At 42.4% G+C, this 131,981-nt stretch overlaps 2 protein-coding genes across 2 annotated transcripts; one reads left to right on the top strand and one right to left on the bottom strand.

Moving 5' to 3' along the window:
• Positions 1-10,604: 10,604 nt before the first annotated feature.
• On the top strand, positions 10,605-71,588 carry hectd2 (HECT domain containing 2). Its single transcript, XM_085476957.1, has 22 exons — positions 10,605-11,166; positions 22,811-22,952; positions 28,688-28,826; positions 28,941-29,043; positions 29,219-29,308; positions 29,891-29,955; positions 30,242-30,287; positions 33,770-33,879; positions 35,864-36,012; positions 36,104-36,227; positions 38,305-38,401; positions 38,544-38,651; positions 41,041-41,173; positions 45,360-45,448; positions 51,469-51,533; positions 51,767-51,860; positions 55,393-55,467; positions 59,834-59,921; positions 61,803-61,909; positions 65,233-65,348; positions 66,353-66,496; positions 67,541-71,588. The coding sequence occupies exons 1-22, from the start codon at positions 11,083-11,085 to the stop codon at positions 67,659-67,661; spliced, it is 2,289 nt and encodes a 762-aa protein (XP_085333083.1). The 5' UTR covers positions 10,605-11,082; the 3' UTR covers positions 67,662-71,588.
• Positions 71,589-121,234: 49,646 nt separating this feature from the next.
• LOC146695042 (protein phosphatase 1 regulatory subunit 3C-B-like) lies at positions 121,235-123,691 on the bottom strand. The gene is made up of 2 exons (XM_085476956.1): positions 123,502-123,691; positions 121,235-123,205 (listed from the first exon to the last, which is right to left on the bottom strand). The coding sequence occupies exons 1-2, from the start codon at positions 123,513-123,515 to the stop codon at positions 122,182-122,184; spliced, it is 1,038 nt and encodes a 345-aa protein (XP_085333082.1). The 5' UTR covers positions 123,516-123,691; the 3' UTR covers positions 121,235-122,181.
• Between the last annotated feature and the right edge of the window lie 8,290 nt (positions 123,692-131,981).

Here is a 131,981-nt window from a genome sequence, read left to right as displayed (position 1 = left end):
TCTAATATGATAATATGAACAACAAGCATATGTCAGGATTGGTATGATTAGCATTTACTGGTTGTGTTTTTATTATTTTCAATTTATTCATTTTTAATTTTAAAATTATTTTTTGCCTTTTTGTTATTGACACACACACACACACACACACACACACACACACACACACACACACAAATGTTTATTGATGTTTTTTACCTCTAGGCTGCAAAAAAGTGAGATGTTATATGTAGTTCAGAGTTATGGTTACAGTTTGTGAGTAAAGTTTGGAGCGAGTGTTTCAAGTGTCCAAAGCTGTATCTGCCGTCTCCACACACGGAGGTTAGTGTTGACATATGGCTGCTGTCTTATCAGGTTTCTGCAGCAGAGATCCGTCTTTCACATTATCAACTGTTACTGGGTCATTTTACAAGATCTGAGCATAGTCAGACGCACCCTTTCCCTCAGGTCACAGGAGCTGTGAATCATGGTGAGAGTGAACATTTACACCGAGACAAAGCTGCGACAGTCACACTCGAGACGCTCCCTGTGCAGCTGCTATTTCAAAAATCCTTGTGGAAGTGTTAAGGTCCAATGCAGGGGACTCAAATACGGGACTCCTGAATCAGCTGAACACAAGGATTTATTTACAGAGTTCACCAGGTGTATATACAGAGAGTGCCGGGCAGTGCTATATACAACAATGTGAGGGACGGGGCTCCAGAGAAATCCAAGGGGGGAATCACTCGCTCTCCAATTCTCCACATACACGACTGCAGTTCCTTTCTTCACACTTGACACACAGATTCACACGGGAAAGGTTATCCAGGGGGTGGTAGACAACGATCCAGCGAAGACCAGCAGTCACCTCCTGGCTTAAATGCCGTTCACCTTGATGGGCATCAGGTGTGTTCTTTTCCGTGGGCCGAGGGCGTGAACCCACAATGAGTTCCGCCCTGGCGACAGAGAGGAGGAGAGAGAGAGAAAAGAAAGAAAAAGGCCGATCAGCGTCTCGCCGATCCCCCAGGCCGTGACAGGAAGAGGTGAAAAGTTGACTTTTCTTCTGAAGGAGCAGCTTTAAAATTGACTTTAAACGCAGCACGATGAAAAGACTCTGAGACTAAAAGAGACGCAGAGAAGAATAAGCTCAAGGTAAAGAAAAGACACCCCAACATGTTTTATGATTTTAGGAACAGACTATCAAGTATGGCCTCCTCACGTCTTCTATTTGAATGCATGGAAAACAACTGCAACAATCGCAGCTTCAATTATAATTCCCGTGGGTACATAACCTTTAAGAGGGGATTTTTTCCTGTTGTTGGGATTTTATCTTCTGACGTTTATTGGAGACATCGAATAGAGTAAGTTCTCAGAGTTCGGGACAGTGTCTATAGTGAGAAGAGATGTTTGCTCTCTTGATCTTTTAATTTTGTGCGTAAGAGCCTAAATAAAAGATAAGTTTTTCCTTATTAATGCCACAGCCCTTTGAAATGTTCCTACAGACTCTATTGAATTAACCTGTTACTTAACTGTTACGAGGAAATCGTGCCTTTAACAGTCAGTTTAGTTTATAAAATATTATGAGCAATTATTAGAGAAAAGGTCACTTCAATAAAAACCTTTGGTAACCTTTTTGTTATTTACAGTGCCAACCTGGCAGAATGAAAGCCTCCTGAGGAAATGGCAGCACTTTAATTTAATTATCAAAAGTTCTAACGCCGTCACACTGCCCCCTGCTGGATAAACACTTTGATCCTAGTACTGCAGAGGGTAGTTACAAAAAGTACCTTTAAGAACAAGACTTAAGGGTAATTTGCAAGTATTATACAGGTGCATGTGCAGCACAGCAGACTTACAGACATCAGCATAGATACAATTATTCTGATTTTATTCATTTGTGACGATGAACTCGACTTGCTGGGTCATAAACATGAGCTATAGGACAGTCTCTCAGATTATCCAGCAGGTGCAGCTCCCACACACACACACACACACACACACACACACACATACACAGGCATCCAACATTAGATCAGTGTGATGTGCGATTAATTAGATCACATTTCCACAGCAGCAGGGCCACAGGGCTGTAAATAGGTGGTAATGTGAGGCAGTAAAAGTCTGAGGGCCAGACTGGGACACTGACAACAAAGTGCATAAATACACACACACACATGTGTGATGATACATCTGTGAGGACAATAGTGAGACACTGCAAGGACAACACAAAGAGGAATCCTGACCAATAAATCCACAATTTCCTCAGTCCCAGGTTTCAGTGAATACAAGGCAGACGTAGCTGTGTACTTGGAACCTCCAGCAGAAATAAAATGAAAAGGGGAAAACCTGGGAGGGAAAAGTGCTGTGCCTATGTGATTATTCTTTGGAAGATTTTACAAAATGAGCTGTCCTGTTAAAGCAGTGTCAGGTAGACGTGACATGTGGAAAATCCATTTTCTTCAGCAGTCTGAGTGCTCATGTCCAGACTTCTCTCTCCTCTGCTACCTCATCAGCTCCTCTGACAGGACACTGAAGTGTTTCTAAGCCAGTCGGAGGTAAAATCTCTCTAGTGTGCCCTAGGTCTGCCTGAGGGGCTTCTCCTGGTTGGACACACCTGTAAAAATGTAACCTAGCAAGTGTCCAGCAGGCATCCTAGTCAGAAGCCTGAACGACCGAGCTCTACTCTGAAACGGCTGATCTCTAGATGAACAAGCATTCCTTTCTGGAAATACCCTCCCACATAAAGCCAGGAGCACAGATCAGTCAGTTAAAGCCTTAACCTTCATCACAAGTGTGATGAGGCTGGGGTGAGCCATCTTGAAGTCAGTGGGGAAAAAGGTGAAATTGGCACACCAGGGTCAGAGTGACTTGGTGCCCCAAGTGGAGGATTTCAAGTACCATGGGTACTTGAAAGTCAGGGAAGAAGGGAGCAGCAGACTGATAGATGTGTGCAGCGTCTGCAGCCCCAGTCTGCTCTGTGTTCCTACCCTCAGCTATGACCTCCAGCTGTGGGGAGGATGAGATCGTGGTTATGAGCGCCACAAATGAGTTCGTTAGAGAAAAGGTGAGGAGCTCAGTTAATCTTTCCCCTCACCTGGCAGATTGTCGCCCTTCCTGAGGTTAGTTCTGCTCAAGATCTCTTCCTCTCAAAAGGCACTTCTTCCTCTCCACAGTAGCCAGTGTGGTTATCTGACCCTTAATATTGCACAGTCCTTATCTTATAATAAAATGACCTTGACATAACAGTTGCTGTAAAGAGATTCTGTATAATAAATAAATAAATAAATAAATACCACATTAGTATTTGTAATTCAAATGACCAAACTGCAGAGAAAAGCTTGTGAAATATCTGGAGAAAAGCATAACAGACGCAAAATATTTTATCTTTTCATTTATTTCAATGAGACATCACAGCATGTGGAAAAATAATTTATTCCACGTCAACTTTTGGCGTCACGAAGCATCCTGCAGCACGGGGTCATTCAGAGCGCTCTCATTGGCTGGTATTCTGGCAGTGACATCAAAACATCTGTCGATCCGGAAAATTCTGGGCTTAAATAGATTTGATTAACAGCTGATGCTGGTCTTTTATTTATTGCTTTCATTTCTTTTATTTAGTTTTTGTTGTTAGCTCCGAATCTTAAAGGTGAAAAATTAGCAAAACTGACGAAACAAATGAATGAACATGTGGTTAGCTCTGCTTGTGCTGACATCAGCACAAGCGTGATGATTTGCGTGATGAAAACTCACGCAAATCATCAAAGACATTTATATTTAATAAAATATGATCTTTTCTCAGGAACCAGCCTCATTTGACTCTTTTCAGCAGTTCCATCTGATAGAATAAGAAGAGATTTTAAAAGAATTGCATGAAATGAATGCAGACCATGCTTTGATGGGTAAACAGCGCCCTCTTGTGTTCAGACGAGGAATGACTCAAACCGCATCATCGTCTCAGTTTTAAGATCTAATTTTTAAAGCAAGCAAACTGAGATATTATTGTTGTTCTTTGTTTGTTTATTTATGAAATATTTCAGTTTCAGTTTTCTTCTGTAATCATTTATCTGACTATCAGTTCCCCATTTATTTACTTTCTTTCCGCAGTTTTACTTTCAGCAGCCAATTTGTTGTTTTCAACCAACCAGCAGTCGTACAGTTAAACCCATGCTGCATAAATTAGCGCTCCCTCCATCTCCTGAAGAGGCGTTGCCTTTGCAGGCCTCCACTGTAAATAAGGATGTGTGCTTAATGACTTTCCTGACTAGCAAACATTTTTTTTTATTTGTAAAAACTGATCTTAAGAGCTTGAAAAGTTGAAATGTAAAAACAAAAAAAAAAAAAGCATTTTTTTTTTGTTTTTACATTTGTGAGGATGTTTCACGTCTCATTCAAGAGGCTTCTTCAGCTCGTTCACCCACTGTTGATCATTAGACTTGTCACGTGACCCTGAAGAACTGAAGAAGCCTATTGGTTGAAAAGTTAAGCACCATCACAAACTTTGTCTTCATTTTTCAAACTCTTAAGACTACCAGTGACAATCTTGTGAATATAATAATAATAATAATAATAATAATAATAATAATAATAATAATGTCTCATCTGCTGTTTATTTTTCAAACACAGAGGTTATAAAAAGTACCTTCAGCGACGTCCTTCTTATTTGTCTCCAAAGCAGAAATGAGGCAAATTCAAATCACATTTTTAAAATCATCTTCTACATTAATGTAATAATTGATTTATTTGCTCTCTGTTGATGTTTTTCCCTGACCGCCTGTTTGTTGTTGGGTAGATTTTGGCACTTTTGATCCTTCATTTAAAAAATTGTTTGTTTTTTTTATTTCATGAAACATTTTGGACAAGAATCTAAACATCCAAACTTCTTCTCCGATCCTTTCGTCCTTTGTTAAAGTTCCCTTAATTTTTCCAGCCTTCTTCAGAAACACGCTTGTGTTTGGGCCGGATCAGAAACATCATCATGTGCAGGAAATAGCTGCACCGCTCACCCTCCTCTTCCTCCTCCTGTCTGAATCTCCTCTGAACTCCAGTAACCTCTCTCCCTCTCCTCTCTGTTTTTTGGGGGAAAGGCGTGTGCGAGCGCGTCGCTGCCAAGCGGCCTGAAGCTGAGGATTCTGCTCCTCTCGCTCTCCCAGATGTTGCTCCTGCTCTCTGTCCCACACTTTGAGGCGTTGCTATGAATCAAACCAAATATTCCTCCTGACAACAGATGCCTCTCCCCTCTGAGCTCCTCTGTGCTCTCACATCAGCACAAACTGACGGCGATCAGACAGGATGAACCGACCAACCCGCTGTCCTTACACGCACGCACACGCACACACACTGCCTGTGTTTTTATTCAAATTCAACGCATTATGGAAAACCTTTTATTTACTTGGATTTTACAGTTATCCACCAAATAAACAAATAAAGATCTTTTTCATGCAGTTTGCTTCATATTCCTCTGGTCCCTTCACCCCCGTGTCACATCGCAGAGGAGCGTTGCCACCAGGCGGCGGAGGAGCTCACCGTCACGGTAACACCATCCGCCCTCCGTAAACTGCAATGTGTGGCCCAAATGTGCATTTGAAAAAAAAAAAAACACACTGTTGACAGAGACGCAGGCAGGCTGGGAGTTTATTTCTCACTTCCAGGATGAAGAAACATTTGCATGTTGACAAACAACGATTTAGCTTCAGTAGTTACTGAACACAGTCGAGACATTTGCCTGCATTTGTGTGACGTAGACCTATAGTTGTGTTATATCAAACCTGTCTCCTCCACTCTCCTCCATCCCCTCCCCACACAAAGCTGAGTTTTCACAGTCACACTTAGAAATGTCCTCCTCCTATTTTCTTTCATTTCGTGATGATTGTGGTGGATCAGCGTAGCTGCCACACACACACACACACACACACACACACACACACTCTCTCTCTCTCTCTCTCTCTCTCTCTCTCTCTCTCTCTCTCTCTCTCTCTCTCTCTCTAACTTCAAAGCCTGTGGAAATCTGGGTATTAGCTTGTGTGCCTGTGCACACCCAGACACATCTGTGTTGCAAGAGTTGGTTATATGAGCAGGTCCAACATGAACGTACAACTCGGCGGATTGAATTTATATGTCTCTCTATTAACTTAATGCATCAGTGGGGAAATTACAGAAATTGATTGGTGAGCTATCGCCAATCACTTTGCCCAGCGTTGATCCCTGGCTGTGCTCGTGTCATTAGCAATTCTGAGACCCAAATGTTAGGAGTTAAAAGTGTCCCATATTCTTTCATTTCCAATAAAATTATCAGTGTAGCTGTTCTCCCAGCTGTTACAATGAAGTTTAACACACTGGTATCTGTGAAATAATGATTTTACAGTATTTAGTTGAGTCAGAAGCTAGCAAGACTTTAGCCAGCTAGCTTCCATCTAAAGATGATAGTATGACAGTCCGAAGCCTTTCTAAAGAAGCGAACCATACAGCTCTGCTAGAAATTTGAACACAAACCAAGATGAAGATCTAAATACGAGTAACATATCTAGCTACCATACCTGGTACCATACCTGGTAGCTAGGTATGGTTTGGCTAATATAAACACATTAGCACAGCAAAGATGGAGGATGAGGCTGAAGTTGTTCTCAATAGAAGTCATCATTATGCTGCTCTTTGGTTTTGTTTACTCACTCTGAACAAGTCCTGATTCTAAGCTCAGTGTCCTCTCTAAAATATGAGTCAGCCCAACTAGCACCCAAATACGTACTGGACCACCGCGAGTCCATGGGTTGTAGTGAGTTTCAAAACTGAGCTTAAAGATGTGTTTGACCTGATCATGGATGGAGCCAATCCTAGCTAGCATAGGGCGAAAGGCAGGAGGGTACATCCAGGCCAGGCTGCCAGAGTGTCCCATTGGATAAGACGGACAACCATTCCCTGCACATCAACAGTGCTGATAATAAACTGAAGAAGCTGGGAATGACCACTCAAGAGTTTCTGAATGCTCGTATCTGTTCAAATAAAGAAGATAAAAACAACCAAAGCCCATTAAAAAGATGAGGGCCCCATCCAACACAGGACAGTCTTATAACTGATCTTTAAACTGATTCTGGCAGCAAGATAAACCTTTAATAACTACGTATAATCAAACTAATAACCTGTAATCAAGCTTCTTGCAACATTTTTACTTTTTGGATACTCGCTGGTTCGCATTAGGTGGTTTTAAAAAACTGTACAGTTTCCTCTTTGCCACCCAGTCCACATCTGCTCAGAGACAGAAACTGGTTACCTGAGATCCCCATATCAGGGATGTTAAAGTGAATGTTTAAAGCAGGCTGCAGCCCGGGTTTGGCTCTCAGGGATTATTTGTGTATGCAGTGACCTAATTGCTTGAAACTTCAGCTATGTTTTGATATCAGGCTCCATTAATGTAATAGTCTACATATAACAGAACATAAGGAAAGGCCATAAAGGTCTCGTTTAATAACCTTTGCGAGAATAAACACACATGTTTGTGCTGAAAAAAGCAAGCAGTCCTTCAGCTGACTGCTCACTCATTCATTCACTCTTTATGTTTTCATCTCCCCTCTCTCGTTCATTTTCCAGATCTGTGTCGGATCCCCAAATTGTTTAAGGAGAGATCCGCAGCCCATAAATCCATGAGTCAGCCGCAGTCCTGCTGCTGTTATGTAACATTCCCATAATGCAACAGTGCCTGGTCCCTCAGTCTGCTGCCTCGAATCCCAGCACGCCACGATGTAACAAAGAGGAGAACAAATCTGATCTGTCATCAGACATAAACACAACATGTCTGTTTACTACAGCTGATGTCTCCAGCGTGGGCCGGAGGCTCACACGAGAGCTCCCAGCAGCTTTGTATTTCACCATCAGGTGCAGAGAGGCCCGAGCGAATGAACGTCTGAGGTCCAGAAGCCATAAAAAACTCTGTGCTGACGCAAAACACATCTGCTGTTACAGCAACCCTCAGCGCTTGCTGCTGAACAGACTCTGAGCTCGGAAAACAAACAGAGCTCGAGCCGACGGCGAGACTCGACCAATTTTAGAAAAGCTGGTGCCTGAAAGCTGCTTTCGGTTCCTCTACAAAAACAAACTGCTTGTCCAAAAAGTCCATTTTTACACAGCAGCTGACCACCTCTGTGTGATGAGTGAAGCTCAACAGAAAGTTCTCCACTTCATGTTCACGTCTTCCTCAGGTTATTCTGTTGTCACAGGTAAGTCAAAGACGGGGACACAATATTAGGAACCACTGTCAGTGAAAGTCAGTACAATTACAAAGTATTATTTTATTTCATTCAGATTTATTACAGGAATGTTGCCTATAACACCTCGACCATCATTGCTCTCCTTTAGCAGGTTGTAGTTGTTGTTGAGGAGGTGGAAAATGTTTGAAACCTGAAACACATCTTTAGTTAGTCACACAGAAAGTTTGCAGACTGCTGGAGCTTTTCACCCCGGCCTTAGCCTGAAAAAGCTATGTGGGCCCGCCACCCACAGGAGGGGTCGTACAGGTTCAACGCTCTTTGAATCAGTCAGAGATGGAGGTCCTCGAGGCCCAATCCCCAGTTCCAAACCGGCTGAAACACTAGTTCATGCATTTATTACTTCCAGGCTGGACGACTGTAATTCATTATTATCAGGAAGTCCTAAAAACTCCCTGAAAATCCTTCAGCTAATCCAAAATGCTGCAGCAAGAGTCCTGACAGGGACTAGAAAGAGAGAGCATATACTTCACTTCACCCATACTGACTTCTCTTGAGTGACTCCGTGTTAAATCCAGAAAACGAGGTTTTGAATAGAATCAGGCCCCATCTTTTCTGAAAGACCTCATTTTACCGTATCACCCCAATAGAGCACTACTTAAAAGTAGAATTGGAGGCAGAGCCTTCAGCTGCCAGGCCCCTCTTCAGTGGAACCAGCTTCCAATACTTTTAATATTAGGCTCAACTTTCCTTTGTGACAAAGCATATGGTTAGGGCCGATCAGGTGACCGTGAATCCCCCCTTCATTACCCTGCAGTAGGTCTGGGTGTGTGTTTCGGTCAGCTGCAGCATTTCAAGCTGACATTTCATCAAATCAAGATGTTAACCAACTGAAAAAAGGATGATACAGAAGATGTGATTGGTTGGAGCTACATCCACTGAAACTTAGTGTACACTTAAGCCTATATTAACCTATAAATACAAGACAAAAATACACACTGTGGCACTCGGCTTGTCCCCTAAATTGCAACTGGCACTGCGAGGTACCAGCAAAAGCAGCACATTGTCACCACTAACCATATATTTCAGCTCTGCTTCGTTTGCTACAAGCCTCAGTTGTCTGACTTTATACTGGCCTTGGAATAAAAGTGAGTGCAAAAGAGCAGAGCTTGCATTATGAGAATATCTGATCTAAAAATGTGTTCAAGGCTTTTCCAGGACCTGCAGAAAGACTGGAGCTGTTTTTAGGAAACCAGACGGAGAGTTCAGATGATCTCAAGCTTACCGAGAAAACCACACACACACACACACACACACACACACACACACACACACACACACACACACACACACACACACACACACACACACAGATTTGTGAGGAGCTGTTCAGTTTCTTTATGTTCAGTGAGAGTTGGCCTGTAGCCCAGATCCAGTTTCTCTAATTATGGACAGAGGTTAAATTGTGGCGGTGACGCAGAGTCTACAGCTCCGCACAGTCAACGCAGGAGGAATCACAGCTCCTTACTTCCCTTCAGCTTCCTTTCAAAACAAAAGTACCAGTGTGGAAATAGCAAAGTATACAATACATTTGGAATTATCATCAGAGACACAGATGCTCAGTGCTCACAGTGTACCAGTTATTTTCTGACCACTTGTTTAATGTCCATAAATAAATCTCACAGAAAAATTCTGATAATAAGAAAATCCAAATGAGCAGAGGAGAGAGAAGAGAGAAAAGCAGACAAACAAGACCAAACAAAGTGTGGGAGAGAGCAGGCAACAGGTTTTATATCTCACAAAGAAAATGCCTTTAAAAATGTTTGAAACCCAAAAACAGATAAACGAGGAAATATTTTCTTTCTCGTTAATAAATTTCTGTTTCTACCAAGCAAAAGGACAACAAGCATGTCCCTCCCACCTGCTGACGAAATATCAGATGACGATTTTTTGACATAAATCACAATTCCGAGATGATCGCTTTATGTTATATAAATAAAATTATTGGTTTCTTAACTTTAAGCAATGTGATTTTAAAAAATATTAATGAATGCACTTATTTATGTAATAATTATTTTTAATTACCTATTTTCTATTCTTGCTTTTTTGATTGGACCTTTTTTGCAGGTATTCGTTGATTCTTGTTGCGTTTATATTTGCTTGAATTACTTAAATTCACAGAGATTGTGAAAGTTTCAGCACCAACATGCGTTTATTCTTACAAAGGTTCTTTCGTTCTCTCTTCTAAAGCTCATGTTGCCCACTGTCTGCCGTTATTTCCTCCTCTCTCTAGCTCTCTCTCTCCCGTGTGTGTGTGTGTGTGTGTGTGTGTGTGTGTGTGTGTGTGTGTGTGTGAGAGGGAGAGAGAGAGAGAGAGAGAGAGAGAGAGAGAGAGAGAGAGAGAGAGAGAGAGAGAAGCTGTGCTCTCCAGGCGCCTCCTCCTCCTTCTCCAAACATGGCGCCGGCCCGCAGCTGTGCTGCCTCCCCGTCAGACGACGCAGAGAGGGAGAGAAAGAGAAGAAGAAGCGGGTAGAAACTCGCCCCAAAGTTTAGGAAAAAAACTTAATTTAAAACCAAGACTGCTTCGTGCTTTTTAAAGTACATCGGAGACTTTACGCGCCGCTTTTGGAGACGTTTACGCGTCAGGCTGTGCGCGTAACGGAAAGCCCACCTGTCCGACGAAGGTAGATTTCACTCCGTTTCTCGTAGGATGTGAGTCTTCCTGATTTTTGTGAAATAACGGAGCAGAGCGAGCAGGCAGCCGGGGGACTCGGGGTCAGAGCTGGCTCTGGTTAAAAACATGTGCAGCCCTGTGACCAACAGCAGCACAGAGGCTGTAGAGGAGTGAGTCTTTCCAGGGGACGGGGAAAAACGCAAAACAACGTTTCCACTCTTCCACGCTCAGAGGATGGATGGAGAACATTCTGCGCTGTCAGGAGTTGAGAGGGAGAGAGAGAGGCTCCCACCAATTTACAACAGCTCCCCTCCTGCTGTAAGAAACCCGCCTTTTATCTTTATCTATTCCACAACAGAGCGATCCCTGTCATCCCTTTCTGTTTGTTGTACAGAAAACATGTTTCACGTGCTACTGGTTGTTCTGGTGATAAGGAGGCATATTTTAAAAGTTATAAAAAAATAAGCAACGTTTGAACATTACAGGTAGAAATGTTAGACATCATTATCCCGTTTGAAAAAGACAATATATGAATTCAGGGTAAGGTTTTTCATGCATGTGCTTTAAAAAGCAAACCAATGACAGGTTTTTAGGAAGCATTCATCTTTGCAACTGGTGCAGGTTCAGGAACCGCACTGGGGTCTGTGTGCCCATACTGTTACATTCAGAACTGATTGTTTGAGTTTTACTGTGTAATAATAGATATCAGGCGTTTCGTGTTCTAAGAAATAATAAAAAAACGTTATGCAACACAAACCACGGTAATTAGAGCAAAGGATTTTACTGCAGGTCATCACTGCATGAGTCTCTCAGCGTGCATCTTTTTTAATGCAGTTTCACGTTCCACTTGATCCAAAATCATTTTGTAATAAGACAAAAATCTTCACTGTTTGTACTTCAGGAATCGGGTACATGGATTTGAACTTGTGTAAAGTCCCCTAAACTTCCTGAACAGATAGAAAAGTGACATTTAACAAAAAAAATAAATAAAAGACTGCACTTTTGTTGCTTTTTGGAAAAAGTGATGCCCCTGCCTTACATAATGATGCCTGACTCCAGCTCTCCAGCAGTGATGTAATCATTCGAACACAGAGCCGGGCGCTCGCCTCGCTTGTTGGGCTTTTCACCGGCGTTGTTTTCGGTTTGGTTCTCTGTGTCACTTTGGAGCAGACTGGCGGGCTCGCTGGCTGCTCGGTTGATGTCATCTACATTGTGTCAGGGAGCAGGAATGTGCAGATCAGAAGGTTCGGGGCTAATAAACAGTCTGTCACTGCTGAGACCCACTCTGTCTGGAAATGCCATAAAGTGGCCGCATGCGCTTTTTCTCTCCGGGGCTTTGGCCTGACTGATTCTGATTCTTCTTCAGAAGTTTTCTGGCTGCTTAGGCTCAGTGCGAGCTGAAAAGATTCAGGCTTCAAGTTTGGAGAAACAGCTCCTGGAGACAGTGGCTGCCATTGTTTTACCCACCAGTAAAAACAGACCAATTGAAGGCAGCTGGTGCTCCCTGTTTTTTTTTTTTTTTTTACCTGATCCAGAATTCTTGTTTCTGAGAGTTGCCCGATGATGAGAAAGCATGTTATTATCTGGAAGACTTTTTCCAGACCTCCAAGAGTTTGATGAGCTGATGGTCTGGTTACTTAAGTCAAGTAAAACCTGACTCAGCAGATTCATGACAAACATTTTTTTGGGTTTCAAGCTTTGATTGTTGGGTTCTGCTGTTTTTCTCTGAAAGTATTTCAACTGTGAGTTATTGCATATAAAATCAGCCAAATCTGAAATAAAGCCGGTTTAAAGGTTTTAATTCCTTGACTAAATAGAAACTCGACTTTTACATGTGTTACAAGTTGTTAGAATATGACTGTGTCACACACAGAAGATCAGCCTTGTGTTAATTGTTATATTGAGATTGAAATAAAAATAGTTTCTCTGAATTTTTTTTCATGTCACTGTGGGATGGTGCTTCAGGGTTTAGCACTGGGAGCTCACAGGTGGACGCTCCTCCTGTTCTCCCAGGTTTGTCCTGGAGCTGGCTTAGTTCTCGGCTCAGGGAATTCTTAAACGCTTTGCTTCCAGGTTTAAAAAAATCTTTGATAGACTTCCATTTATATGGTTCCACTCCACACAAACTTTCACAGTAGCATCTCTGTAGATATGCTGTAGCCCCATGGTTATATTTGAGCATTTCCATCATCCATCTGACGCCATCCACGATTATTTTGATGTTGGACAGTCTCCTTTGTCTTTGTTTAGCAGTTCAGCCGCTGGTAAGCAGCTAGCCCTGGCCCTTTATTCTTTCATGTTTTCTCTGTTGATCATTGCCATGGCAACATGTTTCAAGTACCTGCTGATTAGCCTATTAAGAAAAGCCTTGAAGCATAAATTAAGTGGCACAAGCTGAGTGCGATTTGATTTGAAGATGACTTTCCGAGAATGCCTTTGACAGACCTGGCTCGCGTTCATCTAATCCATCCATGATAATCCATAACCAGGGAATTCAGTTTAAAATGAATTACATGTGGATTTGAAGATGAGATTCCCAGTTTGGAGGAGAAAATAACTCCAAATATAAGAATGTTTATCAGACAGAAATGGTTTTTTGTACAGATTGCCTGGGTGACATTCGTGTTTATCCACAGCAAACAGCCAGCGTGCTAACTGAATCTTCGCTGACAGCTCGCTAGAAATTGAAAGAGCAGCAGTGCTTCAGTGAGTGTGTCTGTGTTTGTGTTCATCTCAGCTTCAGACTAAACTCAGAACTCCACAGAAACTCTTGGTGTTCCCCTAGTTTCCCTTTAGTCCCCTGTCCAGGGTGACATCGGGGCTTTCCTTTGACTTTGAACACAACACGCCGGCTCTGAGATGAGCTTCAGGTTCTCTTTGAACACGCAGTGCACATCTGATTTCTGCATCTTAAAGAAAGAGCTCAACTTTATTTGCTTTGCCACTGCAGACAGCGCGTCCTCAGTATAAGCAGGACTGATCATCAGAGCACGTGACCCTGGTGTAACCTGCAGTGTTTCACGTCACTTTTTGGTATAATCTCAGCTCGCTTCACATCTCCAGCAAGGTGGTACTAAATAACGAGGCTCCTGGGAACTGTGCACGATTACTAAACCAAAAAAAAGAGCCAGGCAGTACTGGGCTACTCTATCAGTGGTTTGGGGAGTTTTTCTTCAGCCCCAGATATTGGCGCTTGGTGAAAAATCCTAACGGGACTAATGCTTGCTTTATTTTGCCATGACCGGTCTCCAAACTGATGCCAGACTTGTGGTGATGATGCTGATGATGATGCACCAGAATGAGCTCACTGATTCTGTGAGCCATCTCGGATAAATGTTGGCTGCTCATTGGAGCTGATTTCAGCCTAAATCAACCCAAACCAGCTGACTTGAACACAAGTTTAAATCTGGGATCCAGAGTCAGACTCACATCTGGTGCTGTGCTTCCAAAACTCAGCCAGATCTGGCATCATTAAGCCGTGCTTACTCAAACTTGATGAGGAATAATGTCTGTGTATTTGGAAACCATTTCTAACAGACTGTTGAGTCTTTGTGTTCAGGAAGCAGACTGTACATCAGCTGCAGGTCAATCTGCTGGATGAGATCGTGAACTGAAGCATCTATAGCTGGTGTAAAGACAGTGCTTCACGTTTATATACAGCATATTCGATCTGATTAGAGATGAGCAGCTGACAGAGGAGAGGCTGAGCAGAGTATGTGAGACACAGTCAGACGCTGAGCTCTTCGTGGCGTGGTTTCTCTCTGGATGACAGCATTTCCTCTCAGACTAAATGACTGAGCAGAGCCGGACACGACGGAAATCACAAGACTGCTGCTAAAGCCGTTTAATTATTGTCAGATGTGAAGCGGGATCTAGTTATCGAGAAAACTTGAGCAGGAATGATTTGTTGACAGCCTCATTTCCTTGATTGAGTTGTTTATGCTGCACGCTTTCCCGGACATCACCTGTCAATCAGCTGGCGTGGGCAGGCCTGTGGCGATGATGAAAGAGTGAGTGATGTGGCTTCACTGGGAGAGGACTGTAATTATACACACATCACTTCTAAGGGAGTGATGCAGGAAAGCAGCTCTGCATGAAGAGAACGAAGAAGTTTACAGCGGCGCTTCGGGCTCTGTGAGGTCTTCAACACCGTGGCAGCATGTCGATATTTAGCATCTTAGTTTGGCTTTTTAGTGCACTAATTAGCACCATTTATAAAGCAAATATACTTATATACAGCATATATACCATATATACAGCAAACTGATGTCAGTGTCATTAATTTCATGAACATTTATCAATAAAAATGTTCTTAATGGAAACCAGCTGAGCTGATAAATGATAATAAATGCAAGTAAAAAATGTATAAAATATCTCAACAGTGTCGTTGTTGGTCACAGTTATGGGATGGTAATATGACAGTTCCAAATCAAACATGTTAGTTCAGACATCAACGTCAAGCTCAGCCACAATCCCAGCCCCTGAGATTTACTGGGATTGTGGCTGAGCGTGACAGTGCCAACCCACATCATGATGGCTCAGCTGATACCTTTCTACATATCACAAACTGCATGTCGGCTGTGTTACTTAGGCTGCTTTAGCTTGCCCGCAGTTCTTGCCCATCTGCCGGCTGCTTTGCAACCCACCTCCACCTTTAGCTTAAGATCGTTTTTGATTGTGGGCACAAAAGCAGTGACGAGCAGTCAGGCTTGCAGCGTTATAACTGTTTCCACTGTGGCCACAACGTTTTTCTCTGGAGTGCTCGTTTTGGCTCAACCCTGTTTTATTGGGGTTTGCTGCTAATTAAAGGGGAAAATAGGTCTAAAGGAACCTTTCAAAAGATTTAAGTAAATGCATATCAGTATCTGTTTTTAAAAACTTTTTAACACCAAATTGTCCTCTGAAGATATATAAGATAGAGTCCTTACAATAGGGACAAGATGACAAGAGACAGCAATACAAGCTACATTGTAGCCACAGCCACCCCTTTGCAGGCTGCAGGACACTGCTGCCAGGCCCTCTGACCACCACCAGTAGGCAACGGGTGAAGTGTCTTGCCCAAGGACACAATGACAGAGACTGTCCAAGCCGGGGCTCGACCTTTCGATTACAAGGCCAACTCCCAACTCTTGAGCCGTGATCGCCCCAATCTCCAAGAGAGATCTGCTGTGATTATTTGGATGTTAAATACTGGTTTTGTTGTCAAATAGCTGTATGAGTCTGAATGTAAGTTTGCAAAAAAATTCAAAATAAAAACATTCAATACTGAGGAAACATGTATATCCTGACTTTTGTGGAAATGTCCTTAAACAGCTGTAGTTAAAACACCAAATGTCAGGCTCGCAGAGTCTCAAGAAGAAAAGCCAACGAGTTAGAAAGCTGTGCATTAAACGCTTTTTGCAGAATTTCTCAACCTGTGGCGATTTAACGAACTCAGATGGAGCAACTGCTTTACTGCCTGCACTGAGTGAAATTTAAATGCACTTTAATTTGAAGTAATGAGAATCTTCTTCGACATGTGATTTATTGAATGATTTCAGTGTCTGCTTTTGTATTCCTGCATTAATTCTGGGTTTTCAAAAAGTGTTTGATCTGATTTGAGTGAAAAACCTGTTGCATCTCATTAACACTGTGGAACGTCTGAGCTGAGAGATGAGATGAAAGGGCACGTGTCGGCTCGTGTGTGTGTGTGTGTGTGTGTGTGTGTATCTGTTGTACTATTTGTATTCTGCGTGACGTGTGACACATAAGACTGCACATACACAAATGAGCCACAACATTAAAAGCACTGCTGGGTGAATCACCTTGTTACAATTCAGTGTGCATTAAGAAGACCTCCTAACTTTGAGCCTGTTCAAATGGACTAGTTATAAAAATTTGAACTACTACCCAGTTGTGATGAATGGGGAAACTATTCATAGAGACCAGAGAGCATTTTTCTGTGTGTGTAAGACCGTAAACGTATGTATATCTACTGTGAAGTTGGGTAATTTTACGTTGGGGTCTATTGGGACTGACTTTGGAAGCAGCCTCAAGTGGACGTTAGAGGAACTGCAGCTACTGGCACTCCCACTTTGGCTTTGTTTTTCAGCCTGGAGGTTTCTGCATGAACGAAAGCACACCCCACGCATTACAGGCCTCACCCACAGCCCACAGGACTGTAAGCTGCCTCAGTAGCACAAGAGAGACACATACAAAATGAGACAGGTGGTTTTAATTATGTGGCTGATCGTCTATGCCATCATCGTAATCTGTTCTTTTTTTGAAAATGTAGCATGTACCTGACTGTTTTTCTGTTCTTTTTAGTGCTTTAGAGAAAATAACATGGAAAAACAACTGTGTGTGTGTGTGTGTGTGTGTGTGTGTGTGTGTGTGTGTGTGTGGGCTGTCGTCAGGGCTAAAAGGGCTAAAATTCTGTTCACAATATCCCTCAGGGTCTCATTTCTTTTGAAACTGATTCATTTTGAATGGATGATTAACTGTCTTCCCGTTCCATCACCTGAACACAACACTGCTGGTGCTGCTGCTGTGTGTGTGTGTGTGTATGTGTGTGTATGAGAGAGAGAGCGTGGTGTGTTTGCGGCTGTCATGAGCGGCTGCTGTGCATCTGTTGAACTCCCCACCTCCTCTTCCTTCCACCTCTCAAGCCTCCTCTATGATCTGTTCTCTCCATCTGTTCTTTCATTTCCATTTCTTCACTGACTTCCTGTCTCATATCCTCCTTCATTTTTCCCCACTTTCTCCCATCTTTTCTGCATTACTTCACTTTCCCTCACTTATCCTTCTTTCCTGCTCTCTCTTTTCAACATGCTTTCTCATCAATCTTCTCATCTTGTTACCACATTTTTCTCATTGCACTTGTGGTTCACAGACACCTAAAACTCATCAAATACCAAAAAGATTAGAAGTGTGATTCATCACAGAGAAGACTGAGTGAATATTAAGTTCATTCATTCGGTTCAGGTCATGTTGTCATTGTCTGTTCATGCAGCTGAAAACCTGATTCAGCTGCATGAACATACGGTCTGGCTGGGGCAGACCGTATGTGTTGCAGAGGAGGACTCAAACGCAGACCAAAACGTAGTGTGGATAAACAAAACAAGCCGTTTGAGGCTAGCAATGAGGGTAAAAATAATCGGGCATCGGTGAAAACTAAACAATAACCTAAACTGGGTGAACTAATAACAAAACATGAAAAAGCTTAACCATAGTGAACTGACATGGGTACCTGGGGATGAGACATGGATGAGCAGACGACCTGACAATGGCATGCAGAAAACAAAGGGCTTAAATACATACATGAGGTGATCAGGGGAGGTGGAGACACATGGGGGAAACAGCTGACAGACATAAACCTAATGACAGGACCAGGAGAGGAAAGCTAAATACAATAAACAAAGAACACATGACATTGTCAGAATAAAACAGGAAATACTAAAACTAAAACATGACAACACAACTTAACAGACCTAATATGTGATGAATAAATACAAAACCCCAAAACATAGAAAACCCAGGAACAATAACTGCCTAAACTAAAGGCAGATAGGAAATAACACAAACTAAATCACATAACAAAATGAGACAAATACAAACATGAACTCAGAGCGCTGGGTCAGAGACCCAACCTGTGACAGAGCCCCCCCCTCAAGGGCAGATTCCAGACGCCCAAAACCTCGAAAAACAAAACCAAAAACAACCCACCAAGGGCGGGCGGTGGGGGTCCAGGACGGAGGGCCAGAAACAAGGCCAAAAAAACCAAAATGTCCATCAAAATCACAGGAGCACAGGGAACAGTTCATGACTCCTCAGGGGGCCGACCCGGAGGGTGACGGTCCAGAAAATCATAGTTCATGTGATCAGGGGGCCGGCCCGGAGGCCGACGGCACAGAAGTCCATGGTCGAACAGTTCCGGGGGCCGTGCGTGCGGACGGCAATGGTGGCGACATGGAAACCGTTCAGGGGGCCGACCGTGCGGATGGCAACGGCGTAGAAACAGTTCAGGTGGCCGACCGTGTGGACAGCAACGGCGTAGAAACAGTTCAGGTGGCCGACCTCGACGGCGGTGACGTCCAGCAGGTGGCCGAAGATTCCCAGGTGCAGAGCGAGGCTTGGGCGGCGGCATAACAGCCGTAGGACCAGGCGACGCTGAAGCAGAGGCTGGACCAGGCGTAGCAGAGGCCGGACCAGGCGAGGCAGAAGCAGAAGCCGAGGAAGACTCGGATGAGGCCGAACCAGGCGAGGCAGAAGCTGAGGCCGGACCAGGTGAGGCAGAAGCAGGAGCAGAGGCCGAAGCCGGACCAGGCGTAGATGAAGACTCTGACGAAGCCGGACCAGGCGAGGATGAAGACTCTGATGAAGCCGGACCAGGCGAAGACGAAGACTCTGATGAAGCCGGACCAGGCGAAGACGAAGGCTCTGATGAAGCCGCACCAGGCGAAGACGAAGGCTCTGATGAAGCCGCAGCAGGCGAAGCACAGGCTGGAGCTGCAGCAGGCGAAGCACAGGCTGGAGCTCCAGCAGGCGAAGCACAGGCTGGAGCTGCAGCAGGCGAAACAGAAGCAGAATCTGAAGGTGGCTGGACGGGCTCCTCGGGCCCCCCAGCTGACGTGGCTTGAGGCTGGTGCGGTTCTCCTGAACCCCCAGCTGACGTGGCATGAGGCTGGTGCGGTTCTCCTGAACCCCCAGCTGACGTGGCATGAGGCTGGTGCGGTTCTCCTGAACCCCCAGCTGACGAGGCATGAGGCTGGACGGGCTCCTCGGGCCCTCCAGCTGACGAGGCATGAGGCTGGACGGGCTCCTCGGGCCCTCCAGCTGACGAGGCATGAGGCTGGACGGGCTCCTCGGGCCCTCCAGCAGACGAGGCATGAGGCTGGACGGGCTCCTCGGGCCCTCCAGCTGACGTGGCATGAGGCTGGATGGGCTCCTCGGGCCCTCCAGCTGACGAGGCATGAGGCTGGATGGGCTCCTCGGGCCCTCCAGCAGACGAAACTTGAAGCCGGCTGGGTTCACCCGAACCCCCAGCAGACAAAACTTGAAGCTGGCTGGGTTCTCCTGAACCTCCAGCAGACAAAACCTGAAGCTGGCCGGGTTCTCCTGAACCTCCAGCAGACGAAGCATGAAGCTGGCTGGGTTCTCCTGAACCTCCAGCAAATGAAGCATGAAGCTGGCTGGGTTCTCCTGAACCTCCAGCAGACGAAGCATGAAGCTGGCTGGGTTCTCCTGAACCCCCAGCAGACGAAGCATGAAGCTGGCTGGGTTCTCCTGAACCTCCAGCAAACGAAGCATGAAGCTGGCTGGGTTCACCTGAACCTCCAGCAAACGAGGCATGAAGCTGGGTGGATTCTCCTGAACCTCCAGCAGACGAAGCATGACCAGCAGGTGTAGAGACCACCGGCTGGACAGAAGGCTGAGCAGGTGATGGAGCGAATGACTGAGCTGAACAATGGGGAGCTGGCTGAGCTGCACAGTGGGCTAAGGGCTGAGCTAACGGAAACACAGGAAAATGAACTATTGACTGGGCTGCTAACAGAGCTAATGACTGAGCTATAGACTGAAAAGCATGCAGTAGTGATGGTGGTGTTGGTTGCGGACTGAATTCTCCTGAGCCTTCAGTAGAAACAGGAACGGGTGCAGGCACCTGCTGGACACTAGCCACTCCCACCCGAGGAGTAGGTACGGGTGCGGAGACGGGCTGTATCCTGGCTGACCTCACCCTGGGGACCGGCATGGGTGCAGGGGTGGACTGGTTCACAGCCCCCCTCACCCCGGAAGCCGGGACAGGCACCGGCAATGGCTGGGCAACTGCCCTTCCCACCCGAGGAGCTGGTACGGGTGCAGAAACGGACAGAGCCTCAGCTGGCCTGGAAACCAGAGCAGGGACCAGCTGGGCCTCAGACTCCCTCACCCGAGGAACTGGTACGGGTGCAGGGGTACGCTGGGCCCGAGCTGCCCTGGCAGCAGAAACACGAACAGGCAAAGGAGCAGGCTCAGAAAAAACAGTCTTAGAAACGGCAGGCTTAGGGTTAATATGTATTGGGTCGACAAAAACAGACCTAGCAAAAATGAACCCGCCGTCCACTTCATGTTTAGCAGTCTTAGTATTAGCAGTCCTTGGGTTAATAGTTTTCGAAATCCTTGGGTTAACAGTTGTAGAGTGAGCTGACTTGGGGATGACTGAACCAGACTTAACAAAACCTGAACTGACAGAACCTGAACAGACGGAAGTGGAACTGAGTGTGTTTGTCCTGGTAACGTAATTAACAGTCTGTCCTTTAACCCTATGTGCAGGCTTAGGCGAGCGGGAATTGTCTTTCATCCCTCCCTGTGTAGAGGGAGTAAAACAAAACGGATCCTCCCAGTCCACGTCGTCATCCATAAGGGAAATTCCCCATGGATCGGAAGTGAGCCGATTGTTGTTAGCATCAGACGGGTCGTGAGGGTAATAGTCATTGTTACTCACCACCGTGAGCTCGGCATTGTCCAGTTTATGGCGACGGGCGCGCTGCTTCCTTCGAGTGGAGGAAGCCGGCGGAGCGAGCGACTGAGCCCCCGGTGCACAGAACGGAGACACCGAGGCTGGAGCGTGAGCGCCTGAAGCCACACGGAGGACTCCCACCTGAAGCGAGCGAGGCTTAGATGCAGGCAGCGCAACAGGCGGGGACTTTCGGCAGCTCTTGGGACCTCCGAGAGCTAGCCGAGTCCCGTGGAAAATGCGCTCGTAGTCGGGGGTACGCCACGGCTTCCAGCGGAGTTCCTCCTCCAGCTGGGCGAAGGCTGCCTCCCGACGCTCGTAAAGCTCGCGGTCTGCTGAGTCCATAGTGGTCAGGTCGTACTGTCACGGTCTGGCTGGGGCAGACCGTATGTGTTGCAGAGGAGGACTCAAACGCAGACCAAAACGTAGTGTGGATAAACAAAACAAGCCGTTTATTGAGGCTAGCAATGAGGGTAAAAATAATCGGGCATCGGTGAAAACTAAACAATAACCTAAACTGGGTGAACTAATAACAAAACATGAAAAAGCTTAACCATAGTGAACTGACATGGGTACCTGGGGATGAGACATGGATGAGCAGACGACCTGACAATGGCATGCAGAAAACAAAGGGCTTAAATACATACATGAGGTGATCAGGGGAGGTGGAGACACATGAGGGAAACAGCTGACAGACATAAACCTAATGACAGGACCAGGAGAGGAAAGCTAAATACAATAAACAAAGAACACATGACATTGTCAGAATAAAACAGGAAATACTAAAACTAAAACATGACAACACAACTTAACAGACCTAATATGTGATGAATAAATACAAAACCCCAAAACATAGAAAACCCAGGAACAATAACTGCCTAAACTAAAGGCAGATAGGAAATAACACAAACTAAATCACATAACAAAATGAGACAAATACAAACATGAACTCAGAGCGCTGGGTCAGAGACCCAGCCTGTGACATAGAGGTTCTGACTCAAGAGCTAGAGCACCACTAAGTGCTGGTTTCTTGGTGTTATGGGTGAAATCTGGGCTTAAAATGTTCACAATCGAGTTGAAGTCCTAACCTGGATCATCTAGAAGAGATAGAAAAAAGGAGAGAAGATGGAGGTTGTGTCTGGTTTTAAAGGGCTCCATAGTTCTGTTTTAGTTTGTATGTGATTGGATCTCGGAAAATAAACAGAGCTGGTTTTCCATAAAGTTTTGGAGTAAAGGTTTGTGTGTGTAGCTGAAGTCATGTCCGGTAGTCTCTCACTAAAGCTGGCATCTCCACTTTGATTCTTCACGTTTCTCTCAAGGTAGACTGGTGACGTTGATTATGGAGTTACAGACTGAAGCGTTTGAGACTTCAGGACTTTGCAGCGGTTCAAAAAGATAAAACAAAGGAGGAGATAACTGGTCTGTTGTGCGTGCATGCAAAAAAACTTTCTTTCCACTCGTCTTCATGATCATGTTTTTGTGTGGTAGGGTTTGGGGCGAGGAGCCAAGCAGCCTTTTCCATCTCTGGGCACCTTCATCTCCACGCTCAGCCAGAGGAGGGACATGGCTGGACGTGGACTGGCTGGTGGCATCATGGGCAACTTGACCGGTAACCACGGACTCAGACACGGTGAGTTCAGACACAACTTATTATTATTTCAGCAAACAGAGTGGTTTTGCCCCTTTTCTGTCTTTCTTTGCACATCGAAAAAGGAAATTTAATCAAATTTCCCAAAATGCTGTCTCTATCCTCCATTCTGTGTTCGTGCCTTTGGTCCAGGACCAGATTAGAGCTTTGGCTTTCAGGAAATGACACCGGACTCGAGCTAGCATTCATAAAACATTATGAGTAAAAATAAAAAATAATTTAAAAAACAGTTAAAAAAAACTCGATCCATCCATCTTCTTCCGCTTAGCAGGCTCGGGTCACGTGGGCAGCAGCCTAAGAAGAGAAGCCCAGACCTGCCTTATTGTGGTGGAGAGGTTTGTGTGTTGCAGGGATCCCAGGGGCTTTGTTGTCTGGGGGCTTTTGCCACCTGGCAGGGTCTCCCATGGCAAACTGGTCCTGAGTGAGGGACCAGACAAAGAGCGATTCAGAAGAACCCTATGAGTAGAACACCAAGGGAACAGTTCACCCTTCCCGGGATAGAGTTACCGGGGCCCCGCCCTGGAGTCAGGCCCGGGAAGGGGGCCGAACGCGAGCGTCTGGTGGCTGGGCCTTAGTCCATAGGGCCCGGGCACAGCCCGAAAAGGGGACACGGGCCCATCAGCAGCCAGGAGCGAATTAAAACTGTTTTGGCAAAATCTGCCTGTTGAAAGAACCTGACTGGAGAAGCACTGCTCTGTAAACCCAAACGCTAAAAGGATTTAAATAGGAGAATTATTTGGAGTTATTTGTTGCATTCTCCCTTTTTTCCATTGATTTTTTTTTACATTATTTTAAGCCAGACTTAAAAAAACGTGTAATGTGCATCTAAGTTACTGCAATAATGCTGAAGCGTTCCAGCAGAATTAGACTGTTGAGCTGTCATTGGGAAAACACAGACACACAACCATTCGCACTGCACCACTGTGCCGCAGACACTGTGACAACTGATTCATATTAATGAAAAATATTTGAACTGACATAATAAGAACTTTACCATAGACATCATACAGAGATCAAGAGATATGACACTCACAAACCCAAACGATGAAGATGGTGTGATGTTGTGAAACTATGTGCATGCACAGTTTGATGCTGCTGCTGCTGCAAATGGAATAAAGTGTTTAAAACCTGATTTAGGGGCAAAGGTGCCAAACCTCTGAAGTGTTGGCAGTGATATGAAAGGTTTGGCTTTCTGCTGGCATATTTAGATAGGATTAAGTTTTGAGACTTGCTTCCAGAAGCACTTTAAATATTTGATTACGTGCAAAATGCACTACTTTACTGCAAAAAACATTGAAACTCTTAGAGCTTTTGATGTTTAGGTTCTTCACCATAAAAGCAATTGTGAGGCTTCTCTGTGGTTTTAAATGTGTAGATGCAACACTTTGCCTTTAGCATCTTTAGTCAAATTGAACTTGTGGCTTTTTTACTTCTACTTGTGCAACAAGCTTTGCTCCGACTTCCTGTCGTCTGAATCGGCACTGCTTCATTCCAAAGCAGTAAAGCTGCTCAGTGTTTTGTAATATTGTTCGCCGCCTCTTTGCTCTCTTGGAAGCACCGATCCCCGTCCTCGTCTGCGATGTAATGATGTGTTACTTCCTCTGTTTACAGTGTGCTTGATGTATGCACTCACACTCTGTTTATGCTGCCTGCAAATGATGACATCGCTACTCTGAAATGAAAAGCTTTGAAAAGGAAGAAGAAGAGAAAAAGCTGTGCGGCTGTGGATTTCAACATCCCGCAGTGTGAGAAGATCAGACGCCTTCACTAATAACGAGACACTTACAGACATTTTTAAGGGGTGATTCAGATCTCAGCTGACTCACAGTTGAAGCTCAAGTCACTTAGACTCAAGAGCTGGAAACAAGTAATAATTACAAATGGTTTGTTCTCCTGCACGTGAAGCATTTTTGGGCAAGTGGCATAAAAAATGTGTTTAGATAAGGTTTTTAGTTTCTCTTATTAAATTAGCATTGCAGTTATCAGATTGCGAGCTTTTTTGCGTGGCTTTAATTATTTTTTCATTGTGAGTGTTTTGACGGTAAAGGGGATGCTGCTTCCTGTTAAAGGCGTGGTTGTTTTTAAATGCCGTGTGAGAACAGAGACCCGGCGGAGCACCCACCAGCCCACTTTGTCACCACGGCTACTGATGCCAGAATAATTATACAAACCTCCGCCCCAAATCAAAACCATATGAAAGTGAAAACCATCAAGACACACACATGAAATATTGTTGCATTCCTCGGGCCCGTTACAGTCGGCCAGCCTGCTGGATAATCACCACAATTTGCTACTTCATCTGTAACGTGTTACGGGTTTTTGTAGAGATTTGTCAAAATAAAAGTGGAGTTTGGTCTCAGAAGGAACACTGTTCCACTGCAGCGTGATATGACTCAATGCAGTAAATATATAAAATGGCTAAATTGGTTGAACGAAGTGCAAAAGTCTTGAACCACCACTATTTTCTTTGTATGTACTTCCGGTGAGCTTTCTCGTCATTTTTTAAAGTCGTCTTGAGTAACAGTTCTCGAGGCTTCTGCAGGTCTTTCAAAGTCCTTCTTTGGACTTTGGCTGCTTTTGCACTCGTTTTCAGTCCCAGCCTGGTACGTGATCAGTTTCAGAGAAGTGTCTGTTGAAACAATCAGATATAAAAAGGTAGCTAACTTAACAGACAATATAGCAAAAAAATAAATAAAAAACAAATTTTAAATCGAATCTTTAGGAACTGTTTTACTTGTAGCCTCTGGCAAAAATACCTCATATGTTCCTATTTCTTTTGCTAAAAATATGAAAAATGTCAAAGATGTCACAGTGTGACTGAAACAACATTTTTGCACCAATGCGGTGATTTCCAAAGAACTTTAGCTGCCATGTCTCAGAATCCTTAAAAAAGTTGTGGAAACTATGTACATGGAAGACCAATGAAGAAGTTTACATATCCACTGGTGTTTGACTGCAGTGACTACTCTAGTTTTTAGCGCTTGACTTCATTTTTCTGCCCCAAAGGTTGCCACTTGATGCATGACTAAGTTAAACAGAATAAAAAAAATGCATAATTGTAATAAACAGTAGTCATGTGGCCATGTGCTCACACATAGAGCAGGTAACCAGCAATCATATTTTGCTGTGATGTGACTGAATAAGAAGCTATCACTGTGCAACTTGCCTCACAAACAAGGTGCACACATCATCTCCAGTCTGATGCTTGCTTTGTTCAGAAACCTCTGCAGCAATGAAAGCAGGATTGAATGGAAAGCACTTGAAAACACTTTGGGAAGATCTCTCTCACCCATCATCAAGAGACATCAAAGTAAACTCTGGAGAAAGAAAGAGAAGGAGGAAAAAGATGAATGTGACTCTTATGATCAAAAGGTGTCATGACAACGGATGCTTGTTGTTGTCAGCCCTGCGCTCAGTGATATACGAGCTGACAAAGCAATGATAATTAGGATGGTGAGGGACAGGGGAGTGAAGATGGAAGGTGAGATTTAACAATATGTTCTTCTCCTTATTGCAGCTTTGTTTCCTCTTTGATTATGAATTTCTGTCTGATTTCATTAATGAAACAACTAATTCCTTCATCGAGGAGAATTTCATGACAGAAATGGAGCATAATGAAAAAAAGAGCCAATTCAAATTTGGTTCCAATCCAGATAATTTTATTCAAAATAGTTAAATAGTCCTGGCTTTGGCAGACAAAGCACAATCTAAATGCTTTTGTAGTTGATTCATTTCATGGACCGTTTGCATGTTTGATATTCTTGATCCACAGAGGATGGCTTGTTCCTTTTCATCTTCCTTCACAATCACCATCAATACAAAGTTTACTTTTGATCAGCGGTTTGATCCATTGTCTGGAATGCTCTTTGGACAGTTTCATGGTTCAGAACGTCTTGTTTTGTGCGCAATCAGATACACACAGAGCAGCACAAGATGTTTGGACTGATGGAGAAAAGTAAAAGGTAAACCAGGTACTAAATCCTCAGCCAACACCGAACCAAACTGGCAGCCTGCTGACACAAGTGCACTCGGGGGGGGGCATCTTTCACTGAGGCTGAGAAAATCACAACGAGTGATGAAATGGAAATTTCTATTTGAAATCTACTTCTACACATTTTTTTTCACTATTGGATTAATTACTTTTTCTAAAACAATGATTTCTTCATTGTAGCATCTTTCCTCACCCTCGGGACAAAATGCAGACATTTAGCTGTTCTGTTGGTGGATGAGAGGAGTTTCTCTGTGATATAACACGTGCCCATCTCTGTTCTTGTGTCCCTTTTATCTTCTGCTTGCACAATCCTTCCACTTCTGCAGAATGAGCACCCACAATGCACCTGGACAGGGCTGCGCCTGCCTATTGTTAGTGTTGGGATTGAGGCTAATTATAAATAGAATGGATGGATGGTCATCAGTGTGGGAGGATAGATGAATGCATGTGTGTTATGCAGCGCAGCCTGGCCTCTGTGATTGCACACTGATTGGGGTTAATAGCTGTTGTTGATTCATTTCTCTGTTTGTGGACCTCTTTTGTCTCCCAGCACATATTCCCTACACCTACATGTTCCGAGAAACATTCAAAACAGGCCCAATGTCTGTTTTGCAGTTGTTGTTTTTATTTTCATTTTCACTCCATGTGTCAGTTTAAACGCTGTCGAGCTGCAGATCTACAGCTGTGAGTAATTAACAGTTTGATGTTTTTATTGAATCTACCCACCCATCTTTATCCATCCACCCCTCGTCGACCATCCATCCATCATTCATCCCTCTTTATCCATCCATCCATCCATCCATCAATCATCCATCCATCCATCATCAATCATCCATCAATCATCCATCCATCTTTATCCATCCATCCATCCATCCATCCATCTTTATCCATCCATCCATCCATCCATCCATCCATCACCAATCATCCATCCATCCATCCATCCATCATCAATCATCCATCCATCTTTATCCATCCATCCATCCATCCATCTTTATCCATCCATCCATCCATCCATCCATCCATCACCAATCATCCATCCATCCATCCATCCATCCATCCATCCATCATCAATCATCCATCCATCATCAATCATCCATCCATCCATCTTTATCCATCCATCCATCTTTATCCATCTACCATCCATCCATCCATCTTTATCCATCCATCCATCTTCATCCATTATTTGGGCAAGACAATTTACCCTACCGCCTACTGGTGATGGCCAGAGGGGCCGATGGCGCGATATGGCAGCCTCGCTTCTGTCAGTCTGCCCCAGGGCACCTGTGGCTACAACTGTAGCTGCCTCCACCAGTGTGTGAATGTGAGAGTGAATGAATAGTGGAATTGTAAAGCGTTTTGAGGGTCTCGAAACAGAGATTGCATTGCATAATTATTAATAATCTGCACATAAAACAAGATGTCTTGAACCAGATATCTGCTTTACATTATGAACATTTAACGAGCAGACTTGATATTATATTATGACCGTGATTAGGCCTTTGTGAGTGCTGCTATAGCTGAGAAAGCTTTTATTGTGTAGCTCACTAGGCTGAGAAAATGAGAGGATGTGGCTTCCTGTAAAATTCTACTTTGGCATCCAGATTCCTTTTTAAACTCTTTTTCTTTAAAGAACTCCTTAAGTCATGTTTTCTGTGCAGATGGTCAGTGTTACTGAGAGTGTGCTATAGTTGAACTGGTTCCTCTTCTTTATTTTCCTCTCCTGCAGGGAGAGAGCTGCCTCCGATATGCAGCAATGTTCGTCAAAAGCATCGGCTCTCCATCGACACTCTTCCTCCAGAGGTCAAAGCTCCATTCCCCTCTGACCCCATCATCCCCCTGCGCACCAAGACTACCAAGGAGTTTCAGTAGGTGTCAGTTCGCTGGAGCTTTAAACACACTTTAAACATGCAGGAAACATCCTTAAATCAAAGGTAAAGAGGTCGGTCTCCGTGAAGTCTTTCGTGTGTTTTGGCTGCTAGGGAGGACATGGAGCGTGCCCTCCAATCAGGAGACTGGAGGGAGGTCCGGGAGTTTTACCTGACAACCTTTGACTCCTTCATAGAAATCAACGCTGCCTTCAAGGTATATCACACACAGAATCTGGTTCTCAGCGAATGGCCTGTTGTGAGAAAACACTTTTAAATGCTGGTAAAATTTCACAGAACTGTTTTACGATGTGGTGCGATGGGAAAGCAGTTTTCACTAACTCTCTCCGTGTGTTACTCTGCCTTCGTTTTCCCCGTCACTCCTTTCCCAGCGAGAGGCGAATGGATTGTTTAACACTATAGAGGACTCAGGAGTCAACACCAAGTTTGTCAACGCTGTTTATGACGCACTGCTCAACACGGTGAGACCACACCTTCAGACATGCTTACATACGCTCAGAAACGAGGAGAAAATACTCTGAAATTCGTTTGTTGGCTGTTTGCAATCACGATAGTTTTCCTGTAATCACTTTTGAATGTAAAATATTTTACATTTGATGGGCCTCATCAGCCAACACCTTGTGTGCAACTGCTGGAGCAAATCCCAGCAGTTGATCAACTGCTGGGATCAGCTTAAGGCTTTTCTGGGAGCTTTTAGGAACTGACTGTAGGGAATGACAATACTCCAGCATAGAAGTGAACTAGTTTTTTAGCATCAAGCATTTAGCATGTTTCTAATTTGATCAGTATTGCACATATTAAACAAGGCAGTCATAGAGATTTTTGGGTTATGTGTATTAAGAGATATATCCTGGTCAAAACTGACTCCAGGGTTCCTCGCAGTAGTACTGGAGTCGTCCACACCTGGTGAGCGTTTTCTCAATTTAAAAGTAGAACAAGTGACCTTCCTGTTGTGGTAAAGGTTAGATGAATATGCCGTTCAGTGTTTTTATTTCTCTTTGTAGGCCTCTGTACACTAAGCTTGTTTTCGGTTGTGTTTTTAGCCTCAGGACATCCAGAAGTCAGTGCTGAAAGGGATCATTAACAGCCTGCTGAGGGAGTGGAAAGGGTGAGACGAGCTCTCTGCATCTTTGTGTTATCATGTTCCACTTATGAAGTTTACTATACATGCTTTTATGAAAGGAAATTATTAACATTTCATTGATATTTTTCACATTCTAATCACTGATGTTGGAATTCTTGTTCATTTATTTTAAATTGTAGTAAAATAGCTTAAAGTAATACCTTGAATCTCTGTTTTGTACCTCTTTGCTGGTGTAGTTATTTGTTATATTGTGGGACTATTTGTTAACAGTGTCTCACTGTGTTCTGGGTTTGGTCTGTTCTTTTTTCAGGCCTCGGACAAAAGATGATCTGCGAGCTTACTTCATTCTCGTTCAGGTACGATTGTGGGGAGTACCCAGAAGGCCCCTTACAGTGAACTAATCTTCATCACAAATCAGTGAAGAAATCAAATAAATGAGAACAGAGAGTACAGCTGATTAAGTCAGATACAGCATGAAAGTGGGAGCTAGAGTGTAGGTGGGTTGCAAAGTGGCTGACAGACTAAAACAGTGCGCCCTGTTGGCAACTTTACACTTAAACATGCATCATGTCTTGATGCATGTTCAATCATCCAGGTAAGGAAATCCCAAAAAGTAGATTCTGTTGATTTGGACATAGAGTTTTCATCCAAGTGACTTCTTCACTATCTGCTACATCCAAATGAACAGAATCCGCTTTTTGGGATTGTCTGCAAACACTTGCTAAGTAACCACTGAGTGACTATGAAACTGCGACAGTAAAAGGAGGTTGTTCAAATGACCTGAAAGACCTTCAAAATAAAAGTTTTCCCTTTCCGCTGAAACCAAGATGTTTCAAAAGGTTTAACTTTTACTTTGACGGTGAATGGTCTCCTGTTCTGGTTTGTTCCGTTTCACAAGTGTTTGAAGTCGGGGTGCTGTTGGTGCCTTCGAGCTACCGAAACAACAAGGTTTTCGGTGTAGCACTCTTTGCCACCAGTTTTTTGTAACAACAGTCAGCAAACAACCTCTCACCAAACAGTTAACGTTTACACATTTTTGTCCCCTAATAATCGGTAGTTACCATGGGCTCAGTGACTGGTTTTTAAGCCTACGTCACTGGGACTTGAGAACATTTGTTAAATTTGGTAGTTTTTGCCCATATTTATTCTTATTTAACAAAGACATTTTCATCAAAATGTTTTGTTTTCTTTTTGAAATTTCCCTTTGCTATTCTTCTTAATCTTGCCTCTTGTTTTCATTCCAGTCTTCTGTCTTTCTCTCTTTTTGGGGATCTTTCTTTGATGCTATTTTTCATCTCGGTCTGTCTTTCGTTCTCTCCGTCCAGTCTGATTCCCATATATGGTTTTGGGGATCAGCATCAGATAAAGACAGCAGTCTACAGTAGTCCCACTGTGGTTCCACCCTCCATCACACACACACACGGCCGAGCCAAACTTCTGATTTTGCCCCATTTGACTTTGAGGACTTGTCTCGTCTTTCAGCTCTCATGAGAACATAACCACGCACACACAAACACACAGATCGGGACTGGATGAGGTCATTTTGCAGTTGAGGACTGTTGGTTTCCTGCCTGATGATGACTCTCCTTCCTTTATGGGCTCTGGTTGCTACAAATTCATCTCTTTTTCCCTTCATCTGTGCATTATAACCATTCTCAGACTGAAGTGAGCTTTTCGGGATTATCTCACTCATTTTGTCATTTGTTATTACTTTTATTGCATCCAAACTTGTGCGCGTGCGGTCAAAGTGAAAGTGGGTCACACTTGAGGAAAAAAAGTAAAGAATAACAATCATTTAAATCCTACTTCAGTCGGCCTTTAGCCCTGCAGTTAGTTGAACGAATGAGAGATTTTTAAGGAATTGCAGTAAACCAGCCTTCTCTGGATCTTACAAATATGAACCGTATGTTGAGCATGAAGCATTTTCAATGGAAAACTCAAACATTATGTTCAACTTGAACCATTGTTTTGTTTTGTTTCAACTTGTTTTCATAGTTCTGCCCATTATTTCTTTATGTTATAATGTTGTACTCTCCAAGTTAATTAATAAGAGCTGAGAACATGAGGCCGTAATGAAGTCCACCGGGGCAGTTAACTCTTGTTTTCATTCTTTCATCTAAACAAATTTGTCTAGTGGGTTGTTTAAGGGTTGTTTGGATGCTTGTGGGAGACCCAGCAGATTCCCTTTAACGCATGTTCCCGTGATCCCAAATGAAAGGTTTAAGACTGGTGAGTAAATGTTCTAAAAAGTCAAAGAAATCATACACAAAACTATCAAAATAAGGGGTACTTTCCTCAAAAAGAGTATTTTCTTAGTAATGCAAACTAATGAGATATTTATGGTCACTTTATTTTATCTAAAAATGCACTCAACAACAGAAATAAGGAGATGAGTAAGAAATAAAACAGGGAAAATATGCTTATGACAAGCATGCGGTAAAAGCCACTTGGTTATGGTTAGAACATGAATAAAGAATAAACTCCATCAGTCATATTTTCCCACTTCATGATGCTCTTAAACTTATTTTATTTTATCCTATCAAGTAATAAAAGAATAAGAAACTCATGAAAACTAATGTTCCACAAACTTGACTCAGACTCTTGCTCAACACTTCATGGCTTATCCTGCTGATCTGAACAACACCCTAAACAAGCAGCAGTCCACTGGAGAAGGTCCACCTGAGACAGAATCTGCATGTAAATGCTCATCCATAGTGTTCATAGTTAAAAAGCAGCCATCCAGTAATTGGTGTAGCTCAAGTGTGATGTTTTCCTTCTATTTCTATTCCGTGTTTTTCTTGGTTGACTGTCGTCCATGAAAACAACACTGAAAACTGTCCTCTTATGGTCTCGCCTTTGACTTCATTATGTGATAAATTTCTCTTTCTGTTAGAGTATAAAAAGGTAGAAGTAGCCTTTAACTCTAAGTTTCAGAAAGAAGGCTTATATGGGCTATGCCCATCGGCTAATGAATTGTGATTGACAGTTTGTGAACCAATGAGAATGCAGTTTAACAGTCACATCCGCCTCTGATGACAAAAATCCTCATGTTGAGGCTTCACGATGGAGCTTTGGAAACCAGCAGGTGAAGTTATTAACAAATGTACTGTTTTATTCCTTATAACTCGAAATGAGTAAATGAGCCCATGAAGTCATCAGAAAACTGTTTACTGAGATTATCCAGGACAGCTTTCACCAGACGAGCATGCTTTAATCAGTCAACTCAATTTAACCCTTTCACACATAGCGGTCACTACAGTGGACAGCTATTCAAAGGCTGTGTTCTTGCATTTGTGTCAGTGTTGATGGTATACTTGCACATAAACCACTACATAGGACGCTGATGTGTCACTCCATGCCCTGCCACACAGTCAAAACGTATGTTGTCCACCTAAGTGGACATTTAAAAAAAGACTCTTTGAAAAGTACATGTTTAAAAAAGTGAATTTCAAAAATGGTTAACATGGTTAACTACTGCAAGTAAAATGAACATGTGGTTCATTACCTTAGCATGTTCCCCGCATAAATAACAGTTATTTGTAGTATATATTGACTCACATACTATTTAATACAAGACAGTACATGCCCTCATAAATGTTTAAGCAGAGGATACCTTGAATTGTGTACGTTTCCATGGTTGCCATGTGCGTTCACATGCATCCAGGCACTAAGTTGCTGCTCTATCAATTTGTCCTGTTAAGGTCTCTGTTAGTAGCATCATGCAATACATTTGACATTTGTGTTACGATTTCCGTCTCAGTTCACATGTTGGATTCCGGCTTTTTAACTATGTGTTTCTGCTGTGTGTGTGTGTTTGTGTGTGTGTGTGTGTGTGTAGAACCCACAGTACTCAAGCACCAGCACCTATGTGATCTATGCTCACCTGCTCAGGCAGATCGCAGCTTTGTCTGAGGCTGACCATCACTTCCTGGTTCACTGGTTCAAAAAGTAAGTCCAAAACTCTGTGCAAGCGTCTGTATGTTCGTCTGTGTGTTCGTGTGTGTGGTAACCAGTTTGATATTGGTTCGCAGCCAGTAACAAATGGACCTCACCGCAGTTTAAATAAACAATAAAAATGTCAGGTATCATATTCTGATTGATGTCTCTTTACAGCGTCTATAAAGCTACAGAATATTTTCTTTGTCTTTACATTTGAATTACTTTGTCTTTTACTGATTTTCGTCATCCACACTGGATCTAAGGAGAGAGGATTTTGTATGTTAAAGAGATCGTGCAGCCTTCTGTGGAAAATGTGGGATTTGAAGCTTTAAATAACTCGTGGATGTGTGGGCGGATTGGCTCTTGTCATCTTGTTTCTGCAGCAGGGTTAGCAGGTGATAAATTGTGAGATGAGAACATAAATTAGGCAACTACTCTGCTTAGTCTCACTTTCTTAATGCATATCACATACACAGTTTTGAGGTTTTATGAATCTCTGCTGTCGTTTGGTGCAAACCCTAAAATTTGACAAAACACAGCACTCGCATTCTTTTTACATCCAGCTTGGTTTTTGTCTTCAGCTTTGCTTTCCCTACTCTAATCAGCCCACACAGTGCGACCTGCATGCCAACACTTTCCCTTCTGGAAAAAAAAAAGTTCAAACGTGTATTTGTGATTAACTGTCAAGTATAATAGAATTGTTCTACTTAAAAGAGTATGCTTAACTACTTGACATCCACCAGGTCACCAATAATCTATCCATGGCTTGAGTTTTGTTTTGGCAAAATGTTTCTGGCAAAACTTTAGAAACTGCAACATGTTACATTACAAATAAAGAGTCATACATCAGCTGTTGCATCTTTTTTCTATGTGACTGTTCCAAATAGGCATTATATTATATTTAAAAAAGGGGTCAACATAAGCCAGACCCTACCCTAATCATAGGTGGGCTGCTAGTGACTAGCCGGATGTTAAATAGTTAAAAAAAAAAAACTCATGGCGAGTTACAACATTGTGTGCTAATGTATTGTAGTTGTTGTCTGCTGTTGTGTTACTGTACACATATTATCTGCTTTAGCTTGAATATAGAAAAACATCATAGAAAAGTTTTATCAGGTCATCTTTCATTATATATTGTTTTGCTAAGAACACGTTTGGTGAATCTGTCAGTGACATACTACATGACTAAAACTGGTGCCAGGCAACATATGACTCAAATAGTCTATACGAGCAAGGGAATGGAATGGAAATCTCATTTCAGCTTTTTGTAGATGCTAACAAGGACACATTTGTTTTAATGTTTGAGAATCTGCTTGCAAAAACCCAACAAGCTGTAGTCCAAAGTTTTATTCAGAATGGCAGTAAAAAAAGTCTTAGATCCAGTCCTTATGGTGCAGGAACCCTGGACGTGAAAGCAAAGACTGGAAGCTTGTTTGGGAGTTTTAGTATAAAAGAAATTTTTCACAATGTCAACACAGTAATCAACAGTAAGAGATTAATAGTTATGGGGCTTATGAAATATTAAACTTCTATCCAATAGAAAAAAAGCATGTTTATTAATTTATAAATTTCTTTATCTTATTTAATTACATTGTTCCTCACTGTCCAAATATAAACTTTGTCCAGCTAGAAGACTTTAAACATCACACACAACCTGAAAGCACAAATGTAAACCAGCTTCTGTTCGTCTCCCTCTCGGCTTGAATGAGGAACATTTGAATTCATGCTGTTTGTGGTAATGATTTACTAGCAAGCTGCTTCAAATTAGAAGTTCTGTTTAGTTCTGCTCAGATCCAAAAACCAAACTTCTCCAAAGCTGCTATTAGTTTTCCTCCTTGAAGTGTAAACATCTATTTTTGTGCACATGTATATTTCAGGGTGCAGTTTGACTCTGCCAAGCCACCAGTATTAACTCCATGTATCTGTGTGTGTGTGTGTGTGTGTGTGTGTGTGTGTGTGTGTGTGTGTGTGTGTGTGTGTGTGTGTGTGTCAGACTGTCTGCAAGGCGTTTCAGACAACTGGTAGAGCGCCTCCTGCAGTTCATCTCCACTCGCCTATTTCCAGCAGAACCAGATGAATTTCCTCCTCTGTCCAAGTGCGCCTGGTGGATTCCCTCTGCAACCAAAGTGCTCAGCCTCTTCAGTGAGTCTCTTGCAAAACTAATAACATCTCGATGTCTGCTGCAGATGATTTCTGTCACATTTGACTGTTATTCTTGTTTCCCTGTCCTCAGATGCAGCCAACAGTGTCTCCTCCCCTCCAATCATGTCCTTCACTGACTTTTACAACATTACTCTTGAACACATAGATTTTATGGAGGATTATAGGACCTGGCAGAACTATGGCAACTCAAATAGGTCAGTTGTGTTTTTTCTGTATACATTAAACTGTATGAATTTTCCATCTGGTTCAATCCTGCTAAATCCTGATGCTTGCATCATTAGTAAATCTAAAAGTCATATCTTGCAATTAGGTTTGTTTTCTTTCAGCCAATACTGGACAAATTACCTGCCAAGAAATTTAGCTGAACATGATTTTCAATTTAATCGCAAAATTTAGTGTTCACTTGAACCGTTCTTTAGAGCACCAAAGGCGATAGGATACATTTTACTTCCAGGACTTCATTTGAGTCATTTTGCAATTTAACAATAATCAACTTTTAGATGGACATGACCTTTTTGGTTAAAATATTTACATGTATATATATATATAAACTATCATATAGAAAGGGTGTGATAGAGGGCTTGTCCTGGTGAAAATCCCGGACGAGCCCCCAAACATTTTCTTAGTCCATAAATTGACAATGTAGTGGAACTAACGGCATATAAGATGGCACCATCTTGCTGTAATTCTATGAATGTTAAATGATGTAAATATAATTATAAAACACATAAGCTTGAACCAATTTTATTATTAGATTCAGGCTTCTTAACTAATATCTTAACTAACAAACTTTTAAAACCGAATCCAAAAAGTACGACTGCTTGTATCATCCAACTCAAGTATTAAATAACAAAGAAATTGAAGGACCAAGGCTTACTGTAGTCGACACCAAAGCCAGCCATTCTGACCACGTCTGGCTTTAAATGCATGCATAGGCTGATAAGGCATAACTGAAGTAATATTAGGTACCAGAACACTTTGAATATTTCTTTCTTTGTTTGTTGTTACGGATTGAGATATGTTGTATTACCATATAGATTTGTAGGAATAATTTCTTGCTAGCATAGATGCATTTCTGTTCAAATCAAGCATCTTTACTGCAGCATAATAAACTAATGAAACTTTGACATTAAATTTACACCACTGCATGTAATGAAATAGCTGACATCTCTCATTTTGGTGGGGCGTACCTCTTCGGTGACAAACTGGCGCAAACGAGACCCTGTTGTAATTTTGTATGAACTAGGCATTTATTTTCTTTCTTGTAGATCACTGAATATGGTAGTCAGCATGTGAGTAGTTGATTTGTTGCTACGTAACAAGTTTATGGTTGATTGCAGTAGCAGGTTATGCTAGAGCTGCTCATTTCTCATGGATACACAACTTTTCCACAAAGATATGTTCCTGAAAATACCAAAAAGGTAACATACTCTACTTTAACTTGTGATTCAAATCCAGTCATAACCCTGGGTTGCTTTATATAAGAGACTAAATCAATGTCATCTGGATTCAGATTGGTTGACCAATAATACAAAACCTGAATGACTCTGATTCACTTCACTTTTGTTATTCAAATCTTCATCAGTTTAGTTTTGTATGAACTGAAAACTCTCCAGATTTCAGCAATAAATAGAAAGCATAAAATGCTGTACTACTTTGTAGTGTAGTAAAGTATAGTACAGTATAGTAGTAATGATTGGTTGATGATATAGTCAGTGATGACTGATTTTTGTCAAAAAAAAAAAAACGTTTTTAGACTTGCCTGTAAGCTCCTATTAGAATTGCCCCTCCATATTACAGTACATTACCCTGAGTAAGTGCTACTCATGACCAAGTCATCTAACATCCCTTTGAAGATTCCTGGAAGTGAAATTGAGTATCTCCTCAAAAGCTGAATAAAGTAACGCTTCCACAGCTGCAGTTTATCCAGAACTATGGAAAGACTTGCAGAAGCCGTGAAGTTCGTTTCACGCTGTGTCACGGCTCGTTAATGTCTCACAAAGAAAATGGATCTGGAGTTTACAGTTGAAATGACCGGCTCTTACAGCCTCTGGCTGGTGTGGTGGGGGATTTGTGGAGCTCATGTGGCTTGGAGGGTGTAGACTTCAGAGCCTGCTCATTAGGGTAAAGTATAGAATTTTGAAAACACTTGAAAGCTGGTCAGAAATGCAGTTACAGAAAGACATATTTATGAAACTGCTGATAGAAAAACAGACTAAGAAACTCTGCCTGAGAATTATTAACTATTCTTAATTTTTTCCTCTTTTTCAGGTTTTCTTTCTGTCAGTTTCCCTTCATCCTCTCGACGGTGGTAAAGAAAGCCATCATCCAGAAAGACTCGGAGCAACAGATGATCAGTCAGGCCAGGGTGAGTCGCACATTAACAAAGCCTGATTCCAGCCTTAAAATATTGTAATAAGGAAACACAGAGCAGGCAGATTTGCTGAAGCTGTATATGAGCAACAAATGCTTGTCTGTTGAGTTTAGGATTCTGTGTTTTTGCTTCACAGCAAAGTCTGGTCAGTAAAGTTTCTCGCAGGCAGAGAGTGGACATGAACCTTCTGTTTCTCAACATTAAAGTACGACGAGCACAGCTTCTCAGCGACTCACTGGATGAGGTTAGTACATTCACAAATTTCAGTTTTTGATGTATAATAATTTTACAAGACGTTTAAACATCTTTTAAACTTTTTAAACTGAAATATGCAAGTTAAAGCATGCAGTGTAGACTGGTGTCATCAGGGCGTTTATTAATTAGAAATAATGTGAATGTTGTCTGATCTTTAATGCATGAACAACTGCCATGATGATTATTTATTTTAAAAAAAGAAAGATAAAAAAATCTCCTGCAAATTCCCAATGATATCTTTCTGTTTTTTATCAGAAAGTTATTTTTATTCCAGTGCGAACTGGAATTTCTAAATTCAGTTTCTCTGATTTTAGTGCTTTATGCTTTATTTTTGGTGGTTTATAAAGGCTGCTTTGGTAATCTTAGTAGAAAGTTCCTTTTAGGGGCAAATTCAGGGGCAAATTGATAACATGTATGGCAGTTGCATGGAAACCTATTACTGATTACTATGTCTGATTTCTGATTTCTAAAAACAAATCTGAGAACCCGTTAACCCATCAGCTGACAAACTAAGGGCACAAATGCTAGCAGCTGTCTGAGCCGAGACTTCCTGATGTGTCTGCCAATCATAGTTTATGATCGTTAATAAATTAGAAAAAGCTAATAAAAACCTTTTGTCCTCTTTAGACAATGCCCAGTGTTTTTGAATTTGAATTTTGGTAAATGGATTCTGTTTTTTGCTGTCCATGTTTACCTGGTCAGTACCTGCTCATACACGATTGTTTATTAAAATTAAGACAAACCAGGAACATTCATGTCCCTAAAAACTCATCCTTTGTCTACTATCTTTACACATATTTATATGCAGATATCTGAAGTGACCTTGAGCCATAACACACTGTGAATTTATGTTTAGTGTGTTTTAAATGTCCTAATGCAATTTTAGTTGATACCAGAAAGCCAATCAGAAAACAATATGTTCTTTAGAAATACACAAGCACAGATTGGTGCAGGTTCTGCGTCATTTAATGAAAAATGAGATGTGTTAATGTGCCTTCTCCACTGAAGTACTGAGCAAAGATCGTGAAAAAAGAAGGAACTGAGGAGAAGCTCATGGGTGTAAACTGGGATTTTTAGGACATCTGAGAGTGTGATAACAACCAAAAACCAAAACATTTCTTAAAATGTTGTTTTAAGCAAGGGGGAAAAATTGGAAACTTGTGATGTGGGAATACTGGGAATATCGGCCAGTGAATATATAGACCCTGCCATGAGGATCAGCAAGTATGCCTTTAATGTTTTGCAGTCATGTGTCACCCTCAACCTCCGTCAATCTGAAATGTAACCGTAAATCTGAGATAAACACTAAAATCCAAGTCTAAATTATGTGAAATGTTATTTTCTTCCTGCAGTGAGGTTCAGACCAAATGTCTTTCATTTTGGTCTTTAATTGCTGGTCTGTCCCTGTGAAGATATTCAGTCTGCAGACACTGAGGAATACATGATCACAGCATTTTCATACTTTCATTTGAAGAAACCATTTAGCAACTTAAGTAACAGTGTTTATGGGAAATTATAGCAGAGGATGTCATTTTTTTACCCAGAAAATATTTCCGCATCTACTTATTTTCTACTGCTTCTGTCTGTAGCAGCAGTCTAAGCAGACCAGTCCTCTTTCTTGGTGACCTGTGCCTAAAGCTCTTGTGGCGTTCTCAAGCCAGAAGAGAACCATAATCTCTCCATCATATCTGCACTGGAATCTTTCCCATGTTGGGTGTGACTGGAACACCTCCACAGGAGCCGTCCAGAGGCACCTGGTCAGCTGGTCTGATTTGATGTGGAGGAGCAGCAGTTTTACTCTCAGCACCTCCTGAACCACTGAGCTCCTCACCTAGTCTGGGAAGCAGAGCTGAAAGTGCCTCTGCGGGCTCTTGCTTGCAGTTTTCATAATTCCTTTCATAACTTCTTCTCTCATCATGACCATAGATGTGGGTAGGAGTGTAGATGGACCAGTAAATCAGCTGCTTTTGTCATATCTCTCTTTACCAGAACAAATAGCATCCACATCCCAGCAGACACCGCAACCACTGGTCTGTCAATTTTGCATTTGCTGACTTATTGTTAGCAATGCACAACTTTCCCTGGTGCTCTACAGGAGCCAAATAACCCATAATAATGGGCCTGATACCCCAGATTTCTTAAGCATCTCAAACAGGGCACCATAAGAGCAATCACACACCAGTTCCACAAAGCACATGCAGAACAGCTGGACACAATATTGCCAAGGCGTGTCACCCAGGATAACCCCACATCAGACGCTTCAGGCGCTGCAACTCTTACCCATCCAAGGGGTACAAAGGTTTCTGCAGCAAGTGTTTCTGCAATGCAAACTGAAACGAAATGTGTGTGTGTTTGTTTCATCTCTTTGTCGCCGATAGCTGACGAGGAAGCGATGCGATCTAAAGAAGAAGCTGCGGGTGACTTTTGTCGGGGAGGCGGGGCTGGACATGGGCGGCCTGACGAAAGAGTGGTTCCTGCTACTCGTCCGACAAATCTTTCACACAGACTACGGTGAGTCAGGGTTTCAGATTGGAGGTCATTCACACTGAAATATGAGCTGCTGGGCTGTGAGTGTCCACAATCCAGCCTTCATCATAAAAATGGAAAAAAAGCTTTTCTTTGAATAGGTCTCGAGGGAGCAGCTGAGAATAACAGATAAGGTTGAAAATCTGGAAGGTAAATCCCGTTTGATACAAAGTCAGTGGAAAGTGAAGCTGTATTTTATTATTGAAGTCAAGCGGAAAAAAATCGTATTTTTATTGGATAAAACGGAAAGTACATTTTTATTAGACGGAGGCCTCGGTGGACGTGCTTTGTGAGTTTTCGGGTCAGTGAAACTGCAGCGGGAATAAGTGTCAGATGGCTGAGAAAAGTGGCCCGTGTTGGTTTTGGCAACTGTATAATTAGCTGTCATTTCAGTCTGGAAGAGTTCTTATTATGATGGTCTTCTTCTCTTGTTTCTCTTTTCCTTTTTGTCTGTTCTGGCTGCCTGACTGTAATTATCTCTGTTTGCCATTGTTGTCACTGTGCCTATCTCTTTCTCAGTGTTGCTCTCTCAGTCTTTTAAACTCCTTTAGCTCTGTTTACACGATTTATTCCAAATCTAAAGCCAGACACGGCTAAGTCACTCCTTCTTGTTACAGTTGCGTTAGGCTCTACAACGACCGGTAAAACTATCACATGTAAAGTTGCTCGTGTTTGATGTGACGTTTGCTCGATGTGACAGCTTTAGAATAAAGACACCATTATTATTTAGATGGTTCAGTGTAAGCCTTGCTTTTTATGCGTGTCCCAAGTTTTGACTGGCTCTGTGTTCAGCCTCTCAGCTAGAACTTGTTTTTTTCCCAGTAGCTATTGGCAACTTTTCCCCAGTAGCAAGAATGCTGGACAATGGAACAGCTGGAGAAACTGTGGAAACTTTACTTTTCTTTCAGTAAAAGAAAGAACTCGCCACAAAAAAGGCAATAAAACGGAAAATACAGTCAAATGAGAAGGAAAGGCCTCAGGCAGGCGTTGACTGGACGGAGAGAGATCCTGGACATAAGAGGGTTTACTCCGTTATTATTTCTAATGATAGGAATATGAGTATTTTTCCAATACTCTTCTTTTAAAAACCCAAGAACCTCCCATCATATTGAAACCAGTAGCTCTGTAATGCAAAGAAGTGCTTGAGTGATGTTGCAGGTATCACTTTCACCTTATAGTTTAACACTGATTCTGGAGAAAGATGAGTACTTCTAAGGCCTATAATGCCTGTTAAAGCTGGCTGAAGTAGTCCAGTTTGTAAAATTGCAGCAGAGGGGAGACTGGTGTGACTGTCTGCTGTGCTTAAAACAATCCCTGCACTTCCTTTTCCGACACTGATTATTGTATTTGTGTAATAGCTTATAGTCGTTAACTGTCAGCGTAGACTTCTTCACACTTAATATCTTTAGTGTCTTACTTGGTCAAGCCAGCGTCAGCAACCGCAACAAACAACCTCCTCAAGGCCAAGGCCGCCTCTTCCCCATCGTTCCACATGTTTAGCTTCTACCTTCACATTCTTCTAAATTGGTCATTCATTGCTCATCCTTTTATACTTATAAAAAGGCCATTAATCTCTGGCTCTCGTCTACAGCATGTCATTTATCCCGTCTTCCTTTTTCTCTCCCCAACCAGTCGCAGCAGATGGCCCCGCCCCTCCCTGAGCCACCAAAGTGCTTGCTCATAGGGGGTCATATTTTCAGATTGTTGGGTTATTTCTCTGTATGTATTATTGTAGGGTCTATCTTACAATATAAAGTGCCTTGAGGTGACTGTTGTTGTGATTTGGCGCTGTGTAAATAAAATTGAATTGAATTGAATAGAGTTTATTTCTCAGTGGTATTGACGGGTTTTGACCTGCTGTTGTGTTTTGGCCCCAGATACATAAAACTGAATTGAGTTGAACTTGCTGGCTGCTCCGCCTTTCCTTTATAAGTGTCTGTGTTTGACAGTCACCAACAGCTGAAGGAACCTGTAGTTCCTTGGCAAGTTTTCACACATTAACTAAGATTACGTGGACCTTTGGTGGAAACGCAGCGAAAGACTCTCACTTCCATGCCCGCTGGTAATGTGGATAAATAAATCTTAAGTAAAGGGCTCAAATATTTCCCTTTGGAAAGGATTCAACAGTTTCCTAAAACAGCTGGAAAGTCTAGTTTTAAGCAAACATGAAACAAAGTTGAGGAAACGGCACATTTTTGGGGACTATTTTCAGTGGTGGATTACTACACGTGTGTGTGGGATTCACTCAGGACAAACTGCAGTGTCTGTTCGTGGTAATTAAAGCGCATGTCGCACAGCATAGTGCAGCCATGTGTTATTAATAGTTCTTGGAGAACAGCAGCGCACAGATGCATGGGTTATATCAGCCTTTAAATACATACACAGTGCTTCATAGCGCCATACTTTCATTGTTGGTTTTGCTCTTTTGGGGAGACAGTAAAAAATCCTTTAATGTGAAGTCTCGATTGAACGCACTTATCACAAACAGTTATTTTATTCACCGCTTTCCAGCTGCGCTGTGCTGAGTTGCACATTTCACAAATGGTGGCGAGTTGGTGGTTAACAAAAATCATTTAGATCTCAGTCCAAACTGAATTTCTGTGAATTGTGAGGAAAACATTTCTCAAGCCTTTCTTCCTCCATTTTTCAATTCAACAAGTGTGTTTCCATCACTGCCGCTCCAACATTTCCCCTAACTGCAAAACGATTCTCACATCACGTCTGGGCAAAAAAACCCTTTTTACAATATTGATATAGCATTTTCTCCAAGTTTCGGCCGCGTCCGTTCAGCCTTTGTAGTTCAGTATGTTGGAATTTGCATAAAATATACTCGAGTGGAACCAAGCGAGCGTCTGCCTGTGCATCTACGTTTTCTGCTCTCTGCGTCTCCGCTCTGGTCAAGTTGTTCTTTCCATCGTCGTTCCATCTTTCCGCGGTCGTCTGTGTTTGTCGGTGCCAGGGGGATGTCGGCCCAAAGCAACACACTCAATGAAAGCTGTGTTCCCCTCATTAGCAGCACAGGGAAATCCCCACCTCTGCACACACACACACACACACACACACACACCCAGCTGCACACAGACAGGTGTATGCGCACACACACACACACACACAGGCTCTTTTATACATGAGGTCTTTTCCATTTTGTGTGTTCAGAGATGTGAGTGGTCCAGATGTGAGTCTCCACTCTGAACAGACTGCTGCTGTTTCTTTCAGTCACAGCTGGAAGAGTTTCAGCAGCGCTCGAGTCTCAACAACTTGTGTGTTACTTTTTTTTAAAATGATTTATTTATTTAAATTAAATATTTAATATGCTTAGGACGTCAGCAAGGTGCTGCAGTTGCAGAGAAACTCTAATCAGAAAAGAGGTGATGTGACTGACATCCAGCAGATCAGCAGTGAAACAGCAAAGCTTTTCAGGTGGAGGCTAAAGAAGCGTGTGCTATGTACACACCTACACATTACACCTGCATGTAATCACATCATTGATGCCATTGGACTGTCCTGGTTGACACACCTCTACAACATTGATGGAAGTTGGGGACAGTGTCCTTTGCTTGCTGAACTGCAGAGGCGGTCACCCTTTGAGAACCACAATTCCCTCTGATCCCCCTTCTCACAAATTCCAAATGTGCATTTAAAATTCCACATGAGGGGAAGATGCGAACCAACCTCTAACTCTGATATAGCTCAGTGATCTCAGTGATGAACCAGGCACTCTTTCAGCCTCGCATTTCAACTTGCAGGGCAGTCCGGTCGACACTTTCCCAAACCGCGCTGTTTGGTTTCTATCTCCGCTTGTGTTCAGAGTAACAGCAGTGCTTTTGATTTCAGTGCAGTTTTACTGCTACTTTCCAATTCGACTCAACCTAAATCCCTTTTCCCCCAAGTTTGGACAGTTGATTGAAAGTCCTGAGTTGAAAACTTTAGGTGGACACTTTTTAATTTAACAGGGACTCACTGATTCCGGGAAAAGTCCAACTACATGTACCAGGTGTCTTTTTTCTTCTGTCTTTTCTTCTTCAGACCCTCTGTTTGTCGTAAAAATGACCTTTCCTCTTTATTTTTTTTTGCCTTCATCACTTCCTGTATCCTTTTTTCTACCAATCAAATGTATCGAATTAAATAAAAGAGATGTGTTCAATCTAAATGTAGTACTTTCTTTTTTTAGGGATGTTTACCTACATGAAGGACTCACGCTGCCATTGGTTCAGCAGTTGGAAGTGTGACAACTACTCTGAGTTCCAGTTGGTCGGGACTGTATCCTTTATGAAGAACAACAACAAACATCAGGGTATGTGCAAGCTTTAAATGTTGTTTAAGCGCTTTATAAATGAGCTCTTTGGAGGTCCTAATGAGCCTAACGAGGTTGCCTACGTTATCCGGTTCAAGTTAAGAGAAGGACAATAATATATATATATATATTTTTTTAATGAACGTGCATCGGAGCAGTTTGTTTAGCACCTCCCACGTTAGCTTTTTAATGCGTTTTCATTGTTTTTGTAGCTGCAGAGCAGTTTCACAGCATCTGCTTTTCTGCTCTAGACAAAACTGCTGAGTTTCTGGGAGGGTCGGACTATAAATGCGTGTAATGTGCAGACGGGCACAAATAACCACACACAGGAGCTTTCCTCGTGCACTCCCCTCTGACGTAGCAAACACTCCTCCGTTTTAAACCGCAAAGGAGAAAAAGATACTATAATGTGTGTGTTTAGGCCGTGGGTCTGCACATGTAACAAATACGCCTCGCTCTGTGGAGGCTTTTTCAGCGCAGCACATAAAATTGAATCGACGTGGTCAGAATCATTTTTCCAAAACAAGACCTCAGCGAAGAGCTTCATAACAAATACAAATAGAATCACAGCAGGTTTGTGTGTTTTTAAATAATAAATGATATTAAAAAAGTATGTTTTTATCACAGACTGTAAACCAAAAATGGACACAGCCTAATATAGAATTGCCTTAAACCTGCTTTTCATTGGGCAGCAGAGGGCAGCGTCTTACATTGCAAAAGGAAGTCTGATTGTTTGCATGTTTATGAGAAAATGATTGTAGTGCTCCTCTCAGTAGGTTTGAGTCATATTTGTTGTTAGTGTGAGTACATGAGTTACATGATCAGCCCAGTTATAATAATGGCCAGCAGGGGGCGCTTCCTTTGCCTTCCAGTTGTAAATCTGTGACTTCAGTAAACAATTCCTTCATGAGTTTTTGGTTCAGCTGCTAGTTTGAAGTCTTATTGATACAACTTTGTAACCGGCAATAAAGCATGATATGCTTTATTGAAACTGTGACATCATTACTTCTGTCTTTTATATACAGTCTGTGTCATTAAGTCAATGCAAACGTTCAGTCAGCAGTGAAGCTCATCACTTATCCTTCTGCTTCAGCCTGAAACGCACCAAAGATCAGCTGTTTTGCTCCTGCTGTTTCAGGGTTCTCAAAGTGTGGCTCACGGGCTATAGGCGGCCTTTGGTAGCTGTTATGTAAGTGCAACAAGTACAGACGCACTACAAGCTTTTCATTCATCCACAGTTAACATCATACAGGTCAATCTGGAACAAGATTAAGTTAACATTTGTCTTCAGTTTCAGGTCAGGAAATTTAACAGCAAGCTGTTAAAACAACATAACGTGAACCAGCACAAAAATGACAATTCTGAACATAAAGCACGATCCTCTGAGCAGATGCATTACAAACACTAATGATAGGTTTTATGTTTCCTGCATTATCACATGTTGGCTCCTTTAACTGGCACCCAGTCCTCAAAGATTCTGGTCCAGTTTCTCTTCCCTTTTGTCTGCTCTGCAGAGTTTTGTAATAGAGTTACTACAAAATGTACTTCTTTGTCTTCTACAAATTCTGTTCATGCATCAAGTCAACCACTCGCTGAGTTTTCAGGCACATAATTGCCGTCTGAGTTTAACTCGCAAGCATCATAGTTTCCATTCACTGCGTGTAAGTACGCAGAAGTCACAGGAAGGTGGATGTGGTGGATGGTGGGAGCAGAGGCCAGGGACTGCAAGTCCCCTCTGTGGTTACGTTTTAACAACAGAAGCACTTTAGTTAAGGTCAGGGAAGGATTGCAGTCTGGGTTAAAAACAGTAAATACAACACACCATTTATTCCTATTAAACTCAACTACAATGAATAAATAAATAATGTGAATACAGTATTATATACAGTAAATCCATCTGGATGCTGTTTTACAAGACTGGGTGTTAGTGTGTTAATGTGAACTTTAAAAATTAAATACATTTTTTACTGCATTGTATCCGACAGCTTTCTGACTACAGGCAGCTGCACCTTCCCACCTTCTTTCAGGCTGTTGGAGCTAACTGCACCGTGTGTAGCTTGAAAGTTGCCACGTGCAGAAAAAGGAAATGGTAGTCAGGTGGTCAGAAATGTAAAATGCCTGTTCTCCAGTCGGAGGGCTGAGATTAGCTTCAATTTTTCACTCAATTTAAAATATTTTCAGTTCATGTGGACATTCCTTCATTTTGACTCGGCCCCACCTAAAACGGACCTGCATATTTTTGCATTGTTTCACTCACTTTTTACACATTCATGCACAGCACAGCCTCCCTGTGTTATTATTATCATTCTTCTCTCCTCAATGAAAGTTTATGTGCGCGTGTGTGTGTGTGTGTGTGTGTGTGTGTGTGTGTGTGTGTGTGTGTGTGTGTGTGTGTGTGTGTTCATAGAGTTCATGTGTGTGTAATATGTGGCCAGAAAGTGATTCAGCACTTCGGGCTCAGTTACTAGCCAGCTGGGAACTGTCAAAAGGTTACATAACCTAATAGCTGCCGTTCCTCGCCAGGTTAGTGTGTGTGTGTGTGTGTGTGAACATAAATCTGTTTATTGAGTCGCACACTGGGGATCCAGCGTTCAACTTTAAGTTCCCATAAACGTAAATTTTTGGGATGAGGCAGTTTTCGGTTACAGCGGCGGTTAAGGTCGGAGTAGGTCTTCAGTAAACGAGTCCTCTGTAATGAGGGAAACATAAATGTGCAGTTGTCGAATCAGTGAGTGAGCAAAAGAAGAAAGAAGTGGAAATCTGTGTACTTACACGTGTGTGTTTGCTGCTGGGTGTTTTTTGCATGTTCCACATGTGTGTCTGTGCTGGGAGCTAATTTATCTGTCTCCCTGGTTCTTGTGTTGTCGCCATGGCAGCACTGTATCATTGTGGATATGTGGCAGAGGGCAGGGAGAGAGTGTGTAACAGAGACTAAACAGAGGGAGATAAGTGAAAAGGAAAGTGGTGCAGTGGGGGGATGTCAAATGAAATGACAGAATATAAACAGATGTAAACAAAGTGGAATAAACATTGATGAGAAAGAGAGATGAACACGTGGAAAGATGAAACCCAATTTATCTGCCAGAACACGGGGCCGAAATAAAGTCCAGCTGCAATGTTTCCAGCGCTCTGTGTGTAAAATCATCAGCTGTTGAGTTACATGTGCTTTTATACACACTATACATACTTGTTTTGTTTAAAAATCTTTTTGTGTGTATATTAACAATCACAAAGACTAATGGAACTGCTGTTTTACTTCACATCCCTAATTCATCAGTGCTCAGATCATTATTTCACTTATGTTGTGTTTAGTCTTTGTTTCTGGCCACACAGACAGTGAAAACCACGTTGCAGAGGTGGTCAGAGTAACGACCGTCAGCCACCTACTTAGCCCCCACATTTATGAGGCACAGTGTGTCACAAACAGAGAGGGGGAGAGCGATGATGAAAATAAAAATAAGAGCTGAAAATTAAATTTTTCACCTTGTCGCATGGTGCAGACCAACGGGCACATCCTTACAGTCTTTGCGGGTTCCTGAGAGCCTGGAACGGGGATCCCCCGAGGACAGCTTCCTGATTATTTAAGCCTGAATTTGGTGAAAAAAGATCCATATGTGGTAACTAATCATATTATTTTTAATGACCAAAAAAGAGAATAATTAATAACTGGAGGAAAATCATATCTAGCTTAAAACTATTAGAATGTCATTATTCTACCTTTGGTACCATGTTGTAATAATTACAATAATTGCTCTAAAAATCATAAACGTCTGCAAGAAGAAATTATGTAAAACTAACACAAAAAACATTTTCAGTTTCATTTGGACTGGAGATCAGCTGCATCCCAGTGAAAGCGTTCAAATCTGTATTTTTTATGATGATTGTTTGTTTGTTTCTCTGTTTTCTTTGTTTTTTTGGGTTTGGACTTCATAACCAGGAGGATTTGTGATCGAGCAGTCATGTGCATATGTGGTTTGCATGGATAAGGATAACATCAGAGCAGAGATGTAGGCGAACGGGAGAGGCCAAACCGAATCGTTAGTGTGAACGAGTTAAAACGGCATTTTCTAACCCTGGCTTTGGCGTGCAAAACATCTTTTGTTCAGCCCTAATATTGCTGCCATCATCACACCCTGTAAACCTTTCTAAAGAGATTGTTTGCAGACTGAGAGTCTTTGTGTAAGGAGGCCAGCATGCGAAGGGGGCGGCTCCACGAGGCGGCCTCTGTGTCAGCTGGTGTGTGCTAATTTAATTGAAGCTCTAAAGTTTTGTGTTAGTCGTCACGTACTCTGATCTGTGTTTTGTAATGAAGTTGCCACAGAGCAGCAGCGATGCTGCGCGGTGCTCCGAGTATTCCTCGTCAAGGTTGTGACGAGCTGTGACATAAAACCTGTTCGTTTATCCAGCACTTCCTGTGTGAAAAACTTATCAGTAGCAGAATTAATTTGCAGATTTTACATGTGACTTTGTGCCTCGTTAGGTTGCGGCGGCGATGAGAAAACTCTGACTTTAAGGACCAGAAAAGCAAAAAGAAGGAAGGAGAGAGAGAGAGAGGGATGGAGAGGGGTTGTGAAACGGAGTGGGCACGTAAGGAGTAAGGAGAGGTGGATAAAGAGATAAAAGACAGAGGGAGACAGCTTTGTTCATGCCTGTCCCATAAAGTGTAGATTTATGAACCAGGGCTGCTAAATGCTTTAAGGTGCCGTGCGTGTGTGTGTGTGTGTGTGTGTGTGTGTGTGTGTGTGTGTGTGTGTGTGTGTGTGTGTGTGTGTGTGTCTTCTTAATGGCCTCCTAAATGGTTGCACTAATGGTCCAGTTTATGTTTGTTTTCATGTTGGGGCCTCTGTGTGTGTGTGTGTGTGTGTGTGCGCACAGAGAGCGATTTATTTATTTGCATACATGTGTGTCACCTACCTGTAACAGTGGTCTTCACATCACAGACGCACACACTCTCAACCTACACGCACAATTACACCACATCTGGTCGCCACATGCGGCAGCTGTGAGCAGTTTGTGAGTGTGTAGGGCCGCCGCCCTTCACATAGAAAATGAAGAAAAAAATTGTATGACCATGTGACATTCACATGGTCATACACAACGTGAACTATCACCTACACACACACACACACACACACACACACAGGTTGACATCGTAACGTTTGCTCTGCACGAAAGAGAAATAAATTTGTTCTTTTGTTAATTAGATTAATTGTGATATTAGATATTGTAAATGTGCGCAACACTGCGTAAATGAAAGTGTGTGTCTGAGAGCTTTGTGCTCGGCACAGATTAAACGCTCTCGCCTCCATCTGAGCTGCAGTGTTAGCTGCATGCTTCTCTCTGTTGGCGGATCAGGTTTTTTAATGAAAAGTGAAATGTTTGTTACTGAAATATAATTTAATATTGCTGCTGGCCCAGAGGGCAGTTCCTCCAACAGAGAAGTGCTCTTGTTGGGTTTGGGAATATAAATTTGAACCTTCTGCACGTTTCCCTCCAGGTTCAGAACCCCAAAAGTTGTTTCCTGTTATATGAAAGGCTCGTGTAACCATTAGCATATTTGCAGTAACATGATGATAGCTCACAGGTAAACAATGAAGGGCACAGTTTGTTTGTTTTTCCTGACCTACATTTCCCTTCTACTAAAATTTAGATGACTGTTCATAAGTTCAATTTGTTGGTTTTATTTTTATTTTTTTACAGTAATTTCACAGTTTCGCCCACATTCAACACTAAACTAAGCATTTTAACTTAAGCGTGGAAATATCAATCAGTCAATATATTAATTAAGTGACATTTGTGTAGCAGAAAAATACAAAACAAATATACAATAATAGACAACTTAAAGTTAATAATACAGATGAAAACAAACTTAAAACAAAAAAGACCCATAATTATTCAGAGTCTCCCCCCGAGGACTGAGAGAAGCTTATTTTTACTTTGCGTTACATTATTGTGTTGTTTCCTCCTTAACCTCATGTCTGATCAGCTGATGGGCTTAGCTGTTTACAACAGCATCGCGCTGGACATCCACTTCCCTCTCTACTGTTACAGGTGGGTGAGTTTCCATTCCTTTTACAGTGTTTCTTCTTCTGCAGAATCTAAAGTGTAACGCTGCTGTCAGCGATGGATCACCTCACAGCTGCAAAAGCTTCCTGTGCACGAGTTGCAGCTAATCATAGAGATGCTGTAGAAACTTTTGCTGATTTTTCAGATGTCACAATCCAACATTTAGAGGGAATAATATGAAGTAACCTTTAATAATTGTAATTCTTCTGTTCTTACAGGAAGCTCCTCACACCACCCACTGTACCATGTGACCAAAATGCCCTCGTTGGCATGGCAAATGCCACCCTGGATGACCTGCAGCAGATCATGCCGGTAGGTATTTCATTTACACCTCTTCTGCTCTCTAGTTAGAGACTCAGATTAGCTTCATTATAAAAAAGACTGACTTTATGTTCTCTTCAGTCAGTTTGATTGTGCTTGATGGGACCTGTCCTGTGTTTGGACAGGATCGTCTTTCTCTTTCTTTTCATGCTTTGGAAAAGAAGGTAAACCCTCAGCACATATAGGCTGTGCCAAAGGTACTTTTTGTAAAAGACACAGTGGCACAAAGTCGTGTTTTAAGCTGGGAATGCTGGTTGGGTTGCACTACACTAACACGTTTAGGTTTTTCTTTTCTTAAAATCACATGTAGGAGCTGTTAAATTACTCTGGAAAACTAAAATCTTGTAATGTTGAACCATTTTCACGCTTACATTTCTCTTGCCCGCCACTAGAGGGCGCCAGAGTTAAACTTATGAACTCTCCGGCTCGCCTTTCACCCTCGTCTTTCCCATAATCCTTCTCTTTGAGGAGTCTAAATTTAACTCCATGCACTGTTGTGAGATTGGGGTTAAGTGATTTAAGTGCCCTGCATTCCTCTGACCTAGCTTCATGTGTTCTCCCGCTCACATTCCCTTGTGTAATTTTCACAGTGCTGGGTTGTCTTTTCATGCAGTGTGCCAGCCCACAGCTGTGCATGCTCATTTTTCATAGATTTTCAAGATTTTTTTCGCTGTGTTTTCTTTGATTTGGTCAAATTCACATTTAACTGTTGATGTAACAAATAGTTGGAAACTTTAGCTTCATTTGCCGAGTGCTCCCCCCAGTTTCTCTCACACCTAGTTAGTAAATTTCTCTTTGCCTTACACACACTTTTATATAAAGTCTATCACACACGCAGCTTTGGGATTTGATAGTAAAGCATACCGAGGGTCTGTGGCTTCATCGGTGTGCTGTCAGAGGCTGTTTCCTGGTTTCTTTGTAAACAGTTCACATCGCACAACGCGGCGAATAAATCACAAAAGATGTGGAACATGAAAAAAATTACAGCCACCAAGTGGCAAAATAAAGCATGAAAATCACAGACAGTGGCTGAAAGGGCTGTGTGCAGCTCTCAGCAGAGAAGCATGTTCAGTCTGTAAAGCTGAACCCAGAGAGAGCTCATTTCCATCGATGGTATCTGTCGTCTTGTTCTTTTGGCCACTATTTACAGCACCACGTATCGTCACCATAACAGACCGTATGATGACAGACTGCACCCATAATCCACCTGTCAGTCTCTCACTACACACGCCTATTCTGTCATGTATAAGACCCAGAGATACTCCTTCACTCCAGCTGAGTCGTGTAGAAACCAAACTTGGTTTTCTTTGAGGTTATTATGCAGAATAAATCACTGTACACGTGCCTCGTCACTTGGACTCGATCATTCTCCGAGCAGCATAAAGATTGAATTGATGCAAATTAATTTTGATGTTGTCTCGTTAACTTTGAGAATGTCCGAACATCAGAGCGCCTCTCTTTGGACCACAGCGTTGGATAAGCCGATCGACATCCATCCTGATCAATGCAAATTGCTCAGATTAAGAAATAAAGTAAATGCAATTTGTTCAGCGTCTGTTATTTTATATTTTATAGCAGGTAGTGATGTTTTGATGTGCTGACGTGAGTTTGACCTACTTCTGCTTTCTGAGTAATACTTTTTTTTTTCAGTTTTTCTGACATGACTCTGACTCTTCCGTTTACTGTCGCTCTTTGAGTCACGTCCGCACCCGCTGACGTTTCAAGATGTGATGAGACAGCCCTACAGTATTGATGGGGGCGTGTTTGGCTTTGAGGGTTTCACACTTTGCGTCTGTGCGCTGAGTATTGATGGAGTTTCTAGCAGCTAAGTGAACTGGTCAGATGTCTCAAGATCAGTTTGTTTTCCTTCGTTCTTTGCGGTTCGCTGTTTCAGTCTTTGTCCTGCACAGATAGGTCAGGATGAGGCTGCGTGCTCATAACCTGCTTTCACCTTGCAGGCAGTTTATTTTTCATTTATAGAAAATAAAGTGAAACTTTCACTGGATTCCTGTGAAGTTGACTGTTTGACACATCGGATGCTATCAGCTGCTGAGCTCTGACGAGACTTCCTGTTTCTCCTCCTCGTTTGCTTGGTTAATTTAGTGGTTGATTTAGTTTAGTTTGCAATAGCTAATGTGTTAGTTAATGGAGCTGTACTTGTTGCTTTTTTGCAGATGTAGACATGCAAAGTTGCAGTAGCCACCATTAGTTGCATGAGTCGCCAGAGTTACTGATATGTTAAGATACAGAAGTTGCTGTAGTTCTTTGTGGACTGATTGTAGTTGCCAGCACAATTCTCGCAGGTGTTGCTGCAATTTCAATAGTTTGCTTAGTTGCAGTAGTTTATGGTGGTTGGGTCAGTTGCAGAATTTGCCGTGCTTGGTTGAAAGCTTTGCTGCAGATATTGGTTCATTTGCAAATGTTGCCACAGTTGCTGCATGTGTACTTGTGTTTGCATAGGCTGAGTTGATTCAGTTGCAATAGTCACCATGTCAGATGCAGTTCCCTGTAGTTGGATTGCTTGCAGTTGTTGCCACAACAGTTCCAGCTGTTGCTGGAGTTTGAAGAGGTGCCATGTTTAGTTGCAGGTGTTGCTGTGGTTTGCTTATATTGCTGCACTTTTTAATGGTTGGGTTAGTTGCAGAAATTGCCATGTTAGCCACAAAAGTTGCTGTAGTTGTTATTTTAGTTGCAGTTTCCGTGCAGTTTAGCTGTGACTTCAAGAGATAATAAAGATGTTTGTCATTCGTTTGTTCATTCATACGTAAAGACCTTCAGAAAGATCGTGAAACATCTCCTGACGGTCAGTCCGAGTTATCCGATACACGAGCTGCTTCACATCCAACACCTTTGTCCTCATGAAGGTCAAACCTCTCCTTCGTAGTACACACACAGACACACACACGCAAACACACAGGTGCTATAACTGTCCCTAGTTGTGTAACAGCAGGAAATCAGATATAGTTTGAGGCCTGAGTTGATGCTGGAACCATAACTCTGGAAACTCTCCAGGAACAGACTTTATCCAAACACCAGTGGGATTCACCGTGTTTGCCTCAGAGCGCCTTAAAACTGTAAAATCAATCGTAAGTCAGAAGGACGATGACGTAACGACACAAAACACAAATAAATGTACTGATTAGTTGCTTCCGTGCCATCTCGGGTCTTCTTTGTCCCCACATTACTGATTTCAGATATCGGCGTCAGAGTCATTATTCGCAGCTCAGCGGAGCTTTAATTTATTGCTTCTGAGGTATGTCGACGTTTTGAGGTGGGGCATAACCAGACTAAACTCATTAGCACTCAGACCTCAGGCGAACTGTGTGAGACATTTGTCATCTTCGTGTTCTGTCAGAAGAGGGTGTGTTAAAAACACTGTTTCATTCCTAACCTGCAGTCACAGAGTTTTCCCTCCAATCCATCAACACCAAACAAAAGCTGTGACTTACAGAAATGAAAAATGCTGCAACTCATTCATGCGTTTCCTGATTCTGACCTCTCGACCTCTCGTGTCCATCTGCAGGAGCTGGCTCACGGTTTGGGAGAGCTGCTAAGCTATGAGGGAAATGTGGAAGAGGACTTCTACCTCACCTTCCAGGTAAAACTCTTCTTTTAAAGCAGCTTGTGTAGGATTTGCTGAGCAGAGTCAACAGTGCCCCCTGTGGCCACCAGTGGTAACTACAGGGTTCTGCTACATTAGGCTAGCAATTTGGACATGAAAACAACAGCAAAGAGACAAACTGGTTTTAGAGACAGTTCCTCGTCTCCTGTTGTGCGCTCAGTTGCAGCCAACGATCGTCCAAATTGTTGTTGGGAGAATGAAAATGAGCCAGAAAAGGCAACAGAACAGCTAACATGGCTGACATTTAGCTTAGTTAGCTACTTCGTTAACTTCCTGCTGCACAGCATTGCATTCAGTTTGCTTTCAGCACTCATAACAGTTCAACCCAAGTTATAAGAAGCCAATCTTGGGCTTTGAAAAAAAGGGGAGTGGTAATGAAAGTGATGTGACTTGCCCTCGTTAAAGTCGTTAAAGTAACTTGCTGTTGTGTTACAGCCCTGAAGCTCAGAGATTTGTGATGTTGAATAGCTTCTGCTCCGCACATGTTTCCACTCTTGCAAAAGGTGTGAAAATGCAGAAATGCCACTTGTATAAAATCTGACAAAGACTTTCCTTTGTTGTCCTCTTGGATTGAGTTCAGCTCTTAACTGTAATTGAATAAAGGTGTACGTGATTACCTGACTGCAGGATTTTATTGATTCCGGTTGTTAATGATGTGAAAGAGACCTCACTACATGGAAAATTTCCAAGCAGCTATTGTTAGAACTGTTATATGCACACAGTAACACACCACAGACATCAAGATTAAAGTGTATGAAGGTGGCGACAGACAGCTGTGACTGCTCTGGTAATTGTAGAGCAGTGGGTGACATGGATCGGTTCCACCAATGACGTCCAGCCAGGAAGTCAAATGTCAAACACAAACTACGAATGAACGTTTATTTCACTAACAACATCAGAGTAACAAAAATTTAAAAATGTAGTGCTTTCTTGGTACAGATGGGTCTGAAACTGTCTAATAGTTTGGAAACCTGGTTTTCAGGGTTCAGTCAGATTATTGATCTTTTTAAAGCATCAGCCTGTGATGACAAACACCAACACAGAAGTGCTAAATAGCCACCAGAGGTTGGCCCTAACGGGGTCATTCCCCCATATGCTCCTGGTTAAAATCCCCCAGTCTCAGAGGTTAAATGAACACGTGTCGCTACAAATAAAAACATTCATTTTTTACAATATACTTGCCTCAAGGCAACAGTGTCGCTGCTTTCTGTGCATACTCGTGTTGTGGATGTCAAAAAAGATTTCCCAGCAACCAAGTAAGTGTGTGTGCGTGTTTCTGTGCGCATGCATGGGTCAGTCTGTGTGTCTGACACTGACAGCCATCCTGTGTGGAACCTCGTGAAGCAGCTGCTGGTGGATGTGAAACAGAGGTGGATATCACATTTCTGACATTTGACTTTGGAGTAGTGCAGCATCCTGGTGCTCTGTTAAAATGCGTCAAAGTTCTCTCCATGCTCCTGACACACACACACACACACGCACACACACACACACTGACCCTTGGCCTACTTAGGTTCCTCAGACCTGACTCTGTGGTCCACTCTTCCTCCCTGTCACAAGGAATGACCCTGACTGACCAATCACAACCTTTCCTCCCCCCAAAGTTCCATATCCTTCAAGTTAGTAGTTGAATATTTATATATCCTGAAGCTGGCAGGTTCTCCTTTGGGGAGCCAGTCCCTGCTCCAAATCCTCTGATTGAAGTGATCAGCTGGGTGTGAAATGCTGAAGCTGCCTCAGAACAAGACGATGAGCTGAATGAATGAAGTGTGTTGGAGGCGAGAGAAAGTAAAGTGCTGTGTAATCTTGCCCTGAGACTATTTATTTAATGCTCTCTTATTAAATAAATAGTCAAATTTATTATTTCAATTCAGACACTGAATATAAACTTCAGGTGAAGCATGTACATGAATTGTCCACTCCAACTTCAAAAGTCAAATTATCTTCTACTGCTCATTTTCTTGGGTAGCTGCATCTCTTAAAAGCAAAAATAAAAAATTAACTAAATTCAATAAAATCATTTAATTTACTTCAATAGGATCAATATATTTCCTGCAAAAAAAACCCTTTAGTCTAAATTTAAAGAAAAAATAACCTCAGAACCCTCTTCCTGTTTAGATCAGCAGATGTAATCACCTGCTGAATAACAGGATGCTCACAACCTCCTGCATTAGTCATGACAAAGCAGGTCTTTCATTTTCCTGGAATATGCACAAAATAGTATATTTGTTCATCAGTTTACGCACTGACTTAAATATCAGATTACTGCAAACAGATTACAGAGAGGTTGCAGTGTGAGTTTTAAAGCCTGTGGAAACAATTTAAAATGAGTTCTTCCTGCATTTTGTAGCATCTTGCATATTTAGCGAACAGTCTGGTTGTATCAGGCTGCTTCGTGCTATCTGTTGGGGTTAAAGGTGAAGCTGGAGCATGTGTGGGAAGAAAGAGTCTGCAAACAGCAGAGAGGAGGTGTTATTTTAACCCAGTATGTCAGCTCCCTGTGAGCTGCAGGCTGGTCACAGTCGCACCTCTGTGTGCTACACATGAACTCACTGACTTACAGTTTGCTCGATCAGTTTGGTTAGCTCCGGCTCACTGTGTCCTATTCTTGTATGTTTCTACTTCAATGTATTCCTTTCACTGCATTTATACCCCTCTGTAAGCAATGCTGCAGGCTACACTGAAATAATAAATTCTCTACAGTAACCATAGCTGTAAACCCGAAATGAAAGTGTATTTTTAAACATTTCCTGGCTCTGAACGAGCCTTTTGGGGATGATGAGGCGCACAAGCACAACTATTACACATACTGTAAAGGCAGTGAGTATGTTACCTTATTAGCTCCCTGTCTTTTCATTTGACTTTTGGCTTTTCTTAAAATCTCTCCGGGGGAACCAAAACATTAAAAAACTCATCCACCCATTGAAAGCATCGACAGGTGAGGTAAGAGCACATCACAGTGGTTATTTCATTTCAAAAGCAGCTGTCACAGTCGATGTGTTGGAACCAGGAAAAATGTCCAGCATCAGTGTCTGAACAACTCTGACAATCTCACTGTGAATGTGTCAGAGCGTCGATGAGGCGACAGGTGTTGTAGGTCTTACTGGTGCACACTGAGCTCAAGGATTATTTGTGCCGGAGGATCATTATCAAACCTAAGAGCTGCTGCAGCCACAACAATGGACATGTGAGTGTGAGAGTGGAGCGATGAATGAAGGGTGCCTCAGGTTTTCTTGTGCATCATGTGGACAGTCAGGTGCTGATAGACCTTGAGCACTGGCTATTTTAACATGCACATATACATTGCTGCTGATCATGTTTGTGGCCGCGGTATTCCCCGATGGCAGGATAATGTGCCCGGGTAAACTCTGCACATTGTTCAGCAGTGATCTGGAGAACATGACTAAAAGGTGAACGTGTTCACGCAGCGCCCAGATTCCCCAGAGCTCTATCCGATTGAGCATCTGTCGAATATTCTGGAAAAACAAGCTGCAGGTGAAGCTGCAATCTGGTCTGAAAATGCAGGAAAAAATGACACCTTTAATATTCTGAAACTTGTTTTACCAGCCGCTTGTCACACAAGGTGATATGACCCTGAAGACGTACTCAAAATGTACTTTTCTAAGTTTACTCCAGTTTTTAATCAGAACCAAATCAAACATCCCTGGTACCAGCACTTATTCATATCCTCTACGGCACAGCCATTAACATGGTATTAACAAGCCGAGCCAATAACACGTTTGACACTGTATGATATATCCCATTATAGAAATTAAATAGATTTGCTAACAGGTTTTAACAAAGGCTTTTTAACAAGTTATGAGGGCTCAAAAAAGGCCCAATCTACCCACTGCCGTGTACTTTGAAGACATGACAAATTCTACATGGCTTCATTAAATATGTTGGAGCAATTGGAGAAAAATCTAATTGGATGGGAACTTTTCTTCGATTTGATGATGTTTGTATTGAGCGATCCACGATGAAACCACAACATGGAGACGATGAGTTGTTTGTGGGCCGTTTGTTGACCTAGCTCGCTGACTTCCTGGATTCTTGTCCTCGCATCAGATTGCCAAGAAATTCATTGTTAATCTTTCGTTAAGTGAAAGTAACCACTATCTGAAAAACAAAGTAAGAGAGCGAGACCGGTGAGCACGCTGTGACTGCCTGGTTGTTTCTTTTTGGCAGTCTTGGCTGATATGGGCGCTGATTTGAAGATAAGCAGAAACACATTCATGATCTAAAATCAACTCGATGTTCCAGTGCCGGGGCTTTCTTCACTGATGGCCTACAACAGTTTGTGCACCATTGCATATGTGATGTTGATTTTTGTGCGTTTCAGGTGTTCCAGGAGGAGATGGGCGTGGTCAAATCCTACAACCTGAAGCCTGGAGGAGACAAAATTCCCGTCACCAAGCAGAACAGGAAGGGTGAGTCCACACTGCAGTCACCATTGGCAGTAACTCACCTCCAAGGCAACAGATATTCTCACTGGCACTCAAAGAGCATTTTGTACCTGTATGAACCTGCATCCTTAACTGCAGTGCAGTACTTGTACCTTTAATTGAGGATGAACTGTACTGCAAAACTAAACTGTGCTGCAGATGATACTCACCTTCTGAAGTATGAAACAGAAAATCAGACAGCCAAACACTGAAGGGCACAGTCATAATAAATAGTAGTAAGTAGTAGGAGTAAATTTGAGACTGAGTCTAGGGTTTAGAGTTTAGTAACTTCATAAGTTACAGTACAACTTGGCAGTTTGACCCTAGGTGACAAATTCATAGTAAACAGTACACAGCGTAGCCTTTGAACTGTGGAAGTAATAAAAGGGTGGTGGTTGCACTCGTGACCTGATGCCCTGAACTTAAACTGGTTCTTTGAGATCACAGATACGTCCACGCAGCGATCAAAACAGGACATTTAGAGAGTGATCCAAATATATTGCTGAAAGCAATCCGGAGGTGCACAAGAAGATGACCTTGAGAGGAGATATGGTTTTTACCTTTTATGTGCAGAGTCACTGCACTTGACCTTTTACACAGCTACAAACTATAGCACTCGTAGGGATCATCATTATAATCACATGAGGTCAATAAAGGCTCTCTGATAAAACTTTGTTGATGACATTAATCAGGTTTCTTTAGTTCATTACCTGACAGCAAAGTCACCTTTAGGTGCCTCTCTGGACCGTTGCCTGAAGATCTCAGGCTGTCCTGTCAGCATAAGAGGTCTTGTTCTTGTTGAAAGCCAGGCATCTGAGTTGGAGTCATTTTAGAGAACAGAGTTTCTAATTTTAATTGAGGCAAATGAAAAGGCTTTTGGAAACATCAAGACATGAGATGACGGTAGTGTTACAAAGTTAAGATACAAAATTGATTATTAGACTAAGTTTTGATAGCTGTATTTCTTAGATCAAAACTTTTGAACCAGTAACTATTGGTTTGAACTATTGATTTGAACCAACTATGGGTTCAAAAGTGGACCAGAACAGGGAAGGAGGCACACTCCTCTCCTGTTCTTTTATTTTAACAGTGTGTTTTGTGACTGTGCTCTTCTCTGTGGCTGACGGACCAACAACACAAGCAAGAGTGACTCACATTTCCCACAGTGTTGTAAAAAGCCTCCATCTGGCAGCAGATGCTCTCTGCAGGTAGACGGGTGTCTGCAGTTTTCTACCGTCTTCATGATCTCCCAGAAAACTACAGTGGCAAACCACATGGGAACCGTTAGTGTTGGCAGCAAATTCAGTAGATGCTGAGACCATCATCTGATAAGCATGCAGCATAAGAAGCTGGATGTAAAATCAACGGATTGGTTCGGATGAGCATTCGCTGAATAGCTGGAAAGATATTTCAGCGCTGGGCTGATGGATTCATATAAGACTCCGCAGTCTCTGAACTTTTAATGCAGTGCACTTAGTGACGAAATTGTTCCAGCGTGAAATCAGCTCTGTGATCCAACATCCTCATTAATGTAAAGAGAGCTACTGTCCTGCAGTCTTTAAGAGTCTCGAGTGTGTAATCCTGAGGAACGCCTTTATTGCGCCTTCTGTGCTCTTTAACTCCATGCGAGCAGTGAAACCTGGCTCAGGTAAAAAGCCTCTTTGTTCCTCCTGGGGGGATAAAGTCCAGCTGAGCACATCAACTCTGCTTCTCTTATTAAACTTGATTTTCCATCCAGTGGCTCTTGTTGGGGTCCGGGCCCACTCGTTACCAGCATCCCTCTCGCTGTGTTTGCTGAACAGAGGAGCCAAGGCTGAAGGGCAAATGTTTGTAATGGAAATCAAACTGTTTTTTCTCTTTCCACAGAGTATGTCCAGCTCTATGTCGACTTCCTGCTGAATAAATCCATTTATAAACAGTTTGCTGCCTTCTACCACGGCTTCCACAGTGTGTGCGCATCGGACGCACTCATGGTGAGTCTGCTACAAAATGTGTTATTTAAAGACCAATATGCTTTATCCTTTTCTTAAGCATTTCTTAACATAGACTCTTACGCAAAGACACCCATCCATTCCCTTCCACCTGATCATGGCACCTTTAAAATATTTCTCTGTCACATTTTAAACATTCGAATTAAACTCGAGGGAGATAGAACAGGCCAAACTGTGCACTCCATCCAGTGAAGGGCTTCTCAAAATACCAGTTCTCTGTTTGTTTCGAGATAAACTGTGTATAAATTTGCTGGAGAAACAATTCAAATAGTGCCAGTCATGTAATATTTATCGCTTCCTGAGCAGCAACCGTGAAGGAAAGAAAACCCTCATGCGTTGATTATTTTTTGTGTTCGTAGGACGTTTTAGATTATGGAGTCAAACCCACAGTCTTTCTTACAGTTAGAGATAAAGCTGCCCAGTTTGACCCCCGTTTATCAGCCGAGTCTGAATCTGGGTCAGACAAACGACGAGTCAAACTGTAAAGAGTAAAGTGGCAGCAGGTCTCAGGCTCGAACTCGCTCCACTGGCCTCCTTATATCAGTTTGGGAAAAAATGGCATGCGTACCGTGTCCGTGTGCTTTTCCAGGAATGTCTCTATGATGGTTTTGATCATTTATGATTAGTTTAGTGATATATACATTTCAGTTTACAGTCACTGTAGGACTGGATTAAATTTGCTTGTGATTGTGGGTGCAGACGACTGCAGACACGATGGCTGAGCAGGTGTTTGGTTTTGGGTTTTTGGAGTAGCTTTTGCATTACAACAAATCGGAGTGCACAATGAGGAAAGTTACATCACTGGGAATCTACACACACTGATGTGGAAACACTGGCCTAACTCATCTTTGCTTACTGCACTTCTTCTGCAACTAATTTTACAAGTACACCAAAAGTCTAGAGCTCTTCCTGTCTTATCTAAACTTACAATAAAACATTAACAAGTCAGCCAAACTATTCCTAGACTCGGCAGTCTAATCAGAGATACCCAGACCTCCAGATGAGCCAGCGCTTCCAGCTCTTCTGGAGGTGAGAGACACAAACCGTCCAGTGTCCTTGGCCTGCCTCTTGAGTGGACATGCCTACACCATCATGTCTTTCTCTTTCTTTCAGCCGAATGACTGAGTTTGTCACCTTATCAGGGTCATGAGATGAACATTAAAGATGAAAAATAAAGCATGAAAATCACAGACAGTGGCTGAAAGGGCTGTGTGCAGCTCTCTGTCTGCCAACACAGCAGAGAAGCATGTTCAGTCTGTAAAGCTGAACCCAGAGAGAGCTCATTTCCATCGATGGTATCTGTCGTCTTGTTCTTTTGGCCACTATTTACAGCACCACGTATCGTCACCATAACAGACCGTATGATGACAGACTGCACCCATAATCCACCTGTCAGTCTCTCACTACACACGCCTATTCTGTCATGTATAAGACCCAGAGATACTCCTTCACTCCAGCTGAGTCGTGTAGAAACCAAACTTGGTTTTCTTTGAGGTTATTATGCAGAATAAATCACTGTACACGTGCCTCATCACTTGGACTCGATCATTCTCCGAGCAGCATAAAGATTGAATTGATGCAAATTAATTTTGATGTTGTCTCGTTAACTTTGAGAATGTCCGAACATCAGAGCGCCTCTCTTTGGACCACAGCGTTGGATAAGCCGATCGACATCCATCCTGATCAATGCAAATTGCTCAGATTAAGAAATAAAGTAAATGCAATTTGTTCAGCGTCTGTTATTTTCCCAGTATGATGACTTTTATTTTATTTTGTTATCAACACGATTATCCTGACAAAGTAAAAATAAAAGCCTCGCCGTCTATCTGAGCTGACTTCCTAAAAGCAGGTAGTGATGTTTTGATGTGCTGACGTGAGTTTGACCTACTTCTGACCTTTTTTTTTCTGACATGACTCTGACTCTTCCGTTTACTGTCAGTCTTTGAGTCACGTCCGCACCCGCTGACGTTTCAAGATGTGATGAGACAGCCCTACAGTATTGATGGGGGCGTGTTTGGCTTTGAGGGTTTTACACTTTGCGTCTGTGCGCTGAGTATTGATGGAGTTTCTAGCAGCTAAGTGAACTGGTCAGATGTCTCAAGATCAGTTTGTTTTCCTTCGTTCTTTGCGGTTCGCTGTTTCAGTCTTTGTCCTGCACAGATAGGTCAGGATGAGGCTGCGTGCTCATAACCTGCTTTCACCTTGCAGGCAGTTTATTTTTCATTTATAGAAAATAAAGTGAAACTTTCACTGGATTCCTGTGAAGTTGACTGTTTGACACATCGGATGCTATCAGCTGCTGAGCTCTGACGAGACTTCCTGTTTCTCCTCCTCGTTTGCTGTTTGAGCTTCACTTACACCGCCCGAGCAGCGGAAGCGATTCTGTGTTTAGGTGGTGTTATGTTTTCGTTTATTAATTTAGAAGAAGCTGGTATGTGGCAAGGCTGCTGAGCTTCTGTATAGTGACATCAGCTCTGTGGGTTAAAACATTTAGACTTCCAAGGTTAAAATGTCAAATTCTGCTTATTAAATGGAAATCTGTTTATGTTTGCTAAACATATTTGTTTTATTTTGTCTTTAGTTTATATTTATCGGTAATTTAGGGACTGTTTCCATTTAGTACATATTTTGTGTAACCTGTACAGCACTGAAGAAACAGAGTTCAACATAAGCTCAGACTGCATGAAGTGCAGTAATAAGAACAGCTGAGCAGGGTGCTCCAGCCCACATTCATATGATTTCCAGAAATAAAACTGCATCAATTGATTTAATTGAATAAGACTGAAATTCATGCAGTCTTATTCTATTAGGAAATAAAACAGATGGACCTCATGATCAAAAAATTCCAGTCTTTCTCTGGCTGTGGCTGGAGGAGCCTGCAGGAAACTAGAATTAGACCAAAGTGTGCCGAATCATTGCACCTCAGACACGTCAGAATAGTTTGAAGATGATGCGACATGTTGGTTATTGACCTAATGTGACTTCTTGTCCAACATCATGAACAGAATAACCTTCTGGTCAGTTAGTTTGTATTGTTCAGCCAACACCAGTTTACAACACCACAACTTTAAGTAACTTTAAGCCTGAACACAAACCAAAGAGGATATTTTACAAAACAAAATCCCCTTTATGAAATTGTTATAAAGGAGGAAACTACCCACCAACCAGACAGCTGCAGATTACAGCCGCACACATGTGTGAATAATTGGTGTTGTGTTGAACATTAATGTGGGAAAACAAACATCGCGGCTGAGGTTTTTTTCTGAATAGTATATCATTTGTGTTTTATCGTCTGGTGTTTGCAGTTGCTTCGGCCTGAGGAGGTGGAGATGTTGGTGTGCGGGAGTCCAGAGCTCGACATGAGCGCCCTGCAGAAAGCTGCTCAGTACGAAGGATACAGCAAGACCGACGCCACCGTACGGTACGACCCCAGCACTTCCTGTTTACTAACACTAGCTAACTGCTGCGTAGGAAGTCCACACATAGCTCCCACTCTCTGCTTGGACAGAGAACCTCTGTACATTTTCTGTTTTTAGGCTGACCCCACTGTAAGTTTTCCATGCACAAATTACATAATGTGATGAGGTCAGCGCACCCGTTAAAATGTTACTGTTGCTCGGCTCCTTTGACTTTTATTGTCGCTCCAGACCATAAAGTGGAATTACGGCGCTTTTTGTCTCTCCTCAGCTCTGATTGTTTGTTGAAATAAGGTGGAAGTAACGTGTGCAGGGTGCAAATGTTTGCTTTGGATTCATTTTCTCGCAGGGTGTAATTCTCACTTGTTTTTCTCTCTCTCTCTCACTCACACACACACACACACACACACACACACACACACACACACGCACACACACACAGGCCTTTGTTTGTGGCGGTGAGGGAGGAAAATGCCGACACTTGTGTGCCGCAGATATTGTAACTCAGCGTGCTGCTGACAAGCAGCTGCAGGCCTGTTATACAACTTCAGTGCTGTCTGCCTGCTGTGATGCCAGCAGTTTCAAAAATTCTTGTTAGTGTTTGTCTGATTAAAGTTTCATTTTGCGCTTTGTTTTGTCAGCTAATGTTGGTGTCTCGACCACACACATAAAGATTGCAATAATCATATAAATGATGTCACACGATCGAACTCACCTTTAAACGTTAACAAAGCGAGAAACGTTGAAGGCTACAAGCAAGTAAGTTTGGACGGGAGCAATGCCAGGGTCGGGGTGGGACGGACAGTTTGTCGCAGGGCTCTCAGTGATCATGATATTCATTTTTCCTTTTTATTTTATTGACTTTTCTCTCTCTGTAGTTACTGTTTGAATGACAGCGAGCGTCCAAGTGTTTCTTTTCTCGTTTTAACCCTTAGAGAATCCACTTCCCCTCTCCGAGTCTCTGTAATTGATTTGTTTATTTTATTATATGATCTTCGTGCTGTTGCAGATGTTTCTGGGACGTGGTGTTGGCCTTCCCTCTGGAACTGCAAAAGAAGCTCCTCCACTTTGCCACAGGGAGCGACCGCGTTCCAGTCGGAGGAATGGCCGACCTCAACTTCAAAATCGCCAAGATTGATGTCCCGACCGACTGGTAGGTTTTTGAAAAACTGCCATATTAAGACGAGGACTCGGGCTGCACACTGTCAGCTCTGAAACATAATGCACACGGAGCAGTCCTCAGAGCTGCCTGCCTGTGTGAGGTCTGCACACTTGACTGCAGGTGCCTCTGGGAACAAACACAGACTCTTTGAACAGTTTGCATAATCAGTCTTTAAGAATAAATCGAGTGTCTTGATCAGACAAAATTGTTTCATTTCCATCCTCATTTTTCGGGTTAGAGTTTCGGAAGCGTTCGAGTCACTCGGCTGAAACTCCCCCGGCTGACTCGCTGGAGGTTTCGATTTGTGGAGCTGTTTACATAAGACTCACTGTTGAACTTTAACCAACTCTGGATCTGGGTCAGGAATGAGCAAGCTGGCCCACTGCTGCTTACACACACACACACACACACACACACACACACACACACACACACACACACACACACACACACACACACACACACACACCCCTTTAATCTCTAACTAAACACACTCTAAAATGTTTCCTTAATTGTTTCCTTTTCTTCGTTCCTTTTGTCGAAGCACCAGGAGCTGATAGATAAATAAAGCTGTGTGGGAAAATGCTAACAGCTCTGTGTATATTGGGCTGTATAATATTAATTATGGAGGCATTCGATGATCAACTTTGGGATTAACAATTTGGACATGTGGGTTTTTCTGCCGCACTCACAAGCGATTGTCACACTTTGCAGTTGTTAATTAGAGACTTTGTCATCTGGAATTATTGCGTTTGATCTCCCTTTACAAAGTTTTTTTGTCAGAAAAGTATCATGTGAAGAATGCATGAGCAGTGCTGCTGTGCAGAGGAGCTCTGGCTTCTGCTGATCCCTCTGTGCAGCAGCTGCAGCCTCAGTGAGGCTTCAGTGGTCAGTGTTAACATCTCTGACTTTTTGTCTTGATGCAATCATTTTAAAGTGATGCAACCTCAACAGAAAAGGGTGATGAAAGAGTGATTTCCCTGGCACCTCTTTATGTTTCACTGTATAACTTTGTTTTTCTTTTTCTCTCTGCAGGCTGCCGATCTCTCACACCTGTTTCAATCAGATCTGTTTGCCTCCGTATCGAACCAGGAAGGAGCTCAAACAGAAACTGACCATTGCCATCTCCAATGCTGAGGGCTTTGGCCTTGAGTGACTAATCTGCACACACAAACTCCCACATATACACACAGACTGTTTGCAGTGCTATCTGAAACTTTTCCCGCAACGCATCTGAGATCAGAAAGGAAATAAGTTGCTCGTTGTGAGTCAACACGTTGAGCAACTTTCTTATGAAGATGGATTCATCGATGATTCAAATCTGCGGTGCACAAGATGGAAGCTTTGCCAGGAAAACAGCTGCAGAGAAACTCCAGAAATCCTTTAGTTTGTCCGTGGACTCATTCTGTGATTCAACAACACCAACAACACCAACTCTTTAAGCACTTTAGTTTACTTCATGCTTACCCACCACAGAATACAGTGAAGGAGGCGTGTGTTCAAACCTAAATTCATCACAACAGTCCCAAACGTTCAGCCAGATTCATAAAGAACAAATTTCAGACAGTGAGAGAACAAAGAGTCCTGAGTGATGATGGCTAATGGCAACACCACGGAGTCAGTCTGGGATAACACGAAGGGCCGAGATGCTTGGAACAGCTGACCTGCCGAGTGGCTGGATAAATAGTCGCAGACAAAAACGGTTATGTTTTAAAGACAGACACTGATCTCTGCAGCAGAGCAGCAGAATACTAAATTCAAACAAAAGACAGGGCAAAAGAAAAGCTAATGCAGAAGAAACTGCCCTGCAGAAAATCACAAAGCACGATAAATACAGGTGAACATAACAGAAAAAATACACTAATAAAGAAATGACACAGAAACTACTGACGAAACAATAATGATGATAAAAGGCCAATAAAAAAACTAATCCTAATGGGTCCTAATGGCTAATGTTTGATCACCTTTAGGTTTGACCCAGAAGATGTAAGGCTGTGTGTGCTGGAGCCCCTGAAAGGGATGGTGTGGTTAAACTATTCCCATGTTTCTGCCAGCAGGCTCCTCATTAGCTAAAGTCACACGAGTGTTCGCCCTGTGGTAGCTAGGATAGGCCACATACACCCCCCAGGACTCTGAACTGGATAAGCAGAAGAGAATGGATGGATGGATGTGCCATCACAGACCGTCTCAAACTGCAGTTAAGGTGTTGAGGTTTCAGGGACGGGTATACCTGTGCAGGGCAGTGCAAAGGGATGCTGGGAGCTTGGTATATTTGCCAAGGGGAAAGCTGTAACTAGAGGATAAGATGGAGTAAAGTAGGACCCTAAATCTAACCTCGGGGTCTGGCACACGCAATGACAGCTGTAGATCTATAAATCATTTTGCATTGTTTCAGAACTTTTACACAACCCTGTAGATACCATACAAAAAGAAATAGAACTATCTTAAAAAGTTATGTTTTATACAGAATTTCATATATTTGTAGGTCCCTGCCACTGAAACCCAGTTATATTTGTTCCCTTAAACCTTATATAACTAAAAACTAAACGTCTCTTAAAGGTTGCTGCTTTCTTTGGGTAAATATTCAAATCGAGTCATTTTTAACCAATGACCTGCTGTTTGCCCACCACTGAACATTTACTTTGGAGAGGCTCTGGCCTAACAGGAAGTTCGGCAGTAGCACGCTCCTGAAAACTCATCATTTAAACATTTTCATTTAAATCAAGTAAAAGTAGAAACCGGAGGCGAATGTTTCGGACAGAAACACCTCCGGAGGGGAGATTAGTGTCAGTCCTGACTGAGGCATTTGAAACGTGTTGCATATGGTTTTGTTTGGTTTGCACTGTGAGGACTTAAAGCTTTGCTGGATGTGCTACCGTCAGATGTACGTCGATCGTCTTGTGAACAGTGTTTTGCTTGTTTTTTGACATTGCCGCCTGTTTTATGGAACAAAGGCTGCAGCAGTTCTTTGAAATGTTTTGAAATGATGACGCAGTTAAAGCTGAGCTGTTGATTAATATTTGTTTTCTTTTTTAATTTTGGTTTTCTTCTTTTGTTTTCATGAGTGACGGCTGCCCTCGGGCTGAGAGCCGGCCTGTAGCCGAGGGCTGACAGATTTTATCACAAAGTCATCTTTGTGCCCGAGAGAAACAACTCGAGTTAAGCACCTCTGTCTGACATGCACTGCTCGTTAATTTCCTTATTGGACTTATTTCGGACACTTATTTAAATTGATGAAAAAAGTCCATTCTTGCCACCAGCATCATAAACGTTTCAAAAAGTTGGAACTTTACGACTCGCTATTGTTGTTTCCACATCCAACAAAAATCGGAATTAGCTTTATCCTTGGGTTAAGATTTGGTATCCAGTGGGTTAAACTTGGGGGTAAGAGGCCTGGGAAAGCACTGAGTTCAATGAAACTGCATGCCCCTCCACCCATGCGCAGAGTGGAGCCGTGGCTGTCACAGAAAGCAGGAACAGAGAGACACTCTGAGCCAAAATCTGAGATCCATCATCGAACAGAACCAAACGCAGCACTGCACTCGGGTCCTGAGAAACGCAGAGTAACTGTTGATGAGATTAGTACGAGTCTTTAGGTCTACACCAAAACCTAGATTTGTGTTAACCCAACATTTGCCGTATCTTCACACAGACACACAGATTCACTGAAAAAAGAACTGGTTATTAGGTGACTGTGTTCTCTGGATTTCAGGGTTCATTCTGTAGTTGAGATGAGGTTACTTTGAGGCTTTGGAGCAGGAATGGGACACTGTTTTACTCATTGTGTTCACATGCCCTTGAGTAATCAGGTATTTCAGACAAAAAGGTTTAGTTTAACTTTATCAGTAGTGGAAAGTGACCCATTTAGAGCTCAAGAGGCCGTTAAGTGTCAGTTTCAGAGCGGTGAGGATTGATTTATATTTAAAATTTACAGCACAAGAGATTCTTTGATCTTCCTAGAAAGAAAATAATGCGATTTTTCTTCCCTGCATAATCAAATAGAGCCATCATCATTTCCATCACGAGTGCAGTGCTGCTGTTTTTCCCCAAAGTGGTTTTTATAGTGTAACAATGACTCTGCAGTTGTTACGTTGTAGCTTCAGTTCAAGGGAGCAAAGTTACTTTGTAAGGCCTTAAAATTCGTTCACTGCAGAGTTTAATCAGTGGGGTAAAAAGCCGGTTGGCATCCAGACTCTCTGCTTCTTTAACTTTGTTGAACTTTTTTGGCTTCGAAGCCGCTCTCTCCTCTCTCTACAGCTGGGCGGCGGTAATTCCAAACCCCCAGCGCTCTCTTATGCAATGTTACCATGGCAAAATGTCTGAAATCCTAAAAAGACACTGAAGTAACCAAGCAACAGCCGAGCAAGCCGTATGGATGCGCCATCCAAACATCAACCTAATCTGGGTCAGTCTTTCACACTCAGCTATAGGGTCTGAGAAAGCCCCTGACGCAACAATGGGTCCTTTCTGTCATTTAATGAGCAGCAGTAGGAGCCAGAAGAGGCAGCCTGTCTCCAAGCATCTGTTGGAGAAGGCCTCCGTGGCACATTTGCATCACGTTAGCCGCTTTGCTAAATACAAAAAAAGACACATTTTACATGTCGGGAGACGGAAACTGAGAGGAACGTGGACGTCGGGGGTAAAATGATGTCACTCAAGTGTCTTCCTGAAATGTTGATTTGACCCGGGTGTGTTTTACGTGAATAAGACCAAGCTGTGTCAGGTTATGCAGTGGAGACAGCAGTGCAGAGACCTTCTTGAAAATCAGTTTGAAAATAGTTCAAACCGATTCAAAGATTTGTTGCGGTGTAATAATTTTCACGTCCGATATGTAAATAAGTGCAGACGCCACTTAAAAAGTAAAGTCTCGTGTTTGCTTTCACAGGGAAGGTGTCAAATGTGTTTTATCCTGTGTTTTGTTGGGTTTTATCATGGGTTGACTTTGCATGACTCATATTTGAAACCTGTTATGCTTTTCTGCTGCCCAAATCTTACGTAACATACTGTGTTTGCTCCACAAGTATTTACAGTAAAAGCCGATGAGGGCTCGTCTCTATCCAGAAACTGGTCTCCTGAGTTTTCTTTCCATCCAGTTTTATTTTAATTCATGCACATCCTGGTGTTCAAGCTGGCAGCTGCGCAGACCACCACAGCCTCCTGCAGCTTCTCACTGGGCAGCTGGATTAGTTTAGCTTAGGTTTTGTGGCTGCACCAGAGGAGCTGCAGATCAAGACTGGTAACTCACCTCGAGGCGAGCACAGCTTTTAGGTCACAGCATCACAGTGCAGTGCAAATTGTGGCTGCGTGATAATAAGTGTCTGTCAAGTGCAAATAGCTCTACTTCAAATTTGAACAAGGATACCAGCAAACCTGACTCATCAGCGGCGGTGGTGAAGCATTCAGTTTGGCTTCAAACTGAAACTCTCAGACATGCGGTCAGGTCCACCAGGGTTTCAATCAAACAACTGAAGTGCAGATTTTCAGTTTAATTCAAACATTTTAACAAAAAAATGCATCAAAGTTTGGAGCCCATGGACATTATCAAATGATGCTCGTCCTCTCTTCAGACCAGATCCACTGGCAGACACACGCTTATAAAATAGCGTTACCTCCTGTTGTGTTCGACAGCTTCAGGTCTTTCAGGCCTTTTCATGTACAGATTGTTGATTTGGCCGCTCCTGACGTTTCTGCTTTATGTCTGATATGTTAACTTTGTTTCTTCATCTTAATCATGGTGTCCCTCACCATCGTCAGCGTCTCTTTGGAGCTCTTACCGAGAGTTCAAGCAGCTACTTTTGAGCCTCTGAAAATTAATAGATTTAAAATCTCTTTTTCAGGAGTGACCTGGCCAAGATGGAGAGCAGTATGATTATGACAAGTACATACACACCAATCAAAGAGTAAAAACTAAAACACAGAAACAACCAAGTTCATAGGCGTCAGTATCAATCAAAGATGAATATCGTGGCAAAACTACTTGGTTTACAGAATTAAAATGATGAATAACTGATGTAATTGTCCAAAAACATATGAACCATATATAACTGTGACTAAGATGAAGTGTGATGGTGAACAAGTAGCTGTTTATGCACTGCTTCACCTCCACACCCCAAATACACAAACACGCCTCCTCTCTCCTTTTCTCTCCTTAAGTTTAGACACCAGTTCGCACTGACATTGCTTTTTTCTCATGCATATTTTTTCCTCCCCTTTTGTTGTGCCTCTCCGCCGTGGTGAGGCGGCCCACATTGATGCCGGGAACAAGAGATCTTATCGTTTGCTAAACAAACAGAAATATGTAGGCCATGGCCAGCACGGCTTTGTTACTAAATAACCAAACAACAGTCCACCATTATATTTTTTAATAGGGATCCGTCTGGCTGAGTCTGCAATTTTCTCTCTATTCATGTTCAAAAATAAGCACACAAATTTGCCAAGTGTCTGGACAATGACCTTAAGTTAGTCCTTTGTTTTTTTATGTTAGCGCTGCTTCCTGTGTGGATCAGCAGAGCAACCTTGAGGATTCCTTCTTTTAAATCTAGTTCATCTTTTCATTGATCTGTTATCATCATAACTCCACACGACTCCACGACAGCAGTAGAGGAGTGGCTGTGGCGGTGCAGTCATTGGTGGATTGTTATTGACACAAACCCTTTTTTTTCAAAGTCTTCGCTTCTCTGTTTTTGTTTCTGTGCAGATTATCCCGGCTGGTTTGTCCCAGTTTAGTCTCTGCCAGCAGTCAAGGTGCTGATGGGAAACCGCTGACACTGCAAGGTTAATCGGTAGCTCACTCACAATGTAGCGCTCAAAGCTTCTCGCTAGCACTATGCCTACTTTCCTTAGTTTGTTCCCTGTGCCATTAGCAGAGCAACGTGGAATAACATTGCTTCATTAAACATTTACCAAACAAGCTTCAAGCCAAAGTTCAAAGTGGAGCAATTTGCAGAATATTAGGTGTCCAGACTTTAAATGATACCTGTGTCAGATAAAATGGTAACTGGGTCACATTATAAATTCCTGCTGTGTCCTGGCTAATCATCAGGGCACACACTTCTTTGGGTCGGGTTACTTTCATGCTGATGTCGTGTGGCTCTCTCCCAGCATGGGACTGCCTGTAAAAACGGACATTCATAAACAGTAATGTGACAGATTTGTTTGTGATGATGTGATTTAGCTTAGATCTGAAATGACAGATTAGTGCCTCTTCACACTGACACAGGACATTAAATTAAAAACTTGAGTGAGGCGTGACGTCAAGCTGCCAAATGTGTTGCAAAAGGCAAAAAGAAAGAAAGGGGATTATTGCTTTGCAGCACCATGACTATAGACTTTTTTTATTTTGTTGTGAGTGAAGCGGTCACTGAAAAGGAGCCACAATGCAATTATTACTTTCTGCAAGTTAAAGGCGAGCCTCCTAATTTGAACTCAATATTTAATTCTCAGGCTCTGCTGGAGAAGCTTTACATGAATCAGGTAAAAATAATCCTTATTATTTCATGCTTGGTTCCCTCAGTTCATCGTCTGTCTGAAACAAGCTGTTTTAGTTCATCCTCATTTAGGAAAACTTCATCCAAATGGCTGCTCCACATAAAGAAAGATCCACTCCCACTGAGGTCATACGGAGTGAAGAGCAGAAAAAGGAAACAGAGTGGCTTTACTTTACACTGACTTCATTCTTGGAGACTTTAGCCACGTTTGACATGAAGAGCACAAAAGGAGACACACGGCATAAAATGGGAAAAAATATCTTTGTAAAAGTTGAATTTCATGCATAATTTGTCATTTTTTGTTTAATATCAATTAAATCATAAAGTAGATATCAGAATCAGAATCAGAATACTTTATTGATCCCTGGGGGAAATTATTTTTTGTTACAGTGCTCCATTATAAACCAACATTAAGACAAGACAGACAATATGCTAACTAAGAATAGTACAATATATACATATATATACATACATACATACATAAGTCACTCATAAATAAATAGTTGGAAAAGAAACATGTGTAGTTGTAGCAGCAAACAGTGTGTTAAGTGGATGCGTTGTACAGGGAGATGGCCACAGGCAGGAATGATTTCCTGTGTCGTTCAGTGGTGCTTTTCGGTAATCTCAGTCTCTCACTGAACGAGCTCCTGTGACTGACCAACATGTCATGGAGTGGGTGGGAGGTGTTATCCAACATTGTCTTTATCTTGGACAGCATCCGCCTCTCCGACACCACCTTGAGGGAGTCCAGCTCCATCCCCACAACATTGCTGGCCTTACGGATCAGTTTATTAAGTCTGTTGGCATCTGCGACCCTCAGCCTGCTCCCCCAGCATGCAACAGCATACAGGATCGCACTGGCCACAACAGACTCATAGAAAATCCTCAGCATTTTCTGGCAGATGTTGAAGGACCTCAGTCGCCTCAAAAAATAGAGACGACTCTGGCCCTTCCTGTAAAGTGCTGTGGTGTTTTTAGCCCAGTCCAGTTTATTGTCAATGTGTACTCCAAGGTATTTATAGTCCTCCACAATGTCAACACTGACCCCCTGGATTGAAACAGGGGTCAAGTGTTTCCTGGTCTTCCTGAAGTCCACGATCAGTTCCTTGGTCTTTGCCACGTTGAGCTGCAGATGATTCTGCTCACACCACGTGACAAAGGAGTCGACCACAGCCCGGTACTCTGTCTCATCATCCCTGCTGATGCATCCAACCACCGCAGAGTCATCAGAAAACTTCTGAAGATGGCAGGTCTCTGTGCAGTGGCTGAAGTCTGTGGTGTAGAGGGTGAAGAGGAAGGGGGAGAGGACAGTCCCCTGTGGTGCCCCTGTTTTGCTGATCACCTTGTCAGACACACACTGTGGGAGACGTACATATTGTGGTCTTCCTGTCAGGTAATCAACAATCCAGGACACCAGAGAAGCATCCACCTGCATCGCTGCTAACTTATCACCCAGGAGGGTCGGCCTGATGGTGTTGAAAGCACTGGAAAAGTCAAAAAACATGACCCTCACAGTGCTCGCCGGCTGGTCCAGATGGGTGTAGACATGATTAAGCAGGTAGATGATGGCGTCCTCAGTTCCGAGACGAGGCTGATAAGCGAACTGAAGGGGATCCAGGTGTGGTCTTACTATGGGTAATATGGGAATTTATACAAAGTCGTTCATAAAGGCAATTTAACCCAGGCTTGATAAACACCCACGTTTCACTCATACACAGTTGCGATCAAAAGCTGATGAATGGCAAAGAAATATATATTTTGCATGGTCGGATCTTAACAATGTTCCAAGTCGAGCTTCAACAAGCAAAAAGAAGAAACGGGAGTGAGACAAAACATGTTTTTGAGCATGCAATTTATTGAAAACTATGCTTACACTGAAACAGGCAAAAACAAACTTTGGATCAGCTGTAAAACAGCCTGTTTCACTCTCTCTTTAAATGGTTATCCATGTCTAAAGTCCTGTTACAACTTTAGACAATATGAATAGACATTTACATATATGAGTCCTTAAAACAAGTTTTATCTCCTAAGCTGAGATGAGCACATTTGAATGTCCAGTTTAGGAGTAACTCCTCTCGTATCTTTGGCGTTTTTTTGGGCAGAAAAACCATCGAGTCTGACTGAGCCTGGAGGAACACAGTCTTTCATACAAAGCGTAGCTGCCGGCAGATCAGCTTGACGTCAGCTTATTTCAGTTTAACTTGGCTACAAACAACTTAGTGTTGAGCTCTGGCAGGTGGACAGCTCTTCACCCACTAAACACTAACACTTTGTTCAGCACAGAGTGAGAATAAAAAAGGAAAACAACCTTTCCATCATCCAAACAGGGGAAGGGTAAAACCTCGCCGGGCTTAAAAGACACTGACCTGTTTATCGTCTCTGCTCGGCCATTGACCTTTTTCATTCAGTGTCAGCTCCTCGCCAAAGTGCATTTTGTAGATGAACGTTAAACATGGCAGGAAAGAAATTCTGAAACTGTCTTTTATGTAGACACTCTGCTGTGGAGGACCAAAACTGCCAAAAATATTCACAGAAATAAAAGAAATATGGGCGATAATTAATTTTGAAAACATATTATTCACATAAAGCAGATCCACACGACAAATTTAGGAAAGGAGAAACATTTAGGATTTATTGGAAACACATTTAAGGAGGAGGGGGTTGGTAAATAACTGGTGATTAATAAATTAAACAATAAAATGTAAAATTAAATAAGAAAAGACAGACTGATGGAACGGTAAGCACAGGTGAGTTAGTATTAACAATTAATGAATTGACAAAACACCTGTTTGTTTTTGATTTAAGAACATATTTATTTATTCACTAACATTTGTATTTTATATCAGTTTTGGTTTTCTGTATACTCTGCCCTCTTATCACCAGAGGAACTTTGGCTCCGATCATCGGATCCATTCTTGTCCAGCTTTCTTTGGTTTCCGTCTCTATTCTGATGCTTTGACAGTTAAACAGTGTAGAAGAATTTTCTTGTTTCTGTGAGGTCATTTACAGTGAAGTCTTTTTAAAAAAATGCAATGATGGAGCGTCTGCAGACTTGCAGCCGCTGTGTTTTCTATTATTAGAAGAAAAACCTTGCATAGGTCGCATTCTTTAGACTGAAGATAACAGAAGTGAGTTTGCCTTATTAGGATCGACGTGTAGAAGGAGACTTTGGAGACCTTCAGTGGATGCACATGACGCCAACTGTGAAGTCTTGCATCACATTTTGCACACTGGGATTGTTGACAGTTCAATTACATCCAGATTAGTTGATTCATGGCAGCCGGCTGCTGTGATTGAGAGACTATCACTGAAATTAATCTGGTTAGCGATTGCTCAGCTCAGTCAAGTGTTACCAAATTAAAAGCTTTTATTGTGCAGAAAGGCAGAATATATGGAAAAGATTTAAAGCAACAGCCTGTAGCTTTGGATTTTTATCTGTATCTCTTATCTTATTTTTATGATCAGGGTTTAATGTTAAAGCATCTAATGAATGGGGCCAGTTATGAATTTAGTATTTCACCATTCTTGGCTGGGAAAATCCTTCTAATTGCTATTATTTAATTATATTTAGGCATTGATTTGCTTTGATTTCTCCCTGCAGGGTTTCTTAACGAGCTGCAGGTGAGCTGCTTCATCAGCTGTGCTTCTGAATGAGTCTTTTCTGGAAGCTAATTGGCAGCAGCTTCCAGCAACTGGCTTTAAATGTCCGCCTGAAATATCTGCAGGTTGGTTTTCTTATTTAGTTTTATCATGTGGGCTATATAATATCAAAGAATTGGCGTAGGACATCGCTGAGATTGTGCATGGGTGTGGAGCCTAGTCATGCAATTTCTCCTGTTGGAGAAAAGATCCAGGTTTTTTTGGTTGGGTAAAAGTTCTTAATTTTGCTTTGTGTAGGTGGGTAGAGCCCAAGTGCCAGTCATTAATGGTAGAAAGGTACAAAAGTCTGATTTAAAGAAAACATTTGTGGAGCGGAGTATCACTGCATGTTGTTGGGGCTTTCTCTTTGCAGGACTGGAAATAAAATTGTAAATCAGGTGCAGGCCTGAACAAAAGCAGCCATCACTCCCAGTCAACACACTGAAATCTGCTCAAAGTCACTCAGGTTTATGTGCAAGAGTCAATTAAAACCACAGAGAGATTCCAAACTTGAACTCTCTACAAATGAAACCTAAGGTGCTTTTTTAAAATTCTATTAAGACATCTAAAAAATAAATTCTATGTTTATACCCACAGAGTAAACTTGATCCCTTTAGAAGGGTACAAAGACCGGCAGCAGCGCAAAGTCCCCGAAAAGAGGACAGCAATGCTAAAGAAATCAATCGACTGCAGCACAGAGATCAGATGACCTACAACCTGTCAAACTCTACAAGTTTAGCACAACCACTCTGACACAAAAGCAGTTTAACAATGAGGAAAAACATCGACTAACACAATTCATTACAAACACGTGACAGCACCGACTGGGCCCCGTTTTTACGGGCGTCATCATTCTAACATTTTGGATGTTTTGGAAGTTTTCCATCACTTGGACATAAAATTGTCTCTGTTTGAGGCGACATGTTTTCCCAACATTCATTTGCAAAATAGTCCAGAAAGTTCAGGGGTCGTTAACATTGGCAGAGATGACATAATTATATAACCATTTTTCCATCGTGGTTTATTTTTCCACCTGGAGTGCAGCACTGCATTGCTTTTTTCAATTCATCATTTTTATTTTTCTATAAGAAACATCAAATAGAATAAAGACTGTATTTCATAGCTTTAAACAAAAAGCTTTTAGGCAATGTTAGCATTATATAATGACTGTCAGCTAGCCAGGATCAATATTAGCATTGATTTGCTATCCCTGATTAGAGTTTCAACACACCGGCATACTGCAAACACAAAACTATGCAATATTTGCGCCTAGCAGAATAAGGTCTCCAGACATGATGCAATAACACTGTTTGTAAATGTTTGCTGACTGACCCTGAAATAGGACGGGAAAACTCAAATCTAAACTTTCAAAATGTTTCGTGTGCTGAGTCCTCAGACCCTCCGGTTATTGTTCTGTGAAACATACAACATACCTGAGTCCTTGCCAAGTGAAACAAACCATAAATTAATTTCCAGTCGAGTCTGACTCAGGTGTGAAGCCCAGACGAGCCAGGTAGACTGACAATAGATCTCCATTCTAACACAGCCTGGCAACAAGAAAGGAGACAAAGAAGGTGGCAGACACGGTCAGCTGATTGTAGCTAATCAAAAAAAAACAACAGCAACTGGTTACAGTGGGCTTTTTTTAATCCATCAATCGATTTTCTGCCACTTATCCTCTTCCAGCACTTTCGGGAAGACACCTTTCCAGTGTATCCTGGGTGGAACATTCCCAAAACACCCCAGCTGAGGGGCAACCCAGTCAGCTCCAGAACCTAGTCAGCCAAAACTACCTGGTTCTTTCAATGAGGAGGATCAATGGCTCTACTCTGAGCCCCTCCATAATTACTGAGAATAGTTAAATCGTCCATTTGAATTTTACTGTTTACACTGTAGTGTAGTAGCTCTGAGCTAGCTAGCTAACTTGCAGCGGTGTCGCAGCAGCAGAGGGCGTGGTCGCCTTCAGGCTGAAAAATTGTTTGTTGCCCTCATTTTTCTTCACTACTCACACATGGCGACGTGCATTTTGCAACTGCTGTTCATCCTCTGACTATGTGAACACATCTGTGCAAGCACGGAGTGAACGTGTGAACGACTCAAGGTGAACGCAGGTTAGTGGAGGTGTGGCTGAGACACAGTTGGTGCCATTGTGATCACATTCCCAGCATGATGGGAACGGGTGGAGTGAGTGATGTTGTCCTGCACATATGAACCCTGCCAAAGGTATTTGGATTCACTGTGACACAGAGTGCCCTGTTCATGCTGTGATCTCTGCTTCAGGTTACTTAAAGTATGAAACTCCTGCAGTAGCACCAACACAAGCTCTTTACTGCTCACTCAAGGAGTTGCTGAACATGAGACCACACTGTTTTTAAAGTTTCCCATTCTTGTCTAAAACTGAAAGAACACAACTGCACAGAAAGTCGGTAAAATGCAGAAAGCCGTGTGAGTGTGTGGTAGGAAGCCTTCTCCTTACCAGGACACACTTTACCACCATCACACGCTCTGCTGATCCTTTCGCTGCAAAGTTGCTGTAGATTTCCTTCCTGCAGGTGGCTGTCCTCAGCCAACCCTGGAAACCTTCAGCCTCGAATGTGTGTGCACACGTGTGTGCACACGTGTGTCAAGTAGAACAGACTGACTTGTTTGGGCCTGCAGGGAATAAAACTGCACATTATGAACTGCACTGTTTGTGTGAAGGAAATCCAAACAATGGTATTCATTTATCTCCTTATATGGGAAAAGATTTGCAAATGGAAAAAACATAATTTTGCTTTGCTAGAACAAAACATTTCTAATGTTTTAAAGTTTTTTGCACCTATTGAAGAAGCTTCAATCAAAAACAGTAAAACACTGAAGCAGTTGGTGTCATTTTGAACTTTATGTAGAAACTCTACAACCTAGACGGGAAACCTTACAATAAACTGTATTAAATCTATAAAAGTGTACCTGTTTATTCATGTCTTGTTCAGATTACTGCATCATGAGCTTTCTGTGTCCAGGAAAAAGCAGGAACATTTTCGTTTTTAAACCCACTTTTCTCCTCCTCACAATAAAGTTTGTCTCTGAAACTACGCCCAGAGCTCCACAAGCTCCTGTTGTTTCTGCTCCAGATGTGAATAAACAGCCTGCGTTGTGCAGCGAGGGCTCTGCCCAGCCGTGGTTTGGAGGGCTTTCGGGGTCTGACTCGACAGATTCACAGACTTCAACAATGTGGTTCAGTGCAGGATAAACAAGTCCTGGCACAGAGCGCTGTTACATAAGCAGCTCTCTAGCTTCGTCACTTCTTCCTCATCACACTGACGGGAGAGTCCTGCAGAAACAGTTTTCATCTCCAGACTGTTTAGGTTGGAAAGTGAGTCTCGTCAGTTAATTAAGTGGTTTCCAATAGACAACAAAAAAGTCCCAGAGATTCAAACATTGTATAATAACACCTGTATCAGGTTTGGGTACTGTCACATCCAGAGATCAGCACTGAGTGCTTGTTAGGGCTTGTGTGGCACAGTTAAAGTCCTTCATGTGTTCATGTGGAGCTACAGTTTTTGTTTATTTTTAAAACTGCTGTAAACTAACCAGGTCACGTCTCCAGACATGCATTCATGCAGGCAGGCACAGTGGGTTTACCAAAGCCACTTAAACCCACAGAGCAAACATGCAAACTCTGCACAGAGTGGCTCCGAATCACCACAAGATTGGAACCCACAACCTTCTTACTGCGCTCCAGTGCCAGTTCATGTCAGATTACATATCAGAGTAACTGAAACAAATCTCTTCACCATGTCTGTCAAAAGATGTTGGAGCATTTTCAGTTACCTAATAAATAACATGTCTTGCTGTGGGGTTCAGTGTGCCAACAGTCTTCTATGAAATGAGTATTTACACATTCTTATCCCGTGAAGTCGGACACTGCCGCTCAGTTCAGTGCCGCTGGTGTCTCGGTAATAAGACGAGTTTATATAATTAAGTGCAGGAAAACAGACAAAACTATAGAGGGGAGAGAAAATGAAGGCATGGCACAGAGTAAACCACAGGTTTATCAGCCACGTCCTGTTTTTGGTTTTAACTCCCTGATATTTACTTTTTTGTGGCACTTCTTGTGTGGTTTCTCTGTGGTTAGCACCAACTTTGCTCGGCTGGGTTGAGTTAAAATGAGGTTACAATGTGATCGGGTTCTTGGAGTTACTGGTAATTTTAGCATCGCTCTTAGTGTCAGTCACCATATTCCTTTCACTCCCAACACTCAAGTAACGATTTACTGATATGACGCATGCTGCATTACAACCTGAGACAGCCTGTCAGGTAGCATCAAAGCTATAGCTAGCTCAGAATTCATGCTATAATCGGCAATAGTGGTCAATGCTCCGATTTAAGACCTGCTAACTCTCTTGTTTCTCCCTCGTCACTGTAACAAATGCAGCCCCTCAAAGAGGTAAGGAATATTCTCTTTGAATGTGTTTCTGGTGTCATCATTTCATGGCAATATTGCAAATGCCCCGCCCACGAGACAATGTCAGTATCTTAGTATCTGATGCAAGAGGAGAGCTATCTTACCCCTCATGTAAACAATATCTATGCCAGATATGCGGCAGTGAGCATAACTCGGACTGCAGACTCTGAGGGCAGGGGTGGAATGAACGAAGGTAGACACCAGCTGATGCTTTTAAAAGGCAGAGGTCATGGCAGTGTGTCAGCTAACCTCTGCTTTAGCAGTCCGCGGGGTTCTTTTATATTACAGACAAGTTTGCACCATTTGATCATTTTTTAGGATAACGTTTTAATATTTTAGAGTGTTTTATTCTATTTAACCTCACCATCACTAATGTGTGAACATTCAAAACGACTGTATTTGTTTATTAATGTGTGCACAGCTTAATCAAGTCCAACCATTGGCCATAAATAAGTGGACTAACTCATCTGACTCGCTGTAGTGGCACTATTGAGCTTGGCACACTGACTTAAATATAATGTAAAAACATCAAACATTAAAAACATGTAACTTTGCATCGTACTTCAATAAAACAAGCACAGAAAAGTGAAATTAATAAAAGTAATTATCTCTCTTGGCATCATGTTTACATCCATCATGAGGAGAAGTTCTACACCCAAACCCCAAAAATCTGATGGTAACCATCTATATCTTATATTCATGCTACAAATGCTCATGGCTGGGAGGAGATGGAAGCTGAAGTAAAGCATGACCACTTAAAGTGCAGGCTTCAGTTACTGTGTTCTGATCAGGCCAGAGCTCATGGCACCGACGGTCGGTCAGTCTGCTCAGATCAAACAAACACGCTGTTCCTCCACAAAGACGTCGTGTTCCTCCATGATATGCTGCTACTGTTTATTTTTATGCTTCAGGGTGGATGATCTCCAATAAGAGAAGGTGTTGATTAAACTTGAGCAGAGGTTGGGACTGCGCTTTTCTGTTTGCATGTTTGTGAAGAAATAAAGCTGCAGAGATGAAACTGCATGACCTCTTTAACCTTTCTAAGGTTAAAGTTCTCTCAGAGGCTCGGGAAATACAGTCAGGTGGGGTATTTTCAATATTCCGATTTCAGGCGTGTTTAGAAATTTGTGGCACTGCTTGAAACACAGAGGAAATGACAGAAATGAAGAAGTTAAAATCTTTTTGTTTCAGTTTTTCTCCTTTTCATTTGAAGCTCTGGGGCATCGAGAAGGAACTGATTTTTTTTAAGCAATCTGAGCAGTCAGGGAGGAGTTTCTTCTTTCTTCAGCTTCATCTGACCTGCTGCACTCATCAGAGGAGGAGGAGGAGATGCATGCAACAGCTTTTTAAAGTTGCATTGTTTACCTTCACCCCACCTTCTATTGTCACTTCAGAGAAATAAAATATTGCACATTTCCTCCTCCTCCTCTTTTGTAACTGTTGCCGAGTGTTTCTTCAAGGCAGTGCCATTTAAAAAGAAATGCTGATGTCTAATTTTTAAAAAAGTAAAATAAATGAAATCCTTCTTTTGCTCCCGTCTGTGAATCAGGCTGCAGCTTTAAGGTCAGTGTGTCAAATGAATGCAGGACAAACGGACGGCGGGCATTCCTGAGAATGATGGACGTCAGGGAGAATTTACGGGCGTCTTGACCTGCTGACCTCAACCTTCATCAAGACACAATAACCTGCCACACAACGATACATGCCTATAATAACCATGCTCTTTTCTAATTAAGCTCATCAGCAGCATGTTGGGTCATGTGGTTTATTTTCAGGTGTGACAGGATCTCCCGTCCTCCTCCACACGTGACAGGAAAATGGCAAAGAAATGCATAGCAAAATATTAAGATTTGTCATTGTCATTCAAAATCTTCATAACAGAATTACATTTTATATCGAAGCATACGAAACAGATCAAAATCAGAGACGACATGTAGGTCAGCTGGTTTTCTCGCACACGTGACGTGTTCGTCAGGTCGTTTCGAATAAACACTTTTTTTGCAGCCTGCAGAACTAAAACAAATCCAGGGTCAAGAATGACACAGTAATGTTCTTGGTTTTCTGCTGCATGCTGAAATGTTCAGGTTTGTTTGGTTTTTGCTGCTGGTGTCTCTTTGTTAGAAACCAGTATAAAGTTATTCATTCCTCTGTTTCCATGATTGTTATCCTTACTCATGGGCAAAAAAACCCAGTATCTCCATCTGCCATGTAATAACTGGCTTTTCACTTTTGAAACCCGCAGAGTCAGTTTTGCAGGCTTGTAGCCAAAAAACCCACAAACGCTGCTTTAGGGAGTGTTGCCGTTTCTGATGACACAATAAATCTGTCAGGGTCCTGGGACTGGGCGACCCAGGATCCCTGAGCAGTTATGTATTATATTATTATTATTATTATTATTATTATTATATGTATTTTGGTATTGCTGCTGCTCTCCTCCATGATTGTAGATGTGAGTGTGTGTGTTTATGTCTGCGGGGATGCTTGGAGGATGGAGCTCAGCCACCTGCAGGCCTGAGGGGTGTGGCCCTGCGGAAGGACTGGCCACACCCGAAGCCACACACCTGCCGCTGATCAGGGCTCGTCGGGGGAGCTACTTAGGAGAGTCTTGGAGCTCCCACCGACGCGGGATCATTGCTTGGGACTCCACGTTAGTTACCCAGTTTAGGTTTTGGTCGTGTAGTGTATGCCTGCCATTGTTCAGTGTCCTGACTACTGCCGCTATTGTTTCCCGCAGGAGGAGCGTGGAAGGCTTAAGGAGCAGCGAGCACCGGGAGTGCAGACACGGGAGCAGAGAGCACTTGGAGGACACGACACGGGAGTCTGGGGAAAAACACGGGGATTTATTGTTGTTTGATATCACCCTCTGTAAATAAACGCACTGCTTGAACTTTGAGCTCCGCGCCTGGGTCCTCCTTCCCCACATCCCCACGGTCTGCCCTCCAGACCGTGACAAAATCTTGATGTTGAAACGAGGTTTACGGTAACTGTGTTAACATAATCAGCTTGTAAACTTTTATAAATCAAACACAAATCACCAAATGCAAGATGGAATTAACCCTTCAGTGTTTTTATGCTTTATTTTTTTCTCTCCATTATCACTCCAACAAAACTGCCCAAAGACTCGATTGGTAAGTAGTTCAATGTAGGTAACTAACCTTTCAGCTGATTTCACTGTTGGCTGTGGTGCAAGGTTCATCTCAGGTTAACGGACCAGAGAGAAAAATAAAAGTATTTATGCAACACGCAAAATTGTTGTGCGTTTAAGGTCACGATCTCAAGGTCTGTTTCATTTTGCAAAGTGCACAGACACACACACACACTGGTTTATATGCACTTTTGATACTATGCAACACCTGCTCTGCCATTACAACATTCAGACTTGTGAAAGTTTGGTTAATTATCATGAACTACAAACCCTGGCACCGACACAACAGTGCTATCCAACACCAGAGCAGCAGTCTTCACAAAACTCTGCCATCTAAAGCTGGTTTCATACTGAAAACAAACTGTTTTACATTAAAGGTATTCATCGCACTTTGAAATCTGTGAGCTGCAGATTTGTAGCATCACTGTTGTACCAGATACTGTGTCCACTGTTCAACGAACTAATGCACAGTCTCGCAAAATGCAAAAAACTAAACAGCTTGTGGTTCTCTGCCTTTGGTTCAGTTGTGCTTGAAACTTGGTATATTTGGAAGATCAACTGTTCCATTTAAGCCTTGTTCTCCAGAATAGATCTATTTTTATTCTTGGACACTGTTAGGGTAGCTTTGCATGATTCAGTTCAAAGTAATCCTTAATGCTGGATCGTGCTGCAGCCCAAAGTTTCTTTGCTGACAGTATCAGGTCACAGCTGAAGGTTCTACACTTTCATCCTGCCTCCCAAGTTTCTGACCCAGTAGGTTTGAGTTTAAACTGATTTCTACAATAAACCTTCTGGATATTCCCTCACATATAGACCCTTTTTCTTGCCCACCTGATGATAATAATAGCCAACCTAAATCCATTAAAGTGGTTCTACCTGACACCTTCCCACGGCAGATACCACTGTTTTAGATAATTACAGGTCAATTTTCAAAGTGCCATTTATTTCCAAAATCCTTGGGATTTACTAATGATATTGTAATGCACTTGGACAACGGTGAGAATACTTCACTTGCCTGTTGTCTTTGATACCAGTCATGCCATCCTTAGTAATAAATGTGCAGGCATCATTGGCACTGCTCTCAACTGGTTTTCATCATCTGACAGATCATTTAAAACTCATATTACCAACCCATGTATGCTCCCATATGCAGTCCTCATGTGGAGACCCCCCAGGGCTCAATCCAGTCCAGGTCTGCTTTGTGTTCATATATGTGGCCCTTGGTCATGTAGTTTATGGTTTTATGGAATCTCCGTTGCTATTGGACAGACTCACCAATGCTATGCAGATGATACACAGCTGTACTTAATATATTCTGCAGCCTCTCCTGCCTCAGTGAATGCTCTGCGATTACTAATTCAATGTATTAAACATTTTGTCGACCTTACTCCTGGCAGTGAGCATAACTCGGTCTGCAGACTCTGAGGAGAGGGGGGCAGTCAGTACCAGCCCTGCTCACCGAGCCTGAGAGCTCCAGTCATTTTGAAAAGTGCTATAAAAGTAAAGTTATTTCTTACGTTGCTGACCTAGAACAAACTGGAACAAATCCCCTTCTGGTCTCGTGCACTTAGACTGCTGCCCGTGCAAATCTTTTTGCTTTTATAAAGAATGAAAGTTTAAAACACTTCTGCACCGCCTTCACTTTCCAGACCAGAAAGCTGCTCCATCTTTTTTTATACTGTACATGGTCATTTACATTCATAGTCATGACAATACATTCACAGCTCCTCCCCCTTTAGGCCCCTCCTCCCTTCAGCTGACTCAATTTGCACAGCAGATGTGAGCTTTTTTAGCCTGACATGTACCAAGAGAAGAATAACTGTCTGAAATGTAGCGTTTGGAGCAGTGTGACGCCTGCACAGCAGTGTTACTTGTACAGAACCTCACAGGGTTATTTGAAACTGCTCAAAACGAACATCCACGACATGAACGACAGGAAGATGGTCACGTCTGGTTTCTAAAGTTTGTACTGGAAACCAAAGCTCATGAAAAATAGCCTCCTGATAAGATATTCATGCTGATCCTTCCTCTTTGGCGCTGCTTTTCCCTTTTCAAACTTTAGATCACTCATAATATTATTAATCACTTCTTCACTTCAAATTATGCCATCTGATGCATTTAGAGGCCAAAAACACAGATTTCTGCTGTGGAGCCAGCAGACTGTGTGTTTACCTGAGTGTCCACGCAGTAACATGTTGGTAACATTACTCTTCAGCTGATGATCATAGCGTTCATGTGTAGGAGGGCGAAATAACGTTCATATCGCTGGAATGAATGGAATGAGTTTGTTGTGATGGGAAGAGATTTACTCATCATTTGTGACTCAGTGCTCGAAGCAAAGGTGTGTGTGTGTGTGTGTGTGTGTGTGTGTGTGTGTGTGTGTAGCCTTTTAAGGCTATTGATGTTCTTGTCATTATTCTGAGCTTCACTGCTTCACATCACATATCACTGTTGCTGGGTTTGCTGTATAGAGCTAAATCGTTAGCTGATTAAAGTCGAGACTTTCCTCTTTGTAGAGAGAAAATGGATGATTCTGCTTCTGCCCAACCTCGGGGATACCCACGATTTCATCAGCAGGTGAGTAAACAGGAGTTATTCACATGACCAGCGTTCAGCACCTGGGGAACGTGCGAGCCTGGCTGTGTTGTTGTGTAACCATAGACAGACTGAACGTCTTTTGCTAGTTGTCTAGTTGATTCATTTGATCCACAATTATTCAATTTATTGAGAAAGTCTTTCAAGCCAAAAATCCATCATGTCAATTAAATTGTGTTCTGAGCAGCTAAGGCTGCATCCAGACCTACACGCAGCTTCTTCGTTCGGGCCTTTCGTCCACATGTAAACGGCATTTTGAAACAGAAATTTTTTTAAAAACCTGCCAGGCTGGAGATTTTCGAAAACTCAGTTTTTGCTTTTACGTGTGGACGAGGAAAACAGAGATTTAGTCGCACAACATCAAAGCTGTGCGCCAGCTTAATGCTTACATGAGATGAATTTCTACAATGATAGAGACAAAAAACTTCTGCTGTTAGTCTATCTGCAGTTTTCACACACAGTTACTGTCCCTGTATGTAGAAAGACTGCTTCTATGCACCATCTTTGTTTACTCTTTCCCTCCCAGGCTTCTACAATTCTGATTGGCCAACATTTCTACACGGTGGGGATTATTTCACCACCTGTTGCTTCGGCGTGTTTCGTTTCACTTTGTTTTTTGTGTTTACATGTGGACGAGATATTTTTTAAAACTACACATGTGGATGGGATTTAAAAAAAAATAAAAACTGAAAATCTGTTTATAAGAATACCCGCGGACGCGTGGACGCAGCCTCCACACAGACTGAATCAGAGCTAAAATCAACACTGCTGTTCTTCTTTACTGCTAAACGAAGCACTGCTGTCCATGTACAACTTACAAGCTGCTCTGTTTGTTCATTCATATATATTTACATATTGCACTAGTGTACAATAACTTTTATATATTATCATAAAGTGTCCATAATTCTTTAAACGTGAGAGAAATTCTCCTGTATGTCCTGTACATGTAGCTGTAGCTGATGACCAGTGTTGGGACTAACGCGTTATTAAGTAACGCGTTACAGTAACTACGTTATTATTGTGGTAACGAGGACGGTAACTAGTTATCATGCCAAAACCGAGAACGCGTTACTCGTTACTGGGATTTAGATAGGCTCGTTATTCGTTACTTCCTGTTGTGGCTATCGCGGAGCTTCCACAGACTCAGTAACATTAGCAAGTGGTGGAAGCCAGCAGGTGGATGAAGGAAAAGGGAGGCAAGAGAAGAGACCCGAAGAGGCCGCTGGTCCGAGAGTGTCAGTTGAACTGAACTTCAGGTAAGAAGTTATGACCTGCAGTCCATCTGGGTCAGATATGAACCAAGTTTAGGTGGAGTTTATTTTAGTTGTGCTGACTTTTTCGTACTGCGTGCTAGCTAGCATGACGGAGTTTCTATACAGCTGGGTGGGAGCTATGATGTTACTGATGTTGAACTTTATTTTGTTCATAAGGTTAATTATTAGAGTTGCCAACCGTCCTGTAAAAAAATGGAATCGTCTCGTATTCAGAGAAAATATTACGCGTTTCGTATTGAGGTGAAAAGAAACACAGTTTGTCCCGGACTTCAGCTACAATGAAAAAGACACAAAGCTGGAGTTACTCTGTGTCTTTGCTGCACAGCTGCCTCTTCTCCTCTCATCCTCTCACCCTCCCTCTCCTGTTTGTACTTCAATCATGAAACTGATCAATGATCAGCTGATCGGCTTTTCTCTCTTGTTTGTTTATCGCCCACTTTGCGCCAGAAAGAGGAAACCAGCGGATGCCGCGGTAAACAACAGCAGCACGTTTAAGCTTGATCAGCTGTTGTTAGAATTTATTTAATATTAATTTCTAGTATCAGCTGATGTTTGCTGGAGCCACAGCTGTAAAGCTGCTGGTCATGATGTTGGTTTGGATATGTGGTGAGAGGGAAACATGAAGATGAAACCAGGAGATGTCCTTACTGGATCATCAGAGCTGTGATGGAGAAACAGGTTTACCTTTTAGGTGACATGAATGAGTTGAAGGGAAGTTATGAACTGTTTCTGAGAGACAAATAACACCAGGATCCTTTTTTAGGTAGCTGACAGCTGGTAACTGTGCAGGGGCGGGTCTAGCAAAGTGTTGCCAGGGGTCCATGTACGGAATTAACAGGGAAAGGGGGGCACAAGGAAATACTTTCTTATTCTCATTTAAAATGTCTCCCTTTTAAAAAAATAATTATCTGAGTCTTACAACAAACGATTGATAGATTGATACATATATACCATCAGAACAGTGTACATCACTGTCACAACAGTGTTTGTTTTCATTCAAAGGCTTTATGATTTTTCCTATAATGGTGGGCCGGTCTCTAGTCAAAATGCCCGGGACAATTTTCTGTCCCAGTCCAGCCCTGTATGCAGCTCATCTGCAGTCTGGTGTTGCCTACATCTTCATATTCAGAAGGCAGAATTTCCGAGTTCTGAGTACAATCGAAAGAACCACGACTGCAGTTTTTGTGTTGGATGTAAAAAGCGAGGATAGAATCAGGCGTGGGATTTCTCTCGTGGAAATGTGCACATTATTTTTTCCTTTCTATTGGTAGGTGGCACAGTGCACTTGTGGCAAGTAAGCAAGCTAGAAGACTGGCAAACTTGCTGGGTATCCAGTTACGGAAGCAACACATTAACAAGAGAATTCTGAATAAAACCAAAGTTTTTGTTTTTTTTGTTTTTTGTTTTTTTTTCTTCTAAATGACATCAGAAACAGCAGTATGCGACATTACGTGATGGCAGAGCTTCAGTTCATCCTTTGTCATTTTTTTTTTTTTTTTTTTTAATAAATAGGACAGGGGGAATGAATGAGAGAGAGAGAGGGAGAGAAAGAAAGAAAACCAAAGGGGAGAAGAGACGGTGAGAAGGGGGGGGAAGAGAGACAAAAAAAAAAAAAAACTCCTGGGTCACCTGTATGGAGAAAAAAAAAAAACCAAACAAACAAACAAAAACAGAGGAGACAGCAAACAACAAAGAGCAACATAATAATAGAGAAAACAAAGCACCATCACAATAAACTAGCTAGTCATAGATATCAATATTTACTAAATAATAAACGATATTGTGCAGCACGCAAGATAGACAGCGCACAGTGTGCTTTGAGGCAGCAGCCAAGAAAGCTTTAGTCCGCGTCTGTGAATACCCATGTGTGCATACCTGTGTGGATCAGCATGCTTGCATTCCAAAGGTTTCTCCATGTAATGATCTGCTAGGGAGTGCGGGGGGGCCATAGCCCCGTCCTCCAGGGTGTGAAGCGGGTATGGAGGAGATCAAAACTCCAGACATCCAGAGGCCCCCAGAACACAAGAGACCATGGAAGACCAACAGAGGGGCAGCCGCGCCACTGTCCCAGTAAGAGCTGAGGAGAGTCCCAGATGAGGGCTCGCCCAGCAGCCGCGGAGCAGAAGTCAGGGGGAGTTGCAGTGACGCGCCCGTGAGCTCCACCGGCCCCCAGCTGCGCCTGAGTGACCGAGCCCTAGGCCGAGAGGCCGGGGGCACCCCACCTCCAAAGGGGCCCGAGCGAGCCCCAGGCCCCAGGCCCCGACAAGCGGCCGCCAAGGAGTGAGCCGGTGTGTACCCGGACGCCCACCCCCAGACACAAAGAACCACCAACACACCGACACCTGAGGGAGTCCGCCACCGGCAGGGGAAGTGGTGGTGGGTGGAGATAGGCCTCCAAACCTTGGAGGGCCTGAGGTGTCCCCAGAGAGGTGGCGTCTGATACCCAACCTGACATATAGACACAGACATACAGGCACAGACAGATACAAACATCCATTCCCACCCTCATGCTCTCATGTGCACTCACTCCACACTCAACCAACGTGGAGACAGACATAAAGAGACGCTGTACACACAATCACACTCCCCAAGCGTACTCTACAAACCGGGTCTAGGTACCCTTGCCCCTGGAGGGGGGAATTGCACCCAGGCCCAGGTGGTGTTACCCTTTTCCCTGCGGTGGGGAGAGGCAGACCACCCTGACTCCGCAGCAGCAGGGAGGCCCCACACTCCAGACCGCAGTCGGACGGCCAACTCCTCCTACTAGCCCTCCCGCTCCAGCAGGCCGCAGAGAATGGGGGTGGGAGAAGACTCCAAACCTCCCTCCACCCGCTCATTGTAGTGTTGATGCATATGTGTTCTAAGGTGCAATTAAAACCCAGGAGGGCATGGAGCTACCTGCCAAGGAGCAGCAGGTAAGCGCATAGTCCCTCCTGCTAACCCTCAATGACTAAGTGTATTTAAAATTGAGAGGTGGGCAACGACGTCAGGGGTGAGGTGTACACCCTGATGGTGATTTGGACTCCGTGATTGTGCCCACCCCCAAGATCCTATATGTATGTGTAATGAGAGTGTGAATAATGTGAATGTCTAAGTTGTGGGATAAAATTGAGGCAGAGGCAGCCAGAAGGGGACAGGGGGGGTAGCCTCCTCTGCACCCTGGTGACATACCCCCACTCCAAGGCCCTGCATGTGTGGGTGGTTGTGGAGGAGCGGGAAGAGGGAGGCAGCTGGAGATGGGGAGGGAAGGAAGGGAGGGGCAGGTAACCCCTCCCTGGGGCCAGCTCCCCCGCTGACCCCAGTAGGCACTCCCACCCTCCGCGACCCGCCAGGGAAGGGGGGCCCAGGCCCATCAGACCGGGGCCCAGTGCAGTAGCGCCCCCCGGCTCCACAGAGCCCTGGACAGTCCACCCAACCCCACCACAGAGAAAACTGCACCCACCCCACCATCCACTCATCTTCCAGACTACATAAGACAATAAACACCTAGGCTGAGATCTTCCTCCACCTCTCCTGTATCTCCCCCTCCTGCAGAGAGTTCCTGAGAGAAGAAAGCTCCTGCAAGATGTGACCATCCCCCCCACCAGTTGAAGAGCCCCCCAGGCGGCTCGATGCACCGGCGGCACCCTGCTCCAGGGCCGGGCCCCCATGCACCCACCCGCCCACAACCCCGGCAACACACCAACCAGGACCCGAGCCCCCGAGGCCCGGCCCGGGCCCCAGCCCAGAGACGGAGCGCCCCCAGAACCCCACGCCCATCCCGGACCCACCCAGGGGCAGCCAGGTTGCCAGGTCAGTAACCCGCGTCCGTCAGCACAGACCCTCCCCTAGCCCCGCTGCACGCAGCCGCGAGGAAACAGTCACCTGAGAGCCAACAGAGCCCTCAACCGGACGTGACCGCTACCCCGGGTTGAGCCCCCCAAGGAAGATGCCTCCGGGGAACCCCCCGACGCCCTAAGCCTGTCCCTACCCCCTCACCAATCACAACAGTGAAGGCGGGACCAAACTATGACCCCCCACCCCCACTAGGTGATGGAGCTGATAAAAGGGGCCCAGAGCAATTGATCTAATGTGGTGGCAGAGGCTGTGTCAAGACTAATGTAATCTAATAGATAATTTCTATATTGGTTAGAATTAAGATTATTTTTATTTTTCCAGTTCATGAGGACTGTTTTCTTGGCTATGCATAGGGCAGTGAAGATCATATGGGCTATATTCTTTTCTGAAGTGACATTATCTAAGCTGCCCAACAAACACACTAAGGGGGAGGTTGGAATGTTACATTTCAGACATTTTGATAAGTCTTCACATATCTCGCGCCAAAACTTTTGCACTGGTGGACAGAACCAAAGAGCGTGGATGTAATTGTCTGGTGTATTGCCTTGACAGTGTGAGCAGTTGTTGGAAGATGTAAAGCCCATCTTGAACATCCGATGACCTGTATAGTGCACTCTATGAAGTATTTTGTATTGTATTAATTGCAGACTGGGATTTTTAATTAATTTAAAAGTTTTTAAGCAAATCTGAGACCAGAAGTTTTGGTCTAGGTTGACTGATAAATCTGCTTCCCACTTTGCAGTAGGAAGGGATATTGATTCATCTAATTTAGAAAGTGTTCTGTATATTTTAGATAATAATTTGGGGGATTTAAGAGTAAGAAAATGTGCCGCACTTAGTGGTGTTTGTAATTCAACTTGACTGAGGTTAAATTTCTTTTTTACTATGGATTTAATTTGTTGATATTCTAAAAACCTTGTCTTGTTGATCCCATATTGTTCAACTAGTCTGTCAAATGGAATAAATTCTGTTCCCTCTAATATATGTTCTAAGTATTTAATTCCTTTACAACTCCATTCTGGGAAATTAATCATATTATTGTTTTGTAATATGTCAGGGTTATTCCAGATAGGTGTACGTTTGCATGGGATTAATGAAGACTCCGTTATTTTTAGAAACTCCCACCATGCTGTTAGAGAAAAGCTGATGTTGATACTTTTAAAGCATTCATGTCTTTTGATGTTTGAGCTAATAAATGGTAGGTCTGAAATCTCTAGATCCTTGCATAGTGCCTGTTCAACATCTAGCCAGGGCTCAACTAAGAAGGTATGTTTTAACCATTCTGAGATGAACTGAAGCCTGTTGGCTAAGAAGTATTGGTGAAAATTAGGCAGATCTAATCCTCCTCTATCCTTGGTTCTTTGTAGCGTTTTTAAGCTAATACGCGGGGGTTTATCTTTCCAAAGGAATTTGGAAATATATGAATCCAGAGATCTGAACCAATCTTGTGATGGTTTGTTAGGGATCATCAAAAATAAGTAATTTATTTTTGGCAAGATCATCATTTTTATAGTGGCGACCCTTCCCATGAGTGATATGGGTAAAGATTTCCATCTAGTCAGATCGCCTTCTACTTTCTTTAGAAGTGGGATGTGGTTTAGTTTAGTTAAGTCTGAAAGCTTAGGAGAGATATTAATACCTAAATATTTAATATTTCCGGATTGCAGTGGGGCAGAGGAAGAATTATGGAAGGAGCAGTTAATGGGGAGAACTGTAGATTTTGGCCAGTTAATTGAATAATCTGAAACTCTTGAAAACCAGTTTATTAAAGTAATTACCTCAGAGAGGTTGGTTTGTGTGTTTTGCAGAAAAAGCAACACATCATCCGCATAGAGACTGATTTTATGTTCTATGTTCTTACATTTTATGCCCTTAATTGTTGTAGCCTGTCTAAATGCTGCTGCTAGAGGTTTGATAAAAATTGCAAAAAGTGAGGGGGAGAGTGGGCATCCCTGTCTGGTGCCCCTCAGGAGACAGAAGCTGGAGGATGTCTGGTCATTTGTTCTGATACGAGCCGTTGGGGAATTGTATAATATTCTTATCCAGTTTATGAAAGAGTTTCCAAAACCAAATTTGTGTAAAGTTGCGAATAAAAATTTCCAATTAACTCTGTCAAATGCTTTTTCTGCATCTAGAGATAATATTATGGCTTTGATGTTTTTATCGTATGAGTAGTCTATTAAATTAAGTAATCTACGAGTGTTTGTTGAGGAGTGCCGACCTTTTATGAAACCAGTTTGGTCAGGATGAATTAAGAGGGGGGTCATTTTCTCTAATCTCTTTGAGAGAGCTTTGCAGATTATTTTAAGGTCTACATTTAAAAGAGAAATTGGACGATAGCTTGAGGGAAATAAAGGGTCTTTGCCTGGTTTTAGCAGGAGACTAATGTTGGCAGAATTCATATTTGGTGGTAGTCTGCCCTTTTCCTCGATTTCCTGCAACATGCTGTGGAATACTGGTGCCAAAATTGTCCAGAATTCTTTGTAGAATTCTGCAGGGAAGCCGTCTGGACCTGGAGCCTTATTATTGGGCATACTTATCAGGGCTTCCTGGAGTTCACTTGGCATCAGTGGCGAATCCAATTCCATTGCTTGACTGTCTAGTAATTTTGGAAGAGTTACGTTGTCAAGAAACAGATCAATTTCATTTTTAGATGGGTTTATTTGTGGTGAGTATAAAGTTTCATAGAAATCCCTAAAAATGTTGTTTATTCTTCCAGGATCATATATTGTGTTCCCCGATAAATCTTTAGCAGCACATATAGTTGTTTTTTCTTTATTTATTTTTAGCTGGTTAGCTAGAAATCGACCTGATTTGTTACTGTGTTCAAAATTCTGCAAGCGAAGTCTTTGTATAAGGAATTGTGTTTTTTTATTAATAGTTTCATTTAATTCTAGTTTTGTTTTGCATATTTTGTTCAATAAAACCAACCAACCAGAATAAAACCAAAGTTACTTTCCCTAGTAACTAGTTACTCTGAAAGTAACGAGTAACTTGAAGTAACTGAGTTACTTTTGATAGAAGTAACTAGTAATGTAACAAATTTACTAATTTAAAGTAACTTACCCAACACTGCTGATGACAGAATGAAAGCTGAAGTATTTTTGTGTTTCCTCGTCTTTTTCCTCTCCTGTAAATTGTTTTCACTCACACTGACCGTCCTACAGGGATGTAGGATTTACTTACCCGTGGAAAAAAGTAGGAATCATATTAGATTTTGTTATGGAGCTCCACATCAGACTGGATAAATGTGACACCTCCAGGCCCAGCAACATCAGACCTGGACTGGCTGCTGCTGCAGGTTGGTAATGCCGTAGTATCGCAGCCCCGTCAGAGCTCTGCTGCCAGCAGCACAGGCTAAACTGGTCCTGTCAGTTGAGTGTGTGATGCTGTCTTTGATTAGAACTCATTAATCGTTGGTCGGTGTGGTAACAGGATCATTACTGACAGGGTTTGGTCCTGTTTGGCACTCTACACCCGGGCACTCACTGTGTGAGAAAACTGCCTGCAGACAACAATGGCATTTTTATCATCGCTGCCAATCGACATGCTTCAGCAGTCGTGATGATGCGGGCCTGACAGTCGTGGGTGAACACTGGACCTCAACAACTGGTTTGAAGCTGTGCTTTTAACAGTGTGCAGCTTGTTCATGCTGAACATCTGCACTGGTAAAACTAAATAAATACCCTTTCACATTTGCAGCTTGTTTCATCACGTTTGACTTACATGGCCTGATTGTGGATCTTGGCTTGCCATTTATCTCCCTGCAGTTACCTTCATGAGTTCCAGCTTTTGTGGTTTTGCCTGTTTTGATGTGAGCAGGTTGGAACATCGTTAAGTGAAGTGCATGCACAAAATTTGCATAATTCATTTTTCCAAAACACCATCTGCTATCACGTGAAGTCGGTACAAACTCAGCTGTTCAGTTCAGTTCAGTTCATTTTTATTTCAAACATTTCAAACATGTGCCTTCACAATCATTACAAAATATCATTCCATTATTTGTTTGAAAAGGAGTAGGCTGAAGTATTTACTTATTTGTCCCTACCCCCTCAAGTTTTACCTCTCATTCATTTAATTTTTTTTTTGTCTTGTGTCTTGTGGAGCTGTCTCCACAAGTTCCTAATTGTGCAACATTAAAGGACCATTTTAACCCTCGCATACTGTTCTCATTCTGCACAACAGATCTATGTAGAATCTATAAATAGATTTTAATGTCAGAAAGGATATCTATTCATTTATTAATAATACAGAGAGCAGGGAGAAGGGTTTTAGGTTCTATGTTTTATAGAGAAAATATTCATTCAATACATTTTATCTAACAAAAAAAACCAATATCAGATATAATGATTCAGTGATGTTGTGGTCAGAGAAATCACGAAGGAAGCAGGGTTGAGGAGGAGACATGGAATATAGGAAGCAGGTTGCAAAATCAGGAAGCCTTGTGGCTCTCGTGGCTTTTGTGGCTCGTGGCAGCTGCTCAAAGCTCACAGGGCATTCACATCTTTATTTTTATCACTGCAGCTTCCTCTCATGCTGGCAGACTGTGTGAGAGGAAACTGCAAGGCAGGTCCTGAGGAAGGTGGAGGAAAACAAGCGAGAAGATCCATGGACGTGGAAGGAAAACTCATTTTTACAGCCCACAGGAACATCATCCACAAACATTTATAAGTTTAAAACACAATTTATATAGTACTGTGCAAACATCTTGAGTCACCCCCTCATCTCTTCATATTTTGCTTCCAAGGATCCAAAATTTTTAGCGTGAACAAAAGCTGAGATGAACCAGTGTCACAGCTGCACACAAGACACAACTTGGCAAGGAACAAACTTTAAACTGTACCTTTGTTACCAGCAGCCAGTCTCAGGAAAACATTTGTTCCCATTTCTTTAGCTGAATCCATGATCAGGAGCCATAATAAGACAGTTTAACTTGAAATATGATTTTTCCACCAACAAGGTGATTCCCAAAAGTTATTAGCCAAAAGCTTTGCATCTCTCAGCGCAGTGTGTTCTGCACAAAAGAAGTCAGATAGGCCTAAAAACCTGTCTACATAGATGAACACTATCTGAAAATCATGTTCTTAAGAGACAAGCAAAGACTGAGAGCTGCATCTGGCCCTTCAGTCGATCCATGTTCACATATCTTCATCAGAAATGGTCTCTGTTGGTTGTCAAGAAGCCAATCCTGCTCCTCACATACAAGGTCTTAAATAATCAGGCCCCATCTGATCTTAATGACCTTGTAGTACCATATCACCCTATTAGAGCGCTTCGCTCTCGCTCTGCAGGCCTACTTGTTGTTCCTAGAGTATTTAAAAGTAGAATGGGAGGCAGAGCCTTCACTTTTCAGGCCCCTCTTCTGTGGAACCAGCTTCCAGTTTGGATTCAGGAGACAGACACTATCTCTACTTTCAAGATTAGGCTTCAAACTTTCCTTTTTGCTAAAGCATATAGTTAGGGCTGGACCAGGTGACCCTGAATCCTCCCTTAGTTATGCTGCAATAGACGTAGGCTGCCAGGGGATTCCCATGATGCATTGAGTTTTTCATTTCCAGTCACCTTTCTCACTCACTATGTGTTAACAGACCTCTCTGCATTGAATCATATCTGTTATTAACCTCTGTCTCTCTTCCACAGCATGTCTTTATCCTGTCTTCCTTCTCTCTCCCCAACCAATCACAGCAGATGGCCCCGCCCCTCCCTGAGCCTGCTTCTGCTGGAGGTTTCTTCCTGTTAAAAGGGAGTTTTTCCTTCCCACTGTTGCCAAAGTGCTGCTCATAGGGGGTCATATGATTGTTGGGTTTTGTCTGCATGTATTATTGTAGGGTCTGCCTTACAGTATAAAGCACCTTGAGGCGACTGCTGTTGTGATTTGGTGCTGTGTAAATAAAATGAAATTGAAATGAAAATGAATTCTTAAGGAAGCAAAAGGCTTTTGATTCAAATCAACAGTTTGTACGCAGGAGGTCAGACGAGACGTCTATGACTGAAATAAAAAAAATAAAACAATGTTTTTATGAATAAAATGCACTTTTTTAATCACAGAATATAATTAGGAATTAGTTTTAAAAGAATGCAGAGCTCACTGTCACCTGATGTGAGCTGTTCTCATTGTACTGCCTGTTTTTGTACAGACTCCGTGGCATCTCAAACACAGGCACAGCGAGTTCTCGGCATCAACAGCAGGATGTACGATCACAGCACAACACTTTATCTGTCCCTCCCCTTAAAAAATTGTCATCATTTTTTCCATCTTTTCCAGTCTAACGCTCTTCATCACCAACTCGTCCCCTCTCACCTCCTCTATCTTCACCTGCTCTGCACTGCCACGACAGTTTTTGACCTTTGAGCACGTGACTATGTGGGATAGAGTTTCCATCTCACGTCCACCTGTTTGAGTTCTCTGAAAGTGTGTCAGATTTATCACCTGTTGACAGCAACAACAGTCTGCACTGTGTGCACATGAATCTTTTATATCTGCGTGTTGCTGTCTCTTTTTACACTAAATGCTGAACGTACGTGAAAGCACGTGCCGCTTTATAGATTTTATGTACGGATCAAATGTTTGGACATTAAAAAAAAAATATTTATGGTGTGTGGCATTAAAGGAAATCTTCCTGAAACTGTGGAAAAGTTACAGCAAAAGCCAAAAAGAATACTTCAGATCTTCATGTCAATAAAATTATATTTAATCATCAAACTGATTGAAAAGGATTTGGTTTCAGTTCCCCTGTCATTGAGTTTCCTTCATGCTCTGTGTCCTCTTACACTGTGTCCTGGACTCATGTGTCAGCACAGTGTTGTGTGACTTTCAGCACCGTTTAATCAACTCAGCTTCAGTCTGCAGCTGCTGTGCCTGAAGGATAGACAGCTCGAGCCATCACAATGAGCTGAATGTCCTCTCTAATAAGCTCACTGTTCGAAATGTACTTACAGTTATATTAAGCATTATTCATGGTCAGCTGGTTACAGTATGTTCGGAAAGTTTAAACGCTCATAACAAAGTGCTTAAATATATTTGACCTCAGTCTTGCTTCAGCGCTCGTGAACAAAGCCAAAGAAATCACAGCTCTAATCTTCTGCAGAGTGAAGAGGTGAAGGCGCTGTGATGCTAATGAACATGGACGGAGGCCGGCAGCATCGTTAGAGCGTTAACTGCTCGCAGCGCTACACGGCGTATGTACGAGCCTCAGCACCCTCATTAGTGCACATCATTTGACTACAAAATCAAGTGGACCTCTGAATCTCCCTCTCCTTTGGCACTTCACCTTTGACTCTTTGCTTTTCATGCTTATATTATCTGTGGACATGAAGGAGGTTCAGACACTCGGTGTGTGTGCACACATAGGTTTGCTTGTTGGCTGAATAAAGAGCGGCGACTGATTTGGTTGCACATGTGCCATTAACTGTCTCTCATTAAGATGCCGTGCTCATTTCTGTTTTTTGTCATCTTCATTTCTTTCATGCTAAGCGTTTGATGCTGTCCCTCAGTTCATGTCTTGTCTGAAAGAAGTTTTTTAGCTCTCCCACTTCAAGGCCAGCCTCTTTTTAAGCCAACTTTCATCTGACTGGCTGCTCGTCGTGATTAGAACAGCAGGTGGGAGTGGCTTATCAACTCTCTCTTAAAGTGATTTCAGAACCCAAATCCAGATTCATGACACTGAATGTAAGAGAAAAAAAACCTTTGAGTCCAAAAGCAGGTAAAAACAAAATATCGGGGAAAGTACAGAAATGGACCAACCAAGTGAAAGAGGAAAAAATAACAAAAACAGGGGGAACACTGGCGTTAAAGTAAACGTCACAGGAGGAAGATGTGGAGGGAAACAGAGATGAAGTGTTCAAAATGCAAATTTCAAAACCACTGGATGATGACACAGTGACTATGGCCATATTTTATATACAGTTTTTTGTCTGTGTTTCCACGTCTGAAGGGAGGAGACGTCCCGAAAAGATCCCGTTAAAAATTCTTCTGGTTAAATAGAAGTATTAGCTCAGCTCACCTTTAACTCTGACAATAACGTGAGCATGTGTCTGTACTGATGACGTATTGTGGAGAAAATGAGTGCTCACATTGTGGATATGCAAAGTTATTCTGGCGTTGAGTGGTTTGATGAGGCCTTTGGAGAACGCCGCTCTCATGGCCTCCTCTCTGGGTCGTTAAAACTCACTTGGACTTTTTTCAGACTCTGAATCTCGGACAGCAAACACAACAAGACCCCATTAAAATCTCCTCTCATGCACAAACAACAGTGCTGCACATGCACTTGCTGCCCACGCACAATTACTAATGGATGCCTGTTTTTATCCATTGTCTGTGATCTACAGTTTGCAGCGTCAGTTCATCAGAGCAAGCTGCAAAATATGATCCCTTTGAGTCTGCTAAATGCAATAAATGCATTAATGTGGTCATTTTATGCTCATTTTATAAATCCTTAGTGTTTGAAGGTAACACAATAGTTTTTGCTTGTGCAAAACTATTTTAGGGCTAGCAACACAAAAAACCCATGAACCCCTGCTACACATGCTGCTCTGAGTCTGTATTTAAACAAGGTTGAGCTGAGGTCGCAGCTCTCAAAGGTTCTTTATTGCTGCGTCACAAACTCTCACTGTCAGCTTACATTTCCTTTCCAAGCCCTGGACTCTCTCTGCTCCTCCTATCACTCTCCACTCTCTCATTACCCCCCTCTCCTCTCGAGCCGTTCACGCTCTCATAGCGTGGATCTGGCGTGGCATCACTTTACAGCTGCACACTTCTGCAGCAGAAGCCTTTTTTCCTTTACAGCCGTCACTCTCCAGGAATAGCTGCTCTTCATTCCTATTTGAGACTCGGCTTAGGAGACAGTCCATTATGATAAAAATGGTTCCACCGTGGTGACATGTGAACATGTGCAAGATGTTCAGATGCAGCAAAAACCGCTGGTGTCATTTACATTTTATTAGATCCAGAGAGTGTTTGCCAACTGACCGTGTCTATATTTAAATAGCAGTATGGTGTGGATGCAATACAGTGACAGGACAAAGTCAGTGAAGATGCATCAAGCTAGTTTCACAGTGCAGAGAAACATCGAACATCCACAGCTGAGCAAACCTGAGTTAATTTACAACTACTGCTCTTACACATAGACTGTATATAAAAAATGGAGGTAGCCATGTTGATGTCACCCATTGGTTTCTGCATCTTAAAGCATCAACATCAGCATTTTATTGTTTGAGCCACAGCCATGTTGGTTTTAGAGCCAGAAGTGACCATATTTGGTGCTCGGACCATCGCATGTCTGCCCCGTCTGTCAAACCAGAAATGACATAATTTTTGTGGTAAACTTATTTTTTTCAAAGGTTTCCTGGTATTCTTCATATTTTACTTTATGCCTTTCTGTATCGTTTCTGGGAGGCTTAGAACTTAAATAATAAGGATTTATTTTGATGCTGTTTTTTGCAAATTGTGCACGATTATATTTATTTTAATTTTTCCTGCAGTTTACAAAAATTTCTGTATCTCAAAACTTATGAAGACACTCCAAATAAATTTCCTGTGGTTGGAACTATTTTGTGCAACTTTTTTGCATTTACAGTTTTGAGGGATATACCTCTGAAATTTCTGTAAGCAGATGTGTAAAAAACAAAAAACAACAACAAAAAACAAAAAAACTGTTTATTATTAGTAGTTTATTATTAAATATACGCTGTTTAGGCTGTGTGGCTGTAAAGTTTTTGTATGTAATTTGTATAGTATATTTTTTTTCTCTCATTTCTTTTCTAAATGTACTTGTATATTGTTCACATGTTGAAATAAATTACCAATCAATCAATCAATCAAAGTTAGGAACTTCCTGCAGCCACCTTTCTATTTTAAATGTGTTTAAAATGCCAAAATAAATTATTCATGTAGTTTTTCTCTGATTGAGCTGCAAGTATAAATTATGCATTTTATTGCTTCATCAGTGAAAACAATGACTTACAGTGGGGCAAAAAAGTATTTAGTCAGCCACCGATTGTGCAAGTTCCCCCACTTAAAATGATGACAGAGGTCAGTAATTTGCGCCAGAGGTACACTTCAACTGTGAGAGACAGAATGTGAAAAAAAAATCCATGAATCCACATGGTAGGATTTGTAAAGAATTTATTCGTAAATCAGGGTGGAAAATAAGTATTTGGTCAATAACAAAAATACAACTCACTACTTTGTAACATAACCTTTGTTGGCAATAACAGAGGTCAAACGTTTACTATAGGTCTTTACCAGGTTTGCACACACAGTAGCTGGTATTTTGGCCCATTCCTCCATGCAGATCTTCTCGAGAGCAGTGATGTTTTGGGGCTGTCGCCGAGCAACACGGACTTTCAACTCCCGCCACAGATTTTCTATGGGGTTGAGGTCTGGAGACTGGCTAGGCCACTCCAGGACTTTCAAATGCTTCTTACGGAGCCACTCCTTTGTTGCCCGGGCGGTGTGTTTTGGATCATTGTCATGTTGGAAGACCCAGCCTCGTTTCATCTTCAAAGTTCTCACTGATGGAAGGAGGTTTTGGCTCAAAATCTCACGATACATGGCCCCATTCATTCTGTCCTTAACACGGATCAGTCGTCCTGTCCCCTTGGCAGAAAAACAGCCCCATAGCATGATGTTTCCACCCCCATGCTTCACAGTAGGTATGGTGTTCTTGGGATGCAACTCAGTATTCTTCTTCCTCCAAACACGACGAGTTGAGTTTATACCAAAAAGTTCTACTTTGGTTTCATCTGACCACATGACATTCTCCCAATCCTCTGCTGTATCATCCATGTGCTCTCTGGCAAACTTCAGACGGGCCTGGACATGCACTGGCTTCAGCAGCGGAACACGTCTGGCACTGCGGGATTTGATTCCCTGCCGTTGTAGTGTGTTACTGATGGTGACCTTTGTTACTTTGGTCCCAGCTCTCTGCAGGTCATTCACCAGGTCCCCCCGTGTGGTTCTGGGATCTTTGCTCACCGTTCTCATGATCATTTTGACCCCACGGGATGAGATCTTGCGTGGAGCCCCAGATGGAGGGAGATTATCAGTGGTCTTGTATGTCTTCCATTTTCTGATGATTGCTCCCACAGTTGATTTTTTCACACCAAGCTGCTTGCCTATTGTAGATTCACTCTTCCCAGTCTGGTGCAGGTCTACAATACTTTTCCTGGTGTCCTTCGAAAGCTCTTTGGTCTTGGCCATGGCGGCGTTTGGAGTCTGACTGTTTGAGGCTGTGGACAGGTGTCTTTTATACAGATGATGAGTTCAAACAGGTGCCATTCATACAGGTAACGAGTGGGGGACAGAAAAGCTTCTTACAGAAGACGTTACAGGTCTGTGAGAGCCAGAGATTTTCCTTGTTTGAGGTGACCAAATACTTATTTTCCACCCTGATTTACGAATAAATTCTTTACAAATCCTACCATGTGAATTCATGGATTTTTTTTTCACATTCTGTCTCTCATAGTTGAAGTGTACCTCTGGTGCAAATTACTGACCTCTGTCATCATTTTAAGTGGGGGAACTTGCACAATCGATGGCTGACTAAATACTTTTTTGCCCCACTGTATAGTTTATATGCAGCAAACATGGCTGAAATAAATCCCTGCGGACGTCTCAGAGCTGGAAACTGTCTGTGTGTTTTTCACTTCAGTTTATCACCAGTGTAGATGTGAGTGCAGCTGCTGATGCTGCTCAGCTGTCGACACCCTGACTGTGACCAATGATTCCATCAGCCGGGCTCTTTGTCAGTCAAATCTGATGAGGAGCGACTCGGAAAGAGAGCTTATTGGAAATATAATCAGAGATTTACTGTAAGGAGAGTTTGTATCTTTCACGTCTGATAAAGTGCTTATCATCAAATTAGAATTATGAGAAGTGAATGTGTGACCAGATTTCTGTGCAGATTAGTGAAAGGCTGCTTCTCAGATTTGTAGATGTGAGCTCTCTGCTCGGATCTGTTTCAGGTGATGGTTCACGTTTTCTCTCAGCTACAGGAGCTGATTGTCCTTTGACAGGGGTGCCTCAACCTCTGAAATAAATGAACTCCACTCATTAATAATTCACAGATGATGTTTCCATGTGTTAAATGTGTTGCCTCCACGTCTCCACCCACTTTCTATCAATGTTTGGTTATCTTCTGGTGCTTTATTTAAAAATCGACGATCTCTTTTGTTCTGCGATGTTACGGCGCCGCGTGACTCTGATTCCACAAAACAAGAGAGAAAAGAAAAAGCTGACAGCTCCGAGGCAGAGCCAGGAAAAACTGACAACGAGAAGAACTCAGCGGCAGCAGTTTAGTTTCAAGGGAATACTAATCAACTTTTAATGAGTCATTTTCTTTTCTTTCTTCTTTTTAAACGTACTTTAATGAGTTTGAGGTGAAGAAAAAAAATGCACATGTGAAATGTAAAAAACGAGGTCAGAGATCAAATGTTTCAGAATTTGAAGCATAGTTTTTAAAAATAAAAACAAAAACAAAAACATTTTTCTTTGACCTTGAAGAGTTTCAGAGCAGGATTAGAGCGCAGACACGTGGCTGGAATAAAGTGGATTCTCAAGCAGGCTGAGAAAGATTAAACGCAAACACTTACTGGATTTATTGTCTTGCTTTTAGGTTTTTTTACTTCAACAAATAAATTACTTTAGTTTTGGTTTACTGTAATTATCTCTATCCATGCTAGCGTGGTGCTGTTGGCACATCACGCGAACACATCGCTCTAACATTTCTCTGAGCCACGACCCGGACAGCTGTCCAAAAACAATTACAAACACACCCTTGAAAAACACCTCTGGACTGTGTGACGTGTTTCCTCATTTACAAAAAAAAGGTCCTATGTATGTTTGTTTGTTTGTTTGTTTGTTTGTTTAATGGCTCTAGAATCTAGTTCCTGTTAGCAGAGGCAAAACCATCTGAACAGTCTCGAGTCTGTCCGTGTGATTGACATGGTAAGATAATGTAGCAGAGAAATGCCTCACACACACACACACACACACACACACACACACACTGGCATTAATAAAGAAAGAATGAGGACAATGCTTACACACACTTTCCAAAGCCCAGGATGCGTTATTGTTACTAATAACAGTCATGTTTGATGTGTGTGTGTGTGTGTGTGTGTGTGTGTGTGTGTGTGTGTGTGTGTGTGTGTGTGTGTGTGTGTGTGTGCGCGCGGTCCCGGGCAGCAGAGTTAATGTTTTCCATGTATGATTTAGTTATTATTCATCAAAGTTTCTCCTTTTTGTTTGTGTGTCGGGATCTTGCCCCAGTCTGTCTCACATTCTGTATCAATATCTCTTCTTTGCTGTGTCGTAGTTACCACGTCATCATTTTTCATGCTTTTCATGTGTAAATGATCACTTAAAGGAAAATAAATGACAGACAGATGCAGCATCACACGCTGGACTCCACACAGAAATATCTGCTAATTATACACATGTAACATAGTTACATACTAATTAATATGTTTATTAATTCCTTATTCCTATTAAATAAACTCAGACTTTCAGACTTTGGACATTTGAATCTTTAATCTTCAGGCCTGCATGTTGAAGCCTGAGAAGAAATCAGGTCGTGCCTGTGACAAAAAGAGGTCAGGGTCGTAGCAGTAAACAAACTGCTTTATGGACGTTGAAATATGATGTGTGGCTACTTTGCATGGTGAGTGCTACACAGATTTGTTTACATATGCCACACTCACACATATTTATCAGAGAATGCTGATCTTCGTCTGGAGTTTATGAAACTGTGATTGTTTGAAACTGAGCCAGAATCATCACTCGGTCGAATGCACATGATGATGTAAAAACTGCGACGACACAAACACGCAGCAACACTTCTGTGTGCAGTCAAACACACTTGTGTTTGGGACTGGAGTGTTTATGGTCAAACAGAGCTGCAGCACTGAGCTGCAGAGGACTCCTGTCCATGAGATCAATGCAGAGGTGAGAAGTGCCATATTGATTTTAACAGATAGTGACTGTTTGCACGGCGCCGTCACCTGAGAGGAAGCTCGTCAAACACTAACAGGGCGCAAATTTCATCCCAACGTGGACCTCTGACCCGCGCTGTCAGCCCGCAGAGACACAACACGGCACGTGTCACAGAGTTCATCGCTGGCTGCTTGTTGCACGGCAACACGTGTGTGCTGAGGCAAAGGGAAGCAAGCCCATAACTGTACCTGCAATTTAGTTTGGTCATGTGATAAATTTCAGGCAATCAAAAAAGTTGCTGAAGAGCCAAAAATCAGCAAAATCACAAATAATAATAATAATAATAAAAAAATATAATAATAAAGATTAGAAGAACAATACTGTGAATGCTTTTCAAGCATTCACACTAATAAGAGTTTTGATGGCTGGGTTTAGTTTTGTATTACTGTGTTAGCATCAGTGGATGTTTGTGGCATTTTGCACTGTTAGAAATAATAATAACAATGTTTATATCTCCACGTCTTAACTTTTATTTTCTAAAGATAAACTCCTACTGTGTTTGTTTACTTTTCTTCCCTAACTGCTCATCAAGCAGATAATTGAAAACTGATTCCATCTCAGATTAGCACATTTTTACAACTGTTCGTTCTCAGCCGTCTCCAATTTGCATAAAACATTTATGGTGCAAAGTTTGAAGAGTGTTGGGAAGTTTTAGCCTCATACACAGGATCAGACTTTGCAAGATGTACACATTTTGTTTTTTACATGAATGCATGTGAAAATCTGAAAAATTGAAGATATTTTTGTTTATATTATAATATTTTTGTAGTCTTGCCAGACCAAGTTTCCAATGTTCATGCCATATACACTTACACTGCTGCGAAACATTTTTATCAGTTTAAATTAAAGTATAAATCTTATAAAGTTTGTATCTGTCTTGTGTGAAACTTGTATGAAAAGCATACAAGAGTGAAAACAGATAAAAGATCCCTTGAAAAATTATATAAATGAAACTTGTTTCTTCTGGATACTTACTAAAACAATCTATGAAAGTAATGAGAAAGTGGCCACTTTCATGAGTAAATCATATAAGCCTTCTATGATTCACTATATGAAGTAGGCCACATCTGATGCAAGTCTTTTATAAGTTTTTTCTATTTCTTTTTCATTTGGGTTGTTTTTGAATTACTGTGAAATATAACTATAAAAGCGTGAAACTCATAAATATTCAGAAATTGTCTCTTTTGTTTGTGTTTCAAATATGTTTGTTCATATTTCAGCTGGACAGTTAGTGGATATTTCAGGCTTTTTATCTGTTATAGTTTTATATCTATATGTTATAGCCTGAAAACGGGTCGATGGACTATACTGTAAAAAAATGTCATTAAAAAAACCAAAAAAACAACCTTTGACCATAATCAAAGAAGCAAATCAGAGATGGTTGAACATGTTGATGGAATAACCCAAAGTAATAAATTATTTGTAGGAAATAGCAGCCACGCCCCTCCCTGAGCCTGGTTCTGCTGGAGGTTTCTTCCTGTTAAAAGGGAGTTTTTCCTTCCCACTGTCGCCAAAGTGCTTGCTCATAGGGGGTCACATGATTGTTGGGTTTTTCTCTGTATGTATTATTGTACAATCTACCTTACAATATAAAGCGCCTTGAGGCGACTGTTGTTGTGATTTGGTGCTATATAAATAAAATTGAATTAATTGAAAATAACAGACATCTTTTACAGACCTGCAAACTTCAGATTAGGCAGAAGGCCAAAAAAACTGATTTGCTTCCTACTTACAAATCAGATCTACGCCGTAACCAGAACCCCTTTTTAACCCGACGCAGCAACTTTTACGTAACCTGCCATGTAACTCACGTCGGGTTGATGCATAACCAGGTGCAGGGATGAAAGCTTAAGAAGTTTGTTGGAACCTGATATCACAGCAAAGCGTGTAACAGACACGCCGGGCCACCGTGCCAGAGTTTAGGTTTAGGTTGTGTTAAAACACACTCATTCACAGTGACCATCATGCTGTTTGACAAATGATGAGATGAGAGTTACACATGTTTCTGACTAACACCCCGACGAGGCGTGTCACAGATAGACACATAAACTAAATGGCACCAAGTGACACCAAAAATCAATACGTCACGGCTGTTAGTGTGCTAACATTATGATGGCTATGCCCATCTTTCATATACAGGCTGTGTTTTCACAGAAACATTGTTTCTGACTCAACAGTAATGTTACTCTTATCTATTCTGAGCAGAAGCTTCTCAATAAATGAGTAACAGCTCGGAAACTTCCTCATTTCTGCAGGGACTCACTGTTACTCTCCTCTGTGCGTATTTTACAGTGCTGTAGGGTGTCAACACTAAACAGTGACTGTAGAAAATAAGTGAGACATGAAGATCAATGAAAACGGACAAATAGCTTTTTGTCAGCATTCAACTCGTCGCAGAACTTGTAGTTTTCTTATGAAGACTGGCTTAAAGGTTGACCTACATTTGTGCCGAACACTCAACTTCACAGGAGCATCGGAAAGAGCTGCAAACACAATACTGGCATAACATCACCTTTAACCCTTTGAACGCAGGCCATTCTTTGATATTACCATCTGAAAAAACATCTGAAACTTACTCATCTGGAAAACTGCAGCTGAAGGGTTAAAAAATAATCTTTCTTGTTTTTCCAGGGAGAACAAAAATGGAAAAATAAGACCCGTATAGGAATGAGACAGCAACGCAGGTGTTCGTGAAGCTGCAGGAGGTCAACGCTGACTGGGCAAGAAACCAAAACAGTGAAGTTTGGTGCTCAAACACAGTGTAAGGGTGACGAGTGAATGTTGTTGTTGCTGATGACAAAATAAATCCAGTTTATGTCCAAATAAGAACTAAGAGTTCACTTTGTCCACTTACACACAATAATCCCTGTGGTGAGTGTAATCATGTCTGCTGGTGTTGAGCCTTTCTACAGCGAAAAATTAAACTTCAAATCTGAGCGAGCACCGAGCGCGCTGCCACGGTAATGTGACAACCCCCGGATCCCCCCGGATCCCCCCACTGACATGACCGCTGTGGGCAAACCTCCACCCGCCCCACTCCTGCTAAACAGGTGACAACAGATTTAAGAGCGACAGGCGTTAGTGCTGCTGAATCTTTGATGGTATTTATTTTTTGCTGTGTTTGCATCTATTTGCAATGTAATGTGGTTGGCGGAGCACCGTGATTCAGACTGCTGTGCCCGTGCACCACCTCTCGCTGCTGTTGTGGGTGATGGGGTGTTCCTGATGAAAGGCTGTGTTCCCTGTAGCTTAGCATTATGGCAAAGGCAGGACTAGCGGGTTAAAACAGAAGTCTTCGTGTCCTCCTTGTCTGAGCTCGCCACAATAGGTTTAAATGCTAAACACATTTCTTAAAGTCAAAGACTGTTGCATATAATTCAATTTTTGCTTGATGCAATGTGCATAAAGTTAAAAGATTAAAACACATTTTAAAAATACACTTTTCCACTTGATTCAGTTTTAAATGATGGATTGTGCAGAAAATGTAGAACTGGGCTGGAAGCTCTTCGGCTTTATTACATATTTTGTTTGTGTATCATGTTTTTAAAAAGTAACCAAGGAATAAAATAACTAATTATTTTTGAAAATAAGTAATCAGTAAAGTAACAGGATTACTTTTTCTAGGAGAAGTAATCAGTAATTAGTTACTAATTACTTTTTTCAAGTATCTTGACCAACACTGTCTGGCTCCAAAAGGAAGAAGGGAAAAAAACACGATAGCAGCCAGAGTACCAGCCTGACTTTGCAAACAGGGATACGAGACCACACGAATGAAATCATCAGTAGAATCCAGTAAAAATGACCACTGTGCACTCGTGCAAATGAATTTATGTCTCTGCTGGACTTGAATAGGAATATGCAATGGAAAAAAACTGGATGCTTTGTGGAGGAGCGTCGCGCTGTGGGACGTGTTCCTGTGCCTGAATATCCCCCAGGCAGCATCTCTGTTTATCCCATTTATTACAGCGATGCTGATGTCAGGACTGTGGAGCAGCGAGTTTCAAAAGCAATTACACACTTTCTCAAAAAGTGCATTATGTAACTGAACTTTTATAAAGAAGCTCATTGAGCCACAGCAACAATCTTCCACCCTGCTTTCATCTGGTAAACTCAAAGGTCTGTATCAGGTTCATACGGGAGTTTGACACAGATTTCATTAACATCTGTTTGCCATTAATTCATAAGTGTGTACACACAATCGCAAAAGCAAAGTAAAGTTATTACTTTTAAGCAAAGAAGTCTTGCTTCTTCTGGGGCTTGTAAAAGCCAGGAGCAATAATATCTGCCTACAAACCGAACACAGAGGTCTTTTATCACGTGTGATGCTCGAGTGTGAGCCAGCAAAGTTCTGAAACTCCCAGCACAGTTTAAATCTGCAGCATGGAGCCGCGCTCAGCACTGCAGAGCTGCTCTGGTAGCGAAAACAACACTTTGTAGCACAATTTGGTGACTGTTCAAGACAGCAACCCTCGTGTAGCCAAGCTGATCTGCGATAAGATTCAATTTGCATGACTTCAAAGCAACAAATTTCAAACCGGAGGGGTTTCCCTAAATTGGAAAGCAGCTCGCGGTTGCCATTAAGGTAGACTTAAAGGAAAGCCTGTGACCCTCATATCCACCACACCATGACTGCTCCGGCAGGTTCTGTGACGAAGTCAGGAGGAAACAAGTAGGTCTTTGTTGCCATTTTTCTGTTTTTGGACAGCACAGCCGAACCTGAACAGAGAGCCCACTGTGTTTGTGAGCTCCTGGGTGTGGTACAGCGGTGACTTTGCTTTGTGTCACAGCTGAAGCATTTTAAAGATGTTCTAATCATTGTTTAAGTGTTTGCTGTGCTCTGATGGTGAAGACTACAGCGGAGGCCGTGCTCAGAGAATGTGAAAATGAAAAAAGGTACCATGGCGTAAAATCAGGGATGTCGAACTCCAGGCCTCGAGGGCCGGTGTCCTGCAGGTTTTAGATATCACCCAGTTTCAGTACACCTGAATCAAATGATTAGTTCATTAATAGCCCTCTAGAGAACTTCAATGCATGTTGAGGAGGTCCTTCACCATTTGAATCAGCTGTGTTGGATCAAGGACACATCTGAAACCTGCAGGACACCGGCCCTCGAGGCCTGGAGTTCAACACCTGTGGCGTAAACCAAGGAAAACTGACTGTTGGTTCAGCATGTTGTTAGCATGATCGTGGCCCACTCCTTGTGGAATTTAGCTGTTGTGACGAGGTTTTCCTCAGGAAATGTGGCTCAGACAGAGTCACTGGTTTTCCTCCAGTTTTCCTGATTGCAGCACCAACACGCAGGAATAAAACAGGACATTTGTTAGACTTTTTTTCTTTCTACCTGCCTGCCATGCAAACAACTGAAGAACATTACTGTAACAGCACTGTGCTTACTGAATATTGTACAATGATACATTACTGTAATACTGAAAAACATTATGTTATGATTATAGTAAGGCGTTAGCGGTGTTGCTTAAAACGAGCGTCCCTAATAAAGATTTCAGCAGACTGGGACTCTTTCCTGCTCGTCATACACAGATTATGTGATGAGCGTCTGTGGCCACTCTCACATGTTTTTTAGGCTACTGCTATTAAAATATCCACATCCTGCATGTGAATATACAGAACATGTATATCTGAGGTGAAATTAGGTTGCAAAGACACACATGCATGTGTGTATCTTCACACATTAGTGCATTTGTGTTCTTCTTGTTTGTTGGGCTTTGCTGCACATTTTCAACAGTGACGCTATTGTTTCAAATGATTTTGTTCCCTCTGCAGTTTTACACAAAGCTTTGGATTCCTGTGTAAACACACTTCAGTTGCAGTCATCACTGACACCTATAACACGTAGTGTGTTGTATTTTTCTTCCACTGTGTGTATTTCTGACTTCCTCATTTTTTATCGTCATGTCTCTCGAGTGTAACGTGTCATGACTCACTGTGCTAATCTTAGCATTTCCTGTGTGTGTATTTGTGACTTATATGTTGTTTTGTGTGTGAACATGACTCTTCATGTTGAGACAACTGCCTTCATGATTCAGAGGCAGAGCTTCAGCTACATCGAACAGCTCTCTGTGGTTAAGCACTGTGACGCGCTCCCACTAACAGTGCTCACAGAGAAAACCTTAGGCCTTAAAATCACCTATAAACCTCCTACATACATCACTACCTGTGGATAAATCCATGCTTTTGTGTTTCAATATAAGCATTTAGAAAGTAAAACGTCTTAAATGAGCAGTTTTTCTGTGGGAATTTTGCATTGAAAGACTAACAGGAAACTAGCAAAGCAAAGCTGACACTTTTTAAATATTATTGTTCTTTAAAAGCACACAATCTTTACTTTCGGTGTGAACATGAACTTCAGCAGCATCCCTTCTGAAGTATCATTTGTTGGTTTTGGTGTCTTTACAGTAACAAACTGACTTGTTTGCTTCTTTTGGTTCAAACTAAAAGGCTAATGCTTCACAGTAAGAGAGAAAGTCATCGGGCAGTGGGGCAGTTTGCAGTCAAGGGCAAACTGAGAAATGAGGAAGGGGTTTCTGTGTCAAGTGCAGGAGTTCAAGTATGCTGGAGTTGTTGCTGTGTGGGGGAGGGTAGAGCAGGAGGCTGTCAAAGGAATTGGTGCAGTGAGCTGAATGCTATATCAGCCTGCCGGTGAAGAAAGAACTGAGGTTAAGACAAACCTGCTGGTTTACAGGTCAGTCTAAATTTCTGTCTCATCTGTGGCCATGAGCTGTGTGACCAATGGCATCATGGAAAAATATTTCAAAAGCAAAGGAAAAGGCTTAAAATGAGCTGTATGTGAGGCAGTACAAGAGGGAGATTCAGTTTTAAGCAGTTTTAAGCAAGAGTGGAGAACGGCTGTCTGGTTTAGCAGATAGGAGAAGAGAGCGAGATTGAGCTGGAAAGGATGTGCAGCAGGTTAGGATGATTAAAGATAGAGATGGAAATGTGCTAACGAGTGAAAGGAGCTTGTAGAGAAGATGGGAGGAGCTCCTAAATGAAGAAAATGAGAGAGGGAGAGAGAGGATGGAAGACAGTTAGCGAATTGGGAAGTGCAGAGAATTAGTAAGGAGGAAGTGAGTGCAGCTGTGACATATGGCGATGTCAGAGCTTTAGGCTACGTCCACACTAATCGTTTTCTCTCCATTTTGGCCTCCCGTCCACACTGAGATGGCGTTTTCCTCAAGGAAAAACGCAGCGTTTTGAAAACGCTCTCGAAAACGCATACATTTCAAAACTGAGCTGTCCCGTCACAGTGTGGCCACTCGAAAACGCAGACTTTCTATAATGATGACGCATTTTAGTCATGTGATGCAGTCATGTGACCAATTACGGAGGACATTATACAGCAGTTGTTTTGCTTTCAATTTTGACAGATCTATCTGGGCTGGTGTGGACGTAGTCTGAGTGACTCCAAAGGGACAAAGTGGGTGAGCCACACCATGCTGATATGAGAAACAGTTTCTTCATGATGAAGGTGGGGATGGACAGTCTGAGGTCCGGCAGGAGTGTCTGTGGACTATGATGTTGCTAACATTGAGATCTGTGCTGAGAGCAGGGAACAGGTGGAAGGTGGTGTCTGAAGGGTGTCTATGTGTGAGGAGGTGGAGGGTCATTCATCTTACACAACGAAAGAAATCAGCTGAGGTGGTTCGAGAATCTGACCAGGATACCTTCTGGGTCTTTAAGGGGCATAAAAATGGGAGGAGACCCCATAGCACAGTGGAGAGATTATTTCCACCGGCTAGCTTGGGAACACCTCGTGGCACCTCCAGAAGAACTTGATCTCGGAGGAGACAGGAGATGTGAGAATCTGTGCTTAGATGGCTCCTCCTGTGACCTGGGCCAGATAAGCAGATGGAGGAATAATGAATGAGGAATCCTCTGGTAGTTACTGAGTCAAACATCGGTTTCCTTACAATTCCTGATCCAGGACTTTACATGGATCCAGTTGGAAGATACAGCAGTGAATCATTAGGTCGTGATAAGTTTAAACCTAACTTTTCATTTTGTTCCTGAGTTGATCCTGATGAACTGGTACCTTTGTACCAGCCTGTTATTCAATGAAGAACTAAATGTTCCTGTAAAACTGGATGGTTTCTTTTATTAGCTCTGCTGCTAAAGTTTTACAGCTTTTAAAATCAGTGTTTGGAAGAGGAGTGATTAATGTTCACACCAGCAGCGTCACAGTAAAATAAAAGTAGTAGAAATATGAATGCCTCCATCCTTTTATTGTGCACTTATGAACAAAGCTATGTACGTGATGTCTCCACGTGTATATGTACACTGATACATGTGGAAGTCGTGCACGTGCAGGCCAAACAGGAGGAGGAGATAATGACGCTGTTACAGTGAAGCGCACGTAACACCTCACACCTGGCTCTGCCCTCTGTATACATTTCCTTGTGCTACCCTCCTTCTATCCCCCATCGATGAACACGATCAGTAAAAACTAATCAAACACACGCCGATCCAAACAAACCTAATACCGTGCGTTCCCACTGGCTGCTTATCATTCAGGTCATGAACTGAGGGGATGTTCTATCTCGTGACCTTTAAACTTAGCATATGCTAACTATTTACAGACAGTCAGAAAATACATTCAAATACACACAGGAATGCTTATATGCACACACAAACTTGTATATCTCACTGTGCAGTACCAATGTTACCTTCTAATTGAGCACAACTACACACCCACATCAGCACCCACCTGGTCACCCAGTTTGTTCTGTTTGTTTTGTTTCTGGTGGAGGAGGAGCAGCGTGCGCCTCTTGTTTTTGTTCTGCAGTGTTTTCATCTCAGCCTGCACGTTTCATCTCTGCTGAGGCTTGTCTCCTCTCCTCGCACAACAGTAATTATATATAACTATATATTTCTTTGCTTCTTATTCTGTATCAGCTTGTTCATTCGTCTGTTTGTAGGAGGGCTGTTGTAATTCTAAAGCCATTGTGCAGTCTGATTTAGCATTTCTTTTGTAGCACACTGGGCTGGTTTCAGGTAGCCTGATGATCAAAGTAAACGCACTCTGTGTAGCCAGCGCGTTCTGCCGTCAACTGTGATTAATAGTTAAATATTATTGTTAAGGAGCACAGACAGGACTTCGCGTGCCCACACACTTTAAAAATAATAATAATAATTTTTTTTAAAAAGTTGCCTCAACAAAAGGGCACTTTGGGCACCCATCAGGAAAGGGGCGGGTGCTCAAGCCCCTCTAGCCCCCCCCCCTGCACGTGCCTGCTGTGGGTGTCTGTAAGTGTGGACCTGATGACCATCTGCAGAGACAATACTAGGGTGAATTTTGGGAAGTGATTCCTTTGAGCTAACAAGGTAAACTTTACTTTTACTGGCTTTGGGTTTGTCATGTTGTGATGTGGTGATGATAGCCTGTAAGCAGGAGGTGACCGGGAGGGGGGTCGTTGGGTGTCATCTGCATAAAAATGAACCGAGATGAGGATTGACTGTTTTTACATACACCCTTATTTGCCTGTTCTGAAGCCCCCCCCCCTCCCGTGAAACACAAACAGCTGGAGTCTCTACACTTCAGACTGAGCCACTTCTGTCCTTGTTTAGCATTTGTTGTAGGGCTGAACGATATATCGCATTTGCGATAATATCGCGACATGATCAAGTGCAATTTTCTAACCGCAAAGGCTGCGATTATACTCTGGACATGTCCAAATTCATGGGCTGCATCCTCCTGAGGCCGCATTTGTAGACCGATTACGTCACAGCGACGCGCAGAAGGCTGTCCAAATTACTACCATATCCCAGAATTCATAGCGCGGCCCAGCCAAACTCCAGTTTCCAACAATGGCGGCCGCTACCAAGTCTTAAAATTACTCATACTAATCTTTCTGGGTCACAAAATAAACTTTTAACATATTTTCAGGCGAGAAAGTAGTTGTGTAAACATCGAATATCTGCTCGGTTTATCAAGATATCCCATATTTGCAAAAGTGCTTCGACGTTTTCAGAGGCGTCTGCTACCCACCAGCTCGACAGCTAGCCGGGAGCTCGAGGGTTACTGATGCGGCCGAGAACGGCACAACTCCCGGCACATCATTTTCAGATCACCGCGGAGTTTCGCTGCTCGGGTTAAACGTGATATATAAGTCACTTAGACAACCTAAAAATGTTATTGTTGGGCTTTTTTCAGTGTTTTGTTTGTTCGTGAGTAAATCGGTTTGGCTGAGATTAAAGTTATTAGATTAGATAAAATAAAACTTTATTAATCCCCCGGGTGGGTTCCTCCTTGGTTTTCACACAGCTGACTAAACGTCAAACAGAAAACTTATTAAACAGAAGTATGAGACAGTCGAGAATTTACACCAGTGTCTGGTTATATTTTAGATAGCAAGAAGCAGACGGCCGAGTTTATTAAACTCCACCGAGACAGCGGTGACGCTAATCAGAAGGCTAGACCGTCCAATTTCACGCCTTTAAATTTTAAAGGCGTGTTTGTGTCTGTGTTTATACAATTGCTATTATGTTTGCACTTTATGTGTAATGTTACTGACTGCAGAGATCAGTAAGATGTGTGTATTTTTTATTTATTAGTTTTATTTATTTAATATTATTTTTTAATTGAATGACTGTCTAGTAGTTCACAGATGTCGAAAAACTGAGTGTGGTAAAGCCACTGATTTTGTTTATGTCACGGCTGCCGAGGCGAGCCGTGTGGAGTTGGAAAAAGGACCCAAGAGCAAGCAGTGTATGAAAAGATTAGTGGAGTTTATTTACAAGGTGTCAGTGGCAGGAACAGAAAACGAATAATGAGACAAACTAACGGAAACCTAAACTGGGAAAACTAAAGAGCAACTAGAAATCCACAGGACACGGGGAGAAAGGCAGAGAGACGCAGACTGACGGAGGATACAAAAACGCAGAGAGACACAGATGAATGCAGAAAAGCGCGGCCTTACATGGAGTAATACAGACGAACCGGCAACAGGCAGGAGAACACACAGGGCTTAAATACACACACCAGTAATCAGGGGATAAGAGACAGGAGGGCAACACAGCTGGGAGAAATCAGAGCTGACGGGACAGGGGAAATGTAAACTGAACACACTCACATCAGACATGAACCTTCAGAATAAAACAGGAAATTAACAGACAGAGAACCAGACAGGACACTGAACTTGACAGGCAGACTCATGAGCAGACACAAAAACACCATGGACAGACAGAGGGAACACAGAGAAGTGGGAGCAGGCAGGCAAAGAACAGAAACCTAACAAATGGCAAAATAACAACAGAATACACACTCGGATGGGCACCCTGACTGATCTGGTGCTACGCTGCTCCATACACAACAAACTGTGATGCTCCGTGAACTCTGATACATTTCAATAAGTACCAGCAGGACCTTTTTTGGCAATTTGAGCTCCTGTAGCTCGTCTGTTGGATCGGTCCACACAGGTCAGCCTTCTCTCCACACATGCATCAGTTGGCCCTGTCGCTGGGTCACCACTGTTCCTTCCTTGACCACTACAGGCTGGGAACACCCCACTAGAGCTGCAGTTCTGGAGATTCTCACCCAATCAGCTGACCGACACAGTTTGACCATCATCAAACAAACTCAAATCCTTGTGCACGTCCAATTTCCTGCACCAAACACATCAACCTTGTGGCCAAAATGTTCACTTGCTCCCTGATATATCCCACCCACTGACAGGTGTGTTATTGACCCATCAGTGGTCTAATGTTATGTCTGATTGGTGTACAAGATGTATTTTGGGCACAAGCCCAGGGGTCCACATCACTGGAGGTTATACAAATATGAGGACTTTTATTTTAAACTTCAGGTATTGATGTTTTTCCTCATCAAAATAAACATGTTTGTTTGTGGATCATAACAGACTGATGATAATATTTGGTGGGATACAGTAGGACCATGTTTTGAAAGAAGACAGGAGGACAGACACTGAGGACCTCCGGAGAGCAGAGGGAGAAAGAGGAAGGAGACACCTTGCGAGTGGAAGGATACTTTAAATATATTATTGTTTGGCAAAAAATGCATAAAAAATCTATTGGTGCTTCATTTTCCCCTTTACTTCAAATTCTGTCTGACATGTCCTGATGTATACTTTGCATTTTTCAGCAAGTTAATTCACTTTCTGATCACAACTCTTTCCTGCACCTGAATGCATGGTTGATTTTTGTCCAGTCAGAACATCCCTCACAAAGAAACCTATGGTGCAAAGCTGTGCTTAGCAATCAGTTAGTGTCGAGAGGGTAATAAACGTGTTATAGAGTGGTTATGCAGCCATTCAGTTTATAATCTGGACTTACTGTTTGGGCTCTGCTGTAATTGTGTATCTAAATTTATCATAGAAGTTAGAAATGATGGAGAAAGACTCATAATAAAGTGCAGACGCGCTGATGATAAAAAATTCTTTCATTTTCATTTACTCGCTTGAATTTACCACATCTGCCGAGACAGAGTGCAGATGAATGTAAACAGGAAAACCAAATGAAGAAAAGGAAATGAGAGCAGGCCGTGCAATAAAAGGGAAGACAGTGACGGCGAGTGTAGGAACCTACATTCGTACACAAACGGAATGAAAAGCTGACGGGCAGAAAGAGTTTTTGTGATGATCCTTCAGGAAATTACAGGTTTAAAAGGAATGTGGATCCACGTGCCAGCAGGTGGAGGAGAGCTGAAGCCCAAAGGCAGGTTGACTTCACGATCAAAGCGTTGTCTCAAGCTGATACTGGATCAGCTTTTCAATTTTTATGCAGTTGAGCCCACAGTGAGAAATGCAGCAGCAGGGTGGTGATTCTTAAGGAGACCTCCAGGTCAGATTCAACAGTGAAGGTCAAAGTGAAATCTGCACAGATCACTCAGCACAAAGAAAAAGAAAGCTCCACACAGTACATGTCCATGCAGAGTGGGCTTGAGTTCACACATCCACTCAGTTTGTTTCATTACGCACATAAAGGATTTCAAGAAATCTGACAAACTACGTCTTGTAAAGAGTTTTTCACACTTCACAAAGTTGCATTTTCTCCTAAATTTAGAACAAAATATAAAGCATTTGGCCTTGAACACTTCAGAAACACGGTGTATAACCAGAAACTCACTCCGGATAGGATCACTTAGGCCTCCAGTAACAGTCTGAGGAACACTTGGAGGAGGATAAGCTAATAAGTACAACTGGATAACGATAATTTGATGAGTCATGGGGTAAAAACATCACTGTCTTCATCCATGGTATGTCACGGTACTGTATCGTGCTTTGAGTAGAGAGTTTTCTTATGTAAAAGTTATACACATGAAAGCTAAAGATGCACTCCAAGAGTTAAAGCGTGATAAAGAGAGAAAATATTCCGGCTTCACCCTGATCCAGCCCGAGGACTTTCCTTTGTGCATGCCAGCCGGTCACCATTCTTCCTGCTGAATATGAATCCAGCACGAGCAGCCGCACGGACAAGTGAAACGAGGGAAGCGAAATAAAGCCCAAATTCCTGCAGGCAGCTGAGGCGTGTTCTGTTTGTAGTCACTCCGAATGTACAAGAAACGCATCTGAAATCTGTGGAGCAAGTCACACGTCCTGAACGCAGCTGATCAAATTAAGGAAGCTGTTATCTGAAACTGAAACTTGCACGTGGGACATAATGCATGGACGAATGCATTGTGTAGATCAGTGAGGACTGACCGGTCACTATGATTAAGCCGGCTTTAACTAAACTGTCTCTATGGGAAGATTTTTAGTGTATACAGGTGACATGATACCGACTAAAAGCCTTCCGGCCATTCAGACCTGTGTTAAATCCATCTGATGTGACAGAGATGGATTTTTAAAGTAAAACTATAGAAGAAAATCTGTAACTCAGCATGACTATTTACTATGTTGCATATAATAAAGTCTTGCCGTACTTTCCCTTCATGTTTTGATTGAATAAAAGCCCCGCCCACTCCCGGTATAGGCACAAATAAATGATTCATCTCAAATGTTTGTAAATACAAGCTTGTTTTGCTGCTGTGTTTACAAACATCAGTTATGTAATTGGAAGAATAAAGTATTCAACTATTAATAATATTTATGAGATATTTAAAACCAGCCCATTAATCATTTTGATGAGTTGAGGGTTTGAATTCCTGCGGTGCATGCTGCTCACAAGCAGACTATATTTTATACTTGTTAGCATGTAAACCTTGTTTTTAGGAGTCTTCAGTGTAATTGCATGAAAGACTGACTGTAAACAAAACCAGAGAGAAGCTACTGGGATTATGTTTTTCCCCAACACATGTAAAAGCTACCAGCGTTTGTTTCAAAGACAGGTCTGGACTCGTAACATTTTAGCACAAATATAGAAATTTATTTCAAAAAGGAAATACATAACGACGTGGTGCGCGTCGGCAACACACGCCTTCAAGTGATACACAGAAGGCCGGGCACAGAGCTTTCTTCAGTGAAGAAAATACATAAGCTGTTTCAAAACAGAAAATTCTTGATTCCAGCCACACATACTGTACACTCATCTTCAAGAATTGCACTTCTAAAAGCAAACATTCGCTCTTACATCATTTCTTTCTTAACATACCAGAACCACAGACGTTTCCAAACTTCTCCCCAGTTTGAAGCAACCACTCACATGCAGCGACTTTTCTTGAGACACAATAGCAGCTCACTTCCATCATATTACCACTCAAACATTTTAGCAGACAAATATGTGCAATTTACATGAAGGGAAAGAAAGGGCGGCATGTCTTAAATATTAAAGTTTAGCCATTTTTAATGTCCAAACGTTTAGTGTGCATTTTTCATTAGCAATGAATCAACTGTGTTTTCTGTAGTAGAGAAGCATAATTGCGCCATGCGCTCCCCATATTTCCCCCTTCAATATGAAGGACTTGATCAGCTCCATTTACAGATATCACATTATTAGGGACATCTCAATCAGTGCTTATGTTACCCAATCCGTCAGGCCCTCCAAAGGGGGCTCCCCATTTATCTTGGCTTGTACAAATAATTTGTATTTTAGTGGGCAGGCACAATGAGAAGGCACATGAATATTTTACAACAGGAAACCCGAAATATTCGTCATTCTCCACCCATATTTCATCAATCATTCATCATTGTCCTCAATCGTTACAGCAAAAACCAGGTCAGTTGAGAACATTACTGCTTCAGTTTAGTCTCTGGCTGCGAGTCAACCCACAGCTGGATTCGTACTGAATGCCCTGTCAATGTCTGTTTGTGTTCTTCTGCTTAATGCCAGTTCAGCAAACATGCCGCAGGTTTCACCAATAAGGCACTGTGTTATCGATCTGACCCCAGCTCTGCCAGCCGGGAAACAGTCCGCTGGACATGCGTGGGCTGCCGAACTGATCGAACTCGAGCTCCACTAACTTGACCCCCTCATTTTTCTGCTCTGGGGACTTTTTCTGCTCAGCAGAACCGAGGGAGGGCCGAGTGTTCAGGTCCTCTCCGTTCCAGCCGATGTGCTTGAGCGCATAATTCTTGCCGTCATTATTGTCCCAGAAGGTCTGACCCTGGGTTTTGAAGCAGATGCAGAACTCCACCCGATTATGCGGCGGGATGAAGCAGGGCAGCTCCAGGACGAATGCGAAGGTGTCGTTGTCCTGGGAGCTGTACACGTTGTTCATGAAGGTGCAGTCGATGTCGGTGAAGCTGACCCACGAGTCGTAAGTGACGCGCACCACAACTGTCTTCTCAAACCCGATGTTCCTGACCTTGACGGTGCCCGTGAGCGAGCGCTCCTGCAGGGAGCAGTTCTCCAAGCAGACCGAGTTCTGGATCAGGCGGTTCCGGAAGCCCAGGTAGTCGGCCGAGGGCTGCTTGAAGTCTAACGCCAGGCTGCGAACCGAGCTGATCTTTAGATCCATTGTAGCCGTTTCAAGGTCTGTCATGTCGAACTGCAGCTCATCTGCGATTGCGTCCAGGTGCTTGCTTTGATACGGCTCATCATCGAATTTGGAGAAGACGTGGATGACGGTGAGCGACATGCCCTTTGTGTCTGCAAACACCACTTGCTTCTTGCCGGCCTTGCTGTTGTTCCAGCCCACGCAGTTACCGTCATCTTTCTGCTGGTTGCTGAGGCAGGGTCGCAGAGGTTTGTAGAGCTGCTGTTTGCGGTTAGGGGTGCTGGACCGGTTCACCCGGTTCTTGGCCCTCTGCAGGTCCTCGTAGTGGCTGAGGAAGCCTCGAAGAGGAGGCGGAGAATGGCTGATGTAGAACCGCATAGCCACATCCATCGGCATTACTGGGCCGGGCATCGCTGATGGACTGAAAGATCTGAGCACACTGACGGAGGGAAAAGGGGGAAGGAGAGGTGATGAGGGAGAGGATAAAAGTTCAGAGAGTTAGAGAAAGTTTCAGGGAGATGAAAAGAGGAAGACACGCGACATTAGAATGATGCCTAATCCAAACAAATATCGCTTAATTTATCAGCTTTCAGCTCTAGTTTGATAAAACTTGTTAGCATGTCGCCAAAAATGGTTGTAAAATCCATCCAGTTTCTAAATAGCTTAACTTTATGCACAGTGAAAAAAGCGACGCATCTATTTATGTTTTCCTTGTTGTTTGTCAGCTAGGCTTACCTTGTAGCACTCATGGAATAAAAATAGAAGGCTCCAAGAAAAAGAAAAGTCGGTTTTTAAAAGTTCTCAGTTTGACTTTTGCAGTTTGCAGAGCAGCTTTTCCTATGAGTGCATGCTGCAGTCACTCCCCCTCTTCTTCCTACTGTCTCGCTCTCTTCCTCCCTTTCAGTGCCTGTGCTGCTCAGCTCTCAGGGATTTCAACTGCCACATAGAGATAATTAGCATATTCAGTCATATGGTTCCTGAAACAACCAATGGGAAGTAAGTGGAAATCTAAGTCAGCCAATCAGCTTGAGTTTGACCTGGCTGTCAGCCAGCTGATAGGGGCGTGTGGACCTGCATGGGCCTCATGGTTGAGATGCCTCTGCCTGTTGCTTCAGCTGCTATTTGAGAAACATGATGGACCCCTGCTGGTGTTAGAGATGACTACTCACTGCAGAGTGCAGCATATCCCCTGTGGCTCCTCCTTATCATGACTGGGATTCCCTTTACACGCCACAGCAGGGTTATTCGTGTAAGAGCAAACGCACCGAGAGGAATCTTGAAACCGATATTTGGCTTGTTTAATCCAACACAGGGATCCTTTGTAATATATTTTTATATAATACAGAATACAAGCAAATTGGAAAGGTGTTGTTGCAAGGCACCGTCTCACAGTGTTTGGTACTTTTGACCCAGAATTTCAATCAGAGAGCACAATGTCAAAGCCTGAAACAGGCTGGGTATAACAGATGTATTTTAGTATTTAGTATTTATTTATTTATTGTCATTGTCAAGAACAATGAAATTGCGTTTGGGGCTTCCATACAACCCAAAAAAAAGAAGAAAATAATAAATACCCCTTAAAACCCAAGTGTACATATTTAACCCAGTGTGACTCCAATGCAATAAGACAATCCTTAGCAATAATGTTCGTAGAAATTCAGACAAAGACCTGAGAAACATGACAAAATACAACAATGCAGATGGACAAATCTGTAGTGATGTTTCCAAGTGGTTCTGAAGTTCTTTGGTGCTGTCGTTGTTTTTTAATGTCAGCTAACAGAAAAGCTGCATTCAGACTGTGTGGGTACATTGCTGTGACACAGGCACAATGATTAGTGAGGTAAGAACGTCACACATCAAACCTGAGGCACCAACAGTTGCAAGGTCGATTATAGTAACTTGAATTATCCGAGGTGAGGCCTGCAAGTGGGTGATTTTTGGCTCGGGGCTTTTTGCCTGAGGCAAAGCCAAAGAGAGAAAAGAAAAGAGTGACAGCAAACAATATAAGATTTAAATCACAGCACTGTGACGCGTGCGGTTATTGTGATGTCCATAAGCTGATTGTGTCGACACAAGTCTGGTAATCCTTGTTTGAGCGTAAACTTTATTTATTGTGTCATCAGTAACAGGAATATTGGCCAAAACAGCATTTGTGACATCTCTGAGAGCTTTGACATGTTGCTGTTTTAGACAATTGTTTTGGGTCACTGACCTCCCCTGCCGAGAGACTAGCTTAGTTTTTTGTAATGGTCTCTACAAATGGCTGGTTGCAGCTTGGGAATAACTAAAGATAATAACATTGTTTTTCTTATGACAGTGAATCTGAAAGATGCCAGTGTTTGTTAGTTAATGCCATGCAGCACCGTAGCTAAACCTAACCATTGGTTTCTCATGTCTGAATCAAATGACAAAGTTTTACAAAGTGTAGCCATGAAATGTGGACAGAGCAGAATCATGTTTATACTGTAGCTTTCAGTGTAATCGCACTGACAGAGAAGTGTTGAGAAAGGCTCACAAAAAGCATCTCTGGTTCCTCGTACTCGCAGTTGTTGCTGTTTTCACTTTCAGACATTTAGACAGAGTTTTATCGATTTTTCAGCCGTGGGTTAAACATTACCATCTGAAAGTTTGATTAGACCCATCAAAAAAGATTTTTATCAAACACAGAAATAGCCAAACCCCGGGCTAATGGCTGTATTCACGTTTTGTTTTGTTTTTTGTTATCATTTGGGAGGAAGGTGAAAATTTGTAAACTCTGCTCTCTCCTGAGGCCACAGCGAACCAAAATTAGGGGGAAAAAACCCTATTTGAACATGCTCCATCCACCTCAGTTCTCCAGATTCTTCCGAACAAGCCTAAAATTAAAGATCTGACTGCCTTCTTGCCTTCATCCACCTGTAGCTACATTGTTACAGCACAAGAGAAAAGCCACAGAGTTTCAAATTAGAGCGATGCATGTTTTCCTGTGTTCTTCAGGTCAGAGGGCAGGATTCCTCCTGAGGCTGAGGGGTCTCCCCCCTTTACACCGCCTGTGTACGTCTGAGTCTCCTGCAGAGAGACTTTAGACTCAAAGTGACATCCACGCCACTTTCACATGGGCCTACGGACAACAGACACTACTTATCACAGCCTTGTCTGTCTGAAGGTCCATATTGACACGGCCTCGGGGTTGCATAATCAGAAAATAGATTTCTTTATATAGAAACATCCAAGTAAATGTGACAGATGGAAAAACCCAAATAAAGTGCTGTAAAGAAGGCAATGAAAACAGTTCAAATAGCAGCTTTGCATAAGAGGTTAAATAAAGTTATTATTATGGTTTATTTATAAAGATTCCTGAAAGTGTGAAGAGCACATGTGACTTTTTTTTTATTCACATAAACCAAAGAAGATTTTATTCATATTTTCACTCAAAAGATAAGAGAGAAACAAATGCTTGATTCTTTGGGCGTGCTCCGTTTGTGGTCTCGATGCAGCACATTATGTTTTGACTCTAGTGATCATGCAGTGATCATGCCTGAGCTGCAGCTCTGGGTCATGCACTGTGAAGACAGTTCAATATACCCACGTTTTCTGTCCGTTATCTGTTATTGCCATAACATGATATTAGAAAAGACTGTAGAAGTCAAATATAGAAAATAGACTGAAGATAACTCAGCTGCTGCTCAGTTACTTTTAGTATCAGTTACCTTTAGTCAAGTAGCAGATCAAAAGTCTAGGACCACGTGCCTTTAAAAGGCCAAATCTGTGCAAACATGTGGATTCATTGTAACTTGGGGTCAGGTAGTCACACTGTCCTGATGTTCTGACGGCAAAGCCAAACTAACGTTCCCTTGTTGAACGTGGTCGGGTTGTTGAACTGCATAAACAGGGACCATCATCGACCATCCTGCGTCTCTCCCTGATCTAAATCCAGTTGAGAACCTTTGGGGATGGATGGCGAGGGAAGATTACAAACATGGACAACAGTTCCAGACTTCGTGCGACCGTTTGCACCACTTGGAGAAATGTTGCATCAAACATGCTGCAAAGAATTGTTGAAGTGATCGATAATAGCAGTGAAGCTTCTCATTACTGAGTTTGTTTGGAACTGTTTCTGTTTTCGAGGCAGTTTACGGGTTTTTTGGAGGTGTGGTCCTAAACTTTGGATCAGCTGTAAAACAGCCTGTTTCAGTTTAAGCATTGTTTTCAATAAATTTCATGCTCAAAAAATGTTTTGTCTCACTCACATTTCTTCTTGTTGCATGTTGAAGCTCTACTTGGAACCTTGTTAAGATCCAACCATGCAAAATGTGATTTTTTGCATGGTTGATCAGGACTGTATAAAAACAGAATTCAAACACTGGCTTAGTTTGTGTAAATTAATAAACAACATTTTAATAAATTTTATCTAAGGTCAGCAAGTACACATAGCTGCTCTGTTTTAGCTTATGGAACAATAAAATAGTTTACTGCCAACAGGGAGAAATCGAATCAAGGAGTAAAGTTGCATCTACGAATCAATATTTATTACTGATCAGGGAAACACAGAGACACTATTAAACCCTCATGTTATCTGTATTCATCAGTCTGAGGGATCTTCCTAGTACAGCAATGCTGCTTTAATTAGAACTCATTGGTGATTTTTACTCTCTATGACCTCCTCCAGAGCAAATTGGGTTCACAGTCTAGAAGTAAACCACTGAAAAGCCAAAGTTAACCCTGAAGTTGAGATGAAATCCTCATTTGAAGCTCAGGCCTCTGGGATATAATAGAAAATAAAGATTAAATTAATAATATCACAGCGAGCCTGCAGCTGTACAAGCTCATATTTAGGTTCAATCACATTATGAAAGAGGTGGAGGGGTCGAGTGTATTACCACTTTCCTTCAGGTGAATATTTTGTGGTCACAGCTGCTTAAACACAAGAAAGCCAGCAGTGAAGTTACTGGCTTGAACCTCTTTGTGAGGCAAACACAAAGTGCTAAGTCATCACAGGTAGCAGAGCACATTCAAATCACGGTTCAGAAGCAGCTGGTTGTGGCTTCCAGCGTGAGCAAGAGATGGAAACGATTCTGGCAGGAGGAGTGAGCGGCGTTACAAACACACAGCTGATGATTTCACCAACGCTGGACTCGGCCTGCGTTCCTGACACGTGACTCAGATGATACCACACTACTGCTCCAAACTCTTGTCTCATTTTGATCTTCATCTGTTAATTAATTTTGATTACCCAGGTCATTTATCATTAAAGATATGTTGTTTAATATGAATTCAACCTAAGTGTGCGAAGCTGAATTTGTAGCAAATGGTTTGTGTTATCCAGTGTAAAGACAATCGTGTTAGAAGGCTAAATGATCATGAGAAAAAATAACTTCCCCAAAACGCTGACAAAGCTGTCACATAATTGTTGTGTTGATTAGTTTGGTGACAAATTTGGCTCCTTGAGTTGTTTGCAGTTATAGTCTAAAGAAAAAAAATGAAGGCTATTAATTGTGAGAAGTTAAATGGTATTTATGCAACACTTCTACTACAAGCACATCTTTTCCTATGCTCACTTTTAAATGGTAAATGGCCTGTATTTGTATAGCGCTTTACTAGTCCCTAAGGACCCCAAAGCACTTTACACATTCAGTCATCCACACATTCACACACAAACACAAAAAATGCAACTCGGGGTTCACGGTTCTTGTCAAAGAATACTTTGACATGTTTTGCAAGCCGCTCTGCAACCCTCCTCCAGCTTTGAGTCAGTCAGTGTCACGGTGCCTGGGCTCTTCGTGCACAAAGGTACGTATGGCCCACAGCGGTAACTGGGTGGAACTTTGACTGAATTAAACAAGTGCTCCTCACTGGCACGCTTTTCTTTGTGAGTCTGTGGACAGTTGATTTCATGTTCAGCACTTTAATTCCATTCATTCTGTTGGAGTTTTGTTGATAACTTGCTGAAGCGTCATGTAGTATTCATAACCAGCCACTTTACAGTACAGTGGGTGAAAGGATTGGGTGAGCTGAATCAGGCTGGACTAAGCTGTTAGAACTGAGTGGACTCACAGTGATACTGAGAGTTGGAACAGAAACTAAAAGAAACTTTGGTCTGCATCTGGACTTCTTTAAGTTTCTTGAAATGCTGCTCCAAAAGCAGGTTAGGCCTTGAAGAGTCCAACGTTAGAATCAGAGAGAGGATAGGTTTCCATGTTGGTAGGCCTGTGTAACTGGGGCTTTAACATTCTTCATTTTCCCAGCGACTGCCATCGACATCATTTTCCCTCACAGCCGGTGGTGCCAGACAGTCATCATTAACCCGAGTTCTCGGCCTGTGTGACTGCGGCCTTATTCACTTGACCCTGCATCCTCACCATCATCGTTACACGTCCAAAGTGGCAAGTTAATGTCATGTGATTTGTGGTCACATGTCTAAAGAAAACCCTCATTACTCAGTGGAACAGATCTCAGAAACTGGGAAAGAAAAGTAACTTGTGATTGGTTAGATTTAATCCATGACGGATGGATGGAATATAGTTTTAAGTGACCATGTCAGCATGTTAGCAGTGACCATGTTAAACACTGTGTCCTGGATGGTTTTTATAAGCTTCTATAACCCAGCTACCCTCACCCTAACCCTCCGTGAAGCTTCAGTATATGTATCGTTATCAGTAATTGAGCAGTAGTCCTTACACAGCAAGAACTTTCCTTTTAAACAGTTGCTTCTCATTTCTGTACATTTAATCGTTAATAAAGATTCTAATCAGACCTGCTCACGCGCTGAAACAACACATACCATGAAGTCTTTTGATCAGTCCTTGCAGCTAAAAGCCGATGTGTTTTTATACAATATAGATATAGAAATGCAAATCACTGTTTTTGTTTTATTTTTACACATGTATTCAGGGCGCAGTTGCTGGGTCAGGTCGCTGGTCCTCTGATCTGGATTTTGGTTGTCACTGGATGCCTTGTTGGCTGCAGTCTGGTATTTGCTTGAGTGGCATGTGTGAGTGATATAATCAGCCCAGGCTGCACCAAGGAGCTCCATCCCCAGATAATATGGCGATTAAAAACAATTAGTTTGACTTTCCCGGCATGATTACTGAAATTTTCAAAGTGTTTCGCAAATGACTTCATTCCTGTGGAAACAGTTCAGGGAATACGTAGTTTTCCATCCATTGCATTTTGGTTTAGTTAGCTGGTTTTGGTTTAGCCTACAGTCAAAATAGACCTGGTTTCTAAGCAGTGGTGACACATTAAATAGATAAACTAGACCTGAAATGCAACAGTGAATTCTGCTCATAGCGTTGCCAGTTGGCTGCTGGTGAAACCTTGACGCTCTTGAACAATGCAGTGTGACATCACTGGACAATGCCAGAAATAGAAGCACGCATTAGTGCTAAGACCTGCTGAGACAGTGCAGGCACATCAAACGGGCCACTCGATCCCAAATGGATCGAGTGGCCCGTTTGATGACCTTTGACGGCTTTAGATGACAGAGATATTACAGAAGGACACAGGATCTGACATTTTAATTCCACTTTATAAGCAACAAGAATCCCGTTATTACTCAACACCTGAGCAAATTCATCAGCATCAGCACTGTTGCTTGGGGATTAGCCACATGCATGCGTGAGCACCTGTACGAGCGTGCACTGAACTCAAACTAGCAAACGCCAAACAACTGCATCGGCTGCAGGGGCAGAAGGCTCATTACTCTGCAGGAACATCAAGCATTTTCAAGCACTTAAGTGGCAGAGTTTAAAAACTCCAACAAAAGCTTTTAATTTTTAAATATTTGGAGAGAAATGGGACTAAAGGGCCATGTGTTGGTTTAAGAGAAACTCTTGAATACATCACTCACAGGTAAATAATTAATGCTCAAAGAAAATTTAAAACCATTACTTTTATTGTTGGATGCCAACAGACACATTATATGTAAATAAATATTTAATAGGAGCAGCGAAGCAAGCACTCAAAGGCTGGACAAATTAAGTATTCAGTATAAATCGGATTTACAGGATTGCTGCTAAAAAAAGGTTTAACAGCTGCCTGAGTTTGTAGAGCCTTTTGAAAGCTCTGTTATCACTTCTTAAATGTGGGTTGACCTTTAACTCGCAATAATAAACAGCAATAACACTGATGTGTACCAAAAGAGTTCACTACAAGCTACTTGAATTCATCATTTCTTTCATTTGTTCCCCCGAGAGTGGGTGTCCTGCAGAAATCACACCATGAAGTGGAAAAGGATAATATCCTTGTTCATGCAAAGCATGATAATGTAAAGTACAACAATATTCTTTGGTAGCATGAGACAAAACTTGTACTTTAAATCATTAAATTGTATTCAACTGGAAAACTAAACTAAATACCAAAATAATGTGAGTGTGCGTGAGACTCAGATCACCTTGTATGACTTTAAGGTCTGACTAGTCGTATTTTTGACCGTACAGCTCATCTTACAGAGGCAACTGCCGGTCTGTTCTCACCTTGCTTCACTGCAGGCAAACACATGTCCAGGCAGCAACATACTCACATTTCCTGTGAGACCTGCACTGTTGCCACAGCATGAGTGAGAGATATTTGAAAATGCTTGGCAAGTGTCAGAGAGTCAAAGCCAGCAAGTCCAGCCAAGTGTAATTGGTTAGAAGACCCTGACCGACATTAATAACCTACAGGTTCCCCTTAGTTCTTCTAGATCATGACTTATTTTACAAGAACAAAAGGCAGACATCCATGACCTGAAGTGTAGGAGTGGCTGGGTGATGTAACAAGATGAACCAACAAGAGAATGACTGAAAACCCCAATAATAAAAAATAATGGTTAACCTGAGACACTGCTGAAAAAGTTTAGCTGCTTAAAACACAAGCATAAGCAGGGATTGATTGTCTGGAGACGGTTGTTGCTGCTGAGGTTCTATAATTTCACTTTTTGTGTATTCTGTCAAAGTTTTCTGTACTTCTGAAGTACAATTCCAAAAGGAATCTTTTTAGCAATCTTTTCTTCCAACAGTCTGTGAATTTGCGACTGGTTGAACCTATGGAAATATGTTATATATTATAAAGAAAGATTGGTTTCTTATGTAGATGTAAATATAAAAGCAAATGCATTCGTAGTTTCCTGCAGCTGCAGTTTTGACCCGAAGCATCAAACCTAATGAAGATACTGAAACAACATCCAGCAGTCCGTTTAATTTGAGTGACGCAAAACAATAGCAAAGCCCAGGGCTGGTAGATAGATCCACTATCAA

The sequence above is a fragment of the Copadichromis virginalis genome, linkage group LG13, assembly GCF_057382275.1.
Source record: "Copadichromis virginalis isolate Kocher_CV1m ecotype Utaka linkage group LG13, C_Virginalis_male_GT1.1, whole genome shotgun sequence".
In the NCBI taxonomy this organism is placed as follows: Eukaryota; Metazoa; Chordata; class Actinopteri; order Cichliformes; family Cichlidae; genus Copadichromis; species Copadichromis virginalis.
Note: the sequence above shows the minus strand (reverse complement) of the source record. Positions and strands in the feature narration are given on the sequence as shown.

Coding starts and splice junctions, on each gene's coding strand:
- hectd2 (XM_085476957.1), top strand. CDS start 11,083: ATGGATGGAGAACATTCTGCGCTGTCAGGAGTTGAGAGGGAGAGAGAG. Junction 30,288..33,769: donor CTTACTTCATTCTCGTTCAG/GTACGATTGTGG, acceptor GTGTGTGTGTAG/AACCCACAGTACTCAAGCAC. Junction 36,013..36,103: donor CAAAGTGCTCAGCCTCTTCA/GTGAGTCTCTTG, acceptor CCCTGTCCTCAG/ATGCAGCCAACAGTGTCTCC.